The sequence below is a fragment of the Mercenaria mercenaria genome, chromosome 4 (assembly GCF_021730395.1).
Source record: "Mercenaria mercenaria strain notata chromosome 4, MADL_Memer_1, whole genome shotgun sequence".
Classification (NCBI taxonomy): domain Eukaryota; kingdom Metazoa; phylum Mollusca; class Bivalvia; order Venerida; family Veneridae; genus Mercenaria; species Mercenaria mercenaria.
Window position 1 is genome coordinate 71,362,549 of NC_069364.1, and position 143,609 is coordinate 71,506,157.

Here is a 143,609-nt window from a genome sequence, read left to right on the forward strand (position 1 = left end):
CGCAGAAGTACAACACATAGCATGTTTCTGGACACATCATCGATGAGTGCAGAAGTACAACACATAGCATGTTTCTCGACACATCATTGATGAGCACAGAAGTACAACACATAGCATGTTTCTCGACACATCATTGATGAGCACAGAAGTACAACAAATAGCATGTTTCTGGACACATCATTGATGAGCACAGAAGTACAACAAATAGCATGTTTCTGGACATACCATTTATGAGCACAGAAAAAATAGAATATTACACATAGAATGTTTCTAGACACATCATCGATGAGTGCAGAAGTTCAACACATAGCATGTTTCTCGACACATCATTGATGAGCACAGAAGTACAACACATAGCATGTTTCTGGACACATCATTGATGAGCACAGAAGTACAACAAATAGCATGTTTCTGGACACATCATTTATGAGCACAGAAAAAATAAAATATTACACATAGAATGTTTCTAGACACATCATTGATCAGTGCAGAAGTACAACACATAGCATGTTTCTCGACACATCATTGATGAGCACAGAAGTACAACACATAGTATGTTTCTCGACACATCATTGATGAGCACAGAAGTACAACACATAGCATGTTTCTCGACACATCATTGATGAGCACAGAAGTACAACACATAGTATGTTTCTGGACACATCATTGATGAGCACAGAAGTACAACATATAGTATGTTTCTGGACACATCATTGATGAGCACAGAAGTACAACACATAGCATGTTTCTCGACACATCAGTTATGAGCGCAGAAATAAAATATTACACATAGAATGTTTCTAGACACAACATTGATGAGCACAGAAGTACATTACATTACTTCTTTCTGGTACATCAGTGATGAGCCCAGAAGTATCTCACATAGAATATTTCTGGACACATCATTGATAACTGCAAAACTACACATATAACACGTTTCTGATTTAATCTCCTGGAAAAAAGTCAGACGTGAAGTAAATACCATCAGACCTGCAACAATTCTAAAGTTTAGATATTGTCCTTGTATCCCCAAGAGATTCACAGGTTGACAGACACATTTTCTCTGAGAAATGCTTCCAAAAAGTCAATGTTTTCCTGATTTTCTGCGCGGGTGCTCCAACACCATCTGACATTCAAATGGAAGCATTTCATTTAATGATATCGTGATTCATTAGTGTTGAAAAATTGTGTTCTCTCCAAGAATAATATATGAGCAGTAATATCAGCTTGTTTTATATTGACACCTACAGAAATTCTAAAAAAAAGTTAGAGATAGGAGTAATCATCGTTTATATGGTATTCATAAATCCGACAAAAATAGGTCAGAAAGTACTACTTCGGAAAGATGTGGAAAAGATATCTTGAACTTGTCTGATTGCCATGTTATTGTTGCACTGGTTAACGTTTGGATTTTGATCTCAGCTATACTTACTATCAGCTTTTATATATTTAAGCATTTACTTCTTAGAATGTTAGATAGACTAGTGCTAGAGTGAAACACTTAAACTGGTGTTAGTATGAATCATTCATAACAGCTGACAAAACATTCATTTTGATACTGTCGCCATATTTTAAGCGATACTGACTACACTACTTAAATATAAACTACGTTTTGCGTTTTATTCTGCTTCATGTTTCCAATTAAATATGTCCATGAGGAGACAATAACATTGGCTCCTACTATAATGTCAGGAAAATATCGAGTTACATTCATGTGACAATACGTATTGTTCCTTGGTGTCTTTCATACAAATTATTACCCCTCAAGGAGAGGCGGAATGAAATTATGTGACACATTTTTCTACGTAGGTCGTGATCTATTTACATTAAGGATACGTGAATTTATGCATACGTAGTTTCTATCAAACATTGTACGGATATGCAATTCATTTGTATTTTTTCTAATTTGTACAATGTTCTTGATAAACCTGGTATCGCATAAAACCACAATAACATACTTCACGTATTCCGTAATAGACGTCGAAGACATATAAGACTTGCTGGGACGAAAGATAATTCAAAGGGCTCATCGTCACACTTGTCTTTGTCTTTATTCGCAGTGTCTGGTTGCTACAAATCCGTTTAGTACTCGATAATCCGCCATTGTGAGTATTTCATGAACATCAATTGCAAATTGTTGTAAAGGCGCTGTTCATTTTATCATATTTCGTATCAACAGTTATACAATGAAACGAAGGAAAACCCTAGATTTCGTGCTGTTCTGTTCTGAAATATCAAGCAACATTTTTATTTAAATATCGACTGTGTCTAGTTTTTGGCACTAAATTAACATCAAATGAGTCTCCAAGGAGAAAAGGAACTTATTTATTTGACACATTTGATTGACAAAAAAGGCTGTAGGAATGAGAGGTTGTGCTTCACATATTGAAATTTTCTCAGATCTTAATATTATTACAATTTCTAAACTATTTCTCATCCTATTGCACTTGTAAGGAAGTTCATAAAAACTTAACAAACTTCATTCGATGGACATAGCATCCTGATTTTATCAAAAAAGTAGAACCAAAAATATGTAGGTTAAAATCTTTTTTACCGGTCTGTGTTTATGAAGTTGAAAAAATTTACACTTCATAAATTGGAATGACATGGCTTAATTTACGTGTATATGTAAGATTTATAGTCCCACCTGTTGCCAAAACGGGCGACATCTAGAGAAGAATATCAATTTTCCACCCAACGAAAATTCACATCTGTAAAAGAAACACGTACTGGCGCATAAATACGCATTTAAGATACACTAAATGGTTCTAAACTAATACACAAATATTATTAATTGTAGCTATACATGATTTATTAGACTGGCATCAGTCGTTAGACCCCTTTAAAATAAACATCTCTGACATAAAATCCTCTTAAAAAGCACTTTCTGAAAAATCACAATATCTCTTATCTCTAACTGTTGAGATGAGCCTAGAGAGAAAATGGTTTTCTGAGAAAGTATCAGTGTCAGTATAAAGAAAGAAATTAACATTATTACATATTATTTGATCTCAACAGATTTTGTAAGTCTATTGATTTATCAGATCGTAGTTGTAATGAGCCCTTATTGGTGTAATTAGGGTGTTGCGGGTATTGACAAACGAACAAAGTAAAAACGTGCAATCCATCATTTTTTCTACTTCTATTTTTTTCTTAAAACTTTACAATTCTCATTAATGTTTAAGTAAGGATGTTACCCATTTTAAGTTCGGAGGATGATCCTTAGTGTAGAAGCTGTTCCTATTCCATACGTGTCACCTAAATACAAACTAACTAACATTACTGATGCCTTTGTGACCACTCTATTGAAATAAAGAGTAAGATGTGTAACATTTTGACATGAAAATTAATTGTCAAATATATTCCGACGCCTACGACACAAGTAACATTCTTGCAACTTTTAAATACTTTTTATATGCATTGAATTTTGAATGTATCTTCCAAGGAAGATACAACAGTATTGTAAAGACAATATATCACTTGAGGCTAATGGTACTTCAAAGAAAATTTAAGAATTGATTTCGCACTCTTATATATTCCACAGGTCGTGGTCTGAGGTCGTGGTCTGATTACAGTTGGTTCATAAACTCATAATCAATCATATCGATGCACAATCTAACGTCTAAGCTTGTGAATCCAACTTCAGTGTTTTCATCATTAGAAGTGTTATAGGTATGGTAAAAACTCTAGTACAAAGGAGGAAGGTATAATACAAAGGAGGATATTAAGTGCAATGCGCTTATGTTTTAGACGTCAGGGATGTTCACCGATTCATATATTCCGCCCGATTTCAACCAGTTGCAAAAATATAACAACGAAAGTGCTGCAGTTGAAGAAAATGTTTATAAAAGATTCATGGCGTTTTGATGATGTAGATGGTGAATATTATGCTTTTGGCAATTTCAATGAAATAGAAGCTTTTGGGATATTTTTATATTAAGATTACTTTTAATTTTCAATTTCATTATGAAGACTAACACTTTAACTTCGCTTAAACTTCGTTTAGCCTGATGTAGCAACTATACATGTTTTTTTCTCATACCCCGCGGTAATATGACTCAGTTGTACGATCATTCAATTGAGTGTCACGATTTGTTTGTATAGACAACATATTGTAACTCTATAGAGCACTCTAATATCCGATTACTTTTGTCTAAAGGCCTCTGTTATTTCCTTGTAATGTAATAAAGTACTTCTAGCTCCAATTATGAACATTTTTCACCTTTTGCCAGTGGCAAATCAAGACCAGGCAATGTCTTTATTAAATATACTGTAATATTAACGACACTCATGTCTTACCATTTAATAGACTTTGGGAGAAGTTTCCTGGAAACTGTTATATTACGAACATATTTCAAAACATTTTCATGACATATTCATTTCAATGGTAAAAGATTTGGTTACTTTGAATATTTTTTGTGTCTATATATTCATTTATAGAAAAGTTTAGAGAAGAAACAACGACAGTCGACAAATGCATTATATCAAAAGATAATCAAATTAATTTTCCGTATGATACACACCACTTTGGATTAAATACTGACAACACAGAAACATTTTCAATCCATCTGTATGGGCGTATTTAATCAAAAGCTGAAAGATGAAACATATGTTTCTACTCCAGTTACAGTCCTCGTATTTCTCATTATTTGCCATTCTAGCATAAAACTGCTGTAAACAAAGGTGTGTTAACAGAGTGATTCTCGTGCTCACGCGCTGTTAACACACCTTTGAAAAATGTGCGTTTTCCGTAGCAAAGTGTATACGTAATACGGCCCATAACGCATAATTCAAAAGGCAATGACGTCACGTGATCAAACTACGTTGATTTCCCCGCACATTTCATGGAAATTTAATTTGATGTAATCATATTTTATTGCAAATATAAATCTATGATATACAACATAGTGGTATCTTTAACACATTACAATAAAAACACATATGACGAAGCTGATTTAAGTGAAAAGCAAATGGGTTGGACCAAAAGTTTTTCCAACATTAATGAGTTGTGTTCAAAATCCATAAATACTAAGTAAATGTTTTATATGCAGTATTTTATATTTACTTTTGGAAAAAAACACACTAAAAACAAATATAATCTATGAAATATACTATCAAATTAAAAAAATAACATTTTAGAAATTTAATGACAGTGGTGAATAGTATAAACTATCTCGATCACCAACCTATCCCTCGGGATTCTGCAAATGTGATAACACGAAATAACATGCGTTTCCACGGCATTAAACTATTAATTTCTGTTACCAAACGAAAACCAAGAGTTCATATGTAGCAGTGCCATTACTTTGATTATATATTTAATATGTTGTTTTTAATCCGTATAGTGTCCTTAAACATGCACAGCTGACAAATCAGACAGGGGTCTTTATGTAATTGAAATGTGTTCAGCATTTCCATGATTTTTTTCATGCATAGTTATTTTTAGACTTGTTTACTTGGTTACTCAGCCAAGCATATTGTCGCATTGGTTGAAATGTGTGGTCACATGACTTTGTAGTTCTGTGCAGAACATATTGATGACAGCTAGTGACATGTACTTTTTGAGAGTTGTCAAATGTTTTAAAACGGTTTTAAGGATTGTTTGGATTCAGGCATTTATTTCTTTGGTTTGCAGTTTATTATTGCTTTGCCTAGATTGATTTGTTTAAGTGCTGTTTCTTGAATAGCGGTTTTATTCATCCTGTGCGCGTTCTTCTATCATTCTTGAATTGGCGCTTGTTTTTGTAATGGCTGATCTACGAACTGCCGCTCCATTCTTTTAACACCTTGCATGAATATTTGGATCTTAACTTTACAGCACAGTTAATGCAGTTGTTGCACAGAAAACAGTGTGTATGTGAGAAGATCAGATGTCAGCAGTAGGAATCAGAGGGGCACTTGTGTTACACATAAGGTATGTCATGTTATGTTTTGTGTTGATTATATACATGTTATACATGTACGTAAATATAGAATATAATTAAGATGTGATAAACTAGGTTTCTATTAATATGTGATATGTTTAGGTTCTGCCAGATATATTGACCACTGGGATGAATGCTGTTTTATCATTGAGAACTATGTATTTTATATGTTTTAAAGGATATCTTGTAATGTATTTATTTGTAATATACATGATAATATATGTGATTAAGTGATTAATTAATGGGTCTATTACAAGTATGTTTTAATAGTAGGTTAGATGTCATAAATATTGATATTTTTGTCTGTATGATATCAGCATGATATCCTTTGATATCATTCATTTATTTATGATATTTACATGTATATTCCATATCCAAGAGAATGATGTATTGTTTGTGTTGTTGTGTGAAGGACATATATGTAAAATAAACATCTAGTAAAATACCAATGAGTTGAGTCGTGGGGCCCTGCTAGACATGCTGCAGAAATGTTTCCGTGTAATTACGTATTTTCGTTATGCAATTCGACTTTCTTCAAAAGTAAATACAGCTTAACGCACACATGACGAGAATATTGCAATCGAATATTTGTCGATTATCATTACAGATCCACTACCTTTAAGTAATGTTAAATGGTGTTTCACAGTAGATATACGAGATTTTTTATTCCATTCGGTTTTTTTCTTTCATACACCAGTGTCTCGGGTTAATAACAAACATTCTGAGAAGTTCTCTGTTTCGAACGATGTAATTAAGGAGACAGCATTTCTAAAATCTATTCTGTGACGCAAAATCAGAGTAATAGTTTTTATGACACAACCATTGTTTTAGAGTACTGCAATTACTGCCTGTCAACAGAAAATGTCCCCTCATCCAAGCTTTAGTGATGGATGAGGGTCATTATTGAGGTAAGGCCGGAGGCCTAAGCATGTATACAAATAGCATGTCTATCGAGTATCGCGAGAAAGCACCGCATTTTAAAGTAAAAAACCGATTAATAAACCAATAGAACTACGTCATCCGCATCATGCTCACTCAGGCGCTACTAACTTCATAATTTAAAGCAGTTTTGTTTCCGCAAATAAAAATCCCTTACCAAGGGAGGGAAAAAACAAAACAGAGGTGGGTAGTGCATACATGCTTAGGCCCCCGGCCTTACTTCAATAATGACCCTCATCCATAACTAAAGCTTGGATGAGGGGACATTATTTTCCGTAAGGCCTCCGGCCTTGCACGTGTATACAAATAGCATCTTTAAAGGCGAGAAACAAAACAATCAACAAAATCTGAAGGTATTTTTATACCATACTTATACCCACAAAACATTAAAAAATAAAGGGAAAAATCCCTATAGCTTCAAGTACAAAAACAATACTTCTCAAAACCTGAAATTACAAAGTTTTTATAATTTACTCAAAACAGCTCGGGAAAAGTCTACATTATCTTTAACAAAATGTTACTGACTGAACATCCCCCTGTGTAAGCTGCTGAAACGGCAGCTGATCTATAAGAATGCGCTTTAAAAGCACTTGTATCAAGCCCCGACAAAGCTAAAACCTCTTTTAGCCATCTAGCAATACTGCTAGTAGTTACACTTTTATACGTTACATAAGAAATTAATAACTGTTTACTTTTTCTTACACTTTCTGTCCTGCTCAAATAACACAATAATGTAGTAACAACACACTATTTCCTATCCTGGTAACTGTCTAAAACTAAAGAATACGCACAGTGTCCCACTGTACTAGTTTTCAATAAAGATGGAATATAAAAAGTAATCCTTTCATTTGTACAGTCCATGTGATCTATATCTAAGGAAACTAAAGTCTGTGCCCTCGGAGCAGTACAAAGAGAAACCAAAGCTGTAAGCTTTAAAGTTAGTAATTTTAAACTCAAATCAGTTAAAGGATACAAAGTCTTCGAACAATTTAATAAAACTCTCACGTCTCATGTGAAAGAATACCTAGGTTTTGGAGGGGTTCTATGAAAAACACCTTTCATAAATTTACTAATCAGAAACGGATTATCACACCAAGAATTCTTGAAAAAGGGCAAAGTCTGAAGGAGCATAGACTTATGTGTATTTAAAACTGAATAAGATTTACCTTGCTCAAGCAAATAGGATAAATAATTCACTACAATACCTTCAGAGGCTGAAAAGGGACTTTTACACTGTTTATTACACCAAATATACCAGCTTCTCCAGGCAAATTCATACTGTTTGATAGTTCCTTTCCTCCAAACTTGTGTGATGACAAAAGCAGTTGATCTTGAAACTCCATGACTATGTAAGGCTTCCCGGATACAGCTACAGCGACCATCGTCAAAGACTTCAACAGAGGATGCCTTTCCCTGTTGTGTTCTAACAATAACAGAGCCCGATGATGTGGTAGTCTAATAGGTAAAGAAAATACATTATATAAAACCAATGGAAACCAAGTTGCTGATTTCCAAAATGGAAAAACAAGTATAGCCTTCTCTACTCCATCAGAAATAACTTTATTCATCACCTTCCCAACCAAATTGAAGGAGAAAACAAATAAGGTGTAAACTCGTTCCATGACAAAGAAAAGGCATTGTGACATAATGAAGGATTTCCTGGGAACCAGGAGACATAATTGTCCAACTTTTTATTCAAATCTGACGCAAAAAGATCTATGTCTAGTTGGAATAATTGCCCACAAATTCTAGAGAAAATATCTTGTTTCAAGGACAGTTCGGTACTATTTGAAAAAATTCTAGAATAATAATCGGCATGAACATTATCCACCCCAGGAATTTAAACTGCAGAAATAAAAATATCTCTCTTTAAACACCATTCCCATAGCATTTTTGCTAACAGATCCATGGAAATGGAAGCCATTCCTCCAAAATCATTGACATAAGCCACTGCAGAAATATTGTCAGACCTTACCTCTATATGGGATTTTCGTATGTCTGTGTATAATGCACGAACAGCATTATAAATTGCTACAATTCTAAGCAGTTAATACTTATCAGACAAGGAAGAATCCCATTTTCCATTGGCAAAACGATTTTGCGCCTCATCATAACAACCCCAACCTAAAAGGCTGGCGTCGCAATGACAGTTATACTCTACTTGCTGAGGCCTTATCTGTTTTCCATTCTTTTCTCTTACACAGTTTATCCACCAGTGCAATTCTTCTATACTATCATTGCTAAGTATAACATTTCTGTCAAAATTCATATTAGAACCAAGCCCTAACACTTTGTTTCTCTCTAAACTTTTATAATGTAGTGGTGCTTTAAGAACTGCGTAAAAAGCATTTATCACTAAACCAATAAAAGATGCCAATTCTCCTAACAACACAAACTGCTTATTAAAAAGTTCAGAAGCTAAGAAAATAATTTTTGAAACTTTTTCTTCTGTATGAAAAACCTTGAATAAAACTGAATCTAGAATAAACCCAAAAAATACTATTCTCTGTGTTGGTATTATAACTGATTTCTTTTTATTCACCTCAAATCCTAATGACTCTAGTGTATCACACATTAATATTGTATTGTTTTTACAAATATCCTTGCATTTGTTCATGTTCAAGGAATCATCTATATAGTAGGAACACCGTAAACCTTGATACCTAAACCAAGCATAAATTGGTTTCAAAATCTTGGTAAACACCCTTGGTGCTGATGATAGCCCGAAATATAGACAAACAAAATGATACAAAACTCCATTCCACATAAACTTCAAAAAATTTCTAAAATCTTCATCAACTGGAATTGAAAATATGCAACAGTCAAGTCTATTTTACAAAAGAAATCAGACTCTTGAACAAGATCTAACACCAACTTGAAATGCTCCTGTTTAAAATGTTCATACTTCACAAATTCATTATCGTTACCTCGATATCGGTTAGCTCGATACTCCGGTTAGCACGATGTATTTTAGTCGGTCCCGATTTTTCCCTATATATTCTAGTGTAATTATTTATCATTACCTCGATATGATTAGCTCGATATTTTGTTTAGCTCTAAGAGATTTTTCAGTCCCGTCAACTTACCTGTAATGTTTTTAAACCTGGTTTCGTCGATATCACAGCGTGTCAAAAATATCCATGTTATTTGTAAGGTGTGAAAAGCAACCTATTGTTGTCCGGCTATATATTTATCATAATCAAGTTAGTGTGTTTGTTATTTAACCTTTAATCCAATTCAAACCTTAGGAAGTTTGCATTTAATTCCTAGTAATTAGTCTTATAAAACAGCGGGTAGCTTGTTTTCCAATATAAAAACTAATTTGGATGAAATGTTTTTCTGTATCTGCCATTTAGGACTGAGTAACAATATGCGTATTACACGGGCAAATTTTCCCTATCGAAGCACAGTCAAAATGACTACTCAACTTGGAACATTACAGCTGCATTCAGACTTGTTTATGGAGGGAATAAAATGCTAATATTTACACGTATATTTTGAAAAATATAAAACTTAAACGTAAGTATGTACTATTTAATTAAGATGTTTATTTGTCAACAAAATTAAAATCGTATTTTTACGTTATATCATATCTTCCCCTTTCAAACCCTCTGAAAAAAGCATTGGATATAGTGACAATAAAGACGTCCGACACAAGTACAAAGTTGTCACAGAGAGTCAATATCGTTACGTCGAACTTCGGATACGTCGATGCAATTTTTATAGTCCCTTGAATATCGAGGTAACGGTATTCGACTGTACTTTACATTAATAATAGGTCTAAATTTACCACCTGCCTTTGAAACAGTAAAAATATTTGAAATAAACTGCACAGGTTCTGGTTTCGAAAACACAATTGCTCCTTTGTGTAAAAGATCTTGTACTTCCTTGTTTACAATCTCTTTTTGTTCATTGTTGAACTGAATTTGTCTAGGAATCACGTTTTGATAAGGAATGGAATGAAAATCAATACAATATCCTGTGATCGTTTGTAAAATCCATGGATCATTAGTAAAACGTTTCCATATATTTAAACAAAACTTAAGCCTACCTACATGAGAGGTGGTGTCCAGTCTATCTAACTTGGGGCAGTAGAAACAGTAGCTGAGGCCCTTGCTCTACCTCTCCGGAAATTCTGCTGGCCATACTGTTGCTGATACTGATTTCTCCCATACTGTTGTCCATATGGACTAAATCTACTGGGTCTCCTTGTCTTGAAACCAGAAGTTCGATCCCGAAAAGGTCTATGAGAACCACTAGAGCCATAATATGAGGCACTTACAGACCTATCTCTAGCTAGTGAAAAACCAACTTCGCAATTCTTCACTTCCTTGGCGATGTCATCACCAAATAATTTTTTGGTAATGGGAACATTGACATTGCAAAGATTGCTATATTTCCTATTTAGAAATGGACGACACTGATATCTGCGTCTTAAGGAAATGTTGTACTGAACCTGACCAGTTAACCTTATCAATTCGGTCAAAATACTCTTTGTCTCACTATTACCAATGATGTGATGTTTCAGAACAGAAGCCAAATTTACAACTGCAACCATTTCAGCAGCAACAATGCTCTGAATATCCACCAAACAACGATCAGCAGTCTGGCCTCTCTTGCCAAGAACCTTCCACACATCCAAATTAACGGAAGGTGGTGCAAGCAAATCACAATTTTCCGGCAACTTATACTTTTGTAAAATGTCAGAAATATTGTGTTGAGATGTACATGACAAATTTACTAATTTTGCTAAGGCCTTATCAATAGAAGGACCCTTTTCTGAAACAGGAATTTGGGGTAAATCCCAATAATCTTCATCATAATCAGACTCATTATGATCATCGCCAAACATAGCCTTTTCAAGGTCTTTTTTAGCATTATCAGGGGAAAAATTCTCCTTGAAACCAAAACTGTCTGAGCAATCATTATCATTACCACCATAACTCTCCGAGTCAGAAATGTCATCAGGATTTACTTCTACCCGTAAACTTGGTCTACCACGAAAACTCTGCGAGCTTTCTTCATTATTCAAACCTAATTTGGCTGTCAAAAGAAGATAACTCCTCCAAATTCAGATCATTTTTCTCATTCTTGCTTTTCTTGGTTGTCTTAATTTTGGATGTATTTTTCTTTTTTGTGACAACTGACTTCAATGTTTTCGTGCTTGCAGCACGTGTCTTGCCAGTTTTACCTTTCTTCTTGGACGAAGATTCACCTACCTCAACCTCCGCGCCGCCTGGAGGTGTCGAAATAACTTGAGAATTTGTATTGATATCAGCTTCTTCGAAGCCTTCCAAATCATCATCCGACGCTAAACTGAGGTCTTCGTCCTCGTTTGAGCTCAATTTTACCAAATACTAGGTAAAAAACCAAAAACTGGAAAGTATTATCGACACTTCGTGCTGATATGAGCAAAAACACTTACCAAAAAACAAAGTACAAAAAAAGTTTACAGCAGAAAAGCGTGCGCCAAAAACGTGCTACCTTACTCGTCTAACGCTCGATAAACTATGAAGTTAGTAGCGCCTGAGTGAGCATGATGCGGATGACGTAGTTCTATTGGTTTATTAGTCGGTTTTTTACTTTAAAACGCGGTGCTTTCTCGCGATACTCGATAGAAATGCTATTTGTATACATGTGCAAGGCCGGAGGCCTTACGGAAAAAAATGTACCGGTTAGTAAACAGGCTTTTTGTTAGACAAAATTAAACTTTAGTAGTGATCTGCGTATTTCTCCACATGATAATTGTTACGCAATCATCGTAGATTATCGTGAAGGTAGATTGCTGTGGAGGTGCATTACTCCGGATGTGTTTCAATGCTAACGATAAATGAAATCATGTATGCAAATTAACTGTTATCAGTGTTCCCAGAAAATAAAATCAGGCTGATTTAAAACTGCAACCATTGACTCCAAGAAAACTTTGAAATTTAATAGGACCTTTTCGCATAAAGTCTGATTATACATCCCGTTCCATGCCGCTGAATTAAGTAGATTGATGCTCATAATATACTTTGTATACTTTTGAATAAGATTTTGGAATGCTCGATGAAAAGAGACGAGCTTAAGATTTACTAATCGGCCGTATTTCCGTCAGTCGATCTGTTTGTCTTGCTATGTTATCTCTCCTCCTTCACAAGTTCCTCCCATTGTCTGATTATTGATGTAGTGATTGTTCCAGTCGTATCTTCTTAGAATGACAGACATTTCTTTGAAGCTTGAATAAAGTTAAATGACACAATAAAGTAAGGAACTGAAAAGCTGTAATTATGACTTATCTCGTGCTTGAATCATACCCTTTTATGAATTATGCACCTCACAGTCGTAACCTGGACGTCTTTCATTCATGGTGGGTATTACAATTATTGTATTGTCCATATAGATCTACTTACTCGTTCGTCTGTAAACATTCAATTCTAAGCGATATTATAATTGAAATCTTCTGTAGACATAGAAAGGGTTAGGACTGCATTTTGGGTTAGGACTGCATTTGGAGTTAAGTCTGCATTTGGGGTTAGGACTGCATTTGGAGTTAAGTCTGCATTTGGGGTCTCTCAGGATAAGGTGTTTCATATGTTTATGTTTGTTTCTCTGAATTTCTACTTTTTGTGATAAATCCTTCGGTGATGGCTAAGAATGAATCATTTTTGTATCTTTGAAATCCTGTTTTTTTTTGAGTGAAGACATGATTTAATCGTAAGAACACGTAAGATGAAAGCCAGTCATAGAGAAACCTATCCTCATACAATGGTATCTACATTATATTGATAAATGGGAGTGGCATTTACAGAAGAAAAAACCTGCGGATTTCCAATATAACAACGTAGATGTTATGTCAACTTTAAGGCAGTCAATAACTATGACATTTTATTTAACGAAATAAAGGGTATAAGTGTATCGCTCTCTTTTTCTTCATGTCGCCTATAAATTTAAAAAAATGTGAAAGCAATTTCAGTTTGATTTGAAATAACATGCACGTACTTGCAATGTAATAACAGACACGATTATCGTTTTGTTCTAAATTTTTATTATCTAGTTATACTTTAATGTTGTTACCACAAGCAGCCTGGCGATTTTGAAAATGACTCAAAAGAAAAAAATCTGTAATTCTCATTACTGTAGTGTCATCTCCATTATTAAATAAAGGGAGCGATTAAATGATTAAACTGAACAAATTATTTCAAGTACATAATATTATGTGAATTGAAAGTTATTTCGGTTTAGCATGAACTAAAACCAAGCGAGCAAAATAAAAAAAATTGGCAATCGCATAATGCCTTATTTAAAATGTTTAGGTACTGAGGATGTATCAAAATAGGTTACTTAAGATGTAATAGAAACGGCGATTGGAATGCAGAAGTCGATATTCTACGCATTTATCATAAAAGTGCATGTTGCATAACGGCAAGTTATGATGTCTATATCTGAATTATTATGTTGGATTCCTAATCGATTACCGTTTGCCCATTTACTTCTTACTGTTTTCCTCGTGCGTGTACGTTGATTTAGGTTATTTTATACATTATATTAAGTGAAAATACCAGTAAATTGCCGGTAATAGTTATCTAAAGTGGTAAATAACGTAAGTGTCTCATGATCCTAGGATAACCTTATGTGTGTGTGTGTGTGTGTGTGTGTGTGTGTGTTCGGGTTTAACGTCTTTTTCAACAACCTTAAGAATGAGTGATGATAGTAGTAATCTGCCTTTAGTACTGTCGTCAGGCCCGGCTCCAGAAATTTTTGACTCGGGGTGGGGGGGGGGGGGGCACCAGTCTAGAACAAGGTTGTCGCCGCCGAGGCGCATAACGAGGTATTTGGGGTGCCTTTTGCCCGTGTTGGAGAGGTTCATGGGGCTCTCCCCTGGAAATTTTTGAAATACAGGCATGAAATGGTGGCATCTGGTGCATTTTTTAGGTCTAAATTTTGAGGTAATGGAGTAGTCACTCCCCTCTTGATGGGGAAAGATGGGTCAGGGGGCTCTCCCCCTGGAAAATTTTGAAATACAGGTATGCAATGGTGGCCTCTGGTGCGTTTCTGGGTCTAAATTGTGAGAAAAAAGTATTCCTTTGCCAAAATAGTAGATTGCATCTTTGATGAGTATATGTCACTTCTCAGCCAACTGTGTGGGGGGGGGGGGGGGGGGGGCACGGGCCCCCTCGGCCCGGCCCTGGATCCGGGCCTGGATGTGTAACTGAGTCTGGATCGTTGCTCTTTTTTGGCTATTTATAATATTGTCGGAAACACTGATGAATTTTCAATGAACTAACGCTCAGTTAAAACATACATTTTATACCAATAATGCACTTACATACCAAGCAGAGTTTCTGCACTTGTATAATTTTGTTTGACGAAGAACATACCAGTCTTTAGAGTATTGTTAACAGTACTCTAAACGTTTCTTCTTGTCACGTTAGCACGTATTCCTATATCTGTTTCAATTTTACAAGCGTATCTACATTGAATTGCTGTCAGTGAAGGGGAAACAACGTTAAACATCATTTGGTATATGCATTAAGAGACATCTCCCATTTTTTGTGTTTGTCAACTATGTTTTGTGGTACGAATACACTTACTACATAGTCTATGTTCTTCTAAGCCAAATAATAATGCTTTTTTGTTAATGTTATATATTCCTGTTGGCATATACGTACATATTGAGACTAAGTGTTTCAGTATCTACATTATATTGTTTCAGACGCGAAGTTTTAATATAGCTTTTGAAATAAGTACAATAGGAAATACTAGAGTACAAAGTAAGTTTAACTGTGTCATATAAATATGGATTAAAAGAATTAATGACGGTTTCAATGTGCACGCACATGAATACACAATTATAAATTTACCTTTGACCAGTAAGTAAAAAACAAAATAGTTTTTCAACCGAGTTTCGTTTAATGGTGTAAGGATGTTATTAAAACAAAAGTGATAAATACGTTTGAAGCCACCAGATAAAAAAGATACAGTTGATACTCGATATCTCGAACTCTGTTGTCTTAAAATCCAGCCATCTCGAAGACATTTTTCGGCCCCGTTCCGAAAACACGTGCACAAAATATCTTTTTATGTCGAATTTCAGTTATCATGAAGTAAAACGCTGGATCCCTTGGAGCTCGAGATACCGAGATGAAACTGTATTTTAGACTGATTGTGTACAGTGTTAATGCCTACAGTAATATGTTGAATTTATAATATACAGTTCACTTTGACAAAACATATATGTAGGTTTTCAGTAATCAACCGACTACAGAACATCACAACTTCTACGGTTTTTAAACAACCACAAGTGATACAATAACATATACTTAGGTAACACGTCATAACATGTAATTATTTGTCGTCAAATATGTTGTAAAGTAAAATGAGAATGAGTTTAAGTTAGGTTGATGTTTTCTTTAAAATGCAATACATATATGACTTTGTGTGTCCTCACATTCAGACACACAACAGTTATCAGTAACCTCATTTTCAAAAAGATGAAACACGATGAAGCTCTTTCACTGGTTTTAAAGCAAAGCCATGTTGTGAACCGAATGTGACATCATAACCATCGTTTCTTCAAACTCCCGGCCGACATATTGATATTTGCGCAGAATAGTACTCTTGTCATCTCCGTATCCTTTGAATATTCGGACCGTGTACCTTTCGTGTGACACGCCCTAATTGCCAAGTCATTTCCGAACAATGTACAGTCTGAACATTCGTTTTTCTGTACCATACTATTCTGGTGTGCGTATTTATCTGGTATTTAATTGCATAAAGATATTCCATCCTTCCAGCTCTAGCGTTTTCTGTTCCTTCATCATTTGTATTCTTATCATCCGTTATATTTTGTCGTATGATTAGTCTTGACAGAGTATCTAACATTTGTGACATCTTATATCTAATTGTAGCTCACGGCTCGGTATTCTGAAGTGGAAATAATTTAAATTTTCATTTTTTTCCAGGGTGGCTGAAAGACTTTTGCCTATATATTAATACATTTTACAATCAAAGCGACCAGTTTTGTCTTTTAAATGTCTGTAAATATGGGCGGAAACTATTTGACATTCGGATAGAGTATTCTATTGTTTGGTGCGAATTATCTTCCGGATATCCCCTAGTAGAAATTCTGACTTATCCACTGACCAATTGCCGGGTGTTGTCAACATATGTTGAGGATTCGTTCAAAGATACTTTGTCATTCTCATTATGGTGTACAAAATGTATTTGTATCTGGACTGTCTTCAGGAGAACGATCATTTCTTCCGTAAAAACCTCCTGCGCGAGACAATTTGATCCTTCGTCTGAATTAAAATTAGAAACATGTTTATAGTGGCTTATTTATTACATTTCGTTATGTCGCGTTGGCGTGCGCCAAAGCTAGACAACGAAACACTTTTTTCCGTCTTGGTACCCGCGTCAACAGACAAAACAAAATCTCTGTTAATAGAGTGAAACAACAAATCATTTCATTTTGTCTTTGCGTGCGCACCAACATGACACTTTTGCTGATGGCGCGTGCGCCAGCACGCAATGTAATGTTCCGTTCTGTCGCTTCGATATGTCGGGTTATTAGCATCCTATTGTCGCGTTGGCGCGCGCGACTAAACGACTCTCAAAACGTTCAACATGTCGTTATTGCGCGTTGCCACGCGCGCCAGCACAACACAACGAAATGGGATCCATAAACCGTGCGAACGCCAACGCGACATAACGAAATGACCCAAATCAGCCACTTACATGGTTATCACCAAAATATTAAACAATTGCAACAATATCAGTAAATGAAAATTTTATCAAAATTTGATAGTTCCGTTCAAAAGGGCCCTTTTAAAAAATGTATAATATTATATATATAAACTAACACTACTCAAGCTATGATTTCTTAAAATTTTAGAAAAAAAGTGGCAGTGTATTCAAGAATTGTTAAACTCTACATATACAATGGGGCTCGTTGAACGTATGTTCTTATTTCACAGGTATTGTGTAAAACTATATGAGGTATTATTAAAGGAAATGATTAACATCTCAGCCGTTATAAGTACAAAAATAGAAAACAACATACAGGTAATAATTCAACTTATGATAACAATGTGAAAGAATTAAGCCGAAATAATGCCAAAAATACCTGTTATGTTTAAAAAAAACTGCCGAGGATTGTGACAATGCTTGCAGATTAAGGAAGGTTACCAGTATTCTACTCCACAAACCTACTACAAATTGTTAAACCATAGCCTATCGAACATTTTAGATACCGCGTATACCTTACAAGTTACATATTAGATTTATTTTAGATTCGCGTATACCTTGCATATAGTGGTTTAATACTGTCGTAGAGCATAATGTTTGTAAAATGTATTTACAAGTGTAATAATCAAAAAAATGTTTCAACTATAGACTATACAGCAAATTTGGTGTAGAAGCTGTCTATTTAAAAAAAAAACAAAAAACAAAACAAGCAGTGTTTGCGACATCTCCCAAAATACATATTAATATTAAAAAAAGAAAATGTTTCTCGACAGCTGCAAGCTGTACTCAATTTGAAGGAAAACTACATATACATTTTAGCACACATAGTAATTTTGATTTCTGACTTTGCTGAAATGTATGTACTTTCCAAATGCTCAAGACGTCAAAATATAGATATTCAACAGGTGCAGTTATTCAACAAGATACATGTGTCCGTGCGTAGTACATACACTATAGTAAACGGTGTCTACAATCACGTTCAGACATAACTGTTCGTAAACTATGTTAAAAGTTTTTACCGCAAAAAATAAAACTATAGCGATATTAACAGAATTATTTTGGATCCGCGTACACCTTTCATAAAGTGGTTTAATACTGTCGCAGAGCATAATGCTTATCATGCAAAGGTTTGCAACATATAACTATAAAACAAGTTTAACATAGAAGCTACCTGCAATCAAAATGTATTTACAAATGCAGTAATCAAAAAATGTTTGAATTATAGACAATACAGCAAATTTGATGTAGAAACTGCCTATTACAAAACTCGAGCAGTGTTTACGACATCTCCCAAAATAATGTTACTATTAAAAAAAAATCTCGACAGATGCAAGCTGTACTGAATTTGAAGGAAAATACATGTACATTTTAGCACACATAGTAATTTGGATTTCTGACTTTGCTGTAATACATGTACTTTTAAAATGCTCAAAACGCCAAAATATAGAACAGGTGTTCAGCAAGATACATGTGACCGTGCATAGTACATACACTACAGTATACGTTATCTACAATGATATAACTGTTCGTGTTTCAACACATCACGTAGTTTTCAACACTATAAATGGCCAATGTTACATAATGAGATTGCAAACTGCTTCTACAGCGTATGCGCAGAAGTTTTCACCTTATACACTGTTAAGTACATTTACTTTATTCGTGTTCGAAGAAAACAAGTTCTTCACTATTTGTTATGCGGTGGATTTTTTGGTTGTAGTCTTTGACCAGGATGACAACATCAGATGTCCAGCAGCTGTCAATCTTCTTATGTTTCACAAATAATCTCGCCGTATAGAATGCAAAGCTACGTTGTTTGGTCAAGTCTTCGTTAATGTACGTTTGGGTCAAAACCTTTGTTTTGAGCGAAAACCTTGCTTTGTATATTCGCTGGCGAACTCGGTATGAAGTGAATTTTACAATAATAGGCCGCGGGCTTCCGGATTCTCTGGGTTTGCCAACTCGGTGGCATCTGTCGATTTCAGATAATTCCAAATTCACATTTAGTTTTTTGCAAGTGCCAAGGATAATTTGATCCGAATTTTCATCTTTAGTTTCCGGAATTCCAGTGATACGAATATTATTCCGACGACTGTATTGTTCAGAGGAATCGGCACTATATTTCAATTCATTCACACTCGATCTTAAATTGTTATTCTCAGTTTTCAGTTTTAAGTTTTCAGATTCAAGACATTTTACTTTTTCCTGAAGACCAGACAATACACCATCAATAATAGCATTGACAGATGAACTGACAACGTCTTTGATCATTTCCACTATATCATCTTTGAAAGAAGATTTTAAAACTTCAGATATTTTTCTAGATCTTCCTGAGTGAAAGAAACATTCGTGACACTTGCTTCACCCTCCATAATTTGGGAAAATGTACGTGTTTTCTTGGAGTCAAAATTTTCAAATGGTGAAGACAAATAACGCTTTTTCCTGGTACTTGGCTCAGGGGTTGAACCTGTTAATGACATGTGTGACTATACCTTTGCACAAAGCTGTATGCATGGCGTACTTCAACAGTATATACGTTTATATTTACGACTATATATGATCACTGGCGCGTGAAAATAACGTGGGAATTATGAATATTTCAGCTGATGTTATACTATCAAAGTTTTCATAAGTTCGAGATAAATCATACTTCTCATCAAATTGCCATATCCTATTAGATATCCTGCACAAAAATTATCACCCGAAACGTCTAAAATCACCGCATTTTCAAAGTTTTAATATCCCACGATGAGAAACAAACTTGCCGCCATGATCACGTGATGAAAGTGGATTTCTTCGTTGTTGTAGTATTTGGTTTTATTGTAGTAGTTTTGTCGCCGTCGTTATTGTTGGTCGTCGGTGTTCTTGTAACAGCTTCGACTGTTAGTTTTGTTATTTGAGTTATTGTTGATGTAGATGTTGTTTTTTCTTTTTTGTCGCTGTGGTAGATAGATTTCTTGCAGAAGGTGGAATTGTTTACCCTACTGTCGATGATGGGACCTCTGAGTTTACTTTTTCATGAATAAAAGAAAATACAGAATGTCGGGAAATATTTAGGCCATTTTTTTATTTTAAGAAAAAGAAGCATTACAATTTTATAAAAAAGGAAATATTTTTCCTTTTTTTTGTTTTGGCATCTCTTCTACTGTTTATGGCATGTAATAGTCAGGGAATGACATGCACACTGCATATCTGCTATGCAAGTTGAATGAAACAGCAGTGAACAAAACTTTATGTACTGTTCACATGGGATGGTTCTCTTAATAGGTGATATTTGTATCTTAGATATGGCCCGCGGTGATGGAATTCTGACCAGTTCAAAATGGCGGAAGAAGATGGCAGTGACCTTGATATTGTTGCAATTGTTTAATATTTTTGTGATTACCATGTAAGTGATATATTATTATTTATTACACTATGTAGTTAATTCTTTAACTTTCTGATCCTTTTCAAGTTTGAAAGTGTTGATCCTTGGTAACTCGGGGATATTTGCATATTACTAGCTGCATATTTTCAAGTTATGTTCCTCAGTCACATATCCAATTGTAGTACTTTTTTCTGAAAGAAAAATTAAACAAGAACAAGAAAAAGAAAACGTTATTTTGTGATTTCAGTGTATGTATAATTGATGTGCCTTCAATGCCATGCATTTTGTCACAAATTTCCCTCAGTATTGAACATGTAGCTATATTGTTTTAAGGGCGATGATCAGAGCATATGATAATAGTTTAAAGATCACCTAAAGCTTTCTTATCAATCACCTGTCTTATATAGCTGTAGCAGTTTGTATGTATGTATATAATTTGTCTATGATATCGATTGTCCGATTAGCTCAGCTGGTAGAGCATCTGACTTGCAAGCAGAAGGTCGCAGGTTCGAGTCCTGTATCGGGCTGCACATTTTTCCGCTCCTATTACATTGGTGCCGTGAGTGTGGTGACTAGCCTTGGAATCCTAGAGCTAGGGTGAAGCAATGGCTGGGTTAGTCAAAAGAATCTGAGTTTGTCTTTAAAAAAAGGAGGGAGGAATGTAGCAGTGTGTATATAATGTATATAATGTATATAATTTGTCTATGATATCGATTGTCCGATTAGCTCAGTTGGTAGAGCATCTGACTTGCAAGCAGAAGGTCGCAGGTTCGAGTCCTGTATCGGGCTGCACATTTTTCCGCTCCTATTACATAGCTAATTTGTACATTTACCTATTTAACAGCATTGTAACGCAGTTGTCATAACAATAGGAAGTAGTATCAGCTGTAAATGGTGTGAAATACCTAGAAAAAAATATGTATATATATGGTTACTAAATTTGTAGCAGATGCAGTTTCTGTAAATATTTTCAGGAGTGTTTTAAAAAACAATGATTCAACAATTCAAAGTATATAAAAATAAAATGTACATGATTACATTTACGCGTATATTCTGTTATGGCATTATAAGATTTACATAGTATGTATCATTGTATATTATGTATAAAATTATCGAACAGTATGTTCTTTTATTATTGTAATATATATTATTGCGAAATTTAAAAGGTCAGGCAGGTTAAAACACATGTGAGCAACTGCATTACATCAAACGACATCAGCATGAATCAAACCAGCCATCATATCCACGACCGGTAATTTTGACTAACCTTATAGTAACAAAGATAACATGAATGTATTGCATTTCAAGTCATTACTTCAAAAATTATATCAAAAGATAATAGGTAAGGGTAGATTTCTCGGAAGCACAGAGCACTAAAACCACAGCCCCAGAGCCACGCATTTACATAGTAGGCCCACAACAAAAAGAAAAATATTTCAGACGGGTTGCTTCAAACATCCAACAAGTACATATTAATTTATGCTAAATATAGATTGAGGGGAAGGAAATGGTAAGGGGCAAAATGGGGCTGGGTGGGGCTGAGGGCAACTTTGTATTGGTAATTATTTTCATCATCATCTTTTGAAACGCAATTTAGCAGATAAATAAATATATGTATATACATAAATATATTTAATTGTATATTCGGTACTTTACCGTTGAACTTTGTATTCCGTGCTCCAGAAGTTGTAATGGTTGTTAGAGTCGTGGTTGAATTAGTCAATGTTTGTATTGTTGTGGTTCCTACAATATGTATGATATGATTATGTAGCACGAATGGTTAAATTTTATCTTTTTCATAATATTCACTCTAAGTCAAGAAAAATACCATGTATTATAATTTAATTGTCCCCCGCTTACATTGTTTTAATCTTTATTTTTCGTGTTTGCTTTGTTTAATTGTTATTTCGATTTATAAATTACGAGATGAACTTAACCTGCTAAATTTCTATAATGAACTTGTCCATCTTCCAATTTGGACAGTACCATTCACTGCTAAAAGGGGTGCTTACCAAAAGGATACTGGCTGAATAGCGAACAGTGCAGATCACGGATGTGCACACTGATCATGATCTACACTGGTCGCAAGGGCAGAATCAATCATGTCCAGCATGGTAAGGGTTAAACAGACTTTATTTTAGCTATATGTGGTGTCAAATTGGGTCATACGTCTTTCAGGAAATACAGCTTGAATTATGATTAATAAGCCATTAAAAACGTTTTCCACAGATGATAGTATCAAGTATAGGTCAGAAATAGGAAAAATACTGTGTGGTACTTATCTTATAAATTTAGCCGTGATATAACAATGTTAAGATGCATGAGAATATCATGCAATGTATTTAACTTTACTGATTTTGTATGAAATTATTTCTCAGTTTCATACATATGTTTCGTAATAAAGATTTTTTTCTTCTTTTCTTTTGAAATTATCTATCTCACAAAATTATTGTAAACACGATTCATACATATAAAATGCGTTTTTTCGAACATACCCATATTGTCGTAGACTGATATGCGCCAAGCCCCTCCACAATATTCCTCTACATTGCCTGCGCATTTAGTATTACATTCAGAATCTGGTTTCATCTCATAGTCCTTAATATTGTCTCCGCAGAAACATTCTTTTCCATTCTAAAAATATTTTTTTCTTATTCATTCGTTGGAATTACACAGTCCTAAATCAACAATTACACGCGCAATAGTCTAGAGCAAAATCCTTTTATTTGGTCAAATTATAATGAATTCATGATTAGATTTTAGTAAGAATTTAATAGCCTTAAGTTTCAAATGGTCTTTTCAAAAGTACTAGTACGATTACTAACGGAACCCTCTATTACCTCAGTACCAGCATATCTGAAGCGAAATTCCCTGCAAAGTCCCTTACAGAAATCGCCACTGTTAGACGCTGAATCTGGAAACATCATTTCTAGAATTCTGTCTTCTTTGTCTAGAAAGCAGCCTTTATAGCCGTCGGGATAGTACGTCGCTGAAACATAGGTATAAGCGTTCACTTGAATTAGCAACTGTTTATTGTGCCGGATAATGCTGATGGCCGTTTTTTTTGTTGAGGATGGGCGGGGTTATGTTGGGGTGGGGGTTGTGGGGGGGGGGGGTGTTGTCGCTTGTAGAAAAGGTCAAAGAAATCAACGATTCCTTATTTGGACGAATACAACATGTACAAATAATTAACCATGTTATCTTACCATGTATTTCAAATTCAGAAGCATGTGCTATGTTGACATGTGTATTGGATTAAACGTTTAGACGATCTGGTGGTTTTCCAGCTAAATAAAGACATGGGATTTTCCTCAGGACATAATTAGCACATATACATTTCAATTACAGGCGGTTACCTTGGAAGAACAAAATAATTCTCCAAAGCAACACGATAATTTGCACCAAAACTCTTTATCCCTTTTAGTGGGGCAAGAACTTACATGTCAGCGACCTTAACCATATGGCTATGAATATAGTTCAAGGTATGATCGCTTCTAATAGAACAATGAAACAGGAACGAAGTCTTTGCAAATATCTACAGACTGTAGAGGGAGAAAATGATAAAGAAAACCCCTGTAAGACGAGATTCAACCGCATCAGATTTGATTTTATCGCATTACACAAAAAAAATGAATGGATTCCATATCCCAAAGTACCGGTAAATATAATAACACTGGGTCATATAACGGACAATATGCGAATTAAAATATCGATCATCTTATAAAACAAAGATATAAGGATAAATGTCAGTGTGTTTTAACCTGAATATTGGTTAGAATTTAAAAATATAAATCTTATACTAGTATTTGCCTTTTTCTGCTACAATTGTTTTAAAGTTGCATATAAATGTATAGCGCTAAAACGACAGAATAATGTATGCATCTTGTCAACTTGAAAGATGGAATTAGAATTTAACACTACAATGCGGTAGTGTCATTTGCATAACGTAATAAAAATTGTATTTGAATTTTTTTTTTGTATGACGATATAGAAATATTTAGAAAGAAAAACGTTATGCAACAGAGGAATAAAACTTTATCAATATACTTGCTATATTTTGTTTTATGGTTCCTTAATACTGTACACTATGAAACTATGACAAAAGCCCAACAGGAAAAGCCACGTTCTAAGAGCGCAGCCACACACACAAACATGTTTATTGATTAATCGGTCTACAGACAATTTTGAATATATTCTCACTATTGATTTAAAGTAATTAAAGTAGTTTAACTGTACGTGGAAATTTTCTGTTGACCTTATCAACTTTAAAGTGGCAGTGGTAACAAACAGTTCTAACATCACCTTTTAACAAAGTGTCTGTACCCACAGATGGACATGATTAATGATGTTACTGTTAACGGCAATCGCAGGTACAGTGTGACACACTTTGTTGCTCATAGTAAGGGCATATCCAACTACAGTATCTTTGTTTATTAATGTTTTCGATGATTCATAATCTATTTTCAAGTAGATCCGGCAACTCTTATTTAATATGTGGCTAATGGTTGTATTTGTTTTGAATATATTCATTACGTCCGTTTTCCTGTGTTAATTGTTCGGATCAGATTATAACTTAACGAATTTCAATACTGTAGTCTTAATTCAGTTTTAATATTTTTTCAAGGCTGCAAAGGAAAACCAAATAGATACAATGTAGTTGGATTAAATAATAATCTTAATTTACTAGATATCAATTCAATTAAATAGAGTTAAACGAAACTTATTTATTTTATATTTCTTAAATGTATATTCAACCATGTAGATAAAATATCTTTACCTTGCAATCCTTTTAGTGATATACAGGCTAACAAAGAGAAAATGAAACCATAGTATGGCGCAGGCATTATCCAAATTTAAAAATGTGTGCGAAAATAGACATCATGTAAGTTTAACACAATTTTGTACGTACATGTCACGTTAGGACACACTGTCCTTAATGTGGTTTTTAACATTGTTTATGCGTTGTGAAATAGGCGTAACTTTAACTTGTTATTATTTCCGTTGTTTCTTTCCGGTTTTATTAGGACGTAGAAAATATTTCCAACACATTTTTTACCTTTACTGAAATTCAAACCCAATTTGCCAATAACGCAGATGAGGATGAATATAACAATTTAGTATTGCCTGAACTTAAGAAGGAAAGTAAAATCGGAAGCTACATGTTAAAACCTATATTTTACTTATTAACATCAATTATTTAAAGCTCCAGATGTAAACTAGTCACTCGTTATAACGCGAGGTCTCATCCCACATTTATCTGGCATTTACACTCTGCTCTTTAAATCCCACACAATCATAACAAAATTTAAGTGCGCAGAGCATTCAGTTGGCCCCTATGTTGCTTATAAAGCTGAGTTATTTAAGGATCATTTTGTTTTGTAAACTATATGTCTTGTTTCAACCAATACACTCTATTTTTTGTAAGAAAGAACATCAGACTTGTTACTTTGACATTTTATCAGGATGTAACACCTGTTCTTCAAAATACTTACGCTGGTATTACTTTTTGTGCTTGATATTGGTCATCTGGTAGGATCATTTCTCTGTTAATCGTAGTGGTAAACAGTACAAGCAGTCAGAAATGATGAATAACGATAAAATTCAAAGAGAACTAGAAGTCTTATGATGTCTGAGAAAACCTCATCTTAAGTCTTACAGTCTTACACAAGGCGAACTTGCACAAGTCGGCACTAGCTGCATGCAAACCTTTCATCTTCCAGATATATACATTAAAACATTATTATTAAAGTGTATGTGGAAAATGAAATATGACAAGTGCAAAATTAGGTTGTTTTTGTTTTGAAATTTATGTACTATAGTTGGATTTTGAGTTCAGCGATGTTTTGTACATTTAATAATGAAAAGTCCGTTATTTAGGTAATGTTATTCATTACAATAGTGGTTCTTACCTCAAAAAGGCAAAGTAAATGAGCCGTGCCATGGGAAAACCAACATAGTGGGTTTGCGACCAGCATGGATCCAGACCAGCCTGCGCATCCGCGCAGTCTGGTCAGGATACATGCTGCTCGCTAACAGTTTCTCAATTGCAATATGCATTGACAGCGAACAGCATGGATCCTGACCAGACTGCGTGGATGCGCAGGCTGGTCTGGATCCATGCTGGTCGCAAACCCACTATGTTAGATTTCCCATGGCACGGCTCAAATCATGTTGCTTTCCCTAATCAGCAGACGAGTCTATAAATTAAACTCTCACACGTCATAATCCAACTATAATAATGTTATAAAAAACAGTGTTCAGGTTGATCTGGACCAAATTCAGTTATTTACAGTTCAAATACCTAAATATTTTCACTAAGGAAAAAATCAATAACTTTTTTGTGTAATTTTGTCTTGTCAGTTACTGTGATATGCTGGCTCCATGAACAACTGCATATGTCTTGTTTTAATTTTTTGTGCTTGAAATATATGTAAATGTTGAGTTCTGTTCAACCCGGGGCTAGAGGGCGTAGACGGCAGCATACTTTTCCACTACCGTCCATAAACAGGCTCAATCAAACCGAGACTGCTACGGCGACCTGTGTTTTTTCCACTTTTTTCTTTGTGTAGAGTTAGTCCATAATTTCGGCAAAATGTTAAAATACAAAAATGATTTACCTATGCAAACTGCTCGTTTTGACTACCATAGTAAGTGACCTATTTTTGGGAACTATAACATTATATAACATTAATTAACATGTCTTAAATAGCTAATTAAAATAATTTATTAATTAATCGTTCACTTTTATAATGCGTCACATTTTCATTTCCTTTGTTTAAAGCGACTCGTTCGCATATTTTATAAGGAAATTTTTATCAAACAAAATTTGATAAAATGTTGGTGCTATGAAAATGACAAGTGATATATAAATTTTGGAAGATATCTTAATAAACTACCAAACATATTGTGCAGAAGGGAGTAAAAGAACAAGGATGAATATTCAACATGTAAAACCAAGATGCAGCTTCCACAGAGTGTAACCACACCATTCGGACGTGCACACATTGACAAAAGCACGCACAGACAAAGACAAAGCAAACAGACGAGGACAAAACACATATAACGCATTCATGTTTACTTTTGATACCCTGTCAAAGAATAGTCTCCTTTATGCTGTCAGAAAGGAAATAATTTTTAAGGATATTTTGGTAACCTTTGATGTATTTAATTCATAGCAATATACAATTAATCGTCTTGTCTATCACACATTTATCACACTGAGTAAGAGATTATGGATGGTAGGTTTTGGTATAACACAATATTCCTCAAATTCGTGTTGTCCCAAGTTTCTAAAAACTGAATAATTACGATACAGAAATAATAAAGACTGAAATAAATATTCAGTGTAAATAAACAAAACCTTCAGTGTGATATAAATGTCATAACTAGTACACACTAAAGAAGTGTGTCAATTTTATTCCTTGCGTTTTTATTGTGCTGTATTTAACATGTGGCTTATTATTACAATAAGTGTGATTTATCTAGGTACATTTTACATTAACATATATGGCTGAATTATTATTTCTTCATGTCTTTTGCCTTGTACCTTTTGGTGTTTTTATGTGGGAAAGGCATATTGTCTCATTAGCAATAACCACTCAGTGAAGCCCTATGTATGACTTGGTAAATCAAAGCCTTGAAATGTCTGACGGTTGCGGGGTTTTTGGTAGATTTTTTTCTGTTTAAATGCCAGTCTATGAATATACATGAATGTGAAACAAGTACAAATTTAATGTGTCTCATATTTAAGATGAACTCTGCCTGACCCAGCTTGTGATGTAACCATGGGCTGGAATACCTTATCATTGATAGATCTTATATAATCCAAATGGTCAGTGTGAGTGGCTACAGGTTGATTAAGAACTACTTGTTTATTGATAATTCATCCGCATTGTTCATGAATGGGACTATTTGCGTAGCACATAAACCTCCTTTGGATGTGATTCTGAATCAAATAAAGATGCTATGATTGTCAGAAATACACTTTAACTGTGGAAGCGGGATAAACCCGCAACCAAAAATGGCCTATTACAGATATAGCTCTAGACAGGAATTTATAATCCAAAATTTTATTTTCAAAACGGAACATGTCTTCAAGTGGCCCTTTGTGACTCTCTGGTCCGTAGTGGTGCTGAAAGAACTGAAAACTATAATAAAACACCCATTTTGCATTTAGAATGATCTAAATAATCTTTGACCACTTAGTACTCGTCAATAAGATAAGACTGCAAGTGGCGACAGTAACTTAGTAACATATGTTACATTTTTGGGTACTTAAAGCGCTAGTGTGCCAGAATTACACTATACATTAAGTTTGCCGACATCGGCATCTACAATAAAAGTATGCCGGAGCTTTCCGATTAAGAGATCAAATGGCACGTTGTTGTTGTCTTGTAGTTTCCGCCGTTCTTCTTCGGCGCACTTCTCTTTCCGAGAATGAATAAATTTCAGAAATACAATTTCACAGTATATGTCTCTTACTAATAACTTATGCGACTAATATTATATATGTACACTTATGTCGGCCATCAATTTTGAAACTAGGTCAGAAACGAAATGCCCGTTAATTAAGTTGTAGGACCATTTATTAGTCCCCTACTAGTTGAAAACCAGTTTCGGGGACTGTAGGAATGCACTTTTCCGTCCGTTCGTCATTCCGTCATTCAGTCCGTCCGCAATTTCTTGTCCGGTCCATAACTCTGTCATCCATGAAGAGATTTTAATATTACTTGGCATAAATGTTCCCCATGACGAGACGACGTGTCATGCGCAAAACCCAGACCCCTAGTTTAAAGGTCAAGGTTACAATTGGAGGTCAAAGTTCAACATGGCCTTTTTCATGTCCGGTCCATAACTCTGCCATCCATGAAGGGATTTTAATATTACTTTGCACAAATGTACCTCATAATAAGACGATGTGTCATTATAAATATCAGACCCCTAGCTCAAAGATCAAGGTCACACTTGGCAGTAAACTGTTAACATGGCATGAACAGTGTCTGTTTCGTGTCCGGTCCATAACTCTGCCATCCATGAAGGTATTTTAGTATTAGTTGGCATAAATGTTCCCCATGATGAGATGACGTGTCATGTTTAAAACCCGGACCCCTAGCTCAAAGGTCAAGGTCAAAATTGGAGGTCAAAGGTCAATAGGGTTTTTTTCCTGTCCGGTCCAGAACTCTGTCATCCATCAAGGGATTTTAATATTACTTGGCATAAATATTCCCCATGATGAGACGACGTGTCAGGCGCAACAACCAGAACCTAGCTTAAAGGTCAAGGTCACACTTGGAGATCAAAGGTCAATGGGACATTTTTCCTGTCCGGTGTATAACTTTGTCATGCAAAACAGGATTTGAATATTACTTGGCACAAATGTTCACCACTATAAGACGGAGTGTCAAGTGCAAGAATCTAGCCCCTAGGTCGGAGGTCAAGGTCACACATAGAGGCCAAATGTCAGATACAAGAATGACTTTGTCTGGAACACTTTTTCTTCATGCATGGAGGGATTTTGATGTAACTTGGCATAAATGTTCACTACCATGAGACGGATTGTTGTGCGCAAGAACCAGGTCCCTAGGTCTAAGGTCAAGGTCACACTTAGAGGTCAAATGCCAAATTCAAGAATGACTTTGTCCGGAGCAATTCTTCTTTATGCATGGAGGGATTTGGAAGTAACTTGGCACAAATATTCACCACCATGAGGCACTCTTGTTTTTAGAATTATGTCCCTTTGTTTTACTATAAATAGCTTATATTGTAACTTATTTATTACAGGCCGTAGGGGAAAATTGAAACCAGTTTTCTGTGGTACAACATGCATGTTACATTCAATTTTTAGGTGTATTCTATACATGGTTAAGAGTTTTGTGTGGACTTTGTTTTACTATAAATAACTTATATGATACCTTTTTGATAATCGGCCAAAACAAAATGCTATATGAAAACAACTATAGGTTTTTATATATACAAATTTTAATAAAATGTTTTGTTATAACTTATTGTATATATAGTACAATATTGTTTATACATTATTGACAGATATCAGTTCATTATGTTATACTGCAGTAGAGAAAATTAGGTGCCTTCCAGTAGGGGACTTTGTATTGCATGGCAATACTTCATTCACTTATTTTATTAGTCGGGCGTATATGCTAGATGCCCACTACTACTACTACAGGCGGTCTGGACTCTCATCTGTATCAACTGCTGGATATAAGCCTGGGACCAGCGTTCTATGTCACATACCTGCTTCGTCTGCAATTGAAAATGATCTGTTAGTGAAACATGTGTACAGTCTAAAATTGTCTGAATAAGAACATCTTCATTGTTTCTGATCACCTTAAACCAAGTTTCATCATTAAGAATGTCTTTCAATTTCCCGAGATAAATCTTCCTAATGTTTTGAAAATAATTGCAACGAGCCAAAAGGTGTTCTCTAGTTTCATCTTCTTCATTGCATAACTTGCAGGTTGCAGGGACAGTGTTCTGGTTAAATCTAGCAGTGGAGTTTAGTTTAATCATATTTTATTGTAATTATCACACAAGACATTATGGTAAATGTACATGAAGACAATAATATACAGACACATATGTAAATATATATACAACAGCAAACTATCATTACATCAAGACATATATAATATTACTGTACATTAAGAAATATTCAGTAACTTTGCAAATGTTCGATAATACAAAAGGGTTGGGCCACAAGTTTTGCCAACATTAGAAATCGGTCCGTCCCTGGCTGTCAAATTAATGTTAGATTAAACTAAATGGCGGATTTTTATTTGGACTAGAATGGAAATATATATATATATGCTTAACAAAAATATAATTTTCAGATATAAACTTACTTATATAGTAGAAGAGTTAAGATAGTAAATTAAATAGAAGAAAAGCGGGAAAAAATAATCGGAAAAAACAACAATAAAACAAACACAGACAAGCGTAAAATCAATCAGTGCACCTCATCGCATCCGCTGCCGAATCCCCACACCCAGCCCAACCCAGAGCCTTCAAAACAGATATATAGTCAAACGATCAGGAGGCAGTGCTAGAGAAACGATGTGTATTTTTATTAAGTTTGTACATTGTGTACTTCTAAAAACAAAGATTTGTTCTCCTAACAGTAGTGAATCAATTCGTGAATAATTGTGAGTACTAAAGATAAATCTCGAGTATATAAAAACATCGCGAACATTTGCATAATGACTACATTTAAAGAAGAAATGTTCCACATCCACAAGAGCAATCGGGATAGTCTCGTAAATGGTTATAAAATAAATCATTGTTTAAGTTGCTGCATCGGTTTCTAATACGAGTTTGAACTACATTATAGAATCGTTCTCCTATTAATAAAAAGACGGAACAATTGGAGATTTTAAGTTACTCTTCAATTTGCTCTTAAACGGTGTAAGCGTGTTAGCATTGCGTGTCGGAATGTCAAGGTTATTCCATAGTTTTACTGAATCGGGTATAACTGATTTTGAGTAAATTTTGAGACGTCTAGGCAATGTTACAAAATTAGTGTTATTTCTAAGTTCATAGTTGTTAGAATTGTGAACTGTTGGTGGAAAAATGTCTATAAGGTAATCCGGAAGTAGTCCGTTATTTCCTTTATACGCTAATGTTAATTTCTACATAATTCTACGGTCTGCAAGAGAAACCCAGCCAATATCAGTTAATAAATTTTGAATGGAAACGGAACGAGTCAAACCAGTAACAATGCGAGCTGCTTCATATTGAAGTTTTTCTATAGTGTCCTTTTCATGTTGAGTACAGCTATCCCATACAACTGAAGCATACTCGAGTAGAGGTCTTAGATACGATAAATAAATGTTGTTAAGAGTAGACCTTTAACTTTAAATTTTAACATTCTCATCGAGCCGAGTACTTTTGAAGCTGAGGAAGTGATATTGTTTATATGGGTGTGCCAAGAGCCATCACGACTTATTGTAAGACCTAGATGTTTGTGATCGTCAACGAAGTTTAGAGGGGTATTATCAAAGGTTAACGAAGGTTGAGCTATATCTCAAAAGGAGAAAAACATGACTTCAGTTTTAGAAGGATTGAATTTTACTAGCCATTGATTTGCCCAACTGGAAGTTTTTTCTAGATCTGAATTTAAAACAGTTTCTATATAAACGGATTCTGGTGAATATATAGCAAGTGAGCTATCGTCAGCGAATAGTCTAGCGGTACTTAAAACAGAATCAGCAATATCATTTACGTATACAAGAAATAAAAGAGGGCCCAAGACCGATCCTTGAGGTACGCCTGCAGTTAATAACCTACTATTTGAAAACGATTGTCCTACAAATACTTTTTGCGATCTATTTTCCAGGTAACCTGTTATCCAACTGAACAAGTTTCCTGTAATACCATACTGCTTCAGTTTAAATATAAGGCCTTTATGCCAAACTCGGTCGAAATCTTTCGATATATCACAGAAAACCATACAGGTTGCTTTCTTCTCGTCTAGAGATGTACAGATCTGGTTATATATATCTACAAGTTGGTATACAGTGGAGTGTCAAGGAAGACATCCTCACTGATTTTTATATATAAGATTGTTGGAGTTTAGATGATTGTACAAATATTTAAAAACCACTCGTTCCATTACTTTACCTACGCAACTGATCAAAGAAATTGGTCTATAGTTAGATGGTAAAGATTTTTCGCCTTTCTTATAAAGAGGCATTACATTAGCAATTTTCCATGAAGACGGATATCTAATTAAGATGAGAGATCTATTGAATAAAGTTCAAAGTGGCTTAGCTATGCTTTAACATTTTATGACTAATAGAGATTTTCAACTTACTTCGACGCGGACTGCGGACAGCGGACTGCGTACTTACAGTAGGGGTTTTCTCAAAATATTTAAAGGTTCGCAAGAAAAAAGATACCTATGGTATATGTGTTTCTTTTATCTATATGTGTACTTACTTTTGCCTTCTCAATTAGTGTATTGTGATATAATTATCTGCTAATACTATACATACGTTTGAAAATATATGGATAGTAAACAAGCTACATTTAACACTCGTAATTGCAATTTTTAGATGTCATACTCTATTATTTTTAGTTCATGTCACATTTAAACGAGTCGGCTACATACATGTCTACATGTAGGATGCCTCTAGATTCAGCTTTATACCGATACTCTGTCGCATTTTACTTGCCTTTAGCATGTTCTTCCAATATCCGTATGCTGTAACATTTTGTTTTGATATTGAGACATTTCTTCTGCGCGATGCTAACGACTTCGAACCCCCAGTGCAACGATAATTTAATACTTCATCTTAATATGTTCATGCATTAAAAAAGTTAACTTGAAACGTGGATTTGAAGATAACGGGGATTCCTATTAAAAAAAACACAACAGTTTGGGTTTAATTTGTGTCAGTCCATACGGTTCCTAGACTTGTATTTCCTAGCAACAACATAAGAAAAAAACAGTACAAAATGATATTGTAAAAAAAGATACATTTTGAATAAAACAAAACGTCCGTTTAATTTTTGTTGCATAGTATAAATACCGTGTTCTCGTAGAATTTCTGTACTGATAAAGTCAGTTTTTTTCATTAATTTTGATAATTGTAGAATGTTACATAAAACCATGAGAAGTTTAATAAAATACCTTAAATGATTTAGTTCAACACTTTGTCAAAACATACGGGAAGTTCTCATACATGCATCTTTCATCACTGTCGAAACGAGATCCGATATATTACCATAATTTAGCGGCAACATCCTGAATTAGTTATGTGTCAGCATGTTTGAAAATTAAAAAGAAAGAATATCCACTTCATTAACATAATCTGATATCAGATTTTGAAAAATGATCAAGACAAGCTCGATCTTGATTACTGAGATCACGCCAAGACTGAATTCCTGGGCTTCTGTTTTCAAAACATTTTGCGTCTCTGTTGAGTTTGATAATGAAACATTGTCATTGATATCAATATTGCATGTTAAAATTTAAGATTTAAATTCATGATTATTTTCAAATGGCTATTCAGTATGGATTGTCAGTCTCAACTGGAATTTAATCTTTAAGTATCATCAAACCTAGCTGTCATCTTTTCAATCTAAAACCCAACTGAGACCGAAAATTGTTTTGCGAAGAAAGGGCCTGAGAAGCGTCCAAGGTCAAAATTCCGATCATATTCCAAAAATGTTTTATGGCCAGTAAATGCATAGAATTGTCAACGAGATTATATTTTTGAATTAGTCAACTCCTATGACGCCATTTGAGCAATTCTGTGTGGTCATTTATTACAACAAGCTTTGAAGTCGAGACTAGCCTTTTATCATTATTTACAAAGCCTTTTTAGTCGAATACATAAAAAAGTGGTATGTATAGATACTTGTCTTCAGGGAACTTGAACAAAAATTTAAACTCACGAAAACTCAAGGTCTATATTGGTTTAAAAATTCATTATGTAGCCATCACGTATATCATTGTAGGGTGACCGGGAATACTAAATGAATTCAGTATCGTATAAAACTGAATTTGTAGGGTTTGAAATGGTTAAGAATATAATAATACCACGAGTGGCTTATTTTTACCGCGATGCGTTAAATATACACTATATACATTTTTGATACCAAAACTGTTGTTGTGATACCCTACCGTAAGGGTCGGTGAATATCTTGCGGCGCAAAGGAAGAATGTCTTTCTCCTCACCAGAAGGTCATTGGTTCAAATTCTAGTTTATAGGGTATGTTGATCGTTGAATCAACAGCCGTTTTCACTGCTAGCGATTACTAGCTAGGACCTCACGAAATTGACAGCAAGCATATAAATAAGTTGCAGCACTTCAAATAAAAAAGAAGTTTGCGATACAGATCCTCTAGCTTCTTGTTCATAAATACGGTGGTCGAAAGATTTAAATATACATTAATCAAAAAGCGATATAAAAGGTAAAAGGGTGAAAATTTTTAAAAATGCCTCCACACTGTTAAGAAAATATATTGGCAACTCATATACAATAAAACGGATATTGATAAATCTTATACCTGTCTTTTCTCAGATATTTTAAATGAAAACAGTATTACGGCATTAGAACCGGATGCTAAATATGCAACTGTTCACTTATGCATAACGTCCTCATATACAGTTTGAGAAAACCCCTATAGTAAGTCCGTAGTCCGTGGTCCGCAGTACGCGTCGAAGTAAGCTGAAAATCTCTAATACCATCAGGCCCACAGGCTTTGTTGACAACTAAGTTATCTAAAACGTCAATTACGTCTTGCTCAAAAATAGTAAAGTGGGAAAGAGTTGTATTAGACTTTGCAGCAAACTCAGGTAGAACAGAATTGGAATCGTCAAGAGTTGATACTGACAGGAAGTAATCGTTCAGAAATTTAGCTTTATCTACGTCAGAAATAGCAGTGTCATGATTTTCGTTTCCAAGGGGCGGAATTTCTTCTTCGGCTTTAGCATTTTCTTTGACTAGCATTTATACTGTTTTACAATATTGTTAAGGATTTGTAGAACTTAAATCATTCATGGAAAATTCAAGAGTATTATAAAATTGTTCGCGTAGGTGTTTTTTCATCCTATTGACACGATTTCTTATTTTCTTGTAACATTGCCAATCTGATGGTTTCCCGGACTGGATAGCAATTCGCTTTAAACGATCACGTTTCCGAGATGTAGTACGAATAAATGAGTTATACCAATGCCTGTCGTTGGGGTGGATTTATACAACTTTAGTAGAAATGCATGTTTTAGCTAGATATAAAAATGTTTTTTTCGAAAAAAGATGTGGCTACGTCTAGAGAGTCTGAGTAAAGAGCTGACCAATCAGTGGCGTTTATCGAGTTATTTAACTTTTCAAAATCGGCTTGGTGGTAGTTCGACACTCGGCGGGTGTAATTCCTCAACTGTTACAAAAATATAAAGAACAATCTATCATATACTTATACATAGAATAAAATAAGTAAGTAGCACATGTTTACAAATCATATCATTCTGATTATATAGTATATAATATACGCCATCCGTATCAGGCGAGAAAGAACAATTAGTACCCTTTCTTTAATTATCTCCATTCGTTTTCAAAATTATTAATCGACAAATCATAATATCAAGACAGATAAACAGAGACAAAATAAATATATACAGTACAGTTCGTTATATCAAGATAGATCAGCCTACCAAGCATAAATTGGCATTTTTATCTTAATAATCTCCCTTCCAATTCATTTATTTCCAATATAAACCTATTTCATTAACCTACAACTGAATATAAAAAGAACATCTCACCAAATACGCATGAGAAACAAATCTAAACAAACAGAAACAAAGCGGTATTTCTCTTTGCGATTCAGGCAATATTATCGACGGTCAATTCCTTCGCGTTTTTTTCAAGCATATATCATTTTTATCTATTTGAAGGTAGATATTCGATACTTTTACAGAGGGAAATAATAAAGTAGAATTTTAGTATCACTCCGCATTACATATACGGATAAAATTATACAACACAATGCCACTTATTGTATTACATACATCCCTACCTGTAACTCTGGTATAATAATAATAATACCTAGTCAGTACTAACTCGTTTTGATTATCAAGTTTTATTACATGAATTCTATTGTTTCTCTGATTGGCTGAAAACGGTTCGAAAAGTAATGAGTACATATCATATCAATTTATCTTGGGTTATAAATAGTACGAAAATAAAAATAGATCGAAGTAGGTGCTTGGAAAACCAATATCAACCTGATATTTGGTCTAAATTTATTCCTTATTTCTTTATTAAAGTTACAATTGTAGTAACAAGACTGACTATACATTTATTCATGTAATAAAACAATTACTGACTTTTTCATAGGTTGATATCAAGATTTATCAACCCTCAAAACTCTCTTTTCGGGTTGATAAATCCTGATATCAACCTATGAAAAAGTCGATAATTGTATAAATAGTAACTGGTTTAGGACTTTCCAATTATATATTTATAGCATTTCTCTTGAGTACTGGAAATCCAAATTTCATTTATAACATTATAACTGTATCAGTGTACATAAAGAGCAACGTAATTTCGAGTGACTAGCATGAATATACATTACATGTATTCATAATGGATATAAATAGGAACTATCACATTTATGATAAATTGTTGTCATGATTTATAATAGTAATATGGCATATGGAGTGATATCACCTCGGGTCGTAGACAATAACAAATGTATAAGCGAGAAAGAAAAAACAAAAACAAAAACTGTAGACGTGGACTACGGATCATAAATAATAACAAGTGAATTTACAAGAACTGTTTGAATGAATGTAGAGCATAGCCGAAACAAAAAGCTAGATCTGCATAGATTTACAATACGGATAGGAGAAAAAGTAAACAAAAAAGTGCAGTTTTACATATATGGAAAACAATGTACATGTAAGTATATACACAGCAGATGCCGTCTGCTACGACGACCGGTTATCATACGGGTCAAACCTGGAGTATGTATGTTCCAGTAAAAAATCTGGCTTTGATCTCTGTTCATCTAATTTCATGTGGTCTAGATTTTGTGACCTTCCATAGGTTGTGCGGACTACTGACAGGATCCTTTTGTACCTGAAGATACTTTGTAGATGACTTAAGTGCAAGTTCCTCTTTCCGCATATTTCCCCAGTATATATTTGAACATTGCTTTTCTGAATGTTGTTTTCCAATTATCCTTAGTTGAGATATCGCGAAGTAATTATTCTGGTGAAGGTAGACAGTATTTTGCTAAAATATTTCTGACATTTGGAGAAAATGAATACCTATTAATATCTTATATGGCAAATTGTCTTTTCAAAACTTTATATTCACCAGATTCTGGTAATCTTGTTATGTTTAGAAAACTAAGTGCTAGTGTGTTCCTGTCTATAGTCAGTTCAGCAGGTTCACCTGCAAGCAGTGTGTAAACAGCGGCATTTGACGTTCTATCTGGCAACCCTTGAAGTTGACGATAATTTTTTTCTCTGATAAGCTTCTAATTTCTGAAGGTTTGTTTTTGTTAAAGTTTGTACTTCAATACCATATAAAAATCTAGGAGTAACATATGTCCTCCATATTTTATATGTTGCTTTTGGTGACATTCCTTGACGTGCATGTAGACCCGGTCCCAGAAGCGAATATACTGTCTTCTGTGCTGTATTTATCATATTGTCTGTATCTATTGAATTCTTGTTGTTTCTGTTTAATCCAAAGTGTTTAATTGATGATACGCAAGATACTGATTGACCATTCAGTGTAACGTTTGGTGATTGACTTCCACGAACAGCAAGTATTTCTGATTTCTCAGGATTTATCTTGACTAATTCTCCTTTTGTATTAAAATCTACTATGTCGAGCATGGATTGTAAGTCTGCAGTGGTGTTTGGCAGTAAAGATGTGTCATCTGCACATGTAGGGGCTGCTACTGTCACGTTTAATTGAGAATCAGCGATCCTAAGTGGTAAAGTTTATTGCGAATCTAGCAATTAAAAGAAAAATAAATGATGTATCTTTTAAATGAAGGTTCGATTTCAAGACGAATTACAGATCTATGCAAATATGAGCCAGTGCATAAAATGTAGGCCTACTATATCGTCTTCGGACCTAAAATCGTGACAGACTTTCGTTTCGCGGCCATTTTGTTTTGATGACGCTGATCACGTGTCTCACCCATGCGCATGCTCGACCGTGGGAAAATTTTTACTACGACGCATTGTAGCGTGACCAGCTGTCAAAGTGAAAAAAATGAGATTCAAACAAGTAAGTACCAATAAAATGTTTCATTTGTGCAAAATATTACCTTTTTCACTATTTCCAAATATTTCCTTGATAAAATTTCCATTTTCTACCCCAATATAAGACACTGGAATATTAAAATTGCAGCCGTCTGCTTTGTTTACATTTTATGAATGGCGGTCACGTGATTTCCTTTTATGTAAAAAGCCGGGAATATTTTTATTATTGGTTTTACGTACAAGCCTGATTAATGATTTTTTTTTTCAAAATCTCCATTTTTTTTTATTTTCAGGCTCATCCCCAGCCAATAAGAAAGAAATACAGGCTGTATTCTCCTACTGCTCTCACCAATGCCTATAGTATTAGTCCGTAAAAGAAGAAGGAATGAGTGTATTTGGTGCTTCAAAATTGTATATGGTGCCAGAAAATACCGTGAGAGATTGTGTTCTTGGAAAGATTGATCCTGAAAATGTAGTTATGGGAAAACTTCCATTATTCAGCCAGTATGAAGAGGCGAAAATTGTAGATCATATTAAAACAACGGCAAGGTATGGCTACGGTTATACTGTCCAAGAGTGTGTAGATCTTGCATCTGATTACGCCGTACAGTTAGGTAAACGTCCAAAAGACAAACCACTCTCTACTAAATGGTTGAAGGGTCTTAGAGAAAGGTGGCCTGAAATAAAAAGATTCACACTTAGAGCACTGGAACATGTCACAGCAAAAATGGCTAAGGAAAGTGTAATTTCTGAGTACTTTGAAAACTTACAGACATGTGTTAACAAGTATGACTTGACTGATAAGCCACATTTGATCTTTAATGTGGATGAGAAGGGGGTTTCAGTGAACCACAAACTACCTGGTATTGTAGGTGGTGTTGACATTTGTCCACAAGCTGTTACTTCTGGTAAAGGCAACACGATAACTATACTTGGTTGTGGCAGTGCAAGTGGTGTTGCAATACCACCATTTTTTGTTTTCCCGGGGAAGAGAATGAATCCGGATCTCATGAAAGGTTCTATCCCTGATACATCAGGAACAGTAAGTGAGACCGGTTGGTCTAATACAGAAGTATTTCGCACATATCTTGAGTTGCACTTCCTAAAGCATGTACCTGGTCGCAGTGATGAGAAGATTCTATTGATTCTAGATGGCTATCGTTCTCATGTGTCAGTAGGTCTTGTAGAGTGGGCTCAGACTCACAATATTATTCTGTTCATCCCACCCCAAGTTCACCCCAATTCTGTTCATCCTGCCTGCTCACACCTGTGATATCCTTCAGCCGTTAGATGTTGCATGCTATGGCCCTTTTGAAAAAATGTATAATTTTCAATGTCATAAGTTCATCCGCCAGACAGCAGCTGCCATCACAAAATATAGTGTCTGTGAGATACTAGTAGCCAGCAAGGTGTATTCAAGAGCACTTGGCGCAGAAAATTTGCAAGCCGGTTTTAATAAAACTGGAATCTATCCCCTAAATCAGTCTGCAGTTCCAAGAGAATATATGATACCAGCTCAAGTCTTTGAGAAACAATTGAACTGTGATGATGGTGTAGATAGTGATGCAACAGTAGAGGGTGGAGTGTTGGTTTCAGGTGAGGAATGTGTAGCAGAGAGTGGTATGTTTGAAGTAAGAGAACAAAGTCTGAGAAGGGTAAAGAGTGAAGTTGTATAAAAGCCCAGAAAATATGTTAGTGCTATAGTAGCTGGTTAAGAAATTACAGATGATGCAATTTATGCCCAGTTGTCACAACATGAAAAGGAGCAGAAGCAAAAAAAAAGTAAAAGTAAGGTTCAGCAAACGTCTAAATCAGAAAACTCCAAGAAAAACAAAAAATCAGAAAATCTTGAATTGCAGGTGTGTTAGAGATTCACCTGGAGGGGATTACTTTTATTTACACTGTCCCGTGTCTTTGGAACATGGTGGGGGTAAGAGTGAGGTTGGGTGCGCACCATAAACCGGTTTAAGCTCCCCAGTGGTGTTTTGCCACTGACCGTTCCAAGGCGGTGCCCCACTGTGTTCCTTTGTTTGTTCGTTTTGTCCTCTTGTGTAGGCCTTGTGTGTGTGCACGTGTATGTTTGTGTGTTCCTTTGTTCGTTTTGTCCTCGTGTGTTGGCTTTGTGTGTGTGCACGTGTATGTGTGTGTGTTTGTGGTGTGCACGTCTGCGTGCTGTAGGTTTCGTTTTGGGGAGGCTGTGATTTTGGTACGTGGCATTCCCTGTTTGATATTTGTCTTTGTTTTTAGAAAATTCAGAGGGTTCTGATGATGATTATCTCTCGAATCTGGCTTAGTACCCAGTGATTGGAAAAAAGCCACTGTAGCCCCCGTATTTAAAAATGGTCTCAAGTCTAAACCTAGTAACTATCGTCCAATTTCGCTAACTTGCATTGCTTCTAAACTCCTTGAACACATTGTTGTTTCCAATCTTATGACCTATTTTGACAAGCGTAAGCTACTTAGCCAGTTCCAGCACGGCTTTAGATCAGGTCACAGTTGTGAGACTCAGCTCATTAATTTCATTCAGGAACTTTACAATAACACTGAACAGGGTCAACAAATAGATGTTATTGTCATGGACTTTTCCAAGGCGTTTGACAAGGTCGATCACATAAGACTAATTTATAAACTACAAAGCCTTGGTGTCAACCTACAAATTACCAAATGGGTCAAATCTTTCCTGTCCAACCGATCCCAGAAAGTCGCTGCAGATGGTCATTTTTCCAGTGAACTTCCTGTACTGTCTGGAGTTCCCCAGGGATCTGTTCTTGGGCCTTGTCTCTTCCTGGTATATATCAATGACTTACCAGACTCAGTCAAATGTAACGCAAGAATTTTTGCAGATGACACCATAATATACCTTACCATCAACTCCATTTCAGATAGTATATCTCTGCAAAAAGACCTCATTAGCTTAGAAACCTGGGAGAAGACATGGTCCATGGAGTTCAACACGGATAAGTGTGAAGTCCTTAGAATCTTTAGAAAGAAAAATCCTGTGGTCTACCCCTAAAAACTTCACAATATAGAGTTAAAAACGTGTGAGGCAGCTAAATACCTAGGCATAACCATTTCCAAAGATCTAAACTGGTCCAAACACATTGACAATATCACTTCCAAAGCAACTTCCACTCTTCGCGTCATACAAGGAAATGTCAACTGACAATAAAAAGGTCAAAATTGCTGCCTATAACACCTATTTCCACCCTCAACTTGAATACTGTTCAAGCGTCTGGCATCCTTGGCAAAATACCCTCACTAGCAAAGTCTAAAATGTCCGAAGGTCAGCTGCTAGGTACGTCATGTACCACTACAGTTACACCAGTAGTGTTACACAAATGCTGAAAACTTTAGAATGGAATACACTCCAATATAGAAGGTTACACAATTCATTAGTAATGTTTTATAAAATAAGGACCGAGACAGTTGCAGTCGACCAATCTCATCTTATTCCAACTAGAAACCTAAATTACTTAATCCACATGTCTCACACTCAGTACTTTTCTAACTCCTACTTCCCAAGGACCACCCGACTCTGGAACTCCCTACCAACTTATGTTAAATCTAGCCCCAGTCTCAGTATCTTTAGAGAGAGGCTGGCGGTGGTCAGTATGTAATTCTATTGCCTCTGTCCCATTTTAACTGTAGCATACTGTCTTTTTTAGCTTTTATTCTTTTAACATTGTATCATATCATTTCTCTAACAACTGTTTCTCTGACAGCGCCGCCTAGTGATAGTCGGAAATCGACGGTTGGGTGAAAGATGTAGATGTAGATGATGTTGATGATGATGATAAATGTTGTGTATGCGGTTTGTGGACACCCGTAGAGCTGTCAAAGAGTGTTTCAGTCACCTTTGCCAAATGCCTAACAGGCTGATTCGGACCGTGGCTGATTCGGACCATGGCTGATTCGGACCAAATATTTTGGCTGATTCGGACCACATACTTTGAATAAAAGTAGATAATGACCATATATTTTGGCTGATTCAGACCACAAACTTTTATTTGAAATAAATACAAATGGGTTCAGTGTGATGGAATGGTTGATGGGTTTCCCTGTAAGCACTGGACACATCTTATTTATTATTGTGAAAGAAGGGTGATCAGGAAAGGTGATAAATTCCTGTGCCCACATTGTGATAAACTGGAAGAGTAGACAAGTTAAGACAATTAAAACTGTTAAACTGTTGAAAATGTTCTTTTTTAGAGTTAGAAAACTGTTAATTTTTTGTTGTTTGTGAAATGGAAGTTCGAGAGTGTAACTGACAAATCAATAATTAACGTTTACTTGGCCTAGACAGTACTTTAAGCTAATTACGTCACTTCCGCGAATCAAAATTCCATATTCAAAATGGTGGACGATTGTTGACAGCTATACATTTTGACCCTTTGTGAGTTATTGAATGGATGACTAACAGGATTACACATATATATTGTTGGAGAATAAATAGATTTATCACGTAAGTAAATATTTTTGTGCATTCTCAATTAGTTCATGGTTTTGTAGTTTCTTTCGCAATTTATGGTCCGACGAGGATGTCTAAATAGATAAATTATTGTTTTACGAAAGTTGCTTCCCTTTGTTAGAAATCGGCCATTATCAGCAGAGCGCAATGTGCTAAGAAAGAACAGTTAAAGTTTATTATGCGTACGAGTATAGTTTTATACTAGAATTATTTGATTATATTAACGTGGAAATGCAACGATATTCCGCATTGTCTCGTTCGGCCCGTCTCGTTTACCTTAGAGGGGCGCCATTTCGCAGTGTTTCGAACCAGGCTGCACGAGTTGCAAGGGAGATAATTTCACACACAAATCGGACCTCGTGGCTATATACCAATAAAAGAAATTATTCTTTGTTTCATATAAAATTCAGCTACTTCACAACATTTTTTTTTACAGTTTCTAGATTTTCACCCCGTCGTAGACCTATTTTCCACAAGATATCCATACATTTGCTTCAAGAAAACGAAAAGAAAAAGGGGTGTTGAATAGTATGCAGTGAAATGCAAGTCAACTGAAGTCAGGTACCCTAATATTGCCGCATTTCAGAAAGCGGTCCGCAGAATAAACACCATACTTTCGTTTTCAAGTAAACAACTCGAAAACATGCGACTATTAGCATGAAAAGTGTCCTATTTTATGTAAAATTCATTCCACGAGTGAAATAATGCCCATTTGGCTCCCAATTTACATGCAAATGCGCGAAAAATTGAAAAGTAAGGATCTATTTATTAGGGACTTCTTTCGACTACACCACGGAAGCAAATTTTTCACCGAATTACTGCATTATAACCTATAAGAAATATTATTTTATTAAATTCGGTCACACATTAAACCGGAATCCACCTAAAAACTGGAATACATTTTCCATAACCGGAATACACCTGTATTCAGGGCTAACACTGGCCTCCAAAAAATAATAGCCAACTTTTTAACCTATGAAAAATTAATAGCCAAAATTGATGCGGATCTTTGGGTGCAATTTTTATAAAAATAAAAATGATAAATTTCAACATATATATCTTCTTAATTACTTTAAAAATGTAGCAGGCCCCAACAGGGGAAACAGACTGGCAAATGCAGTTTAACCCCTCCAAGTGCGAGACCATCAGGATCACACGAAAGCGAAATCCAATCAAGACAGTCTATCACATTCATGGCCACCAACTTGCCTGTGTACCAAACGGGAAGTATCTTGGCACTACCATCCATGAGAAGCTCATGTGGAACGACCATGTAGACGCCACAACCAAGAAGGCTAATAACAGTCTTGCATTTCTCAGGAGGAACATTACCAACTGTCCTTCAAGTATCAAAGCACAGTGCTACATGACGCTGGTTAGACCGATCATGGAATATGCATCTCCAGCCTGGGACCCTCATACCAGTAGAAACATCAATAAGCTGGAAGCGGTTCAGCGACGTGCGGCACGCTTCGTTACTGGGGATTATAGGATGACAAGCAGCACATCACAGATGATTGCCACTTTAGGATGGCCCACGCTGCAACAGCGCAGAGCTGATGCAAAGCTGATACTTGTGTACAGAATTACACACAGTCTTATTGATATCCCTGCGCCCATGTACCTACACCCAGCCGCACTGTCTACTAGAGGTCACACATACAGATACCTGGTGCCTTATTGCCGGACAGACACATACAGGAACTCCTTCTTCCCGTCTGCTATCAGACTCTGGAACCAGCTGCCAGAAGCCATTGCCACCTCCCAGACCTTGGACAGCTTCAAGGCGGGACTGGGCACTCTTCACTAGACGCACTTCATGGTTTTATCTTCTTTTATCCTGCACATTTGTTTCTGCGCCTCACTTTTACCTTGTACAGTTTTCAAGTACGTCTATGCTCCAGAGAGGGCCCTGTACTTTAATGGGAAGAAGAAGAAGAGGGGGTGTGGGAATCGGGGATTCTGGGAAATTACCTCCTAATATTGGTGGTGGGGTCCCACTATAACAGTTTAAAATACTATATTCTGATGGATTTTGAAGGCATTTACAGGACACATAGTTTGTGTAAGGCAGTTGAAATTGTTGATATTGACTGACATTATGGACTGGGCAATGGCTCAATTAGCCCCATTCATGCACACACAATAAGGACACAGTTGCACACAATGGAAAGTTTACCAAGTCTTTGAGTATCATTCATGTTTATACTTTTTCATGATTCTTTTGACCATAACTGCACTTAAATTGCTCGATAAGTACAAAACAATCAAGTCGCGAAAATACGTGATATTTGGCATCCATGCACACTATTGAATTACAGCTTTTTGTCCACAAGTTTTTGATGCTTTATTCAATAAATATACTAATTTTTAAGTGTTTTAGAATGTTTTTACTTACACTAGTTACAGTATGCAAGCACATTTATATGTTGATTTTTTTAGTTTGCCCGTATCGGCCATGTTTCTAAAAATAGAAACAGGACTGGGTTTTCCGATATTTTTTTAATTAATGTGCAAAACAAAAAACATTTATTATGCCAGAATTGTCTTGGTAAAAAAAATAGACTATTAAAAATATCTGGCCTGTAATATTTCAACAAATTCACGTTCTTTACAAATTCTGAAAATTCGAAGAAAAAAAATGTTTTCGCTTCGAACAATTTCATTTTAGATTAAAAACACATATAGATCTAACCTAGATCCTGATAAAGACATTTTGAAACCGTTGACAGTTAGGTCAGTTTATAATATGTTTTTAAAGATAATCAAATTAGCGGTAACTATAGATGGCAATTTAATTTTTCATCAGGAAACTGACCATACAAATTGGTTTAATTGTCGTCTGCCGAATATAGAGTTGAAGAAAATTTGCGCTGGCGTTTTAAAATGTTCCAAAAAAGTAGCCTGCCAGTTCAATCTGATTGACAGCTAGATAAGTAAGATTAACTTCCGGTTATAATCGGTTTAATTGTCGTCTGCATCATACCGCCTTGGGCAATGTTATCGGCATAGTTGACACGTGTTTGGAATACACGAGGTAATAAACAGTTCGCTCTATTGATTTTCTACACTAGCAGACCGCGGGTTACTGTCTCACTTGGCATAATTATTTATGTAGCTATTAAATAAAATAATCGCCAGTTCCTGTCGCCAAAATGAAAAAATATTCGCCATTTAAATAAAATATTCGCAAATGGCGATAATGGCGACTGACAGCGTGAGCCCTGGTATTTTTTAAGTTTAAGGTATTTTTGAAGGGTTTTTGATATAATTCAATCATATATATCATAAATAATTAACATACGAAAGGAAAATAAAATACGTTTACGCAAAATGATTTTATACGAGAATGAAGTTCGGCGACCACGCGGGAAATTTCCATAACCGAAATACACCCGTATTTTATTAATAAATGGTATTTTTGTAGGGTTTATTGCAGAAATCATTCGTGTATAATATAAATAATAAGTTTACAAAAGGAAAATAAAATACGCAAAACGATTTTATACTTGGATTTGGCGAGCGCACGGGAAGTTTCCATAACATAAATGCCCTCGTCCCTTTTTAAAAATTAAATAGTATTCTCTTAAATAAACACTTTTTATCATGTAAAACCATGTTCAATCAGATTAAATATGAATGAATATTTGAGAGAAGTTTATTAAAAGTTAATTCTGTATACGAGCTTATAACTTTATGATCTTACGGAAATGTTTTACGCTTACGTCGCTATGACTAGATACCGGAATGTTGATTATTAAAATTTATTTTATTGTTTCTTCAAATAATAAGAAAATAATTTAAGACAAAAAATATCAATATTCGATTTTGAATTAATCATAATTCTAACACGATCCGCAGCAGTTGCTATATAAACATATAGCGAAATCGCCTATACTTGAATCTATGATAAAATATAGCTCTTCCATTCCGCCCTACGATTGTAACACGACTGAGATTCTACTCTGCTTCCGTTATATACCGACTAAATACTCGACTTTTTCAGTGTTATGTAGTAGTAATAAAAAGTACATCAAATTTTCTGAAACAAACAATATCTAACTGATGAATTTATTTGTTTATATTTTACCGTAAGAATATGTTTCAGCCCGGTAAGTTTCAACTTCAACACCAGTGCATCTATGTCTGGTCGTGCGTGTAGTTTACAATTTCTGCGTTGTAGGCACCACAAAATTTAATGTCAACTAGATTCTACTTTGACAATAAATAAATTATAATTAATTTTCCAATCTTCCAGACTCAAGTTTTTACGTGTTTATATGCCGCCGCAATGTTCTGGCGTGTATGTTTCAGTGCCATCATGTAGGTGACGTGTACTATTTTTAGAAACTGCATATATAAACCTTGAATTAAGTATTTACCTCTGATTTCTATATCCGACCTTTGATGTTATTGAAAATAACATTTTCACGGCAATAACTACTTAATACTTTAATTAAAATTTACTGAATATCGGAAAATTCCGTTTGATGCAACGCTTTCCATTCGTGGGGAGGTTTTTATAATAGCATATGGCCAGCCGAATGACAATCGCGCTAAAATGTAGTGCTGTAAAATGCGAAGAATTTACGTGGTTAGAATCGAAATAATAAATATGTTCCAATAATTTTATCAGTTAATAAAATATGGGCAGTCGTTCGGATGCGAATATTTAATCACTCGTGCTACGCACTCGTGATTTAATTATTACGAATCCGAACTCCTGCCCATATTTCATTAACTGATAAAATATAGGCACATATTTATTATTTCTTAAACAAAATACGGGTCCCGACATAAACCGCGCGGATCGGAAAGGGCTTAACATGATAGGAAAGGGCATGTCACATGTTTATTATTGAAACTTATTTAATTGTTTCTTCGTATAAAAAAGAAAATAAACTATGAATGATAAAATAGCAATTTTTGATTTTTAAATGAATTATAGACAAAATATGAGTGGCATAAACCGCGCTGATGGGAAAGTTTTAATATTTTATTTTTAACATGCAGGGTTCGAATTTAGCCAGATTTTCTACTTGCATTTTTTCGCAAGTGGTATTTTTTTTAACTTGCTAAATGAAAAAACAACTTGCATTTTCCGCGACTTGTCACTTTATTACAACATTAACACAAACATCCACGTGACGAGTCAAGCCAATCGTATCTGCACTATGTAAATAGTAACTTATTATAGATTACCAAAAAACCCACCGGATGCGGTAAACGTCATCAAAATTAGCGCAGGTACTTGTCAGCAGTTGAAAAGACATGCGCACGGGACATGTATCGAGTGTAAACTTCCATTTACGACGAAAGATGAAAGAGTGCTTCGAAATTCGTTCTGCAAATGACAATGCGCTGCAATGACCGCGAGTTGTTAAAGAAAGAACAGTGAAAGATCGAGACGACCGTTAGAAATGCACATTATTCAGCCAAAATTTTTCACTCGCAAAAAAATGCTGGTGTCTGAAATCTCACCTCGCAGTTTGAAATTTGCACTCGCATTTCGCGAGTATGCGAGCTTAAATTCGAACCCTGACATGATTGGAAATAATATATAATTGGAAATTATTTAATTATTTCTTCATATTTCGCATTTCGTTTAACAAATAAAAAAGAAAATTAATTAAGAAAAAATATCAATATTCAATTTTTAAATGAATTATACACAAAACACATGTCAGTGCATAAACCGCGCTGATCGGAAAGAACCGGCCGTATGTTTATTATTGGAACTAATTGAATTATTTCTTCATGTTTAATTTGATAATTTAAGAAGAAAATAAATTACGAAAAATCAGCTTTCAAAAGAATTATATTATGTTTAATATATAAATATAAAAACGTTTACTGCGCTTATTTCCAAAGCAAAATTAAGATCCTTTGAATATATGTAGCGTAACAAACACGTGCCTCTGATTAGTCCTGATAGAGTTTGTTTGGATTATCACATCTATTGATTATATCAATTAATCAGTATATAAATTTTGTAAGCACACATATGCGACATGTGACAAATAATGTCTGACAAGGTAAGTGCAGTTAAATATGATAAGCTTTTGTTTAATTTCATACTTGTCGTTATAATTGCAAATTGAAAAATTGAAGAAAAACAGGTATACTCAGTACAATTTTTTATTTTTCATGTACTTTAACGTATCAATACTAATCCAATGTTTTGCTAAAACAGCGATGTATTGTAGATTTAAACATTTTCATTCCTCCTTCCTTCTCTCCAGGATGCACTAAGTCTCGACCATAATATCTCGGGTATCGTAGTCGTTTTCCTGTATCAACATAGTCTTCCTTTAAATACTTTTTCAGTGTTTCATTTACAGAATTCCTTATTTTGTTAAAAACAGTTTTATTAATTCCAGTCCACTCCGGAAATTTTGGAAAAGAGTTTTTACGTCGTAACTTTACCAAAATTCAGAAATTACATCGTGAAAAACGTCAACATACTTATTATTTGGATTGACTGGAATTTACCCGGGAATCGTAAAGATACAAAACATCATGCCGGTTGTTTTCCATTCCACGATCTATCGACAAAAAAAATGCGCATAGTGTATTCATTTTTTAATATTATCGCTTCAAGTTTTCAACACCGTTTAAGAAGTAATACAGTTTGAATTCTATAACGATTTTAATAAGATATCGACAGTAATGTAGGGAAAATTCTATAAAAACGGTCGAATTTTCACATAATTATTTGTAAAACTTCAAACAGCGCGATTTTAATTACTTATTTCTTTCTAAAAGTAAATAAATGATACATACTATGGCCATAAAATTCAGACTTTTGACCAGAAAGTACAAAGAACAGAATAAAAAATCTTAAATAATGAAAAAGTGGCAGCAATTTAAATAAATGGAGTAAAACGATTTTTGGCAAACAGATTCACACTGGTTATTCGGGTACCTACTCGTGTGAGCAATACCGCCCTCGTGTGATTAATGTACATGTTGGTGAACAGGAAATTCACACCTATAACAGGTAATTATTCCGTATTTTACTGAAGATTTGAAAAGTTTTAGTATTAAATGTGTATGATCATACCTTAACTATATCCATGTCAAATATCTATAGATCTCATATGATCTGAATAACTGTGAAAAAAAATACATTTTTTGTCGCGGAAATGAAGATATTTTAAGGCGATGGTATATATTTCCACGATTAATGGTATTATTTCAGATATTATTAGGAATTTTTTGTTAGGCAAATGTACAGCAGTCATTCTGGGTATTAGGCATTGCTTTCATTTCACAAAAACTTGACGCATAGTAAAATTAGATGGATTTTTTCGAAGACAGTGTCTAGAAAATAAGATACCTCTGACGATGTACCATGGTACCATCCTCGTTGTTTCTGTCAATCCAGCGGATACCGTCCTCATTGTTGAAATGAACATTACATTGGCGCAGATCTATCCCTTTTCTAAAATTTAGCGATAATATGCAATGACCAGCTAGGATGAAGATAAAACTTTGGTCTTTTATACCCTCCAGCTACCGGAAGCAGCCTATCCGAAGAAAAAACTTCTCAGACACATAATTTCTTCAAGTTCGCTTTCAAGATCCATCTACATAGACATTCTTAGGTGTATTTTCAATTGAATATTGCGACTTCCGTACCTTTTGTCTTGTTATTTAAGTTGGTATGGGGTACAAAATATTTGCAACAAAAACAAAGTTAAATTTGTTCAGAAATGATATGATTTTTGTCAAATATTTCATTGCAATTGACCCATGTTGAGCTCCGTTTTGAGGAATAAAGCAAGCAATTTGGCCGAAAATGTGCTTCGTTTGAGTAGTCGAAAGAAATCAGTAGTAAACAGATCCTTGTTTCACCATTTTTTGTGAAATTCGGAAATTCGTGTAGAAAAAGTGCATTAGTCACACCTTTCTACTGCTGGAATACATAATGTATGGAATGAGATGAGATATGTTTATACACTTCACATACAAGTTTTGCAGATCAAAATCAAAAGTAGGGGGTTTATATTGTGCGCCATTTTAGGGTAACAGACCACAACTGACCGGCATTTTACTAGGAACTATTCAGCTCCCTCTTTATTTTCATCGTTATTTTAACTTATGATAGAACTTAAAGTAGAACTTTCATGAAAACTGATAGGTGTTGGAAAAAGTGATGTTCTATTAAGGTAGGTAAAGAGGGCATAAGGTTTAGAAGGTCTGCAGGTTTGTCGAACAATTCAAGTCTCGAGCAATTTGCTTATCACCCAACTGTTGAAAGCAGAGCTAAAACGGTGGGGAATGAAAAGAAAAAAGAAAGCGACGAGAAATTTTGCTTATTCTTGGTAACCATTTGTACATTATTTCAAAGTTTATTACAGCTCGTCTGATACTTAAACTTTAGCAAAATATCATCTTACATGTCTTATAGTCTGTTGCTAATTCTGTATTGCAAATGGTGATTATGAATCTAAAGGCAGTAAGTTAAAATATAAAAAAAAACAACAATCTGCTCTTATATTGTGCCATTGTAGATTACAAGAAAGCGTTTGATTCTGTCGATCGTATGTGTTTATGGAATAAATTACTACAGCATAGCATTGATGTGAAAGTCTTTAAGGCTGTATATTATGCAATATATGATAAAGCCAAATCTTGTGTAAAGAGTAGCAAAAGTCTATCAAATTTCTTTATTAACTCAACCGGTGTATGACAAGGTGAAAATTTATCACCAATATTATTTTCTGTTTTCTAGAATGATTTAGTCTTATATATGTCTAATTATTGTTCAGGACTAGTGGAATTATCAAACAATATATAGGACCTGCTAGTTGATGATATTTCAGAAATGTTCATCAAGCTATTTTTGTTACTTTATGCAGATGATGCAGTGTTATTTGCAGAATCTTAATATGATTTACAATCTGCATTAAATGTATGTCAGAATATTTGGAAACTTACAGTTAATTTAAATAAAACTAAGGTTGTTTTTTTAACGTGGAAAAGTACAAAATAAGTCTACCTTTTATCATAATAATGCGGCACTTGAAGTAGTAGATCAGTTATGTAGGAATTAAATTTAACTACAGTGCAGGTAACTTCAATAAAACTAAAATATATTTGGTTGACCGAGCTAGAAATGCTATGTATGCTCTGTTGAAAAAAAATATAGGAAGTTGCAGCTTAGTATTGATTCACAGCTACATTTATTTAAGTCTGTGCTTCAGCCAATAATATTGTATGGATCAGAGGTATGGGGATGTGGTGATGTTAGCATCGTTAAAAGTTTTCAGCTTAAATTTTTAAAAGCATTACTGAAGTTTAAAAAGACAACACCTTATGTCATGGATTTTGGTGAGCTTGGGGTATTACCAATAGATATTGCAATTAGAAATAGAATATTGAACTACTGGTGTACAATTTATTAAATGGCAAACAAGAAAAGATAAACTGTATACAGGTTCATGTATAGACACTATCAGCAAAATGTAAATTATTGTTCTTGGATTTCATATGTAAAAGAATCTTTAGACCAACTAGGATCTGCTGCATTCTGGTTGAATCAGTCAGTACTTTCACCAGTGTATTCCGCAATATTCTTATTAGCCCACCATCATCAGATGGTGGGCTATTAAAATCACTCTGCGTCCGTGGTCCGTCCGTCCGTCATTCCGTCCGTCCGTCCGTCCGTCCGTTAACAATTTCTCGTTATCGCATCTCCTCAGAAACTACTGGGGGGATTTTGACCAAACTTTGTCAGAATGATGTATTGGTACCCTAGTTGTGTCCCCCTGAAAATCAGACTGGTTCAACAATTTATGAGTTAGTTATGGCCCTTTGTTTATTTCTATAATTTATATAGATTTATATAGGGAAAAACTTTGAAAACCTTCTTGTCCAAAATCACAGAGCCTAGGGCTTTGATATTTGGTATGAAGCATCATCTAGTGGTCCTCTACCAAGATGATTCAAATTATTTCTCTGGGGTCAAATATGGCCCCGCCCTGGGGGTCACATGGTTTATATAGACTTATATAGGGAAAAACTTTGAATAACCTCTTGTCCAAAACCACAGGGCCTAGGGCTTTGATATTTTGTATGTGACATCATCTAGTGGTCTTTAACTAAGATTGTTCAAATTATACCCCTAGGGTCAAATATGGCCCCGCCCTGGGGTTCATATGGTTTACATAGACTTATATAGGGAAAAACTTTGAAAATCTTCTTGTCCAAACCACAAAGCCTAGGGCTTTGATACTTGTAATGTAGCATCATCTAGTGGTTCTCTACCAAGTTTGTTCAAATTATCCTCCTAGGGTTAAATATGGCCCCGCCCCGGGGGTCACATGGTTCATATAGACTTATATAGGGAAAAGCTTTTAAAATGTTCTTGTCAGTAACTACAACATTCAAACTTGGACCACATGTATATTTTTGAGTGGCAAGATGAACCTTAACATGAGTTGACCTTGATTTTGACCTAGTGACCTACTTTCACATTTCTGTAGCTACAGCCTTCAAATTTGGACCACATGCATAATTTTGTGCACTGGAAAAAACTTTGACCTTTATTTTGACCTAGTGACCTACTTTAACATTTTTGAAGGTACAGGCATCAAATTTGGACCATATGCATAGTTTCGTGTTTCAAAATGAAATTTGACATTGATTTTGACCTAGTGACCTACTTTCAACTTTCTCAAGCTACAGCCTTCAAATTTGGACTACATGCATAGTTTTGTGTAGCGAAAAAAACTTTGACCTTGACATTGACCTAGTGACCTACTTTCACATTTTTGAAGGTACAGGCTTCAAATTTGGACAACATGCATAGTTTTGTATTCTGAAATAAAATTTGACCTGGATTTTGACCTAGTGACCTACTTTTACATTTCTCAAGCTACAGCCTTCAAATTTAAACCACTTGCATAGTTTTGCGTACTGAAATGACCTTTGACCTTTACATTGACCTAGTGACCTACTTTCACATTTTTAAGGTACAGGCTTCAAATTTGGACCACATGCATAGTTTTGTATTCCGAAATAAAATTTGACCTTGATTTTGACCTAGTGACCTACTTTTACATTTCTCAAGCTACAGCCTTCAAATTTGGACCACATGCATAGTTTTGTGTACCAAAACAAACTTTGACCTTTACATTGACCTAGTGACCTACTTTCACATTTTTGAAGGTACAGGCTTCAAATTTGGACCACATGCATAGTTTTGTATTCCGAAGTAAAATTTGACCTGGATTTTGACCTAGTGACCTACTTTTACATTTCTCAAGCTACAGCCTTCAAATTTGGACCACTTGCATAGTTTTGTGTACCGAAATTAACTTTGACCTTAAGATAGACCTAGTGACCTACTTTCACATTTCTGTAGCTACAGGCTTCAAATTTAGGACCACATGCATAGTTTTGTGTACCGAAACAAACTTTGACCTTGACATTGACCTAGTGACCTACTTTCACATTTTTGAAGGTACAGGCTTCAAATTTGGACCACATGCATAGATTTGTGTTGTGTACGGAAATGAAATTTGACCTTGAGCTAGTCAATAAGTCTTGAAATTTGGAACACTCAAAAATGGCACATTGGTGGGCGCCAAGATCACTCTGTGATCTCTTGTTTTAGAATGTCCCTACATTGATTTGGACAGAGTAAAATATTTACCAATTGACTTTCAACCGTTAAATGCAATTGTCATTTCAACGTTTATTTCAAAGTAATGATAGTACTCTTCTTTTTAAGTTAGCATTGTTTGTACAGAAAATACTTCAAATTTTTAGGTAGGGATAGGTTTTTGTCACTGGCAGTTTTTTTCTGGCCAGTTAAAACAAAGTGTTAAACCTGGTTAATTCTAAATGTACACCATCTTCTATTTTTTAGCTTACAACATATTTGTATCAGATCTATTATGACCGTAAAACTACTGTTTTATTGAGTCGGCTAAAGGCTGAAAGCCTTTTGACTAGTCCTTGCTATCCAACGATTCTCTAAATGGACCAAATAACACAGTGAAGGGATGTAGTTCCATTAGATTTCTCAAACTTCAAACAGTTCACTGCATGAATGAAGTTAAGTTGTGTCAATTCCCTTTGCTATGACCAATATACGATGTAATCTGTCATATTTATGACTTGTAATTGTGCAATACTTGAATGTAACTTATTAAGCATAAATGTGCATTTTAAGAATTGCGCAGGCTTACAAAGCTTGGGTAACATCCAGCGAAAGACAAAAAATAGTTCCACAGGGTTCCAGATAAGATGCGTATTAGCGTAAATCACGTATAGAAATAATGCAAATACGCATGTCTAATAATTTCTAAGCGAATAAAAACGTATATAAAATTACAGAAACGCACACAATGCTTTTTTAAAAACAAAATCTGAATCGTCTAGATGCGTTAGGTAACATAGCCGATCAGCCTTAATTCTCCCACATTGAACGTAAACACGCATCGTATTATTTCTATAAACTTTGCGTGGGTTGAATTTTGCAGTCAGTAAACGGATAAATTATCGGAAGAAGAAGCTCTTACTGGTTTGTTTAGTTACTATTGATATTAAAAATGATTTTAATTCTTATTTTTCGAGAAATAAACAAATCGGCGAAACATTAAATTGTATTTTCTTGTAGTTTTTGAAATCGAAAGTAGATCGTCTATGTTTGGCTGCTTTCACGAAACGAAACAACTTTTTATGAAAAGATTTAAATAAGAGGTAATTTAACCGTAAACTTCAATGTCAGATACTGCCAATTGCTGCTAAATGTCTTCGTATCATCACAATTTGTAAAATGTATTGTTCAAACTGGAGAAAAGTGTAATCGTATCCGGATATAATATTTTGGGTAAATATCGAGCTGTGTTATGAAATTTTAAGAAAAAAACTAAAAACAAACTGAAACTGGTAGACTATACTGTCAGTACATCAATCATTAGCCGACTCAGGCCATTCAGGCCTTTGATTTTATGTATTAGTGTTTGTTTTGTTAAATGTGTTGTTATTATAATGCTGATGCCATATGGGCTTAGTTATAAATAAAATCTTGAATCTCACAGATTTCCTCCCTTGGCATACATTTAACGTTTACAACCACTGTGAGGAGTGTGAACAAACAATAAAAAGAGATAGAATCTGATACCCAGACTTCCATATCTGCTTCTGTTTCTTCAGTTAGTCACCTGTAAGACACTTATACAGTAGTGTTACTGTATATTGTATGCAGTTGTAAACAAGTCGCCTAATAAGCACTACCTTAATGGAGGGTGCGCCTATGAACAGAGGCGAATACATGTATTACAAAACACGATAAAAGGCAGATTTATGAAGCCTCTCCCTAAACGAATACATGCCCAGAGAGAGGGTCCAATTTCCCTTTCAGGAAGAGAAAGAAGGTCTTAACAGAAGCACTTTTGCTCGGTGTGGGACAAATTTGGTCGTTTTCATAATGAAACTGAAGGAGAAAAAGAAGAAGTTCAAGAAGGCAAGATGATAGAATGCGTAGAATAGAGGGTGGGAGTGAGGGAAGATTTAATATTGGTGAAATACTGCTATAACGGTCCACTCCCATTCTTTACATCTTTAAAGCTAAAATTCTAATCAAATAGATCTATTAAAGGTTGGGTTTCACATTTCCAGTTCTTATTTCCAGATCCTCAAAGCAATTACTTTTAATTGCGTTTATTTAGTGTACCATATGCAGAAGCAATCGCTGCGGGTAGTTTTATAAATGTTCATTGACATAACGAGGATGGTACCCATGCAAACGGGTAGGTATCATTGTTTATTTTCATCCATCGTCAGAGGTACCATCAAAAACAGCAACAGGATGCATATAATTGAAATTTTATCAACAAATAGAACTTGCAGGTACATGATCCAAACGTTTTATAGTTGAGTATGTACAGTTCCCCCAAAGTGAATGGCAAATTCAGTTATCTCAACTTTGAACAAAGAAAAACACATCTCAAAACGTCAAAATACGTGAATTTCGCTACATTTCTTTAAATTTTATAGTCATATCAATATTATTGAGGACTGATATTTTCACCAGTGCGAATTAATGCACTGCCTTGGACGAATCTATCTTTAAAATGTTCAATATTCTTAAATATGTGTCATACGTTGGCATTGTTTTTGTATACCCTAAACAACCTACATGTACATAAATCACACGAGGGCGGTATCGCTCACACGAGTAGGTACCCGAATAACCAGTGTGAGATTTCTGTTTAGTGTACGTGACCTCGTGAATGTAAATAGAAATGTGGTTATAAATAAAGCAATACGATGTCGTTGCGTATTTAAATGCATCTTTGTACATGTATATTTTTGTAAATTAATTATTTATTTTAGATATGATTGATTTCTATCATAAACCCTAAAAATACATTTATTTAAGAAATACGGGTGTACATTAGAGAATTTTAGGGCATGGAAATTCATTTACGAATATGCAAATTTCCAGTGCCTTCGCCGATTTTCAATCATGTACAAAACGTAATGGGCAAAAGTATTTTATTTTCCTTTTGTAAACTTATTATTTATGATATATATTTTTGAATTCAGTCATAAACCACTTCAAAAATAGCATTAATTTTGTTGAAGAAATACGGGTGTATTTCGGTTATGGTAATTTCCCGCGTGGTCGCCGAATTTCAATCTCTTATAAAATCGTTTTGCCTGAACATATTGTATTTTCCTTTGGTATGTTGATTATTTATGATATATATGATTGAATTATATCAAAAAACCTTCAAAAATACCTTTAATTAAAAAAATACAGGTGTATTCCGGTTATAGAAAGTGTATTCCGGTTTTTAGGTGGATTCCGGTTTAATGTGTGACCCATCAAATTTCATAACATTTTCATCTCTATTTTCAAGAAAGATGTAATACCGAACATGTTAACAAGTTTCATTGTGAAAATTTGAGATTTTAGAGAAATATAGACATTTAAGTGAGGCCACGCCCCTACCCATTGTCTGGGCTAAGTTTAGGCTCCATGGTCGCTTCATTGTAAATTTTGGTAAAAGTTTCACCTGTATGCATTATTTTTCACTTTGATTCTGAAATATCATTCATTCCGTCATGAATATGACTCAGATGGATGCATTTTGTGCATTTTCACACATTCTGGAGAAAAAAAAATGGCCTTTTTATTGCAGAAAATGCTGCAGAAATAGGCGCAGCTACTCAAAATATGGTAAAAATTCAAAATTATCCAAATTTAATGATCATTTTGCATTGGAAACATCATTTTATAACATATACAATCGATTTATGACTATTAGAGTGATGGAACCTATGCTCGCGGTATTTTGTACATATATAATCTTTTTAAAAGCAAGAACAAATTATTATTTCGATTTGCCTATGCAAAAACATAAAGTTATCCTCCTTTTATCGAAACATATTGTTGATGTGTGTCATCACGGGACTTAGTCGTCTCGTGAGCTATCGACACGGCGTACGTGAAAAGGTGAAAATTCGCCCTGAAGGGAACCTATGCTGGCGGTATGTTATATCGATTAAACTAAGGGCGAAAAAAAATTTCAGCAGGCTAAAAAGGAACAAACAAGCATATGCGAATATAATATTTAGAACATTACTCATTTATTATGTGAAAAAACAAAAGAAATGAGGATAAAATTTAGTATGTGCCTCTATGTGTATATTTCCCTTACAGAAATGGAGTCACTATTAGAACAAAGCTTAAAAACGTATGATAATGTTATTTAAAAACAGAATGTTCAAGTATTAAAGATTCAAACAACGACAGTGATTAACTCACTAATGTTTTCTACACTTCTTTTGTGTGTAGGAAATTTACTCCTCCCTACATCTCAGAAAGCACCATTTGGACTTTGTCAAAATACTAAGATCAACGTCGATCTTTTCATGGTTCGAAAGGCACTCGTAGTGTAGCCAGGCGTCACATTCATCACATCTTGCTCTTAAATGTATCTTATATCTGAACGTAATGCATGATTTCTAAAAAACTAACTTTAGTTGAGTGATTTTGACATATTTGTGTGAGATTTGTGCGACGATACAGATTGCGTAAAATGTATCGGCTGCTGTATACGTCACGTGAGCGGCACGCGCGGCTATCGCTACGTTTGTTGTAAATGCATTTTACCACTGGTCGGTGTTGAACATAGCATGATGAAATATTTTTATCAGTGCTTCTGCAGAGAGCGTATTTATCGAAACACCGCGAGCATAGGAATACCGCGAGCATAGGTTCCACCACTCTAATACTAATTGTGATGTGTTTCGAGAGAAGTCTTATTAGCCCACCATCATCAGATGGTGGGCTATTCAAATCACTCTGCGTCCGTGGTCCGTCGTCCTTCCGTCCGTCCGTCCGTCATTCCGTCCGTCCGTCCTTCCGTTAACAATTTCTCGTTATCGCATCTCCTCAGAAATTACCAGGGTGATTTTTACCAAACTTTGTCAGAATGATGTATTGGTACCCTAGTTGTGTCCCCCTGAAAATCCCACTGGTGCAACAATTTTTTAGTAAGTTATGGCCCTTTGTTTATTTCTATAATTTACATAGATATATATAGGGAAAAACTTTGAAAATCTTCTTGCCCAAAACCACAGAGCCTAGGGCTTTGATATTTGGTATGAAGCATCATCTAGTGGTCCTCTACCAAGATGATTCAAATTATTTCCCTGGGGTCTAATATGGCCCCGCCCCGGGGGTCACATGGTTTATATAGACTTATATAGGGAAAAACTTTGAAAAACCTCTTGTCCAAAACCACAGGGCCTAGGGCTTTAATATTTTGTATGTGACATCATCTAGTGGTCTTCTACTAAGATTGTTCAAATTATCCCCCTAGGGTCAAATACGGCGCCGCCCCGGGGGTCACATGGTTCATACAGATTTATATAGGGATAAGTTTTTAAAAACTTCTTGTCAATAACCTACAACATTCAGATTTGGACCACATGTATGGTTTTGAGTGGCAAGATGAACCTTGACATGAGCTGACCTTGATTTTGACCTAGTGACCTACTTTCACATTTCTGTAGCTACAGCCTTCAAAGTTGGACCACGTGCATAGTTTTGTGCACTGAAATAAACTTTGACCTTGACATTGACCTAGTGACCTACTTTCACATTTTTGAAGGTACAGGCTTCAAATTTGGACCACATGCATAATTTCATGTTCCAAAATGGAATTTGACTTTGATTTTGACCCAGTGACCAACTTTCACATTTCTCAAGCTACAGCCTTCAAATTTGGACCACATGCATGGTTTTATGTACCGAAACAAACTTTCACCTTTACCTTGACCTAGTGACCTACTTTATCATTTTTGATGGTGCAGGCTTCAAATTTGGACCACATGCATAGTTTTGTATTCCGAAATAAAATTTGACCTTCATTTTGACCTAGTGACCTACTTTCACATTTCTCAAGCTATAGCCTTCAAATTTGGACCACTTGCATAGTTTTGTTTACCGAAATGAACTTTGACCTTAAGATTGACCTGGTGACCTACTTTCACATATCTGAAGCTACAGGCTTCAAATTTAGACCACATGAATAGGATTGTGTACCGAAACAAACTTTGACCTTGACATTGACCTAGTGACCTACTTTCACATTTTTGAAGGTACAGGCTTCAAATTTGGACCACATGCATAGATTTGTGTTCTGAAGTGAAATTTGACCTTCATTTTGACCTAGTGACCTACTTTCACATTTCTCAAGCTATAGCCTTCAAATTTGGACCACTTGCATAGTTTTGTTTACCAAAATGAACTTTGACCTTAAGATTGACCTAGTGACCTACTTTCACATATCTGTAGCTACAGGCTTCAAATTTAGACCACATGAATAGGATTGTGTACTGAAACAAACTTTGACCTTTACATTGACCTAGTGACCTACTTTCACATTTTTGAAGGTACAGGCTTCAAATTTGGACCACATGCATAGACTTGTGTTCTGAAGTGAAATTTGACCTTGATTTTGACCTAGTGACCTACTTTCAACTTTCTCAAGCTACAGCCTTAAAATTTGGACCACTTGCATAGTTTTGTGTACCGAAATAAACTTTGATCTTAAGATTGACCTCGTGACCTACTTTCCAATTTCTCAAACTACAGTCTTCAAACTTGATGCACATGCATAGTTTTGTGTACAAATCACTTTGTCCTTGAAATTGATCTAGTGACCTACTTTCACATTTCTCAAGCTACAGCTTTCGTATTTAGACCACATGCACAGTGTTGTGTACGGAAATGAAATTTGACCTTGAGCTAGTCAGTAAGTCTTGAAATTTGGAACACACAAAAATGGCACGTTGGTGGGCGCCAAGATCACTCTGTGATCTCTTGTTTTAGCTCTTATAGGCAATATACCAATAAAAGAAATTGTTCTTTGTTTCATATAAAATTCAGCTACTTCACAACATTTTTTTTTACAGTTTCTAGATTTTCACTCCGTCGTAGACCTATTTTCCACAAGATATCCATACATTTGCTTCAAGAAAATGAAAAGAAAAAGGGGTGTTGAATAGTGTGCAGTGAAATGCAAGTCAACTGAAGTCAGGTACCCTCATATTGCCGCATTTCAGAAAGCGGTCCGCAGAATAAACACCCTACTTTCCTTTTCAAGTAAACAACTCGAAAACATGCGAATATTAGCATGAAAATTGTCCTATTTTATGTAAAATTCATTCCACGAGTGAAATAATGCCCATTTGGCTCCTGATTTACGCGCAAATGCGCGAAAAAATGGAAAAATTAGGATCTGTTTATTAGGGACTTCTTTCGACTACACCACGGAAGCACATTTTTCACCGAATTACTGCATTATAACCTCATTACCCCGTGCGTTATTACGCTGTAATGAGAAACAAGAAATGTCTTTAAAATGACAAACGGCGTAGAGGTAATATAAATTAATGCACCGCATAGCATGGGGATTTATCTTTTATATATCACAAAGAAATATTCAACACTCAAAAGAAAGTGAAAATTCGCTCTTAACAGTGAAGTTTACATTTAGTGTTATCATACCTCTTTCAGCGAATATCATTCTTTGCAAAATTTACGGGAAACCGTGACAGTGACGTCATTCACCGCGTTCTCGCACTGGCTTCAGGATTTTTTTATTTGTGTGCCCTCCACGCAAAAACTTCACGGTGTCGTGTTGCATTTTTCATTACTGCTCATGAACAGACTCGATCAAACCGAGTCTGCAATTTTCACTGTTTTGCCTTGTTTTCGGTGCTTCCAAGGGATCTACTTTTCAGATTTTATTAACGCTTCCTTTATTGTTTTAAAAGTGTTTTTCAGTTGCATGTACTATTTCTCAGGGTTTTTTCTAGCTAATTTGGGAACATAGCCTTTACCCCCAAAATTGGGAATTTTGATGCGTAAATGTTCCAAATTGGGAAATGTTTAGTCCCATAGGATAAAGTAAGGGTGTGTTTAAAGACATTTCTCATACACTTGTTTCACATTTTAGAACATCTTTAACATACTTCCATTACAAAATTGTCCATAATTTGGTCAGTTTTTGTGCAATTTTGATGAATTTTTTTTAGAATATAGATTGGGAATTTAGCACTCGTTTTGGGAAAAAAAACATACTTTTTGGCATTGGGAATATAGCCGAATAACGGCTATAAAAACGGCCGAAAAAAAACCCTGTTTCTTATTACAAAAAAGGAGTAAAAAAATCATGTTGGCGCGGTTTACGAATTTCTGAGACTGATTCGGGGTGCTCGGATGTTCATGCAGACAACCAGTCTGCGGCATGTACATAAACCGGAACCGGAAAACATAAAAAAAATGCCTCAGTATATGCAGACAACAAAGACAAATAACTATATACAGTCAGGGGTGTAACTGTTTTAAGTTATGTAACCTATTTCAGTTACTTTTTCAAGCATTTTATAACCTGTATTAGTTATAAAATGTGAGTTCACTCAGGTAAGTTATTCAAAAAAAGTCTTTTTGCTGTTCTCACAAAGTGACCTATACAGTGAGATAAGTAGCAATCTGTGGTTAATCAAATTCTCTTTTAGTCTGATCATGACCTGATAAGGATGCTAAGAATTTTATGGCTTTAAACCTTTTGCGTAAAACTTTATCAGCCTTTCGTAAAAAAAATTACTGCATAGCTGGAAAGATAAGAGTTCAAGGATGCAGGAAATAATTGCATTAGACACATTCAAAATGAGGAATTGGCACAGGAGGGCTTTGTAATATTTTATGATAACTGAAACAAGTTATGAAAATGTAAGCAATAACTCAAATGGGTTATAAACTGCAATAACTTGAAACAGTTACACCCCTGACAGTGACTGATATATGGATGTTACCGTCTCGGGGGATTTTCATCCCCAGCGCCTTGCGCCGTGGATAAATCCCCTATTAATGTTTGGCGGAAAATTCAGAATTAAACAGAATGTACAGACGGAAAATATTTGGATATGCATATAAGAACACATTATTCATTTACAAATATTTCAACTAAGCAGCAATTTTAAATGATCAAGAGGTATCCTTTCAGTGATAGAAGGTCAAAATGATTTGATGTCCTGGGCTGATTCTGAAATAATGTCATGTTGGGTCAGAATCCCCTAAAAGTAACCCCCTAGCACAATATGTCGATCAGCGTACACTTAGTTGGACTGGAAAAGGCTAAAGCAGTTGACATGTAAATAAAACCCTAGCTTTTAACCCTTTACCACACAGAGCAGAAGCCAAAGTAACCACCTTTACATAACACTGATAAGAGATAATCAATAATCAATAATCTGTATATGGCTGATAAGTGTGACTGTCTTACCTGAACAGAGGTGTTGGCATTATTTTGTGATTACACACACCTATGTTAAAAATATCATTATTTTAATATTTTCTATAAGTTTGACATTATTTTTGTCAATATAAAGTTTATAGCAATTTAAATTCTCTTTCCGATGATACAAAATTCATTGTAGTTTCTCTTTGAGTTTCGAAGATATAAAGTGTTAAAGTAAGGGAAATATATTTTTAGGCGTAAAATTCTGTTTTGGATTATTCATATACAATTTCATTAGTTTGATTTATAGTTAATAAACTCATCTTCCGAATTGGAATCGGTAAATATTTATATAAAAAACAACAACCATCAAACTGAATAACACTACATAAATAACGGATCGTAAAATTTCTGAAAGTGCAAAAAGATCGCTGACATCGAGACTCGTAACCGACTAGAGTATTCTTGTGCTAAAATTTAAAATATTTTTAGATAATATTACGTAATATATTGCTGATCAAACGTCGGTACATCACGGGTGACTTTCGCTGCAATTAACTCTTGGGGTGTCATAAAATATTCGGAAGTCGGGGTCCTTCTGTTTTGATTAACACTTCCCGTTATGTAAGGCCATAAATTCCAAGCCATCGTATACACAAATTGTTGTTTAGGGGAAATCCGCATGTATCACGCGTGACCTTCATGACCTAACACATTTAAAAATACTTAGATGTTAAATGGTTGTTATTTTTAGAACGAGGTAGGTAGGCATTTTTTTTTTTTTTTTTTTTTTTTTTTGGTAACATTTACTAGTTGGTATATGATAGTTATTTACAGAATACTCTGTAAAAAGAAGACAAATCAGTGTATGTCATAACAAAGGATGAAATTAAAATACAATTTAAACTTTCTTACTTATTACTTTGCTTACTTGAAATATATGTGGCACTTAGCATATCGCAACTTAAAAAAACAAAGAATTGACCAGCATTGTCCAATAAAAAATTTTGGGGCACAGCATTTTAAGTGAGTAGGTAGGGAGACAGCAAACAAACATATTTTTAATTTTGGCCTAATATATGATGGAATAGTGATTTTTAGCTCATCTGATTTTTTTAAAAAAATGATGAGTTATTGTCATCACTTGAGCGGTTGTCGGCGTCTGCGTCGGCGTCGGCGTTGCCTGGTTAAGTTTTATGTTTAGGTCAGCTTTTCTCCTAAACTATCAAAGCTGTTAATTTGAAACTTGGAATACTTGTTCACCATCATAAGCTGACCCTGTATAGCAAGAAACATAACTCCATCTTGCTTTTTGCAAGATTTATGGCCCCTTTTGTACTTAGAAAATATCAGATTTCTTGGTTAAGTTTTATGTTTAGGTCAACTTTTCTCCCAAACTATCAAAGCTATTGCTTTGAAACTTGGAATACTTGTTCACCATCATAAGAAGACCCTGTACATCAAGAAACATAACTCCATCATGCTTTTTGCAAGATTTATTGCCCCTTTTGGACTTAGAAAATCAGTTTTCTTGGTTAAGTTTTATGTTTAGGTCAGCTTTTATCCTAAACTATCAAAGCTATTGCTTTAAAACTTGCAACACTTGTTCACCATCATAAGTTGACCCTGTACCAGCGTTCGACACTAACTTTTTTGCCAGGTATCCCGAAGGAATACCTGCTGGGAAATTTAGGAATCCCTGCTGAAAATTAGGAGTCCCTGATAACAAAATGTGGTAAGAACATGAAAAAACTAAATTCAAACAAACACAACTGTTTACAGTACTACATGTATTTTATTTCCACTTTATTTCCATTTTACATCAATGACAACAATAGCTTGTATGACTTTTGCTGTAAAAGAATAATGTCATTTCTGTCCAAGTCCTCTTCCCCCTCATCTTCACTACCATCGCACTCCTCTGTCATTTGTTGTAGTTCGTCTAAATGTATGCCGCCTAGTTCATTCCCCCTTATAACCCCCTTATTAGTAATCATTTTTTTGACATAAAAAAAAAATTCCGAAGTCTCCCTTAAATAAAAAAAAATTTAAAAAAAAAATGTTCCGACGTACCTACCCTAATTTTTTGAGCATGTTACCAGATACAAAGATTGTTTAGGCCTTATTAATGCAACTCCCAGACTTTATCTACAATTAGTACATTGGTCATAACAGATTTTCTTAAACATTTCATTTTAGTTGTTTTATTTTGCACATTGCCTAAAAGTGGGTGGGGTTTAGTGTTTGCATGCTTTTATTATCAGCAAATTCTTCTAAATAAGAGCTGCTTTGGCAACAGTGATCATATTTTTCGTAAATGCAGACATTTTATTGGCTTTTTATTTTAGTTTGTACTGGAAAAATCTTGTAAGAAATGATAAAAATGTTCGAAATTGTCGGTCTAGAAAACGAGAGACAAATACGAAAAACAAAAGTAACAGCTAAAGTTCTTGAAAAGATAACTGTTTTAACTTTATTTTCTCATCATACCACGTATAATTTCTGCTTATTTAATTTGTTTTGCCCAAACAAAGCCTCGGCAAGGATAATAAATTTGTTATAGACCGTAACGGCCGACCGGCTTATGTAATCGTATCGAGCACACAAAATAATGGTACAAACATGATAATCTAAGGCTGCATTGTTTATCAATTAACATGTAAACATTGATCAATAAACACCTTTGATAATGACAAGGCATATTGTACTAAATACAAACCGCGAGATAAGCACGTGTCATTTGGCGCGTGGCGTGACCGACATCTGTCGGTAGCTAATTAACATACTACGCTCCGCCTACTGCCATATTTCCGCTTGTGCTGGCGAACAATATTGAAATTCACTGGGGTTTTGATTGACAGGGGGCAGAACTATCGAACTTGGAACGCATCTAAGTAAATTTCCGCGAGTCAAGCTGACGCACGTGCCGTAATTTATGCAGGTAAAATACGAGTTTTTCTCGATTTTCGCAGGTCAAAACCCGGGACCTCGGGTCAACTGAACGCTTAGCTTAGCAAAAGAGCGATGTTTGAGCGAACAAGACTGGGGAATTTCATTTTTTTAGAATCATATTTTATCTGAAAATCAAGAGTCCCGACGGAACACCGAAATTGTGAACTTTAGGATCCCTTGCGGATTTTTGGTGTCCTCGGGATCCCGGGACACCATTAGTGTCGAACGCTGTGTACAGCAAGAAACATAACTCCATCCTGTTTTTTGCAAGATTTATGGCCCCTTTTGGACTTAGAAAATATCAGATTTCTTGATTAAGTTTTATGTTAGGTCAGCTTTTTCTCTTAAACTATCAAAGCTATTGCTTTGAAACTTGCAACACTTGTTCACCATCATAAACTGACCCTGTACAGCAAGCAGCGTAACTCCATCCTGCTTTTTGCAATAATTATTGCCCCTTTTGGACTTAGAAAATCATTTTCTTGGTTGAGTATTATGTTTAAGTCAACTTTTCTCATAAACTATCAAAGCTATTGCTTTAAAACTTGCAACAGTTTTTCACCATCTTAAGTGGACACTGTACATCAAGAAACATAACTCTATCCTGCTTTTTGCAAGAATGATGGCCCTTTTTAGACTTAGAAAATCATGAGTAGGACAATATTTCTATTACACAAAAAAAATCAGATGAGCGTCAGCACCCGCAAGGCGGTGCTCTTGTTAAATTTAATTTGCACATTGTTGTTTGCATAGTCACTTTTATGCCCCCACTTTGGGGGGTGCATATAGATTTGCTCTTGTCCGTCTGTCTGTCCGTCCGTCCTTCCGAAAATGTTGTGTCGCGCGTAGCTCTGAAAGTATTTGACGTAGAGTCACAAAACTTTACAGGAATGTTATTCAGCATGTGTAGTTGTGCACCTGGGGTTTCGCGTCCGGATTCATTCAGTCATGTAGAAGTTATGGCCCCTGACTTTGTAAAAATTGGTCATTTTAATGTTGTGTCGCGCCTAGCTCCAAAAGTATATGACCTATAGTCACAAAACTTTACAGGCATGTTGGTCAGCATGTGTAGTTGTGCACCTGGGGTTTCGCGTCCGGATTTATCCAGTCATGTAGGAGTTATGGCCCCTGACTTAGTAAAAAATCGGTCATTTTAATGTTGTGTCGTGCATAGCTCCAAAAGTATTTGACCTAGAGTCACCAAAGTTTACAGGAATGTTGGTCAGCATGTGCAGTTGTGCACCTGGGGTTTCGCGTCCGGATTCATTCAGTCGTGTAGGAGTTATAGCCACTGACTTAGTTAAAAGTGGGTCATTTTAATGTTTTGTCGTGCGTAGCTCCAGAAGTATTTGACCTAGAGTCACCAAAGTTTACAGGAATGTTGGTCAGCATGTGCAGTTGTGCACCTGGGGTTTCACATCCGGATTCATTCAGTATTGTAGGAGTTCTGGCCCCTGACCTGGGAAAAAATTTGTCATTTTTGGCCCCTGACCTGGGAAAAAATTGTCATTTTAATGTCATGTAGTGGGGGCATCTGTGTCCCATGGACACATTTCTAGTTATTATGAAATTTGAAAATTTTCAGCTGACCTACTGGCCTCCATTGGTTATGTAAATGAGGCTCCAGTGGGAAAAGACCCCTGGTGTCAAAGTATGTAAGGAATAACTCAGTTTCGTGAAATAATAACAAAGAATTGCTGCTTCATTTTCACGAAGAGCATGAATTTGCTGTGTGTGCGAAACCGCGTACAGTCGGACACCAGGTACACTGACTCTACAGTTAAAACCAGCCACCACTCATTCATCAATAAGCGAGGTACGCAACGGGGGAAGAAGTTAACTTTCGATTTCTCCAGCGGTGATAAATTACTAAAAACTTTAAATTAAAAAAAATATATCATTTTAGTTTAGGGTAACAAAACTACTAAATATGTTCCATTTAATATGTGCCTTCTGATCATCAATGTCATTTAAGACATAATATAAAATGGTTTATCTTCTCAGCACGCACCTGTTCCGTGTCCCAATTACTTACAGAATCTAGGTCAAAATCCATGTTATTCAGCTAACTCCTAAAAAAATGCAAGGATGTTGAGGTCAAATGTATTTATTTATATGCTGGTCTGTACTCTTCAGACAGTCAGACACTCTTTTAATGCTTTACACTGCATTGGGGAAGAGGACATAGCCATTTCCAAAAGTGCAAGACACAAAATCAAGTATTTTACTTTTGAAATAAGCTTCTACCTACCTGTATCTATCTGTATCCAGGGCCGTAGTATTAGCTGAAGCTTTAATGGCCCCTCTTGTCAAGTTCCTCTTCATAAAATCCTCTTCTCTAAATAAGGATTAGTAAAATTAATGTTCTCTTACTGCGCTTAACAACTAGGCTTCCTTAGTATTCCAGTTCTCTTCATTTAGCAGACTTTTAAACTGATTAAGATTAGTTGCAGAAATTGTCTCTTCCGTTAAATTATTCCAAAAAGCAATTGCTCTCTGGCTGGAGGAATTTAATCTCGCATTATGTTTACACTTTTTGCTTTTAAACTTCAGAAGCTTATAGGTTATAATATAGTGCTCAGTAATTTGGTTAAAAATGTACCTCCTTGGTGGGTGCCCCGTGGTATAGTTGAAAAAAAGTCCCTGATAAATAGAAGTTTTCCACCAACACCTGGGGTGCCATCCCCACCCCCAGCTCCAACAACTGCTCTTGCATAACCATTTTGCGTCATCATTGTACATAAAAAATTATGGCCCATTTTCTGTCCAGTTTGCCAGGAACCTACCTATTGTAAAAATTACTTACAATCTCTTTCAGTATGTGCACAAGTTGTAAGATCTTTTTAAGTCTGCATGAACAGGCTATAACAGATCAATAAATTCCATCATTTTTTGTGAAATTTATCTGAGTTAGATTGAAAGAAAAATCATCTATTTTAGCTGGCTCAATGGCTATGTAAAATTCCTATGTAAAACTGAGATTGTCGAAACAACACGAGAAATACGCGGAGATCAAATACAAATTAAGAATTTTGAAAAGATGTCTGTTTAAAGTAAATTATATGTAAAGTATCAATGACACTCAAAAGCGTGTACCAACGAATGCATGGAAATTTTCGGGATATGTATTTGGTTCTGTATTTCGCTGTTATTTATATAATACAGATATTTATCAATCGAGGATATGTCAGTGTAAATGAGCTGAGAGTTACTTTTCTAAGAAAATGTTTTTTAAACTGTACATGCATATTTGGTTCTGTATGTCGCTGTTATTTATATAATACAGATATTTATCAATCGAGGATATGTCAGTGTAAATGAGCTGAGAGTTACTTTTCTAAGAAAATGTTTTTTAAACTGTACATGCACCTATTTTTTGTCCGCCATATTTTCTTCAGTCAATGAAATATAGAGGATAATCATATTTGTTTGTTTCAGTGAAATATCAATTTTATTTCACAAGTGAGCATCAAAAACTGATATTTTCACTAGTGTCCTAGCCACGAGTGAAAATGACTTTTTTTGGTGCTCATGAGTGAAATAAAATTGATATTTCACTGAAACAAACAAATTTTTTTTTTATTTCATGTGTAAAACTCTACTTTTGTTGCGTAATCTATAAAATGTTGAAAATTGCGGGAAAGGTCAGCAGAAAGCATAACACAAATGACGTCATTTTAACGACGTCATTGTTATTATGGTCCCCGGTATTCACAATGCTCGGTATACAATTGGACTTCAATCGCGACGGAGGACCGGAACTAGTTCGGCAAAAACAGTGAAATATAAAAATGATAATCTACTGTTTCAAAACTGTGGATTATCACTTTTATTTCACTGAGAAAACTCTAAATTGACTGGAAAACATAAAATAAAAAGGATATTTACCTTAGAATTCCTCATTGTATGATACGATTCATTTTCTAATCTAAATAAAGTATCACCTTTTAGCTCACCTGAGCAATGCTCATGGTGAGCTATTGTGACCACGCTGTGTCCGTTGTGCGTGCGTCCATCATCAACAGTTGTGTTTAAAAGACTTCTCCTCCAAAACCACTGAATAGATTCTGATGAAACTTGGCATGGAATGTTCCTTGGATGGTCCTGTACCAAAGTTGTTCCACTTGGTTGCACAAAGGGGCCACCAAAGCTAAAAATAGAAAAGTCTCCTAAACCGATGGTCTGATTTTGAAATAATTTCACACAAATGGTCCTTGTGTGACCCTCTACCAAGATTGTTAAGATTATTTTGATTTGTCAAAAACATGGCCACCAGAGGGCGTGGTCACTTTTCCCTATGTCATTTGTATATTTTGGGAACTTTAACAGTGATTTTTTTCTCAAAATTGTGAATGGGTCCGGTACCAGAAAAATTGTGAAAATTAGCGTTGTTTTTCTCAAAATTGTGAATTTATTAATACTTTGTGAATCAAAATGTTCAATGATTGGATATGAATATATGGGTGTAAAAATATGGGTATTTAAAACTTACATTCATATTTTTATTTCAAAACAAAATAAATTTTCAAGGGTCAAAATCAGATTTTCAAGAGTCAAGATCAGCTTTTCAGGGGATCAACGAAGCTATACTTCTGCTCCAACCATTTTCTGGCCAACATCAGCAAATTGATAATGGTATACTGCTATAAATGTAACTTCCACAGACTTTATCTAAAACAAGTCCGTTAGTCATGATAGAATTTTTTAAGCCATTCATATTTTAGCAGTCTTATTTTGTACATTGCCTAAAAGCGGGTGGGGTTTGGTACATTTGCATGTTTTTATCATGTTTATTCACAAAAAAATGCTTCATAATAAGAGTTGTTTTTGCAGGAGTAATCATATTATTACTAAATGCAGATTTTTATTGGCTTTTTATTTCGATTGTACTAAAAAAACTTGAAAGAAATGTTAAAAATGTCGGAAAATCACGGTCGCGAAAATGGGTGACAAATATGAAAAAACGAAAGCAAACATTTAAAATCCTTGATAAATACTGGTTTTAAATTTCATCTTTTCACCAGACCTATTCAGTACTTCTAATATCTGCTTAATTAAAACATTTATGTTTTATTTTGCCCTTGCAAAATACCTTGGCAAAGATAACAAATTAGTGTAACGACTGACCGGCTTATTTAATCAAATCAAGCCCACAAAATAATTATTTTGAATTGGTAACACATATAACACAATACAGCATTAGCTGTTACCGCTAATTAACAAGAGGTACAAACACGATAATCTAATGTCACATTGTTTATCAATCAACTATTACACATTGATGATGACCACGTGTCAGTCGGTGTGTGGGGTGATTGACATCTGTCAGTAGCTAATTAATATACGAGGCTCTGCCTACTGCCATGCTTGTGTCAACAAACAATATTGAAGTTTACTTTGATTTTGATCAAAGTTGACAAGTGGCAGAACTTTCGAACTTGTGACACATCAAAAAGAATTGACCATATGCCAGGCTCCGCCTACAGGTCACGTGGTACCACAAAATACTAAACCTCCGACATTTAGATCGATAATGGCTGCTACTGCTACTTTACGCGATATTTCTGAAGAGATTGGCGAGAAATTTCTGTCTTATTATGTGTATTTAAAACATTTAGATGAATTGAGAGAAAGCACTGTTTGGAGTCTTACATTGATAGTTTTAGGATTTTCCGACATTCGGGGACAGAATTAGTTGAGAAAGCATGTATATTCAGAAGTCAAAAGAAGATGGAAGAAGGCTACATGACGACAGTTACTGATGATATCTATTGTTGAAAGTTTTGTGTTGCTTCTTTAATAAATCACTAACAAGTTTATGCGTGTTTTTATTATTATAAAAATATTTGTTTATCATTCAGTTTGATATTTTCTTAGTATTTTCTCGACTTGTACTCTATCAGTACTTATGCCCCGTGTGCAAAACTGGAAAAAGTGCATTGAAGGATAATGATACATTTACATTTTAGTTATAAATAGCCCTTCTCCCTCATCCTAAAAAGAATTCACATCACCGACGTCTTTCCACGTACATGTTGATCGAGGTAACTGAAAAGTTTGGGCACGAATATATATAATAATGTAGCATTTTTAGTTCATAGTTTTGCTACTTGAACATTTTGGCACTTCCTCTTCAAAGTTTCTCATTATATGTAAATGCCCAATAAGAAGTGTTATGGCTTAGAAATAAACCAACAATGCCTAGTTTACCTTTGGCCTACGATGTGTCTGTGGAGCCCGTAGACTGCCCGTATACTCCTTTCTGTATGGCTTCCATGTGGGGGGGGGCGGGGGGCGGCAGTGCGATTTTCGTACGGATTCATGGGCTCCGCAGCCTCTACGATTTTGTTTAGCGAAAAGTTATACATATCTGTATTAATCGAAAGCCTGTAGCCCGTAGACATGTCGCAGGTGGCATTGCACAATCACTGCACGGGCATCGTTAGGAGGCCACGTGCTGATCTTGAAGCCAACGCACGATATTCCGTGGACATAGTGCCTAAAAGAAATCATACTGAGATTGTAGATACCTGAGACCTTCGCACAGCCCTCGCGCAGCTGCCACAAGGTTCCTGCTTGCTGCAGTACCAAATGAAATCGCACGGATATTGAGCAATCATCACGCGGCAACCCTACAGCGGCCACATCATTTCCGTGCGGCGGCCTTGATATGGCATTACATTTTTCAGATGGTTATATATATTGGTCATCTCCAGCACGTAAGATTTCCGTTCGAAGCTTACGGTGACTGCAAGGCAACTGAACTGATATTGCATGATTTCCATATAATCTCTGCGCAGCGTCTGTAAGAATTTCTCCCGGCTTGTACAAAAAAAAATTTAGACTAATTTATCGCACAGCGCCCGGGGCAGCGGTCAAATGTGAATTAGGAGAAAGCTAGATATATTAATACCATTGTATGTACAAATACGTGGTAATTTCCGTCGATTTTATCCACTTTCAGTTGTCTGTGAGGATGTCCACAAGTCTTAATCCAGCAAAGACACTTCTCAAAACTTTACTTAGGTTTTGGAAAAGAGATAATCTAGACATTCTGGGAAGCGACTATCAGACTTGCAAAGTCCCCACTGACACCCTTTTACCATTTCTAATAAGTTTAACTTGTATATATAATCATTTTCAAAAGGAATTTATTAGTTGTTTTTATCATTGTTGAGATCGCAATGTCGGAGGGTAATATTTACATTAACACCGTCTAGAGGTGTGTGTCGAATCTAGCGCATTGATTGGTTGATCGTTTATTGATTTATTGGTTTGATTGACAGCCGGCATTTGGTCAATTACCGCAAGTCAAGCAGACGCACAGGGCATATTATATGTGGGTCAAATATGAGTTTTTCTCAGTTTTCGCGGGTCGAAACTGGAACCTCGGGTCCACTGAATGCTCTTCTAACATTTTTCTACTATTTCTAAAGGTTTTCACAGTCATTGTGAATGGGTCCAGTGGACCCAATTTGAAAGTTGTGAAAGACCATCTGCAATTGTGAATGGGTCCGATATTCGTTACTACTTACGGTATATAAGGAAAAAAATCGCTGTTTAAAAATCTTCTTGACTGCTGGCCTGATTTTAGAATAATTTTTACACAAATGCATGGTCCTGGTGTGACCCTCTACCAAGATTGTTCAAATTATATGGATTCGTCAAAACTGTTTGACTTGTGCCTTTGAAACTTTGAACACCTGCATATCATCATGATTTCCATCTGTAGACAAGAGTACATAACTCTGTCAAGTATTTTGGCAGAATTATGGCCCTTTTTTGGACTTGGAAATTGGTTCAGTTTTCGTACCAGTCAACGTTTTGTCAAAACTGTTCGACATGTAGCTTTGAAACTTTGACCACTTGTTTACCATCATAGTCTACATATGTAGGCAAGACTGCATAACTAGGACAAGGACTTTAGTTTAGTTACAGCCCTTTTTTGACATAGAAATTAGTTAAGTTTCACATACCATTCCATATTTTGTCTAAACTATTCAATATATGGCTTTGAAACACTTGCTTACCATCATGGTCACACATTGCTATATAGTGCAAGACGTATCCAAATCCATGAATTGTTTCTCTTATTATTTTTCTTCTTTTGTCTGAAAATCTCTGGTAATGTTTTTTTTTAATGGTAATGTCAACAGACAGCTCTTGTTTGCATTATCTGTCCGTCATTCTGTCTGCGTACTGTAGGATATATTTAAGACAAGTGTTTAGGTGATAGCAGGTCTCTAATATGTAACTTAAATTAGAATGAGAATATGTCAAACCTAAATATGGAGATGCTAAAGACATATTTTTTTTGTTCTTTTAGCAGCAAGATGAGAGAGATGAAAGAATAAAGAGTAGGAATTGGAAAAAAAAGAGTCAGGAGCTGCTATTCATGAAGGACACAGAAAAGGAGACAGAACAAGAAGGTTGTTCTTATAGCAAGGACACAATTAGAAAAGAAAAAAGTAAGAGAAGAGTGATAGTAGGCAATTTTTTATGGTTTTAAGCAGCTCATTTTCAGACAATGCTTGTTCCAAGGTGATTTATTTTTTGTGATATAAAGGTCACTTTGATTGTATTTTGGCAAAGCTTGGACTTAGAATGCAGTTTAATTTGGATGGAAATTACTATCTCCAAAATTTATGCAGATCTATGCTTAGTTAGAACTTTACAAAGATGTTGGGTGCAGTTGATCTGGATCACACCATCAAGTCCCATAAACCAATTCTTAGAGAAAAAGTCCATTTTATTGACAAGCCTTGGAAATGTTGAGTGTGCTGTCATGAGGCAGCTCTTGTTGAAGCTTCTACTCGGGGTTCATGTCTGGATAAAATGTTTTGGAAAGTTGAACAGCTGTACTTCTAAAACTTGAATTGAATAGCGTCTATGGGCACTTTATGAAAAATGTTTACTAATCTGTGTAGGGGAAAAAAGTAAAATTTTGATTGAAAAAAAAGTCTGAGTGCCAGTGGCCAGTTTTCAATTTTCAACTTGGTATTAAACTGATTAGCTACATTGTAGAGACATTGCTTCTGCTATTTTATTAATCCCCCGCCGTGGCGGAGGGATTATAGGAATGGTCTGCGTCCGTCCGTCCTTCCGTCCGTAACAAAATCGTGTCCGGTCCATATCTCCTAAACCCCTTGAAGGATTTTCATGAAACTTTGGTCAAATGATCACCTCATCAAGACGATGTGCAGAGCTCATGAGTCAGCCTTGTCGGTTCAAGGTCAAGGTCACAACTCAAGGTCAAAAGTTTGAGCCTGCCATTTTGTGTCCGCTCTATATCTCCTAAACCCCTTAAAGGAATTTTATAAAACTTCGGTCAAATGATCACCTCATCAAGACGATGTGCAGAACCCATGAGTCAGCCATGCCGGCTCAAGGTCAAGGTCACAACTCTAGGTCAAAGGTTTGAGCCTTCCATTTTGTGTTCGCTCTATATCTCTTAAACCCCTCGAAGGAATTTTATAAAACTTGGGTCAAATGATCACCTCATCAAGACGATGTGCAGAACCCATGAGTCAGTCATGCCGGCTCAAGGTCAAGGTCACAACTTGGGGTCAAAGGTTTGAGCCTTCCATTTTGTGTCCGCTCTATATCTCATAAACCCCTTGAAGGATTTTCATCAAACTTGGGTCAGACGATCACCTCATCAAGGCGATATGCAGAACTTATGAGTCAGCCATGTCGGCTCAAGGTCAAGGTCACAACTGAAGGTCAAAGATTTGAGCCTTCCATTTCGTGTCCGCTCTATATCTCCTAAACCCCTTGAAGGAATTTTTTAAAACTTGGGTCAAATGATTACCTCATCAGAACGATGTGCAGAAATTATGAGTCAACCATGCCAGCTCAAGGTCAAGGTCACAACTAAGGGTAGAAGGTTTGAGCCTTCCATTTGGCGTCCACTCTGTATCTCCTTAACCCCTTGAAGGATTTTCATCAAACTTGGGTCAAATGATCACCTCATCAAGAACTCGTGAGTCAGCCATGTCAACTCAAGGTCAACGTCACAACTGAAGGTCAAAGGTTTCAGCTCTGTATCTCCTAAACCCCTTGAAGGATTTTCATGAAACTTTGGTCAAATGATCACCTCATCAAGACATTGTGCAGAATTCATGAGTCAGCCATGTCAGTTCAAGGTCAAGGTCACAGCTAAAATCAAAGGTTTACCCGTTTACCCTTTCCCTATCCATAGCAGTGGCGGGGGATTTAGCTGTCTTTCAGACTGCCTTGTATAAGGTAAGTATGCGGCTTGAACACACATCCTCTGAATCAGACTCGATGCCACAATCATGAGGCCACCGTACGGGAATAAATAGCATATTGCCAGTCATTTTTAGCTCACCTGAGCACAAAGTGCTCAAAGGTGAGCTTTAGTGATCGCCCTATGTCCGTCGTCTGTCCGTCCGACTGTTAACACTCTAGAGGTCACATTTTTGGCCCAATCTTAATGAGACTTGGTCAGAATGTTACCCTCAATAAAATCTTGGACGAATGCGATATTGGGTCATCTGGGGTCAGAAACTAGGTCACCAGGTCAAATCAAAGGAAAAGCTTGTTAACACTCTAGAGGTCACAATTTTGGCCCAATCTTAATGAAACTTGGTCAGAATGTTACCCCTTAATGAAATCTTGGATGAGTTCGATATTAGGTCATCTGGGATTAAAAACTAGGTCACCAGTTCAAATCAAAGGAAAAGCTTGTTAACACTCTAGAGGTCACATTTTTGGCCCGATCTTAATGAAACTTGGTCAGAATGTTACCCTCAATAAAATCTCGGATGAGTTCGATATTGGGTCATCTGGGGTTAAAAACTAGGTCACCAGGTCAAATCAAAGGAAAAGCTTGTTAACACTGTAGAGGCTGCATTTATGACTGTATCTTCATGAAACTTGGTCAGAATGTTAATATTGATGATTTTAAGGTCCAGTTTGAATCTGGGCCATGTAGGATAAAAAACTAGGTCACCAGGTCAAATTAAAGGAAAAGCTAGTTTACACTGTAGAGGCCACATTTATGACCATATCTTAATGAAACTTGGTCAAAATGTTAATCTTGATGATCTGTAGCTCAGATTCAAATCTGGGTTAGGTGGGTCGAAAACTAGGTCACCAGGTCAAATCAAAGGAAAAACTTGTTAACACTCTAGAGGCCATATTTTTGATGTATCTTCATGAAACTTAGTCAAAATGTTAAACTTGATGATCTTTAGAACAAATTTCAATCTGGGTCATGTGGGGTCAAAAACTAGGTCACCAGGTCAAATCAAAGGAAAAGCTAGTTAACACTACAGAGGCCACATTTATGACCATATCTTAATGAAACTTGGTCAGAATGTTAATCTTGATGAGATTTAGCAGACATCCCAACTCTCCCGATCCGATCGGGTTTCTCCCGATTCTGGTTGTAAAACCTGATCATCCCGATCAGAAGTCTCAAACTCCCGATTAAAAAAAACAACAACAAAACAACATAAACAACAATGAAAAAACAAAAATTATGAAATAATCCACTTCTTTGCGCCTATCTGATACTGTATGTATCACTACTGATCGAGTCTGTAAACAACACTTTTCGGATATTTTCGCACCTTATTCTACCTGTGCTGATTATTGTTTATTACACGATTCAACAAAGCCAGGTGTTGATTAATGTGTCACAATTGAAATTAAAATCCAGACATTAGATATCTAATTTAATTCAATCAAATTTAGATCAGAAATTATACTGGCTTTACCTTTTTCTGTAACTTTTTGAAATCGAAAGTAGATGGTCGCCGAGTCAACCTGCTAGGTTTTAAAACATTTCTCTTAAAATCATTTTGAGAAGAGGAAATGTCATGGTAAATTTTAATATCACTTACTATTAAATGCTGTTAAACTGTCTTTGCATCATAACAATTTGTCAAACACATCCTTTTCACTGGAGATTTAGGCAAATCTACGAAAGTGTAACAATACCCGGACATTCAATTTTGGGTAACAGGATTTTGATCAATAAAAGTATTTGAGCGAGGGGTTTTAAATACTGGTTGACAGGGATGAGAATCAAACAGTAAATTTTCTATTGCTTGAACTTTTATTCTTTTAGCTATATACATTTTGTTTTTACAGTTCTAACAGCTGCACTGTTTGTCATGTAAAATTCACCTGGGAAGTCTTCTTTCCAACAAAAGAAATAAAAGTGCAGGTTTAATTCTCAGTGGTGTTTTGAATTTAGACATAGTGCTTAAAGTGCCATAACTATTTAATTTTGCACAGAAGGCTTCATGTATTATTGTTCCAAAACATTAAAAATGCATGAATAATAAGATATAGACAAGTGAATGTTTTAAGACTAGTGATTTTATAAGGGCAAACAAGTTTATATTATCATTAGATTTGTTAAAAGCTTCGTTATCATGAACATAATTACCGCGGTATAAAATCTCCCACTTGGACACCTCAATCTCCCACTTTGGAAAGCAAAAACTCCCACTTGGCATTCAGAAAAAGTTGGGATGTCTGGATTTAGGCCAAGTTTAAATCTGGCCCAGGTTGGGTCAAAAACTAGGTCACTAGGTAGTATCAAAGGAAAAGCTTGTTAACTCTCTAGAGGCCACATTTATGACTGTGTCTTCATGAAACTTAGTCAGAATGTTAAACTTGATGATCTTTAGGTCAAGTTCGAATCTGGGTCATGTCGGGTCAAAAACTAGGTCACGGTGTCAAATCAAAGGAATAGCTAGTTAACTCTTAGAGGCCACATTTATAACCATATCTTAATGAAACTTGGTCAGAATGTTAATCTTGATGATCTTTAGGTCAATAGGTCAGGTGAGCGATACAGGGCCTTCATGGCCCTCTTGCTTTAAGGATAATAAAAAAACACCATTATTGACAACATTCAAAATTTACGGCTACCCCCTGCTGATTCTGGGATGGTGTAGGGTAAAACTTGATCATCTTGATATGACCATGTGCCTGATGCAAGAACAATAAATCTACCCATCTTATGTTTGGAATTATCTTCCTTTATTCAATATGCATCCTGATTCCGTGTCTGGATTGTAACTTTGTCATTCATGGATGGATTTGAAAAGTCTTTTCACCAATGGTCTGCATGACATGAAAATTTATTATGTACAAAAATTTTTAATCATTCCTGCTTATTCTTTGAATTATCTCCCTTTGTTGAATGTTCATCCAGATTTCTCGTTCTGTCTGTAACATTGTCATTCATGTATGGAAAAAAAACAACTTGGCACCGATGGTCAACATAGCATGATGATGTGTCATGTGCAAGAACATAACTCTATCTTTCTTTCCTCTGTAATGTTGCGGTTCATGGATGGATTTGACCAAGCATTTACCTAGTTATTACTTATCACTTACCAGTTCCATTCAGATGAAGCAGTATTGGGGGAATGCACTTTTTAGCCTTTTCAAAAAAAACTGGTTATTAGATTGGCAAATGTCTTTCGTTGGGCAGGCAGGTGGGCGGCGTCAACTTTCGGTTTCCACTCAGTAGCTTGAGTTAGCAGTGACCGATTCAAATGAAACTGGGTATATAGATAACTTTATATATATAGAGACAGAGTTTGGGATTGCATATGGGGTCATTAGGGTCAAGGTCTATCTGTAACGTAACACAACACGAGTCTATTCATTTTTGATGTTTATTTAAACAGTATTATATTTCATACATAACTTTCATAATTCATTTTGTAACTTCTTAAGTCTGATCTTAACAAGTGTCATATCTAAAACCTAACTTAATCTTAATATCTACAGAACCCATTTCCTAGGTCTCAGTCTGGACAACTGGCCTAAGCCTGGTCTGTCTTAGACCCTTTCTGACTATCCGAAATATCTAAAACATCAATATATAGCAATTCTCTAACATCAGTTATATGCACTGTCTGACAATTTGACATATGAAACGTGAGGGTTTGATATAATAAACAATTACATAAATGCACCATAATTCAACTTGACACATGTGGAAAGCTTATTGATGTACTTCCTGACCTAAAACAACTTAAACAGATAAAATAATCTTTGATTATTTTACACTTTTATTATTTTACAATTCTTGCTAAAAATAGAAAAAAATGGTTTCCACTTCATAACTTAAATTTGCATTGATATATTGAAATTAAACTTGGCCTATAGGTAGCTTATAGAAAAAACGAGGTTTGGATAGTATATGGGGGTCCATGGGATCAAGTTCAAGGTCAACATAACTTAATTGATCTTCATACTTAGAAAACTCCACCGTGGGGCAGTGGTCTAGAGTGTCGGGCCAAAGCTACTTTTTGTGCTGTAGAATGGATGGGTAGCAGTTTAAACCCCACTGAGATGCTATTTTTTTTTTGTGATAAAAAGGTCATTTTAATGCCATTGTGTCAAGGTCAAGGTTACTTAAAATAGATTTTTTTTTCTCAATTTGATCATCAGAAAGATGGTTTCTGGTTTATAACTTTAGTTTGGACTTATTTACTGTCACCAAACTTGGTGTACAGCAAGCTTATCTGAAAAATTAGCTTTGGATGATATTTAGTGTCACTGTTACTAGAAATAGAAAAATGGCTTCCACTCAATATCTTTAGTTTGATTTCACCTGTTGTCAATAAACTTGATGTGTAGGTAGCTTTTATCAAACACAAAGGTTGGGAATGTATTTGGGGGGTCACTTGGGTCAGAGTCAAGGTCACTGTCACTAAAAATAGAAAAATGGTTTCCACTCAATTCTGCTGAAGTTGAAAGTGCCCGCCTGCTTACCTCAATATGGAGAGCGCAGATCTACGGATCGCGGGGTTGTGAGTTTGGTCCCAGGGTGGGAAATAAACTTTAAATACTTACCCTTTTAACCGTCCTCATTGGTTAAAGTTTTTGATAAAGTCAGATATCTTTTGACTTGAAACTTAAAATAGTTACTTAAATCAACATCTACATCAAGAAAAACAATCTCTATAACTCTAGTTTGAATTTTGACAGAGTTATGCCCCTTTTTGACATTTTTCTTAATTAAAAAAAAAAAAAATGGTCAAAGTTTTTGATAGTCAAATATCTCTAATACTATCAAAGCTTTTGACTTGAAACTTAAAATAGTTACTCACTATCAAAGTCTACACCAGGAGAAACAATCCCCATAACTCTGGTTTGAATTTTGACAGAGTTATACACCTTTTTAACTTTGATTTATTTTGTTAAAAGTTTTATCAAGTTTTTACTGGCAAAGCTCTGATTCAGAGTCAAGCACTGAGAATTGTCGAGCGTACTGTCTTACGGACAGCTCTTGTTAAACAGAATCTGTTGGCATGATGCAAAGTTTGAAAACCTGTTTTTTGTGGAATTTCAACGTTTCTTGTTCAAAAGTAGTCTTTTCTTTAACATTTTTTCGCTTTTGTGCTGACACAATTGTTTTAGTCAACTTTAACATTAGGGTCACAACTCATTTGTCTGGTTTTCTTGTTTCAAATTTCGTCAGATTAATGGTTGACCTACAGCTAATAATAGAAAAGCCCTCTTCAAACTTGTAAAGAAAAAAAACTGACTTTTGAGTACAATGAATTATTCTGATGTTTTAACATGGACATTAGAAAAATGAATGCAATAAGGTACTAAACATGTTGATGGTCTTGTCTGGGGTCTTCCCTTGAAAGTTGCCATATGACCTATGATTATGTTGGTGGGACTTTAAACGCATCAAAAAATAGTCAATCTTGTTAGGTCTATCCTTTGGGTAACTCTGTAGCTTAACAGACACAATCATCAACAAAAACTGTCAATTAAGTTATGGTAGCCAGTTTGCACACTCATAAATTCCATAGTGAAACAGAGTTTTGCCATTCAGAAAGTTCTGTTATCCATTACATGTAGCTTTTCACTATAGTCAGTTAATTTATTTGACAATTCAGGCAGGCTCTTTTTACTACTGTACTGTAAATATATTAAAATAACAATCTAATTGTTCATTTTCAGACTGCAGAAATGGATATTTCTTTTCTGGTTGGAGACTTAAATACCATGTTGTTGTTTCGAAAGAAATCTTCAGATACATGACAGAGTTGTTTCATTTCATTATAAGGCTTGAAAAAAGTTCAGGATGGCAACATATTTGTTGAAGCCCTGCCAATGAGTATACCAGTAACTGAATCGGGTAGTCTTCCAAAAATGTTAAAACTGACAGACTAAAGTCATTTTTGCATCAATGAATATAAACAAACATTCAGAAAATGGCAATAAACAATGTAAGTGAAGAAGCAGCTCTCAGTATTAGAAAATTTGGAGCAAAAAGCATTGCCGGTTTGGAAACATCACAAGAGGATAAATCAGAAATATAATTAGGATGAAACTTTGGCAAGGAGTAATTTTGAAACAGTAACTTCAGACTAAGTACTGAAAGAAAAACAGTGTATCATGAAACTTCAGTTGGTGAATTATACACAATCTATAAGAGATTAACTGAGAAACCAGATCAGGGAGAAAGATGCTTTGAAGAACTACATGTTATTAATAAAAAATCTAAAAGTTGAATCAGATTAATCTGGGATTCAAAATGATACAGATGAAACAGTGCCTCTACGGAAAAATGAAACTATCGAGTATGAATGCATTAGTGGAAAGCTGAGAGGTTTCAATATTTTTCAAATCTCAAACAGGTAGTTCTGATAGTGTAGCATTGGAAGAACAGCTACAAGAACACTTATGGGTAAAGATTATTCTGAAACACAAACTGAAGTTGAAAGAGAGAATGCGGATGGTTCTGTTGATCATGTCATAAGACAAACACAGAATCAGCACCAGGGTTGGAAGCCAACTTTAGATTTCAGACACAATACATTATAAAGGTGAATGCTTTATATCTACAGTGTTTGAGTAAGAATACAACTCCACAGATTGAGGACTAAACTCATGAAAAAGAAAAGAGCAAAAATAGTGAGAAGGAACGTAGTAATAGGAGAAACATGTGTGATATCACTGAAGGATTTTACTGAGTATAGATGTTGGTTGGAAAAACATACGTTATTGTTCAGAAGGAGGGACAGTCGTTTTTACATTCTACCTAACTGCATTTTCCTAAAGTTAATATTTTGAATTTATGTGAAACATTAAAAAGTATGCAGGAGCCTTTCCCAATCTGCTGAAGATTGGTAAGTTAGTAGATATATAGAGCAGGGGTGGTGAAATCTGATTTTGACTTAGTCATGTTTGTGTTTGCTAAGAGCTATTTTCTACTTGTCCTTATAATGGTTATGTAGAAAATATGGTGAAATTTTACTTGTTTGAGTAGGCAGGGGATCAAACTGGGCAAGTCGGACAAATGATTTCACCACACCTGTAGAGATTGTTTATTTCATTTTATGATCAAACTATTTTTCACCAAGTGAACGCCAGATATGAAAATCAGTCTTACTGTTTGCTGTTTAAGGTTGAAAAATAAGTTGAACTTATTTGTCAGAGATATTATGTTTCACTCTTTTCAGCAGTTTTAGTACCTGTTTTACTTGTGTCTTGTCACTTGTAGTATTAAAAGTACATAAAGTTTTACTTTTTTTATTAACATGATAAAATACAGAAAATTTCAAAGAAATATGTTAATGTTTATTTGTGAAACACTACTGTGATTTGATTGGACATTAGTATATAATCAACTGTTCTGTAGACTACTGAAAAGCATGTGTAAATAAGATTAAAATTCCAAGCACAGGTATTTTAGAGCATAATTGGTGTAGCCTAGTTGCAACATTACTGTATTTTTTGAATAATTTCAGAGAGTTTGTGGTTTCATACTTTTGTGATGGGGTTTATAATAAATTTCTAAACATAGTAACAAATTGCAGTGTACTCAAATTGTTCACTACAAATGCTAGCAGAAAATCTACATGTTTAAGACTTCAGACGATTTTCATTTTGCTGTAATGAAGACAATTGTAACAATATGAGTTTTAGACATCTCAGACAAATTGTATGAAATTACAACATCTGTTTTAATTTTGTTCCTAAGGTTTCTTGCACAATGAAATGAATGCTATGGATATATATGTTGACGAATACCTGTAAATCTGAAAAAAATGAGAATTTATTAGATGTTGATAATAATTTTTTTTCCCTTTAAAATAGACATAATTATAATCATAACATGGCACAGATTTTTTGTTAGTTAAATAAGCATTGTTTCTTCTGTGATAAACAGTAGTTCAGGAGCCAACCAGTTTCAGAACATTATTATGATTATTTTGACTTCTGATAGCCACATAATACCTGTTTCATTAATACTCAAAGAAATGAAGTTTAGCATAATTTTATCAGGCTTTTTTGAGCATGTTAGAAAGAAACAATGCTTTCTTATAAATATTGTCTGATTTACTATAGTTTGTCACTCATTTATTTAAACACTTGCACATGAGTTCTTTTACATCAGAGCTATGAACCATGGTAAATTGGAAATAAACAATGTAAAGCCATTATTTATCAGATAATAGAATACAAGCAAACCTGTAGGTGCTTGAATATTTAAACACTTGCACACAATTTCTTGTGCATCTGAGCTATGAACCATGGTAAATTGGACAATAAACATTTTACAATGTGAAGCCATTGTTTATTAGATAATAAAATACAGTCAAACCTGTACACAAAGACCTCTCTTGGTGGGTTGTCTCTTTGCAGGAAATTTAGGTTAAAGTACAATGCAAAGGGAAAATTAAGAAATGAAACTTTAGTTAGTGATCTTTTGAGACAGATTGTGACAATATATCCAATTTCTCAAAAGCACAGGTATGACTGTATAAAACCTGTTTAGAAATAGATATAGCTTCAAGGTAGTTCTGCACGTTTGATATACAAGACGTGATGACGTAGAATAAAGCCTGGATTTGGTATACGGAAATGAAAATCATTTTATGAATTAATGGCAACCCGTGAGTAAATTTACTGCCATGGCAACGTTACTATCTTTCTTCAGTTAAAAATATGATATGAAAACATAAGTCAAAATAATGTCTTAAAACCAGTTTGAAATGTGCAGATCACTTCATTCATGAGCAAATACCTCAGAAATAAGCATACGTACATATACATTTTTTTTCACAATATCATAGGCCATATGTTTATTTACAACTGTGAGAAGTTTAAGTAAAATCTCTATTCTTGAAAATGTTATGAAAATTGTGATTTTCCCATATAGACTCCAATTGTGAAAACTTGCGTGAGGTCCAACTTTTTCAAATCAGACTAGCGAACAATCGAGCACACCTCCCTATCTTTTTTTTTTTTTTGCTGAATTTTCTAAGTATATTCTGAAGTTTGGAAAAATCAGGGTTTAATCAAATTCTACATTCAAATTGTAGAAATGTTTTTGATCTGAATGTGCAGAACTACCTTAAGATAAGTTTTATGTGGTTTTAGACATTGTTTTAGACATTCTCAGTTAAAGATTATGAGTACAGGTCCTATTTTTATGTTCTGTTAACTGAACTTAGTGTTAAGTTAGGAAAATAGAAAGTAAAATAATGTACAAAGGAAGTGTGAGGTATGGAAAGTAAGGTTTTAGATGAACCATTGATTTGATGATGTAATCTTTTTTGTAGTTTTCGTATATAAAATGATTGCTTAGTTTCAACAATGGAGATGTGCTATCTTTAGAAATAATTGAGAAAAGAGCAAATTATTTTACTGCAGTATAAGTTTATAAGCAGTAGACACAGCCATGCTTAAATAGGAATTTTTCAATTCACTAAACAGTCTTTTTTAATTTTTTTGATACAACCACATTTTTCACACAAAGGGAAACAATATAATATAACAGTCTTGAAACAAGCACATTGGTGAACTTGTGGAAATAGTATAAATGTAACAGTCTTGAAACATGCACTTTTGTGCACTTGATGGGAAATGGTATAATGTAATCGTCCTGAAACAAGCACATTAGTGCACTTGATGGACAAAGGCACATTTGTACACTTGATGGAAAACAGTATAATATGATAGTCTTGAAACAAGCACATTTGTGCACTTGATAGGAAATAGTGTAATGCAACAGTCTCAGAAACAAGCACATCAGTCACTTGATGGGAAAAGGCACATTTTGTGCACTTGATGGAAAACAGTACAGTGTAATAGTCTTGAAACAAGCACATTTGTGCATTTGATGGGAAATGCCATAATTTAACAGTCTTGAAACAAGCAGATTTGTGTACTTGATGGGAAACCTATAATATAACAGTCTTGGGACATGCATATTTGTGCCCTTGATGGAAAATGGTATAATGTAATAGTCTTGAAACGAGCACATTTGTGCACTAGATGGGAAATGGTATAATGTAGCAGTCTTTAAACAAGCACATTTTTGCACTTGATTGGAAATGGTATAATGTAGCAGTCTTGGGACATGCACATTTGTGCCCTTGATGGAAAATGGTATAATGTAATAGTCTTGAAACAAGCACATTTGTGCACTAGATGGGAAATGGTATAATGTAACAGTCTTGAAACAAGCACACTTGCTTGTGCACTTGGTTGGAAATGGTATAATGTAGCAGTCTTTAAACAAGCACATTTGTGCACTTGATGGGAAACAGCACATTTGTGCACTTGAACTTGGTTGCCAGCTTCACACCTAAACTGAAAATTTTGGTAGCCCAGCTTGAAACTTGGTAGCCCAGCACAATCATTAGAAATCTGTGAGTGTTTTTTTTTCCACCTCAACAGTATGACAGTTCAAGCTTCTGAATATTTTCATAGTTCATAAGATTTTATAATTTTATATGCTACAGAGTTTGCCTTAGGTCTAGACTTTGCATCTGAAATAAGCTGACATTTTTCAAGCATTCTTGAGCGTTCATGTTTACTAATACTGCCATGTACAGTACCAGTTACATAGGGTTTCCTTTTGTCTCCACTGAACTTGGCACAGGAAGTACACAACCATTTTCGGTGTCTTTTAACCAAGTTTTATTTTCCCATTCCTCAAAAAAAAATTGTTTTCTTTTCAGCTTTTCATATGAGGAAAAATACTGTTTCTTTTCATTCGGCATTTGCTTCGGGCACGGCTTTGATGGAGGTTTGGAAACACCTTGAATAAACTGCCACATTTTAATTCCAAATTGTTCAGTCGTCATTATCAAAAACAGTTTAAAGACAGTTTAAGAACTAATACATTCTAAAAATGTTCCTGTTCTGTTCTTAAAATTGTATCAAGAACAAATAAAGACCAATAGAATCTGTCCCTGAGTGTTCTCCTTTAATGTTACTTGAATAATTAAAAAAAAATGTGAGTTTATCTCATAATGTAAGCTCCGATAGTTTATATATGTTTCACTTGTGTCTGAGATGTTGCATTTCAGGTACTGTAATTTTGGGACAACTGTCTTCACTAATACCAGAAATGTATTACATTAGCACTTTTATAAAAAGGACTTGAAATTTATTTAAAAAAAAGACAAGTTCAGAGCAGTTAAGACTTTTTTTTAAACCTTGTATCATAATAAAGGCACTTTAACTTTCTGAACACCAATTAAATTATTTAAACACAGCATGGCCGTAACTATTTGGCATTGAAACAACATATGGAAGGTTTCTAACATTGTCTACAGCATTGTCATTGTCAGGAGTGTTCAGATATACCAGTACTTTTTTCAATTCTACAACATCTACTACTGACAGAACATCTGTTCGTCTAACGGCAACTAATGATTGGCAATCCTGGCTCCTGGAATCTGTGAAGCTGGCATCTCTTGCATCTTTTGGGTAACTGCATACACAACTTTTTTACATAAAATGAAGTATTTCATGGAAACAATTTCATTATTTCCATACATTACAACACTACAAATTCCTTTTTGCATACGGCTGTACTTTTCAGAATAAAATATTATTTCATTTACAATGACTCTGTCCACTCTTTTCAATTTGTTGGAATTGTCTTGCACCACATTTAAATGTTCCTTCACCTCATTTTGGATTTTATTTGGCTTAAGGGGCTTAGCTGCACCGGCAATATGTTTTATTTTTCTGCCATCTGTCCTTTTTTTAGTCTAGCCCTTTTCTGCAGATGAATGACTGAACCTGTCTATGCTTCATCAATTGTTTCAGTACAGTGCCTGTTTCATAAGCAGCTTGAAGGAGTGTGGCATTAGCATCTTCTAAGGGGAATGCACTACAGGCCCAAAGTGGACCCCATAGCCTAACATGCTCCGGCAAATGAAATCAAGTACTGTGGACGTTAAGTCCGCATGAGCCATCACCATATAACTGTTGAAAAGAAGCATAAAACTGATCCAGTAGATCTTTAGCTGTAGCAAGCTCTTCGTGGGTGATGATATCTCTCAGAAGAATATGGACTGCTTCAGACAAGTGTGAGAAGTTTTCCAAATAGTCATCTTTAAGAGTCTTTTACACATGGAAATTTAAACCGGTTTATGCATAGTACAAAAGCCGAGACTGTACCTCTACAGCCTTGAAATGGGTATAATGTTTTTCAAGACCTCTTGGCAGTCTTTCTATACCTTTTGGGGGCTTAAGGTTTTTTATCTTGCGAGAAATTTCTTTCAAATGTTTTCCAATAAAGCAGTCAATTTGGCTTTGTTAAGGAGAAAACCACCATGTCATTAAAGTTTTGACTACACCCAACAATACACCATGCATGTACTCTGGAAGTGTTCCTTTCACAATGTTATAACTCTGAAGATTTGAAAGCGCTGAAATTCCCTTAAAGCCACTGGAATGCTTATTGTGAGTGCCGGATTGCATGTGATGTTGTACGGACTCCTCAGTTCAAGTATTGCTTCGGGTGCCATGGTGAGCTTTTGTGATCGCTCGATGTCTGTCGTGCGTCGTCCGTCCATCAACAATTTCTAGAAAAATCTTCTTCTAAACCACTGGGCAGTTTTACACCAAACTTCATAGAATTTTCAGAAGAATGTATGGACTGTGCAGGTTTGGTTCGACTTGCCTTGAATGCCATCGCTTCCTTATGGGATGCACTCTTGCTGTGTCTTGATACCGAATCTTTGGTAAGCCACGTACAAGGGACGTCCACCAAGGCAGCCATCCCAATCTTTACTTTTTGTCGGTCACTGCTGATGTGGGATACAGAGCTTGCATTTCATACCTGGAATTATAAAAGAAATATTAAGAAAACCTGTTGAAAAGCACGTATTCCAATTTGCCGGAAATTCACTATTTACTTACCGAGCATAGCAGCTAGTCTTGGCCAGATCTGATCATTGAGTCTCTCAACTATATCAGTTGCAGACATTTCCTTGAATCAAATATAAAAAGTTTAAATTTTGCAGACAATAAAGTAGTACCTGTTTCATAAGCAAAATGTGAAACATACATCAAAGGTACATTCGAATCATTTTATATCAATTAATCAAGGACAGTAACATGATCATTGATGAGGTCAAATCCCTGTTTTCCAATTCCAATGATGGGCCACTCTGTTCTCTGTAGCATTTTAGCTGACTTAAAATTGACTCCATTATTGTAATCTAAGTTACCTTTAAATTAACTAGATTTTGACTTCAAAGCTGAATCCACATACATGTACTTACATCTACAATCCAAAACAGACTGGTTTCCTTCTCACCAAGATATGCTGCAAGACTTGTAGGATTGCTGGTAGGAGTGTAGTAACAGTGTCCATTTCGCTTTCAACTTGTACTTCATTTACGTACATCTGTATTGGAGCGTGAGAAGCTTGTTTGGATTTGAAGAATTTTAACATTCTTCAAATACATCTCAGCAAATGCTTCACAAAGCTTAAGACCAAGCAAAGCTTGACAATGTTGAAGCATTATATTGTGTTCTGCAAACATTTTAAGGCCATTCATTTTTAAGTTGATGTAATGTTTTCCCTTTTTGATGTGTTTGTGTTGTAGTGGAAAAGATGTCTTCATGTTTCATAGATATTTTCCTAGTCTGGCATCCATACATTGCGATTATGGAATTTAGACCATGAAACCGTGGTGATTGCTGGGAGAAAATAGCCTCAGCCTTGTAAACGCTCTGTTAAAAAAAAAGAAGAAAAAATGTTACAAGCAAAATGTAATAAAAATCCTCACCACAAATTTTGCTGAGAACCACCTCATTCTTCCCCATTTCAGGACATTTCACCGTCACTCTTTGACCAACTTTGTACAGTCCATAATCACACCGTAGCTGCACAGTATGGCTGAGTCTTAGAACGCTCCTACTGAAGGGGTTGTCATTTACCCAAACAAACAATCAAAAAAGCTCTGACAGTGTAAGGAAAAGAAATAAACACGTTGAGGAAAATAATGGCGAATTCCTTTCTTTGTTCTTTGAATTAGTGGGCTTATCAGGAAAGTACTACACTGATTGCTTTACTGGACACTACATGACAGGGTCCAGTATGGGATATGTTATCACTAAATGAGTCAAACTTCTACCAGTTACCCCATGGAAAACCTGAATTTATTATCGCGCTGGTCTACATATTTTTTGTGATAGATCTGTTACTGTTCCATGTGAGATTACGTGAATTTATACACAGAATCAAAGAACTATAAAATACTATTTTTATAGCTCTTTGGAAGAATATAACGCTGGTAAATTTAAATCTTCATTTTTCTGTGTTGATAATAGTTTATATTTCAAAACGCTGGACACGAAAATCCTAAGATTTGTTTTGGCCAGTAATTAAATTGAATACAGAAAGCAGCATATACAAAGAGGAAACTATAACTTATCTTTCGAAACTGGGGATGATTCCAAAAGCTTGCTCTCATTTTTCATCATTTTAGATACACTTTATTATGACAGGATATAGTATGATTATTTTATCCTGAGGAAAAATCATAGCAAATTTAATAAACTAATGTTAGTAATTACAGTGTGCGACATTAACGGTAGCCCGATCGCCAATGGCTACGAAAATTCGGCTCGGGCGACAGAAAATCGGCAGACCGTAGCCCGTCGGGCTATGAAAAATTCTGAGGAATAAATTTACCAAAAAGATCAATGCAAACGTGGGAGCAAAATAGTTGCTTTGAAGCTTCAAACTTCGCTCAAATCCAATCTCAAAGCGAATTCCAAGTCGCCCGAATTTTTTTTTTGGATGCGCACCCGCTAATCTTTTGACAATTTGCACCATGTCATAATGTGCGTTGAATACACATACACACTCGCCGATAGCATAATTTAAGCTCCGCCTACTTCAGGTACTTGTGAGATTTTCGCGAGAAGTGTGAAAGCAAATCAAATTATCGGTTTCACCAGAGGCAATTGTGATAGGCCAATCAGCGCCGCGGTTACGTCTTTGACACTTAGCATTTAATTGTCAACACGTGCGAGTCGTTTTCTAAATAATTGTCAGTTACATATGCGATTAATTGGAATTATAGACACAATTATTTGGTATCCATGGTAAAAGAACGACATGTAAAGTATTAACTTCGTAAAACTAACTTTGATGGATGAATTGATTTGAATACTGGTATGTATTTCTAGGTTTGACACAGTTTACTTTCAGTTTTATTCGAATGAGAAACTGTTCACACAAGTGGTGACTCGGTATAAATGTGTATGGTAAAATGATGTAACTAAGAAAATGAGTGGTCATTGAATCAATTCACAGCGTCGAGGTAGAAATATAAAAATTAATGGAGTCTTCCAACTTCTCCCTAAAGTCTCCCCACTTCTCCTTAAATCAGTTTGAGGGATAATTGATTTCTCCCCCCAAAAAATGGACCTAGCGAGACCCCTGGTAAGTCTACTGCCAAGCTATTTCTTGACCTCCATGTCTACAAAGCTGTTTAGATCACTTTTCATGACTCTGTGTCTTTGACTTTCTGCACAATTTTGTGAACACTGTTTCAGATTTTGAAATCAATTCTGAAAAACTCATACAAATTTCTGAAATATATCAACCAACCTACAGCAGTATATTGAAAGAAATTAAATATTACTAGAATGAAAGTCTTGTTCATTCTTGAAGACTTGAGCGAAAAATAGTGGGGCTACGAAAAATTCTGTCGGGCTACAAAAAATTGGTGGCTACGGTGTTAAAAAGTTAATGTCGCACACTGTTAATTAGCATTTTGATTTAGATTGTTTTATATTTATGACGGTGGAGACATTGTCCATAAGAAAAATAACTCAATGTATCCCTAGGATTGCGTCAAATTTGTTGGACTAAATGTATAATTATGCAGATGTATCAGTGTAGTAGTAATCTAGATCTTTGCCCGATGCTGCTGTAACTAAAGATTCTTAGTTGAACATCATCATTTGAATGTAGAAGTAAATATTGTATCATCGTTCCTACAAAGAGACACAACTGTTTTACTCGCCATTCGAAAAGACTTTGCAGTTTGATTTATCTGCCAGTTTTATGAAGTTATATCCTGAAGATTAAAGTCTCAAATACCGATCTGTGTCACCATTTTGATGTCCATTCGCATAACTGTTTCTTACGTTTACATAACCTGTAGAAAGAACAATAATGTCATAAACAATGTATAACATGCCCCTGGAAATGAGTAACAGAAAAATAAATAAAGTAGAATACAAACTTACATGAGAAAATAGAATCAGGTATAGGACGAATTATTTCAATATCGTTTTACAAAAAAAGGGGCATAATTTAAGAAATCATAATCAGACATAAACCCCTGCGAAATAATCTGGAATAGTTCTAGAACTATACTAACATTGTTCTAGAATAAGTGCTCTAGAACAGTACTAGAACAACGCTCATTAGTTCTAGAACATTTAAAGAACAGTTCTATTACGTTAAATGAGACAAATCTGTCCCTGGAATGTTCTAGAACTGTTCTGTTACTTTTTTTTATCAGTTGTGCTAGAACAGTTCTATAACATTTCAGGGACAGATGTTCTAGAACTGTTCTGACCATTTGTTCTAGAACAGTTCTACAGCGTTAAATGGGACAGATCTTCCCTGAAATGTTCCAGAACTGTTCTGGTTACTATTTTGACCACTTGTTCTAAAACAGTTCTAGAACAAAAACCCTATGATAGGTCGAGAACAGTTCCAGAACAGTTCTTGAAATGATATGTGATGATTCTAGAATAGTTCCAGGACACCTGCTCAGTAAACGGCTGAAACATACTTGTAGTTCTAGAACTTGGGGGGGATGTACCTAGAATGAATCAATGATCCAAAAAATATGCAAATAAAAGTAAACTCACAAAACTACAATAATGTTTATTACAAAAGTACACCCCTTGACATTTACTGTTACTATTTATAATATTAACTGTAACTAATAACTATAATATAGTTTAACTATTAACTTGTAACAATGTTAATAAAATGATAGTGTAAAGAAGCCGATGAAAAGATCTGCAGACTTAACTTGAGGCTTGACAGCAGCTGCCCTCCTCTCCATTTTCATAATGTTATCAAATTTTTTTTTGAAGATTACAGTATTCATAGACGGACGTTTAGTCAGAACAACACGCTCCAACAACTGGAGCCTTATGTCGTCCAAGACAGTAACCTAATGTTCTATTTATCCTACCTTCTGGTCTAAAATCATTCTTTAATTAAAATTCAAAATTTACCACCAACTAGATCTGAGTATGTCTTGCGCAGAAATTAATACGCCCCTACTTTACACACACAGGACTTTAAAGTAAAATTATTATAAAATAAGAGCCGAAAAACAAAGGCTAACCTTGCTCTGCTTTGTGTCTGACTTCTCTGTACTGCTAAACATTAAAGAATAATTTTAATTTGCTGCCAAGTGAAGTTTTGTCCGAAGTTCAATTGAATGTCGGATTGCCCATCCTCACCAAGCAAACGACTGATGAGACTTATATACACGCCATATCGCCGCTTGACAAAACAAATAGGCAAACTGTTTCCTCGATGATTTTATTCAATAACACTCCATTACAGATGCAATATATTCCCAGATTGAAGTGTGGAAAGCTAAAAATCTGAACAAACACTATACATGAGTCACTTTCCGTTTCTCCGAGCATTTCCGTTATAAAAACTTCTTGTAGTAATTGCAAGTACGGTATGTATACACTATACATTTTTGACATGGTCTCACGTACCTAATAAAAGGGCGTTTATGAAAATAATTGCATAAATATGTCTTTTTAGCAGTTATTCTCAAAAACAAGATGGCGTCGTTTTAAAAAAAATCCAAAAAGTAGTCCGCCAAGCTTTATTTAGTCACTGACCAGATAAAGCAAAATTTATTTGACCCCTTGATTTCTGCCTTTATTTTAAATGAAGGTAGGATAAATAAAATATAACAATCCAAGATTAATCTAATCAATTTCTGTTTTCATTTACAAGTACTGGTGAAAACCTTAATTATGTATTTATAAATAATCAGTGACATTCATTAATAGAGATTAATATTTTCAAGAGCATTTTCTGAGAATACTACTGGACATATTGAAAAGTTAAAGTTATACAGGTTTTTCTAAATTTTTGAGTAACAATTATTGTATAGAACATTTGAAGAACATTTATCCCTTAACTGTTCTAAAAGTGTACTGGAATTCTGTTGCAGATCGTTTCTAGAACATACCGTAATAATTCTATTTATAGCCCGGGCGTTTATTAGAAACACGGTCGGCTCAAAAGTTAGGGAAGGGCGAATAAAAGAGACAAATCACCAGCAAACATTCAAAATCTTGATGTAATATTTATTTTCGAATGTACCGGTGACTATAAGAAAGTAATGATGTGATAGTCGTACAAAAGTCGTTTTCAAGCAAATTTAAAAAACACCCTATTGTTTTAGATCAAAGCGCCTTGAATCCAGTATTGATTAAATTTCCCCTGCGGGACCCCTGTCTCAAAATGTCAGACTAGTGACGTGACGTAATTACGAAAAGCGCGCACCTTTGCATTAGCACATGTTTACCTGGGTCAATACACATTACATGTACCATAATAATTCTATTTATAGCCCATGCTCTGATAAACGCCCAGTCCCGACTTTTGTAAAAAAAACGGCCTTTTTTAAGAAAAAAATAAAGAATACGATGTTATCTAATAAGCGCCCATCCTATGAATCTTAGAAAATAATCCTACCTTTTATCAGTTAAACAGTGAGTTTTCTTACTTCCCTTCTGATGTAAGATCGTACATCACTTTTCTTGTCTTTAATTCTGGCTGCTTTAACTGAAACTAACACACATGCCGCCATATCATATATACATGTAAGTGTATTGACCCAGGCATTCATGACAGAATAAATTAAATTTAATCATGTATTTTGTGAGTTTAGCTTGGCCGGTTATAGTACCGATCTAGTACGGCCGACATCATTACTTTCTTATAGTCACCGGTACATTCGAAAATAAATATTACATCAAGATTTTGAATGTTTGCTGGTGATTTGTCTCTATTATTCGCCCATCCCTAACTTTTGAGCCGACCTTGTTTCTAATAAATGCCCGGGCTATAAATAGAATTATTACGGTATATATGATATGGCGGCATGTGTGTTAGTTTCAGTTAAAGCAGCCATAAAAGGTTATCATGTTCATAAAAATAATCATCCTTTCGGAACTATACTGACATGCATATTAGAACCTGAAAACGAACACAGTGATTGTTCTTTTGTTCGTGCAAGGAGCGGGCATTGTAATACTGTGTTCATATAAAATCAGGGACATAATTCCTGATAAAATATACGGAATTAAAGACAAGAAAAGTGATGTACGCTCTTACATCAGAAGGGAAATAAGAAAACTCGCTGTTTAACTGATAAAAGGTAGGATTATTTTCTAAGATTCATAGGATGGGCGCTTATTAGATAACATCGTATTTTTGATTTTTTTCTTAAAAAAGGCCGTTTTTATTTACAAAAAGTCGGGACTGGGCGTTTATTAGAGCATGGGCTATAAATAGAATTATTACGGTATGCAGAACTTGATTTGACAAAATCTTCTAGAATTTTGTTTCAGAACATTTGTAGAACATTTGAAGAAATTGATATTTCCTTGAAATGTTCTAAAAATGTTCTAAAACTAAGTTCTGGAACATTTGTAGAACTTGTAAATCACAGAATAGGTCATGAATTTATTTTGGAACATTTTAAGAACACTTTTAGAACCAAATATTGTTCTGCAAATGTTCTTGATTTGTATAATAAAATGTTCCAGAACAGTTCCAGAGCAGTTGTTCTAGAACTGAGTTACGGAACACTTCTAGTACTGTTCTGTTATGTTCGGAAACAGTTCTAGAACTGTACTGATTTCTAGAACAGATTTTCGCAGAGGATACCCCGATGTTTCCCAAACACGATAGGTAAATGAGATTCTGAGATTTCTGTTTTTAGCTCACCAGAGCACAAAGAGCTCAAGGTAAGCTATTGTGACCGGTCATTGCCTGGCATCCGTTGTGTGTCAGTGCGTCAACATTTGCCTTGTGAACACTCAAGAGGCCACATTTGTGACCCAATCTTTATGAAACTTGGTCAGAATGTTAGTCTTGATGATCTCTAGGTCAATTCAATAGAGTCACCAAAATTTACAGGAATGATGGTCAGCATGTGAAGTTGTGCACCGGGGGTTTCGCGTCGGGATTCATCCAGTCATGTAGGAGTTATAGCCCCTAGAAATAAAAATGAGGCATGCCTTTCTAGACAAAAATATCAATTTTGTAAGACAGTCACTCAACAACTATCTCTGTAAAATTATTTTGAAATCTGGGCAGTAGTTGATTTTTAGCTGCACTATTCGGAGAATAGGGGGGTACTATTCGCCCCGGCGTCGGTGTGACCCTTCTTGGTGAATGTTTTTTCGGCAACCTTTGTTTTTCTGTCGTATCTTTGTTACTTTTGCTTATATCATACTGTAAGTTTACATTAAAATTGTCCAGCATACAAACAAAGTATGTGCAGGGGCTGGGCTCACTATACCCAAGGTCAAGGTCACCAAGAAGTTATACTTTGAATTATTTTCATGTTAAATTTTTTCGAGAGCTTCGTTTATAGACATATCTTTGGTACTTTAAAAGAGAATGACTTGAAATTAAAAGTATTTGTTTATAATCATCTGCATGTGTGGCTACATACCCCATAACTCTAATTGTGTTTTTGGCAGAATTATGCTCCTTTTGTACTTAAACTTTTTTGCAATCTTCGCTTTCTGGATATAACTTTAATGCAATATAAGATAAAGACTTGAAACTTACATTGTATCTTTATCATCATCATCTGCATGTGTTGTAACAATCCTAATAACTCAAATTTGTGTATTTGATGGAATTATGCCCCTTGGTGTATCTTCCTTTTAAAGTAGAGGTCTCTTATGCAGACATAATATTCATTTTACTGTCAAATCCCCGAATAGTGGAGCGCGCTGTCTTATGGACAGCTCTTGTTTAGGTTTTTTTTTAATTCAGAGAAGTTGTTTGAAGAAAACGTTGACTAAAGAATAGACGGACGACAGTATCCCAAAATGCTCACTTCGTACTCAGGTGAGTTAACAGTACAAAATGTGTTGCTTGTTTCAAAGGTGACCTTGCATTCCTTGATAATTGTTAAAAGATTGAAAGAAAATATAGTACAAATTTCCAATATGTTTATTAAAATACAAATTAATGAACTCAAATAGTCATATTGCAATTTGTTCCTTGGAAATTTCCCGTCGGCTGGCACTTGTCTTCTCGCAGTACTAATTCTTTCTCTGGTTTCGCGCGCTGAAAGTAATAATTTTGTACACTATTAAGAAAAGCTATCGAATTTGCAGTAAAAATTATATTTTCTTTCTGTTAAATTATGTTGTTGCTTTTTCTTTTAATAAATGAATTCTGGGTTAGCATTAGACCTGAGTAATAAAATCAATATGTTTTGTACTGTTAAAATGTTAAATAATAAAACAAATACCAACCCTTTCCTTTTGTACAACGTCTTACAAGTTGTTGCCGTTGCTTTTTTCATCACGGGATTTATCAACAGTCTGTAAATTATGAAATATAAAGTGAAATAGGGATGACAATGATCTTATGTAACACTAACTTTTTTTCAGAGATACAAACAAATTATTTCAACGTGTGTGTGTGTGTTTTTTTTTTTTACATAATAACTTCGGTAATGTTTGCACATATGTTAAAATTACCTTCTTTTTAGCTCACCTGTCACATAGTGACAAGGTGAGCTTTTGTGATCAATCTTCGTCCGTCGTCTGTGCGTCCGTGCGTCAACAATTTCGTGTCTGCACGACAGTGGTTTCGTTTATGATTTTATTTTAACCAAACTTGCACACAACTTGTATCACCATAAGATCACAGTTCCTTTCTTGAACCGGCCAGATCCCATTATGGGTTACAGAGTTATGGCCCCTGAAAGGGCCAAAATTAGCTATTTTGACCTTGTCTGCACAATAGCAGCTTCATTTATGATCTGATTTTTACCAAACTGGCACACAACTTGTATCACCATAAGATCTTGGTTCCTTTCTTGATCTGGCCAGATTCCATTATGGGTTCCAGAGTTATGGCCCCTGAAAGGGCGAGAATTAGCTATTCTGACCTTGTCTGCACAATAGCAGCTTCATTTATGATTTGAATTTAATCAAACTTGCACAAAACTTGTATCACCATAAGATCTCGGTTCCTTTCTTGAACCGGCCAGATCCCATAATGGGTTCCAGAGTTATGGCCCCTCAAAGGGCCAAAATTAGCTATTTTGACCTTGTCTGCACAATAGCAGCTTCTTTTATGATTTGATTTTAACCAAACTTGCACAAAACTTGTATCACCACAAGATCTTGGTTCCTTTCTTGAACTGGCCAGATTCCATCATGGGTTCCAGAGTTATGGCCCCTTAAAGGTCCAAAATTGGCTATTTCGGCTTTTGCAGCCATATAGAGACTTCATTTATGGTTTTATTTGATACAAACTTCCAAAATATCTTCAACAACAATACATCTTAGATTCCATGACAAATCAGATCCATTCGTGGGTTCCAAAGTTATTTTATCTTATACCTGATTACCTCCCCTGATTGTTTTCAAAAAGCTTAATCAGTCTGTGATTTTAGGTCGGGACTTCCTAAAAGACCAAAAGGCCTGGGTTGATTTTGGCAATGATATGTTCCAGTGTATTAGGAGGACTACTTAGAAATTTCAAGTTTTGGTTGAATTCCATATAAATATAATCCGCAAAGTAGATCCCTAGGAAGCACCGAGAACAATGCAGTCAGTGAAAATTGCAGACTCGGTTTGATTGAGGCTGTTCATGAACAGTAATGGAAAATGCAACACTGCCCATGCCCCCTAGCACCGGCTTAAGCAGTATTCAAAACACATTTTTTCAACAACTTGTCAACGGTGACAATAACTGTCTCTTGAAAGACCACTACCTTCTTTTGATGAGGACACAGATTATTTTGAACACAGTTGAGTAAGGTTTCATCATTGATATGATCTATATCTGCATTATCCAAAACAAACTTATCAGTGCTGCAGACTTTTATTACTGCATATTTCAGGTCATTTACAACCACAAAACATACAGTAAACCCATATTTTTCCTCATTTTGTTCATCCAGAAATGAAATTGTGTAGCAATTCTGCATTTTGATATTCCTTGCAATGGTATACGGTTTCCCCTTTCTGCAGTCTGCAGAAGGTCAATGGTGACTGAGCCAGCATTTCTGCCGGTAGCATGCCATAATGTTGATGGGTATCCACCATTGGCTTGGTTGCCCCTAAAGCCTTTTTTCTGTGCCACTTTTATCCTCCCTGTTAAGCTGTTTAAATTGGTTGTTTGTCAATTATTTTGACAAATTTTGTTTTAATTTAATATATTGACTTGTCGCATGGTACATTGTTATGTATGTGTTCTGTAATTTTTTTATCATTTTGGGGTAAAATCACCATTTTTTTGGGTAAAATAAATACTGAATTTTGAGAATTTGTAATACAATATCATAACTACTTCTTGTTTGTCCTTTCCTTTTCTACCCAAATCATACCTGCAATGTTTATGTCACTTGATTAGATCATCAGAACACTGAATTTCATCAATCTTGTATGGTACCTCATGAAACAAGGCACTGGACACATCAGTTCATTGGCATCACTCTCCAGTATGAACATTTTTACCATCCAAACCAGGTTTAATTGTTTTCCCTGACTTGACAGATTTTTTTCCTGTCCTTGAGCAATTAATCAGCTCTTCTTTTTCAAAGAACACAATTGGGTTTAGTCTCTTTCATACTCAAAGAACACAGTTGGGTTTAGTCTCTTTCATACTCATATGCAAAATAATCAATGTAGTAAAAACAAGAAAAATCAGTTGCTTGCAAACTCTTGTTACAGTTGTCAGCATGTACAGCAATCCAACAGCAGAATACGTACAAGACAAACACATGGCATTATGCCATGAGATCCATCAGATCTTAAATTAGCAAAAAATGTTAAGTCAACAAACAAATGCACCGACACTTTAACTTCTTAAAATCTGAAACTATAAAATAAACAGCAAGTTAATCACCACAACTGAATCAGACTAAACAATTTTTTCTGGTCTATTCAGTCCTTAAAGTGTGACCTCCTTATGAAGATTTTCCAACTTCGTGGAGAAACATTCCTTCGAAATCCCGTTTATTCTTATAACAAGTCTCTCTAATATTAGTAACGTGTCTGCATTCAGTGGTGGTCTTGGCGAGCCGATACATTTTGAAGTTTTTTCCCCGTCCTAGAACAGTTTACAAGTTCATTTACATCGAAGATGGCTTTTGCCAGGATTGTAAAAATTCTTGAGTATTTGAGGACATCAGATGGCCTACCAGATCTAACCATATCTAACACACAACCCTGCTATTAACATGGCATCTGAAGTTAGGTCAAGATGGTCAAATATAAGTAAGTATTGACCCTGGGATCATAATTTGTATTTGTTCTTTGTAGAATTATTTGAACAATTTTGAAAAGGGGCCACCCGTGCATCATTCCTTTGAAGTTTGATGTAAATCTGCCAAGTGGTTTCGAAGAAGACTTTTTAGCTCACCTGTCACAAAGTGACAAGGTGAGCTTTTGTGATCGCGCGGTGTCCGTCGTCCGTCCGTGCGTGCGTAAACTTTTGCTTGTGACCACTCTAGAGGTTACATTTTTCATGGGATCTTTATGAAAGTTGGTCAGAATGTTTACCTTGATGATATCTAGGTCAAGTTCGAAACTGGGTCACCTGCCTTCAAAAACTAGGTCAGTAGGTCTAAAAATAGAAAAACCTTGTGACCTCTCTAGAGGCCATATATTTCAAAGATCTTCACAAAAATTGGTCAGAATGTTCACCTTGATGATATCTAGGTCAAGTTCGAAACTGGGTCACGTGCCTTCAAAAACTAGGTCAGTAGGTCTAAAAATAGAAAAACCTTGTGACCTCTCTAGAGGCCATATATTTCAGTATACTTCATGAAAATTGGTCAGAATGTTCATCTTGATGATATGTAGGTCAAGTTCGAAACTGGGTCACGTGCCTTCAAAAAGTAGGTCAGTAGGTCAAATAATAGAAAAACCTTGTGACCTCTCTAGAGGCCATATTTTTCATGAGATCTGTATGAAAGTTAGTCTGAATGTTCATCTTGATGATATCTAGGTCAAGTTCAAAACTGGGTCACATGCGGTCAAAAACTAGGTCAGTAGGTCTAAAAATAGAAAAACCTTGTGACCTCTCTAGAGGCCATATATTTCATGAGATGTTCATGAAAATTGGTCAGAATGTTCACCTTGATGATATCTAGATCAAGTTCGAAAGTGGGTCACATGTCTTCAAAAACTAGGTCAGTAGGTCAATTAATAGAAAACCCTTGTGACCTCTCTAGAGGCCATATTTTTCATGGGATCTATATGAAAGTTGGTCTGAATGTTCATCTTGATGATATCTAGGTCAAGTTCGAAAGTGGGTCACGTGCCTTCAAAAACTAGGTCAGTAGGTCAAATAATAGAAAAACCTTGTGACCTCTCTAAAGACCATATTTTTCATGGGACCTGTATGAAAATTGGTCTGAATGTTCATCTTGATGATATCTGGGTCAAGTTTGAAACAGGGTCATGTGCGGTCAAAAACTAGGTCAGTAGGTCAAATAATAGAAAAACCTTGTGACCTCTCTAGAGGCCATATTTTTCATGGGATCTGTATGAAAGTTGGTCTGAATGTTCATCTTGATGATATCTAGGTCAAATTCGAAATTGGGTCATGTGCCGTCAAAAACTATGTCAGTAGGTCAAATAATAGAAAAACCTTGTGACCTCTCTAAAGGCCATATTTTTCATTGGATCTTTATGAAAATTGATCTGAATGTTCATCTTGATGATATCTAGGTCAAGTTCGAAACAGGGTCAACTGCGGTCAAAAACTAGTTCAGTAGGTCTAAAAATAGAAAACCATGTGACCTCTCTAGAGGCCATACTTGTGAATGGATCTCCATAAAAATTGGTCAGAATGTTCACCTTGATGATATCTAGATCAAGTTTGAAACTGGGTCACGTGCCTTAAAAAAACTAGGTCAGTAGGTCAAATAATAAAAAAACCTTGTGACCTCTCTAGAGGCCATACTTTTCATGGGGTCTGTATGAAAGTTTGTCTGAATATTCATCTTGATGATATCTAGGTCAAGTTCAAAACTGGGTCAACTGCGATCAAAAACTAGGTCAGTAGGTCTAAAATTATTAAAATCTTTTGACCTTTCTAGAGGCCATATTTTTCAATGGATCTTCATGAAAATTGATCTGAGTGTTCACCTTGATGATATCTAGGTCAGTTTCGAAACTGGGTCACGTGCGGTCAAAAACTAAACCAGTAGGTATAAAAATAGAAAAACCTTGTGACCTCTCTAGAGGCCATATTTTTCATGAGATCTTAATGAAAATTAGTGAGAATGTTCACCTTGATGATATCTAGGTAAAGTTCAAAACAAGGTCACGTACCTTCGAAAACTAGGTCAATAGGTCAAATAATAGAAAAACCTTGTGACTTCTTTAGAGACCATATTTTTGAATGGATCTTTATGAAAATTGGTCAGAATTTTTATCTTGATAATATCTAGGTCAAGTTCAAAACTGGGTCACATGAGCTCAAAAACTAGGTCACTATGTCAAATAATAGAAAAAACGACGTCATACTCAAAACTTGGTCATGTGGGAAGAGGTGAGCGATTCAGGACCATCATCGTCCTCTTGTTAGAAATTGTTGACACACGACACATCGAGCAGTCACAAAAGCTGACACCTTGAGCCTTTTGCTCAGGTGAGTTAAAAATGAATCATGATTAATTAACACCAGAGTAAAAAATTCTACATAATTATATACTTTCACTTACTAAATTTGACTCAGAATTGGAAGCTTCAGACACTGAGTCGGCTCTGTCAGGTTAGTATACTGTGGTTGTCAGGTGTAGAATAAGTAGGTGCTGGTGATACATTTGGCTTGACTAATGGTACATCAGGCTCTGCACCATTTTGCTCAAGTTCAGAATCATGTGCTTGCACAAGTATTTCAGACGGGCACATGTCAGCCGAGCACCGAAAACATAAATGTTCCTTTTAAAGTGTGAAGAATCTTCCAAAAATATAAGGTGCATACTATGCAACCTCTTAAACTCCCATGAGGCAAAAGCATAATATATGATTACAGTGCATATTAAAAATGTTAGTACACACACACATTAGATAAGACGATATAATCCGATGTTAAATTCCTGCTCACTTATGGACTTCTGATATAATTTTACATTTTCAAAGTTGTTTAATATATACCAAGTTCTTGCATAAGGCCACACCAAATTGATGTCTTGTTCTTCGGATTTTTTTCAAAAATATTTGGGGCGAGTGAGCGAAAAAATAATAATTTTTTTTTTCAAATCATTTATTGAAGCGAGCGAAGAGTGATGAAATAAAAATAAAAAATAAATAATCGCTTGTGTCATGTTTATCACCAAATCAAGTGTATTTCTATTCATAAGCCGGAAAAACAAATCTGTGTGAAGTAACATTCAGACAGCATTGTCTTTGGAGTATATGCATGAATGTTTAATGTGCATACAATAAAAAGAAATATATCTGCTCCTGACATTAGACCTTTTAACCTTTGAAGTGCTGGACAACATGACTTGTATCTATTACAAATGCAGATCACACAGCACTCTATTGAACCTGTTAATCTGAGGAGGTACTATTCGGTGCCAAGTCTGCAGGCTGGGTTTTACTGACAGAAATCAAATGAAAATCCAGCACTTTGAGAGTTTGACTATACAAAGTAAACAAAAACAAATGTTGACACTTTTGAGTGACATACAAGCAAATGTCTAGAATTCCTGGTGTATTGTCATGTACCATCTTTTATATCACTCAAACCAAATAAAGAATTGTAGAACAATCAACAAAAACAAAAACCTGCGTTTGAGAAACACACATAACCCCGGTGGGTTTTACACGGCTGTATCTGCGGAAAGATTCATCTTATTGTATAGCGCAGCAGCCCTAACATCTCTGTAAAACTGCAGCTGGGGGAAATCTCAACAGCTGTTGCTGAAAATACCTGCCGTTCGTCATCTCGGCATGAGATAAAAAAAGACATAGGGGGCTGCCATTTTGTTATGCCCTATTTTTAAAGTGATCGAATATTACAAATTTTAATCGAATAACCTCGTACTACCGGGGTAGGTATCCCTTCTGTGCGGTAGGGAGACTACGTAGTCGGATCGGTGACTGTATTAGAGAACATGTTCTTCCGTTGCTCCGATAAATTACAAGCAAGTTGCGTTTAAACTTCGGAATTTCCACTTTTTTTTTTGTTCCTACTGATTTCGACCCAGCACAAAAAATACGCCAGGTGCAGGCTGTCAAAAAAAAATTAAAATATTTTTTTTTTCATTTCCCGTCAAATTGGTGCGGGAAATCCGACGAACAGGTAATCAGTTTGGTGTGGCCTAAGTTGTGTAATAGTTCACCCATCAATTAGGTCAAACCATCAAATATAAATAAGTATATTGACCCTGTGATCACAATTTGAACAATCATTTGTATATGTACATTACACTAAATATCTAAGCTCTAGGCCTTCAGGTTTCGGAGAATATTTTTCATTGGTGCGTCATGTGCTCGGAACGTACGGCTTCTTATTTATAAATCAATATGTGGGAGTGAAAACATCAGTCGATTTTAATGATTTTGTACCATTCTAAAGCTTTAATGTTTATCTAATTATTTATATAAATGGAATCCCTAAAGGAAAAAAATAAATCTTGCAGACAAAATAGATATAAAATGTTTCGAGTCAAGCCAATTTTCATGGATTGGTCGGCAAAGGGCAAACATACAATATTTTAATTTAGGCCTTGAGTGTCTCCCATCTAACTAAGAGGCCTGTACTGGTTCATCCTAGGAAAGACGGCTTCGCGTGTATCGGTACTATAACACTAGGCACGTTACTGAACCAGACCGTCTATTCGCAAAGAGCTAGAATTAGCCGGACAGGCCTGTATCTAAAAAGGATTTTTCACTATCTGTTCTGCAGCATGGTGCGCAGTTTTGAAGTCCTAGGTTAAGGATACTCATAATTAACCCTCTCGGCAGGATACACCCAACTGTTTCCTGGTGCACGTCTTGCTAACACAATCATGTCCAAGTTCAGATCTTTAAAAAAACTTATTGTTGCACATTTTCATTGATCAGTACCCCAATCAGAGAACTTGAGTAACACTCTTGGCAAATTTCTGTTTGAGGATAGCACACACAGCAGCAGCATGACGAAATTGATTTGATGTTTGCATTACTGAATCATTCACTGACATAAACTTGGCCCCTTACAAAAGATCCTTCAACTGTTTGTGGTGTTTCACATACCAAATAGACAGATGGGAGTAGTAGACAATGGGATAAAAAATAAGATTGGCTTGTTGTAACTTTTTATGTTCACTTATTATAAAATAGACATGTCAGCACGATCCTTACATTTGCAAACAACTGGATCCAGTTGTTCGAAACTTCAACAGGCGACTGAGGTAATGGTCGATTAAATTTATTAGTATATTTCGACAGTTTAGAAAACTTAGAAAAACAAATGTACTTGTTAAGTATTATAAACACTAAATCATCTTTACAGTAAAATTAAAACATCATACTAGTGTTTCCCAACCACCAAGACTAGTATCTTGAATAGAAATTTTACAGGCGGTTAGTTTAACAGCTTACTGCAGGGGTCATGGGTTCGAGCATCATTGGGGTCACGACCATGACTTCTCATATGGCACCAGTACAGGTTTTCCCAGGAAACGGACTCGAGAGTGGTTACAATAAGCTTGAAGCTTTCATCACAATCGAGCTAAAACAAATTAGTATAAACTAAACTAAACTAACAGCCCGTTAAAGTTTCGAACAACTGGGCCCTGTTAGAAAGTCAAACAACTACATCATTCTTACAAGAAAGGCACGATATAGTTAAAAGTGTTCGTAGTCCTACGAGCATCTACGCACTAACATTTTATCCTGATAAACAAAATAAATAAATAAATAAACACCGACACTGGTTCCTGTTTTTGTAAGAACAAAAATGAATATAACCATAATTTCTAATAGAATCTGATAATTTGTATGTGATTATGTATATTATATATTACCAGTAAGCACTAGTCCATACTTAAAATACCAGATTACTTCAAAAACAGTATTTTTTTTATCCAACATGTTTACCTCCGATTTGCTGTCAGCCTTTTTTGTAGTTTCAGAACCTGGCTATCTTCTTGAATCAACGTATCTGTCATCGTGTTTCGCCAACATGCAAACTCCTCACAAAAACTAATTGTTCAGTAGTTCAATTTTGAGTATTTTTGAGAAATCCATATTTAACTGTTTAGCATTTGCGATTGCAAATGACTCAAAGTGTTAATGAATGTCAAATTTTAGTAAGTCCGGTATTTGAGTAAAACTGAATTTATACAAAGTAACCTGCATTCTTTCACCTGCCCTACTGGCAAAAAAGTGCTAACGGTACAAAGATACCGTATTTTCCCGAATAAACGCCCCCGGGGGCGTTACATTTTCCAAAGCATAAAAAAAAATATAAAAAATGAAAAATTTTATAAAACTTAAAAACATCGTTCAAACCAACTGTAAAGTGTTTCTGTGTTGTTTAATTCCCCCAAAACGTAATTATTTGGCATCCAACTTAATGCAGTGTGTCTTAAAATTATGCATTTAAATATGGTACCTCATGTATTCCGTGACACGCTCGCGACATTACACATTATGTCATCATATCCAAACAGCTGTGTACCACGATAATATTTTCCTTAGTACATGCGGGTAGCAATACACAATGTCAGTGGTTTGACACGCTGCTTATGTGTCGGCATTTAAATTAAAAGTTATTAAAACTGCCGAAGAAAAGGTTAACACGTTGCCGCAAATTTGTTTAAAGTCGACAGGAAGCATGTGCGCGGGTGGTGCAAAAACAAATCAAAAATGGATTTACCGTGTAATTTTCTATTTGATGATTGGATATGTACTGTACTTAGTATAAACGTTTTGGATTTATGGTACATGGACTGTTTAAAAGTGTGTTTAATTCTTAATACATTGGATACTTACTGTAAATTACTTATTATGTGAACTTATAAAAATGAGGTAGGTGATTTTTTTTTCATTCTTGTTGACTTTTTTTCCCTCCGAAACGGGTGGGGGGCGTTAATTAGAGGGTGGGCCTTAATTCGGGAAAATACGGTAATATCACTCTTATAAAAACACGTTAATCCTAATTTCTATAGTACGCGTGGGACATCTAACACCACTAAATTGCATACGGTTTCGTCCGAAAGAACATTTAAGTCTTCTTCAGAAGGTAAGCCGTGACGAAAGCTAACAAATGGCAGATCTCGCTCCATGACTTCGAACAAAGGTTGATAGATGCCGTAGCAATACAGTATTTTCTGAGGGGGACTATCAAACATATCCTCTTTGTGACGTAAGAGGCGAAATAACCAGGTGGTTTTGCCACTGCACGTAGCGCCAGACACAGAAATAGACGTACATATAGGGAAAGGATACATCTTGAGAATGACGAGAAGACGTTATATCAGTTTCATTTATAAAATTGCTATGTCACAAAAACTTAAGACGCAAAAGCGAATAAAGGTCTCGATTTTTATTATATGTATCAAATAGTTAAATATATAATTTTTATATATATAGAAAAATCTGAATTTTCAAAAGATATTCAACACAAATCTTGAAAAATGTACAAAATCATAGAATTAAAATTTCAAATTGTACAAATTTATAAAAATATTCAAACTTATAAAAATCAAAATTTACAAATTTTCGAAATATGTAAAATTCAAAATCTACACTTTTCTAAAACTTACAAATTCTAAAATTCATAAAATTTCAAAGTATTCAATTTTATAAAACATTAAATGTAAAAATTCTTAAATTTCAAAATGTATAAATTCATGAAACTACAAATTCTAAAAATATTCATAGCGTACACATTTATTAAAAAAAAAAAAAATAAACATTCACAAAACTCACAATATGCAAATTTATAAAACTTAAAATTTAAAATGTATAGATCATACGAAAATGTACATTTTCACGAATACACAATTTCGAAATATTTATAAAACTCTTCTATTTAAAGCATATTTAACAGTTCATCCTCCGACAATTCGTCTATCATATCAACCTCCATAGATTCATGTTCTTTTGACAGTTTCTTGGGACACAGAACAATGTCCAAGGGTGTTGTGTGGATTCCTTCTTCCAAAACCCTTCTTTTACAATAAAAGTAAGAAAATCCGCACCTGGTCTGATTGTAGGAATAGACCCCGTTATTCCTTACGCGGAACCCCTTATTTTCCCCAGACGAGGGTTTTCCAGTTTGCAGCACTTCTTTAAAAATATTTAGGGGTTCCTTGACCAGGCGCTTGGATACGCCCTTGGAACTAAATTTGAAATCCTGCTCATCTTTGCTCACTATATAGGTCTTGGAGCAGAGACCTATCATCTCCTCGCCTTCGTATTCCATTTTGAAGAGACCGGGCACTCTTTTATCATATTTGGTGTGTTTGGTGCAGCATTCTCTGGGGAACCAGCAATCTCCAACGGGATTATACTTGTCGTCACATAGTCCCGTGAGTCCATCCTGATATTCCGCCAACATATCGGGTTTGACAACATCGTCGAGACTCGACGCCGATAAGGCCATATAGGTGGAGTCCTGAAATAAGAAAATGTATAAGCAAAACTGAATTAGAAATTTTTATCTCCCTTACAGATCGATTTGAAAAGATATAGTTAGAATGTTTATATCAACGAATATTTTAATGAAAATCAACCAACCGTGTCCATCTCCAAATATTTGAAATTGGAGCGGTCTACGTATTTGTCCAGGAGGTTGTAGTAAAACTGCAGCATCCGTAACTTGGCGTACTGCAGTACGAAGAAACCCAACTGCACGGGGAGGTCGAGCTTGATGCGTTGTTTGGCGCCCTCGACCTCATAATACTGGTCCTCTTCGTCCAGGCACGTAGTCTGACGGAACTGCGGCTTATTTACCTTGAAGCATGCCTTGTTCTCTCCCTCCACGTAATAGACATTACGGTGTTTCGTCTTGTCCAGTATTAACGAACCGTAACTAAAATAAAAGTAAATAAATATAATAATATGTAAATAAAGTTCTTTTAAAATAACATTTAAAGTAGACAAATTCATTAAAACTAACTAAATATACGAATGAATTACCATGAAAGATAACTAACAAACTAAATAAATAGATACACTTACCCGTTATTGCCGATCAATTTCATCGTATCGGCGATGATGGCCATGTCTTTGCAAGCATCCCCGGTTCGTCTGGCGTTGCTCACTTCCTTCACGAAGGAGTTGAAACAGGCCATCTTCCGGTACTCGACTATCTGGTAGATTTTGCTCACTTTGAGTCCGTGGTCCAAGTACCATTTAAGGAAGGGGATGGCGAGGAGTATTTGTTGGGCTTTGGTACCACCTACCAACAGGCGTCTTGGCTTATCGCTCAGCTGGTACTCCCAGACGTGGGCTCGCATGTGTTCCCCGATATCGTCAAACCCCACTTCCGTGTTGCAGAAGATGGGGCACATCTCCTCAAAATAATCCCGGGGAGTCATAGAAATGTGGGCGAACTCAGTACCCCACTGTTCAAAAACTAGGTCACCAGGTCAAATCAAAGGAAAAGCTAGTTAACACTTTAGAGGCCACATTTATGACCATATCTTAGTGAAATTTGGTCATAATGTTAATCTTGATGATCTTTAGGTCAGTAGGTCAGGTGAGCGATACAGGGCCGTCATGGCCGTCTTGTTATAGGAGGGATAAGTATGAATACGTTGAATGGGTTAATCATGCATGACAGACAACATCTACATGCAATTACCTGTGAAATTACTTTTCCTGTGTACCATTTAGACTAGCCATCTTCAACAAATTGGTGCCGCACTCTTTTCCCTACCAAGATGTGCTTTTGACTATCATCATCTGCTACAATAGCCAGTGTCACAAGCTCTTTCAGGTTTGCAGTTAATTCTTTAACGGTGAGAAATCTTTGCCTTTTTAGAGAAATTAAACTTTTGTTTTGTCACTTGGAAGTTGATGCAGAACATTTTTCCTGAACCATAACTGTGCTTTAATAGTAGGGATGGGAACGAATATTCGAAAATTAGTTGAATATTCGAATATGAAAATCCAATTCGAATATTCGTAAATTATTATTTTTTTTTTCTTTTTTTTTTTTTCAAAATAAATATTGATTTTGGGCAATATAAGCATGCTAATTCTATAGAATAAAACCATCTGTTCTGTCGTGTTTGTTCATCAGAAGATGTCCAATTAACAATGCATAATTGGCAGGGGCCACCGTTACGGATTTACAGTTTGCAACAGGCGTAAATGTGTCAGATGCATGTCAAAATTGTCCAGTTATCAAGAAAATTGCAATGCATAATTAGCTGGGGTCATCGTTACGGATTAACAGTTTGTATAAGGCGTAAATGTGATACCTTTTATCTTTTGTTCATTTTTATTGGTGCCTGTTTTATGTAACAAGTTTTAGAACTTTTTATGCCCCCGAAGGGAGGCATATTAGTTTTCTACTGTCCGTCCGTTCATTCGTTCGTTCGTTAGTCACAACGTTAACTTTTTGCATGAAGGCACTTTACTCGCGAACCACTGCACCCAGGACCTTCATACTTCACGTGCTGATAGTACTTATTGAGTACACCACCCCTACTGACTTTGGGGTCACCAAGTCAAAGGTCAAGGTCACAGGGGCCAACGTTATCTTTTTGCATGAAGGCCTTTTACTTGCGAACCACTGCACCTAGGACCTTCAAACTTCACGTGCTGATAGTACTTATTGAGTACACCACCCCTACTGACTTTGGGTCACCAGGTCAAAGGCCAAGGTCACAGGGGCCAACGTTATCATTTTGCGTGAAGGCCTTTTACTTACGAACCACTGCACCTAGGACCTTCAAACTTCACGTGCTTATAGTACTTACTAAGTACACCACCCCTACTGACGTTGGGGTCACCAGGTCAAAGGTCAAGGTCACAGGGGCCAACGTTAACTTTTTGTGTGAAGGCACTTTACTCGCGAACCACTGCACCCAGGACCTTCAAACTTCACATGCTGATAGTACTTATAGAGTACACCACCCCTACTGACTGGGGTCACCAGGTCAAGGTCACAGGGGCCAACATTAACTTTTTGCATGAAGGCACTTTACTCGAGAACCACTACACCCAGGACCTTCGAACTTCACTTGCTGATAGTACTTATTGAGTACACCATCCCTACTGACTTTGGTATCACCAGGTCAAAGGTCAAGGTCACAGGAGCCAACGTTAACTTTTTGGATGAAGGCACTTTACTCGCGAACCACTTCACCCAGGATCTTCAAACTTCACATGCTGATAGTACTTATTGAGTAAACCAACCCTATTGACTTTGGGGTCACCAGGTCAAAGGTCAAGGTCACAGGGGCCAACGTTAACTTTTTGCATGAAGGCACTTCACTCGCGAACCACTACACCCAGGACCTTCAAACTTTACATGCTGATAGTACTTTATGAGTACAAAACCCCTACTGACTTTGGGGTCAACAGGTCAAAGGTCAAGGTGCTGCCGGGGCATTTGTCACTATTGGTGACAGCTCTTGTTTTATTCGAAAATAATACCAAACTTGTAGATATTGTCTATCTTTTTACAATATTTTGTACGACATTTCAGACCGCCCGCAGGATCGGTTTTCATCCGAATTTGGCCGTATTCGAAATAAATTTTGAAGTAGTTTATAGTAAAGCAAGAAATAACATATGATTGATGCATTAGATCATGTTGAAGGAGGTTTAAGTCTACCATACTTGCTTTTTACTCGCTGATTGAAAATTTTCAAAATGGCGGCAGTAATACAACAGTGGGAGACATGCTTAAATGGGACAACCTGCTACTTTTAGATAAAGTTGCGACGGTCTTAGTTATATTAATCGATTTGATGTTTTTTGTATCATTTTTAAGGTAAAACACTGAATTAGTTAAATATGTTCATGATTATACTAACCAGGGTTCCCACGCTTCCAGGAAAACGGGAAAAGTCTGTGAATTTCAAAAATTGACTCCCGGCCGTGAAAATACCGGGAATTTAGCAAGAAAACGGTAAAGGTACGGGAAAATACCGGGAATTATCCAATTTTGCTAAGGGAAGTAATTCATGATTCAAAATGGCGGACGTGGATGTAATTTCAATTTCCTTTTTCGAAAATACCGATGTTTTTGTGGTTGATGGGCCTATATAGGTAGCTATGCTTGAATTTTTAAACAGTAATTTTAGGCTTTCGGTCATTTTTGTGTTGATTTTGAAGAAGCCCTGTGATTAGTGACACGCTTGGATTCAGTGATCAAACAACAACTTGACTGAAAATAATTTAATTGCTAGAAGTGTATCAAAGATTATATAAATAATGTAAGTGGCACCAGAAATGTAGTTATTATGAAGGAGTTGATTAATTCTTCACAACATGCTAGACAAGTAAATGATTCATAGTTTCCTTGAGAAACAAAACTTCAGGACAGTAAGGAAACTAAATGAAAAAAAAAGAAAATTTGCAGAGTGCAGACCCTGTATTTATTTAATAAGTAGAAATTTTTAAGCAATATCGGGCCATCATGGCCCTCTTGTTCTTATATTTTTACACTGAATCTAGAAAAATTGACGGGAACGTACAACCCGATATGTCGTACAGAGGTCCTTGAAAATCGCAACAAGGTCCTGGAAAAGTCCTTAAATTTCATAGACGAAAAAGTGTGGGAACCCTGACTTAAAGAATCGTGAAATAAAACGTTAATGTCCGCGGTTTAGGCCTTATTACGTACGATGATTCACGCTTTATATAAAGGAGTACAGTGTCTATATGCCAATCACTTAATAAGAATTTAAAGTGTCAATTAAAACAGACCGAATATTTGAATATATTCGAATATGGCAAACCGAATATTCGAATATTGATTTCAGTATTCGTTCCCATCCCTATTTAATAGCTTTAGTTTTATCACTGAATATCTTGTATGACAACAGCATATTATCCACCTCTGATTCACCTTGCCATAAACCAAAATGAATGATGTCCTTTTTGTATTTTCTTGCTGTCTTAGCTTTACTTTCTTGCAGTTTCTTTTTAATGAATTTGGTCTTACACAGCAATTCTCTTTGCTCTTCAATGGCGTTCAACCTGCGTTTATAATTCTGGCACATATTTTTCATTGATTTTGAAGCCTTCTTTATCAACTCTTGTTTTTCGTTTTCATTTGTGGAGTTTCACCAGTCAGTTGTTTATTATTTAAGAACATGATGCAAGCTTCTGCAGCAAGAGTACTCATTTTGGGTTTTGTCCACAACAGATGATCTAACTGTCCAAGGAATGCTTTTGGCATAACAAGATGTTTTAGTAGCATTTTTAGCTCACCTGAGCCAAAGGCTCATGGTGAGCTATTGTGAACACTCAATGTCCGTCGTGCGTAGTCTGTCCGTCAACATTTCCTAAAAAAAATTTTCTTCTTGAAAACCACTGGGCAGAATTACACCAAACTTCACAGGAATGATCCTTGGGTGGCCCCCTTTCAAAATTGTTCAAAGAATTGAATTCCATGCAGAACTCTGGTTGCCATGGCAACCGAAAGGAAAACTTCAAAAATCTTCTTGTCCAAAACCACAGGGCCTAGGGCTTTGATATCTGGTGTGTAGCATCATCTAGTGGTCCTCTACCAAAATTGTTCAAATTATCCCCTAGGGTCAAATATGGCCCCGCCCCGGGAGTCACATGGTTTATATAGACTTATATAAGGAAAACTTTGAAAATCTTCTTGTACAAAACCACATGGCCTAGGGCTTTGATATTTGGTGTGTAGCATCATCTAGTGGTCCTCAACCAAGAATGTTAAAATTATTCCCCTAGGGTCAAATATGGCCCCGCCCCGGGGGTCACATAGTTTATATAGAGTTATATAGGGAAAACTTTGCAAATCTTCTTGTACAAAACTACATGGCCTAGGGCTTTGATATTTGGTATCTAGCATCATCTAGTGGTCCTCTACCAAGATTATTCAAATTAATCCCCTAGGGTCAAATATGGCCCCGCCCCGGGGGTCACATGGTTTATATAGTGTTATATAGGGAAAACTTTGAAAATCTTCTTGTACAAAACCACATGGCCTAGGGCTTTTATATTTGGTATGTAGCATCATCTAGTGGTCCTTTACCAAGATTGTTCAAATTATCCCCCTAGGGTCAAATATGGCCCCGCTCCGGGGGTCACACGGTTTATATAGAGTTATATAGGGAAAACTTTGAAAAACTTCTTGTACAAAATCACATGGCCTAGGGCTTTGATATTTGGTATGTAGCATCATCTAGTGGTCCTCTACCAAGATTGTTTAAATTATCCCCCTAGGGTCAAATATGGCCCTGCCCTGGGGTCACTTAGTTATTATGTGAGTTATATAGGAAAAATACTTAAAAAATCATCTGATTCTATTTCCAAGACTATTTAATTATAATTACCTGATGACCCCAAGTAATATGGTGTCACTTAATTGTGACCTTGACCTACTGACCTACTTTCTTGTTTTTTAAGATACAGCCTTGAAATTTTGATGACTTACACAGTTTTGCACACAAATCGTAAAACTGAATTTCATTGACCATGAATGTGACCTACTGACTTTCTTAATATTTTATCATCAGTTTGACATTAGAAACATGTAGCTCATATTACTCAGGTGAGCGATCCAGGGTCATCATGACCCTCTTGTTTGTTAAGCTGCAGTGCTGATTCAACTGTTTAATCAGCACTGCAGCTTATCAATAAATCTATAGTCTGTAAATTTCTCTAGCCTGATAAATCTAAATTAAACTTAAAGAAAAGTTCACTACGACCATCTATAATTGCTTTTAATGGTTGACATGTAATTAAATCAAAACACTTTGAATTAATGACCTTATAAACTGACCAAAACAAAATGCTGTTAATATTGTAGTGATTTTTAATACAAACAAGATGATTTCAAATAAAGTCACTTCACCCATTATCTTGTTGTACCCACCGACAACAAAGTTGTAAGGGGGAGTATACTGGTTTCAGGTTGTCTGTCTGTCTGTCCGTAGACGCAATCTTGTGCGCACCATCTTGTGCGCACCATCACTCCTTATCTCCTTGACAGAATTTAATGAAACTTCACACAAGTGATCAGTACCAACAGTAGTTGTGCATGGGGCATGTTAGGTTCTTTTAGAAAAAAAATTTGCAGAGTTATGGGACTTTGTCTTTTTGTTGCTATACTATATACATAGACACAATCTTGTGCGCACCATCTCTCCTCATCCCCTTGACACAATTTAATGAAACTTCACACAAGTGATCAGTAACAACAGTAGTTGTGCATGGGGCATGTTAGGTTCTTTCAGAAAAAAAATTTGCAGAGTTATGGGACTTTGTTTTTTTTGTTACTATACTATATACATAGATACAATCTTGTGCGCACCATCTCTCCTCATCCCCTTGACACAATTTAATGAAACTTCACAACAGTGATCAGTAACAACAGTAGTTGTGCATGGGGCAGGTTAGGTTCTTTCAGCGACAAAATTTGCAGAGTTATGGGACTTTGTTTCTTGTTAACATACTATGTACATACAGTCTGCATATGCAATCTTGTGCATGCCTAATCTACCAAACCCTTGCACACAATTTAATGAAACTTCACACAAGTGATCAGTACCAACCCTAGTTGTGCATGGTGCATGTTACATTCTTTAAGATAAATATTCTGCATAGTTATGGGACTTTGTTTTTTGTTACTATACTGTATACATACAGTCTATATACATACAGTCCACATAATTATGCAATCTTGTGTGCGTCAAATTGCAATGTACTGTGTCAGTGCATGCAGGGGGTACATTCATCACCTTTAGTGATAGCTCTAGTTTTCTTTATTTTTTGAAAAATAAAATGGTCTTTCTTTAAAATTGAAGATTGGTCATATTATGACGTTAGAACATGGTATCTTTCTGCTATACCATTAATCAAGAAAGAAGTCCCTTTCACATATCAGAAATGTAATATTTATAACTGCCTTGGTAGCCTAGTGGTAGAGCGTCCGCTTCGAATGCGGGAGGTCGTGGGTTCGAACCCTGGCCGTGTCATACCAAAGACGTAAAAAATGGTTCTAGTAGCTTCCTCGCTTGGCGCTTAGCATTAGGAGGGTAGTGCTAGGACTGGTCAGCCAGGTGTCGGTATAATGTGACTGGGTGGGGTATCATGTAATGTGTCTACAGCGTGATATTCCAGTGAGGCAGCACTATAAAGTTGGGCATTGTGCTCACTGCTACAAGTAGACACCGTCATTTATATGACTGAAAAATTGTTGAAAAAGACGTTAAACCCAAACCACAAACACACACACACACACACGTAATATTTATATAACATACAGTTTAACTGAAAAAAGTATTTCAATATAGAATCTACTAAAGATATACCTTTTCAAAGATGTTATTTTTCTTGCTTAGGTTATCAGACTTTTGCCTGAAAGCTTTTGTGGTTGATAACACTAACTATGCCATTGAAGTCCGTCTCTGCTGCACTCGTTACATCTTTGTAACCATAAGCGACATGAAACATTTAGCCTTCCCATGGATTACTGCACCACTGGCTGGCGTCAGTGTTTTGGTAAGTTGGACCGTAGTAACGATGTGCATTCTGGATCTCCATTTTAAGATTGTCGCAGATCTTATTTGGGCAACCAGCAGGGTAGTATCTTGTGGCAGCATTTCTGTGAAAACTACATTTAGATCATGCAAGGGTAAGGCAGTGGTTCCAATTCTTTTCATACACAGATCGCTCCAGAACCACATGGGGCAAGTTGGTTGTATTTTGGTATACGTTGATGACAGTTAATTAATATATGTTATGCTCACATGGTCTCCTGGCCTGGCTTCGGTGTCAGCTGCAGACCTCGCTCTTGCTGTGTGATCCTCCACAGTTACTATTTTAATGGTAACTTCTTCTCCCCTTACCATCACTTGTTGGGACTCATCTTCCTGCAATGCAGTAAAACATATCAGTATGCACACAGTAGTCCATGTGTTCTGCAATTCACGACTGCAGGTCTTAGCTCCAATGGCCTTTTATCACTGACAGGTTGCAGGGACTGCAAGGTAATAATTCTGCTGTCTTTATAGCCAGTATATAACAGATAGTGAATACAAATTCTGAATTTTCTTTTGGTCAGAATTATATAGAATATGGTCGAGTTATGGACAATTTTGTAATGTCAATTTTAATATATAAGAAAGGAAATGTTCAAGGACACATTCTTTAGATTTTGAAAATTTAATTGCATATCAAGGAGATATATAGTGGAAACAAAATGGAAGGAAGGCTCATCATACCTTTCATTTTTAGCTGTGACCTTAACCTTGAGTCAGAATGGCTGATGCGTGTTCTGCACATGTCTTGACGAGGTGATCATCATGTCTCCCCCCCACCCCTCTGGGGGAGACATATTGTTTTTGCCCTGTCCGTATGTCACACTTCATTTCCGAGCAATAACTGAAGAACCATTTGACCTAGAACCTTTAAACTTCATAGGGTTGTAGGGCTGCTGGAGTAGACGACCCCTATTGTTTTTGGGGTCACTCCGTCAAAGTCAAGGTCACAGGGGCCTGAACATTGAAAACCATTTCCGATCAATAACTAGAGAACCACTTGACCCAGAATGTTGAAACTTCATAGGATGATTGGTCATGAAGAGTAGATGACCCCAATTGATTTTGGGGTCACTGCGACAAAGGTCAAGGTCACAGGGGCTTGAACATTGAAAACCATTTCCGATCAATAACTAGAGAACCACTTGACCCAGAATGTTGAAACTTTATAGGATAATTGATCATGAAGAGTAGATGACCCCTATTGATTTTGGGATCACTCTGTCAAAGGTCAAGGTTACATGGGCCTGAACATTGAAAACCATTTCCGATCAATAACTAGTGATAATAAGGCCTGTTTTGAATTGAGTGTGCTCAAATTCTTGATGAAGGACATGAAATCTGAATGTGTCACTTCAGGGACACTTCTTGATTTTTTTTTACGGTACAGTCAAACCTGTCTGAAATGACCACTCTTGGGAGAGCGAAAATGTGATCTTTATTGGGAGGGGGTCTTTATTGACAGGTTAAAATACGCTGTAAATGTTAAAATGGAAAAGAAAGTGTGTGTTCTTTAAAGTCAGGTGGTCTCTGTTCAGAGGTGGTCTTTAACACAGTTTTGACTTTATTTGTTACATTTACAGTTATGGCAGGGCATTGAATGTATTTATTGATCATGCGGCTTCTTGGCTCCTATAAGGTGTATCATACTTAGACTTATAATCCGACAGTAACAACCATTTGTCTCTATTACAGTGATTTAGTCTCTATCTGCTTATATCAAGAAAATGAGTGCTAGGACATGACTACAAGCCTTCTGGAGTCCTGCCATACATTCTGCAATCATGCTGCAAATAACAGGTAAACATGCTGCGAATACTTGAATACAATGCATGAACAAAGTGTTTGAGGAATGTTTGTTTGATCATTTTCACTGTTTTCATTATTAGCTCACCTGAGCCAAAGGCTCAGGGTGAGCTATTGTGATCACTCATCGTCTGGCATCCGTCGTCCGTCCGTAAACTTTTACTTTAAACGACATCTCCTCATAAACCGCTAGGCCAATTTCATCCAAACTTCACAGGAATGTTCCTTGAGCTCAAAAAATTGTTCAAAGAATTGAATCCCATGCAGAACTCTGGTTGCCATGGCAACTGAAAGGAAAAAACTTTAAAAATCTTCTTCTCAAAAACCAGAAGCCCTAGAGCTTAGATATTTGGCGTGAAGTATTCCCTTGTGGACCTCTACCAAATTTGTTCATATCATGACTCCGGGGTCAAAATTGACTCCGCCTGAGTGCCCGAGGGGTCATATGATTTTACATAGGAAAATCTTTAAAAATCTTCTTCTCAAAAACCAGAAGCCCTAGAGCTTAGATATTTGACATGTAGCATTGCCTAGTGGACCTCTACTAAAGTTGTTCAAATCATGACCATGGGGTCAAAATTGACTACACCCCAGGGGTCACTTGATTTTACATAGATTTCTATAGGAAAATCTTCAAAATTTTTTAAAAAATAAACCAGAAGGCCTAGAGCTTAGATATTTGACATGTAGCATTGCCTAGTGGACCTCTACAAAATTTATTCAAATCATGACTCCCGGGGTCCAAATTGACCCCTCCCCAGGGGTCACTTGATTTTACATAGGAAAATCTTCAAAAAAATCTTAAAATCAACCAGAAGGCCTAGATCTTAGATATTTGACATGTAGCATTGCCTAGTGGACCTCTTCAAAATTTGTTCAAATCATGACCCCGGGGTCAAAACTGACACCGCCCCAGGGGTCACTTGATTTTACATAGGAAAATCTTCAAAACTTTTTTAAAAGTAAACCAGAAGGCCTAGATCTTAGATATTTGACATGTAGCTTTGCCTAGTGGAACTCTACAAAATTTATTCAAAAATGACCAAAGGAGTCAAAACTGACCCCGCCCCAGGTGTCACTTGATTTTACATAGGAAAAAAAATTCTTAAAATAAACCAGAAGGCCTTGAGCTTAGATATTTAACATGTAGCATTGCCTAGTGGACCTCTACAAAACTTGTTCAAATCATGACCCCCGGGGTCAAAATTGACCCCGCTCCAGGGGTCACTTGATTTTACAAAGGAAAATCTTCAAAACATTTCTAAAAATAAACCAGAAGGCCTACGTCTTAGATATTTGACCTGTAGCATTGCCTAGTAGACTTCTACAAAATTTGTTCAAATCATGACCCATGGGGTCAAATTGACCCCGCCCCATGTGGTTACTTGATTGTACATAGAAAAATCTTCAAAATTTTCTAAAAATAAACCAGATGGCCTAGAGCTTAGATATTTAACATGTAGCATTGCCTAGTGGACCTCTACAAAATTTGTTCAAATCTTGACCCCCCAGTGTCAAATTGACCCAGCCCCAGGGGTTACTTGATTGTACATAGGGAAATCTTCATAAATTTCCTAAAAATAAACCAGAAGGCCTAGATCTTAGATATTTCATATGTAACAATTTGCCTAGTAGACTTCTACAAACTTTGTTCAAATCATGATCCCCCGGGTCAAATTGACCCCGCCCCAGTGGTAACTTAATTGTACATCGGAAAATCTTCAAAAAAAATCTAAAAATAAACCAGAAGGCCTAGAGCTTAGATATTTGACAAGTAGCATTGCCTAGAGGACCTCTACAAAATTTATTCAAATTATGAACCCCTGCATCAAATTGGCCCCGCCCCAGGGGTTACTTGATTGTACATCGGAAAATCTTCCAAAAAATGTCTAGAAATAAACTAGAAGGCATAGAGCTTAGATATTTGGTGTGTAGCATTGCCTAGTGGATCTCTACTAAGTTTGTTCAAATCATGACCCCAGGGTCAAGCTTAAATGCAAATCTTCATAGCAACCATTTAACCAGGTGAGCGATATAGGGCCATTATTGCCCTCTTGTTTAATGAACCGCAATTATCAGGTACAGTAACATTCGCGGCCGCAACAGATAAATCAAGCGTTTGTTTTAATGTGCAAGCATCCTCCGAAGAAATATTATTTAGTCTATCAATTTATTGCCAGAATTTTCTTGATTTTTCATCGTTTTTTTCTTTTATTTTTGGTGTGTTTCCACCATCATTTTTGCTTCTGGATACCCCGGAGATATTAGCTCCGCATGCGCTTCTTGTCTCATGTTTTTTTAAATTTTGAGTAAATCTAAGAATTACCTGCTCTCATTCTTTCATAATTAGACTGTAGAGGCGTGTCACGAGGACTGGACTGCACCAAATCGTCTGCTGCTGCCTATATCAGAGAAATCAAACTGTGTAAATGTTTACATTTTTCCCCCACATTTATTTTTAGGTTTATGTACCTGAGTAACGGTGCTGCGCACCTTGGGGGTTTTCTCTTTATTGGACTTTGTGGATTTCCCCTTTTTGCGGGGTTCTTTATATTCAGCGAAGTCTGGTTCATTTTGAGACAAGTATATACCAAGGACATCGTCCTTGTTTTTTTTTTTTCTTATTATTCAAAATACAAGAAAAAACGAAGTCAGAGGAAAAGTTGGAAGGCCGCGTGGGTAATGCTCGACCAAACTGAAAAAAGGTCGGAAAAAATTATTACGACAGAACTACACGTGGTCGTATAAAAAGAGCTTCAAACTCAGCGAGTTGTTCAGTTGATAGTTTGCAAGAGTAACTACGAGGGTTTACACGAGGATTTGATGGTTTTGTATAGGGACATATATAGACATTATATATATTTATATAGACATTTTTTCCGTAAAACTGGGATTGGTTCATGGTTCAACGAGTAATATACTTGGATAGTGACGCATAGGCCAGTGAAAATAATGGCAAACTAGAACTGATATTATGTTGTGGACAAACAATTTTGCAGTCACCTGATAATTGAAGTCAATATGACCTTATAAAAGCATATATACACATGTGTGAAAGTAAACAAAAACTTAATATCCTTAAAAAAACTAAATAGAAACTTGTTTCCCACTTTTCATTGTACTGTTTATCAAACAGTTTACTTTGATAAATTGATAGTTTGTTCAGAGGAACTTATTTACAGTTCTCTTTTTTTTGTCTTCTTTGGACTTTTTAGCTTGACTATATGAAGAATAGGGGGGCTATCCTACTCGCCCCGGCGTGAGCGTGAGCTTCACACAAATGTTAAAATTTTCGTACCAGCCCAAATATTTTCAAAGTCCATCGAGATATTGCTTTCATATTTTGCTTACTTGTTTACCATCATGACCCCAGTCTGTTAAAAGGAGGAGGCAACTCTATCAAGCATTTTGACTGAATTATGGCCCCTTTTCGACTTAGAATATGCTTATTGTAATGTTAAAGTTTTACTCATAGCTTATATTATACTGTCAAGCATTGAGAATCGTCGAGCGCGCTGTCAACTGATAGCTCTTGTTTGTTTACATCTCCAGGAAGTTCAGCTGCATTGTTCCGCTTTCCAGTTCCAGCTTTTGTATTTATTACCTTGTTGAACTCCGCTGACGAAAGTCCTAACTTCCTGTTGTCAACCAATGCAAATATACAAGCCAAGACCAATAAAATTCGTTTTGAAGGGTTAATTATTTTTAATTTATTATACTGCATCTGTCAGACAAAATTAAATAACTGATAAATTTTGAACCTGTTTCCCCTTCGTTTCAGGTGTATCTCTTGTATTAATTGTTGCAGTCAAATCCTAAATATAATTGAATTTTTAGATTTTTAACAACACAATAGTGTTGTCATCAAAGTAATTGAACAGTTGGCGAATGCAGTGCTATTAGAATGGAAATGCTCGTAAACTAAAACCACCGACTTGCAGTGTACCATTCCAAAACATTCTACAACTTTTACAAAACAAATGACATAGTATTGCAGTGGCAATAAGGAGCCCCCTACCTGTATAATAAATAGTGTCCTTGGCCTTTGACTGACAACCATGGGTCATGTGTGCGACTCATAGTCTAAACATGGGAACAAGTTTTGGGGCAGAAACAAATATTTACTTGACCCTAAACAGCAACCTTGACCCTTAACCGACAAGCATAGGTCTGACTCATGATGGGGAAAGTTTGTATGTAGCACTCAGACAATTCAGCAATGCATATAGAAGTTCTGGAACAGAAACAATTCTTACTTTACTTGACTTTCAATAGTGACCTTTGACCTACAAGCATAAGTCATGTAATACATACTACAATAACGTTTTCAAAATCAATATTCTCTCTTACTTTCACTGAAAGTCCACTGTAATATCCAGTTTTTCAAAATGTCTTGTACTGATAAATAAAAACAGTTTGTATTAATTCCAAATTCATGTTGAAGCGAACGCGAAATGTGTATCTACCTGATAAAGATTTTTGTGTGAACTTGCATTTTTTTATTTTTTTTTTAATTAAGATTAACTTTAAAGCCCCTGATGCGGACCACAACTAAACGGTTTTTCAAAGCTTTCCCCAAAATTAAAACTTTCAGACACTAACTTGCCAGGAACTTTAGCCTTCAATTATAATATGCCCGGCGGGGGGATTAGCCATGTGTAACATGGCTCTTGTTCTTCCTTGTTTTTAGCTCACCTGAGCACTAAGTGCTCAAGGTGAGCTTTTGTGATCGCCCAGTTTCCGTCCGTCCGTCGTCCTTCCGGACGTCTGTCGTCCCTGCGTCGTCAACTATTTGACTGTTAACACTCTAAGAGGTCACAATTTTGGTCCAATCTGAATAAAACTTTGTCAGAATGTTACCCTCAATAAAATCTCGGACGAATTTGATATTGGGTCGTCTGGAGTCAAAAACTAGGTCACCAGGTCAAATCGAAGGAAAAGCTTGTTAACACTATAGAGGTCACATTTATGAGGTTATCTTCATGAAACTTAGTCAGAATAGTAATCTTGATGATCTCAAGGTCCAGTTTGAATCTGGGTCATGTAGGGTCAAAAACTAGATCGCCAGGTCAAATGAAAGGAAAAGCAAGTGAACAATCTAGAAGTCACATTTATAATCTTAAGGAAACTTGGTCAGATGGTTAGTCTTGATTATCTATAGGTCAAGTTCAAATCTGGATCATGTTGGTTCGAAATCTAGGTCACCAGGTCGAATCAAAGGAAAAGCGCTTGTTAACACTGTAGTGGCCACATTTATGACCATATCTTAATGAAACTTGGTCAGAATGTTAATCTTGTTGATCTATAGGTCAAGTTCAAATCCAGGTCAGGTTGGGTCAAAAACTAGGTCACAAGGTCAAATCAAAGGAAAAACTTTATAACACTATAGAGGTCATATTTATGACTATATCTTCATGAAACTTGTTGAGAATGTTAATCTTTATGATCTTTAGATCATCAAGTTCGAATCTAGGTCATGTGGAATAAGAAACTGGGTCACTGGGTCAAATCAAGGGAAAAATTAGTTACCACCACATTAATGACCATATCTTACTGAAACTGGGTCAGAATGTTAATCTTGATGTTCTTTAGGTCAATAGGTCAGGTGAGCGATACAGGGCCTTCATGGCCCTCTTATAAACTTCTGTGGTGTAAATATTGTTCTTTTGTCCGCCATCTGCTCTTCAGCTTCACACTAAGCAATCTTGAATACACGGGTAACTGTAAACCATCCCGGAATATTGTTATTTTCAATATTTCTTACCTCTAGGTAAACTTTTTTTTTGGACGTAACGTTTTCAAAATCGATATTCTCTCTTACTTTCACTGAACGTCCACTGCAATATCCAGTTTTTCAAAATGTCTTGTACTGATAAATAAAAACTGTTTGTATTAATTCCAAATTCAAGTTGAAGCGAAGGCGAAATGTGTATCTCAAACATTTTAAAGTGAAAGTGATATTAAGACATTGAACCCTCGGATGATACACTCTTGGCGGGCTGTTTTAATTCACTATATGTATACCAGAATCCTAGACAATCTTATAGTCTATTTCAAATGATATTTAGTAACAATGATACATTGTTATAATGCTTTCAGCTTCTTGACCAATTCTTCCTTGTTTTTAGCTCACCTGAGCACGAAGTGTTCAAGGTGAGCTTTTGTGATCGCCCGGTGTCCGTTGTCCGTGCGGACGTCCGTCGTCCGAGGGGGTCTTTATTAACAGGTTAAAATACGCTGTAAATGTTAAAATGGAAAAGAAAGTGTGTGTTCTTTAAAGTCAGGTGGTCTCTGTTCAGAGGTGGTCTTTAACACAGTTTTGACTCAGTTTGTTACATTTACAGTTATGGCAGGGCATTGAATGTATTTATTGATCATGTGGCTTCTTGGCTCCTATAAGGTGTATCATACTTAGACTTACTTAGTAGCATTGCCTAGAGGACCTCTACAAAATTTATTAAAATTATGATCCCCTGCATCAAATTGTCCCCGCCCCAGGGGTTACTTGATTGTACATCGGAAAATCTTCCAAAAAATGTCTAGAAATAAACTAGAAGGCCTAGAGCTTAGATATTTGGTGTGTAGCATTGCCTAGTGGATCTCTACTAAGTTTGTTCAAATCATGACCCCAGGGTCAAGCTTAAATGCAAATCTTCATAGAAACCATTTAACCAGGTGAGCGATATAGGGCCATTATTGCCCTCCTGTTTAATGAACCGCAATTATCAGGTACAGTAACATTCGCGGCCGCAACAGATAAACCAAGCGTTTGTTTTAATGTGCAAGCATCCTCCGAAGAAATATTATTTAGTCTATCAATTTATTACCAGAATTTTCTTGATTTTTCATCGTTTTTTCTTTTATTTTTGGCGTGTTTCCACCATCATTTTTGCTTCTGGATACCCCGAATGTATTAGCTCCGCATGCGCTACTTGTCTCATGTTTTTTAAATGTTGAGTAAATGTTAGAATTACCTGCTCTCATTCTTTCATAATTAGACTGTAGAGGCGTGTCACGAGGACTGGACTGCACCAAATCGTCTGCTGCTGCCTATATCAGAGAAATCACACTGTGTAAATGTTTACTTTTTTTCCCCACATTTATTTTTAGGTTTATTTACCTTAGTAACGGTGCTGCACACCTTGGGGGTTTTCCCTTTATTGGACTTTGTGGATTTCCCCTTTTTGCGGGGTTCTTTATATTCAAAGTCTGGTTCATTTTGAGACAAGTATATACCAAGGACATCGTCCTTGTTTTTTTCTTATTATTCAAAATACCAGAAAAAAAAAAGTCAGAGGAAAAGTTGGAAGGCCGCGTGGGTAATGCTCGACCAAACTGAAAAAAGGTCGGAAAAAATTATTACGACAGAACTACACGTGGTCGTATAAAAAGAGCTTCAAACTCAGCGAGTTGTTCAGTTGATAGTTTGCAAGAGTAACTACGAGGGTTTACACGAGGATTTGATGGTTTTGTAAAGGGACATATATAGACATTATATATATTTATATAGACATTTTTGTCCGTAAAACTGGGATTGGTTCATGGTTCAACGAGTAATATGCTTGGATAGTGACGCATAGGCCAGTGAAAATAATGGCAAACTAGAACTGATATTATGTTATGGACAAACAATTTTGCAGTCACCTGATAATTGAAGTCAATATGACCTTATAAAAGCATATATACACATGTGTGAAAGTAAACAAAAACTTAATATCCTTAAAAAACTAAATAGAAACTTGTTTCCCACTTTCCATTGTCCTGTTTATCAAACAGTTTACGTTGATAAATTAAGTTCAGAGGAACTTTTTTACAGTTCTTTTTTTGTCTTCTTTGAGCTATTTAGCTTGACTATTTGAAGAATAGGGGGTGCTATCCTACTCGCCCCGGCGTGAGCGTGAGCTTCACACAAATGTTAAAGTTTTCGTACCACCCCAAATATTTTCAAAGTCCATCAAATATTGCTTTCATATTTTGCTTATTTGTTTACCATCATGACCCCAGTCTGTTAAAAGGAGGAGGCAGCTCTATCAAGCATTTTGACTGAATTATGGCCCCTTTTCGACTTAGAATATGCTTATTGTAATGTTAAAGTTTTACTCATAGCTTGTATTATACTATCAAGCACTGAGAATCGTCGAGCGCGCTGTCAGCTGATAGCTCTTGTTTGTTTACATCTCCAGGAAGTTCAGCTGCATTGTTCGCTTTCCAGTTCCAGCTTTTGTATTTATTACCTTGTTGAACTCCGCTGACGAAAGTCCTCACTTCCTGTTGTCAACCAATGCAAATATACAAGCCAAGACCAATAAAATTCGTTTTGAAGGGTTAATTATTTTTAATTTATTATACTGCATCTGTCAGACAAAATTAAATAACTGATAAATTTTGAACCTGTTTCCCCTTTGTTTCAGGTGTATCTCTTGTTTTAATTATTGCAGTCAAATCCTAAATATAATTGAATTTTAGATTTTTAACAACACAATAGTGTTGTCATCAAAGTAATTGAACAGTTGGCGAATGCAGTGCTATTAGAATGGAAATGCTCGTAAACTAAAACCACCGACTTGCAGTGTACCATTCCAAAACATTCTACAACTTTTACAAAACAAGTGACATAGTATTGCAGTGGCAATAAGGAGCCCCCTACCTGTATAATAAATAGTGTTCTTGGCCTTTGACTGACAACCATGGGCAACATTGACCCTTAACCTACAAGCGTAGGTCTGACTCATGATGGGGAAAGTTTGTATGTAGCACTCAGACAATTTAGCAATGCATATAGAAGTTGTGGAACAGAAACAATTTTTACTTTACTTGACTCTCAATAGTTACCTTTGACCTACAAGCATAAGTCATGTAATACATACTACAATAACGTTTTCAAAATCAATATTCTCTCTTACTTTCACTGAAAGTCCACTGTAATATCCAGTTTTTCAAAATGTCTTGTACTGATAAATAAAAACAGTTTGTATTAATTCCAAATTCATGTTGAAGCGAACGCGAAATGTGTATCTCAAACATTTTAAAGTGAAAGTACACTTGATGTTAACACATTGAACCCTCGGATGATACTATCTTGGCGGGCTGTTTTAATTCACTATATGTATACCAGAATCCTAGACAATCATATAGTGAGTCTATTTCAAATTATATTAAGTAACAATGATACATTTGTTATGTTTTCAACTTCTTGACCAATTCTTCCTTGTTTTTAGCTCACCTGAGCACGAAGTGCTCAAGGTGAGCTTTTGTGAATGCCCTGGGTCCGTCCGTGCGGACGTCCGTCCGTCGTCAACAATTTGACTGTTAACACTCGAAGTCACAATTTTGCCCCAATCTTTATGAAACTTAGTCAGAATGTTACCCTCAATATAATCTAGGATGAGTTTGATATTGGGTCATCTGGGATCAAAAACTAGGTCACCAGGTCAGATCAAAGGAAAAGCTTACTAACACTGTAGAGGCCACATTTATGAATATAACTTTATGAATTCTGGTCAGAATGTTAATCTTGATGGTCTCAAGTGTGAATCTGGTCATGTGGGATCAAAAACTAGGTCACCAAGTCAAATCAAAGGAAAAGCTGTAGAGGCCACATTTATGACCATATCTTAATGAAACTTGGTCAGAATGTTAATCTTGATGTTCTTTAGATCAGGTGAGCGATACTGGGCCTTCGTGGCCCTCTTGTTGAATGATTTTATTGCTGTTATAAACTTCTGTGGTGTAAATATTGTTCTTTTGTCCGCCATCTGCTTTTCAACTTCACACTAAGCAATCTTGAATACACGGGTAACTCAAAACCATCCTGGGATATTGTTATTTTCAATATTTCTTATCTCTAGGTAAATTTTTGTTTGCTACGTAACGTTTCCAAAGCCGATATTCTCTTACTTTCACTGAAAGTCCACTGTATTATCCAGTTTTTCAAAATGTCTTGTACTGATAAATAAAAACAGTTTGTATTAATTCCAAATTCAAGTTGAAGCGAAGGCGAAATGTGTATCTCAAACATTTTAAAGTGAAAGTGATATTAAGACATTGAACCCTCGGATGATACTGTCTTGGCGGGCTGGCTGTTTTAATTCACTATATGTATACCAGAATCCTAGACAATCATATAGTGAGTCTATTTCAAATTATATTAAGTAACAATGATACATTTGTTATAATGCTTTCAACTTCTTGACCAATTCTTCCTTGTTTTTAGCTCACCTGAGCACGAAGTGCTCAAGGTGAGCTTTTATGATCGCGCGGTGTCCGTTGTCCGTTCGGACGTCCGTCGTCCGTCCGTCGTCAACAACTTGACTGTTAACACTCCAGAGGTCACAATTTTGACCTAATATTAATGAAACTTGGTCAGAATATTACCCTCAATAAAATCTTGGACGAGTTCGATATTGGTTCATCCGGTATCAAAAACTAGGTCCCCAGGTCAAATCAAAGGAAAAGCTTGTTAACACTATAGAGGTCACATTTATGACTATATAAGGTCAGAATATTAATCTTTATGATCTTTAGGTTAAGTTCGAATCTGGGTCATGTTTGTTAAGAAACTGGGTCACTGGGTCAAATCAGGGGGAAAATTAGTTACCACCACATTAATGACCATATCTTACTGAAACTTGGTCAGAATGTTAATCTTGATATTCTTTAGGTCAATAGGTCAGGTGAGTGATACAGGGTCTTTATGGCCCTTTTGTTGAATGATTTTATGGCTGTTATAAACTTCTGTCATGGAAATATTGTTCTTTTGTCCGCCATCTGCTCTTCAGCTTCACACTAAGCAATCTTGAATATACGGGTAACTCTAAACCATCCCGGAATATTGCTGTTTTCAATATTTCTTATCTGTAGGTAAATTATTGCTTTGTACATAACGTTTTCAAAATCGATATTCTCTCTTACTTTCACTGAACGTCTACTGTAATATCCAGTTTTTCAAAATGTCTTGTACTGATAAATACCATCCAGCTGGCTTACGGAAGGTCGGTGGTTCTACCCAGGTGCCCGCTCGTGATGAAATTGTGCACGGAGGGGCACCTGGGGTCTTCCTCCACCATTAAAAGCTGGAAAGTCGCCATATGACCTAAAATTGTGTCGGTGCGACGTTAAACCCAACAAATTAAATTAATGTACTGATAAATAAGAACAGTTTGTATCAATTCCAAATTCAAGTTAAGGCGAAGGCGAAATGTGTATCTCAAACATTTTAAAGTGAAAGTACACTTGATGTTAACACATTGAACCCTGGGATGATACTATCTTGGCGGGCTGTTTTAATTCACTGTATGTGTACTATACAAGAATCCTAGACAATTATATAGTCTATTTCAAATTATATTAAGTAACAATGATACATTTGTTATGCTTTCAACTTCTTGACTAATTCTTACTTGTTTTTAGCTCACCTGAGCACGAAGTGCTCAAGGTGAGCTTTTGTGATCACCCTGTTTCCTTCCGTCCGTCGTCCGTGCGTCTTCAACAATTTGACTGTTAACACTCTAGAGGTTACAATTTTTGCCCAATCTTAATGAAACTTTGTCAGAATGTTACCCTAAATAAAATCTCGGACGAATTTGATATTGGGTCATCAGGTGTCAAAAACTAGGTCACCAGGACAAATCAAAGGAAAAGCTTGTTAACACTATAGAGGTCACATTTATGAGGTTATCTTCATGAAACTTACTCAGAATAGTAATCTTGATGATCTCAAGGTCCAGTTTTAATCTGGGTCATGTAGGGTCAAAAACTAGGTCGCCGGGTCAAATGAAAGGAAAAGCAAGTTAACACTCTAGAAGCCACATTTATAATCTTATCTTAAGGAAACTTGGTCAGATGGTTAGTCTTGTTTATCTTTAGGTCAGTTTCAAATCTGGATCATGTTGGTTCGAAATTTAGGTCACCAGGTCGAATCAAAGGAAAAGCGCTTGTTAACACTGTAGTGGCCACATTTATGACCATATCTTAATGAAACTTGGTCAGAATGTTAATCTTGATGATCTATAGGTCAAGTTCAAATCCAGGTCAGGTTGGGTCAAAAACTAGGTCACAAGGTCAAATCAAAGGAAAAGCTTGTTAACACTATAGAGGTCACATTTATGACTATATCTTCATGAAACTTGGTGAGAATGTTAATCTTTAGATCATCAAGTTCGAATCTAGGTCATGTGGAATAAGAAACTGGGTCACTGGGTCAAATTAAGGGAAAAATTAGTTACCACCACATTAATGACCATATCTTACTGAAACTTGGTCAGAATGTTAATCTTGATGTTCTTTAGGTCAGTAGGTCAAGTGAGCGATACAGGGCCTTCATGGCCCTCTTACAAACTTCTGTGGTGTAAATATTGTTCTTTTGTCCGCCATCTGCTCTTCAGCTTCACACTAAGCAATCTTGAATACACGGGTAACTGTAAACCATCCCGGAATATTGTTATTTTCAATATTTCTTACCTCTAGGTAAATTTTTGTTTTGTACATAACGTTTTCAAAATCGATATTCTCTCTTACTTTCACTGAACGTCCACTGTAATATCCAGTTTTTCAAAATGTCTTGTACTGATAAATAAAAACAGTTTGTATTAATTCCAAATTCAAGTTGAAGCGAAGGCGAAATGTGTATCTCAAACATTTTAAAGTGAAAGTGATATTAAGACATTGAACCCTCGGATGATACTGTCTTGGCGGGCTGGCTGTTTTAATTCACTATATGTATACCAGAATCCTAGACAATCTTATAGTCTATTTCAAATTATATTAAGTAACAATAATACATTGTTATAATGCTTTCAGCTTCTTGACCAATTCTTCCTTATTTTTAGCTCACCTGAGCACGAAGTGCTCAAGGTGAGCTTTTGTGATCGCCCGATGTCCGTTGTCCTTCCGGACGTCCGTCGTCAACAATTTGACTGTTAACACTCTAGAGGTCACAATTTTGACCTAATATTAATGAAACTTGGTCAGAATATTACCCACAATAAAATCTTGGACGAGTTCGATATTGGGTCATCTGGGGTCAAAAACTAGGTCACCAGGTCAGATCAAAGGAAAACTTTTTTTATACTCTTAGAGGTCACAAGTTATGCCCAATCTTAATGAAACTTGGTGAGAATGTTACCCTGAATAAAATCTCGGAAGAATTTGATATTGGGTCATCCGGTGTCAGAAACTAGGTCACAAGGTCAAATCAAAGGAAAAGCTTGTTAACACTATAGAGGTTACATTTTTGACCATATCTTCATAAACTGAAGGTCAGAATAATAATCTTTATGATCTTTAGGTAAAGTTCGAATCTGGGTCATGTTGGGTAAGAAACTGGGTCACTGGATCAAATCAGGGGAAAAATAAGTTACCACAAAAACACATTAATGACCATATCTTATTGAAACTTGGTCAGAATGTTAATCTTGATATTCTTTAGGCCAGTAGGTCAGGTGAGCGATACAGGGCCTTTATGGCCCTCTTGTTGAATGATTTACTTCTGTCATGTAAATATTGTTCTTTTGTCCGCCATCTGCTCTCCAGCCTCACACTAAGAAATCTTAAATACACGGGTAACTCTAAACCATCCCGGAATATTGTTATTTTCAATATTTCTTATCTGTAGGTAAATTTTTGTTTTGTAAATAACGTTTTCAAAATCGATATTCTCTCTTACTTTCACTGAACGTCTACTGTAATATCCAGTTTTTCAAAATGTCTTGTACTGATAAATAAGAACAGTTTGTATCAATTCCAAATTCAAGTTGAAGCGAAGGCGAAATGTGTATCTCAAAGATTTGAAAGTGAAAGTACACTTGATGTTAACACATTGACCCCTCGGATGATACTACTTTGGCGGTCTGTTTTAATTCACTGCATGTATACTATACAAGAATCCTAGACAATCATATAGTCTATTTCAAGTTATATTAAGTAACAATGATACATTTGTTATGCTTTCAACTTCTTGACTAATTCTTCCTTGTTTTTAGCTCACCTGAGCAGAAAGTGCTCAAGGTGAGCTTTTGTGACCGCTCTGTTTCCGTCCGTCTGTCGTCCTTCCGGACGTCCGTCGTCCGTGCGTCGTCAACAATTTGACTGTTAACACTCTAGAGGTCACAATTTTGGCCCAATCTTAATGAAACTTTGTCAGAATGTTACCCTCAATAAAATCTCGGACGAATTGGATATTGGGTCACCTGGGGTCAAAAACTAGGTCACCAGGTCAAATCAGAGGAAAAGCTTATTAAAACTATAGAGGTCACATTTATGAGGTTATTTTCATGAAACTTACTCAGATTAGTAATCTTTATGATCTCAAGGTCCAGTTTGAATCTGGGTCATGTAGGGTCAAAAACTAGGTCGCCAGGTCAAATGAAAGGAAAAGCAAGTGGACACTCTAGAAGCCACATTTATGACCTTATCATAAAGGAAACTTGGTCAGATGGTTAGTCTTTATTATCTATAGGTCAACTTCAAATCTGGATCATGTTGGTTCGAAATCTAGGTCACCAGGTCAAGTCAAAGGAAAAGCGCTCGTTAACACTGTAGTGGCCACATTTATGACCATATCTTAATGAAACTTGGTCAGAATGTTAATTTTGATGATCTATAGGTCAAGTTCAAATCCAGGTCAGGTTGGGTCAAAAACTAGGTCACAAGGTCAAATCAAAGGAAAAGCTTGTTTACACTATAGAGGTCACATGTATGACTATATCTTCATGAAACTTGGTGAGAATGTTAATTTTTATGATCTTTAGATCAAGTTCGAATCTAGGTCATGTGGGATAAGAAACTGGGTCACTGGGTCAAATCAGGGGAAAAGTTAGTTACCACCACATTAATAACCATATCTTACTGAAACTTGGTCAGAATGTTAATCTTGATGTTCTTTAGGCCAATAGGTCAGGTGAGCGATACAGGGCCTTCATGGCCTTCTTATAAACTTCTGTGGTGTAAATATTGTTCTTTTGTCCGCCAACTGCTCTTCAGTATCACACTAAACAATCTTGAACACTGGTAACTCTAAACCATCCCGGAATATTGGTATTTTCAATATTTCTTGCCTCTAGGTAAAATTTTGTTTTGTACATAACGTTTTCAAAATCAATATTCTCTCTTACTTTCATTGAAAGTCCACTGTAATATCCAGTTTTTCAAAATGTCTTGTACTGATAAATAAAAACAGTTTGTATTAATTCCAAATTCAAGTTGAAGCGAAGGCGAAATGTGTATCTCAAACATTTTAAAGTGAAAGTACACTTGATGTTAACACATTGAACCCTCGGATGATACTATCTTGGCGGGCTGTTTTAATTCACTTTATGTATACCAGAATCCAAGACAATCATATAGTCTATTTCAAATTATATTAAGTAACAATGATACATTTGTTATGCTTTCAACTTCTTGACTAATTCTTACTTGTTTTTAGCTCACCTGAGCACGAAGTGCTCAAGGTGAGCTTTTGTGATCGCCCTGTTTCCGTCCGTCCGTCGTCCGTGCGTCTTCAACAATTTGACTGTTAACACTCTAGAGGTCACAATTTTGGCCCAATCTTAATGAAACTTTGTCAGAATGTTACCCTCAATAAAATTTCGGAAGAGTTTGATATTGGGTCATCTGGGGTCAAAAACTAGGTCACCAGGTTAAATCAAATGAAAAGCTTGTTTACACTCTAGAGGACACTTTAATGACGTTATCTTCATGAAACTTGGTCAGAATCGTAATCTTGATGATCTCAAGGTCCAGTTGGAATCTGGGTCAGGAAGGGTCAAAAGCTAGGTCACTAGGTCAATTCAAAGGGAAAGCTTGTTAACACTCTAAAGGCCACATTTATGACTGTATCTTCATGAAACTTAATCAGAATGTTAATCTTGGTAATCTTTAGGTCGAGTTTGAATCTTGGTCATGTGTTGTCATAAACTAGGTCACTGGGTCAGATCAAAGGAAAAGCTAGTTAACACTTTAGAGGCTACATTTATGACCATATCTTAATGAAACTTGGTCAGAATGTTTGTCTTGATGATCTTTAGGTCAATAGGTCGGTGAGCGACACAGGGCCTTTATGACCCTCTTGTTTTCTCTTATACTATATGGCCGATTGAACAGCCTTGACATCGTGATGTGTATGATGGAAGGAATTTTGCCGGAGGCCCTTTTTACCATACTTATTTCCGATTGTTCTGCAAACTTTATGGAATAGACTATGACAGTTCTTGTATTATGCCATTCCCAGGCAGTGAACATTCATCAAATTATAATTTATTTGGTTAACAATAGAACAACAAATCTTACTTGCAGTAAGGATTAAGAAGTTCAGATTCCCTTGATCAAAATTAGATTGACTACATTTAAAAATATAGAACAAGTTTGGTTGTGTCTACTGCTTTGTTGCATATATCTAAAGAGTTCCATCTGTAGAGACTTTTTCAAATTAAAATGTATGAGCATTAATAAATAGCCAATAACTGTATTTATTGACATGACTGTGTGATTAATAAAACAACTAACTTAACATTCTATGTTCTTAGTCATTTTAAATATCGTATTCATTATGCCCCCTTCGAAGGAGGGGTGTATTGTTTTGCAGTCTTGTTTTGAGATCAGTAGGTCAAAGGTCAAGGTCACAGTGACCCGGAACAGTTAAACAGTTTCTGGATGATAACTCAAGAATACTTGGGCCTAGGATCATGAAGGTTGATAGGAAGGTTGGTCATGACCAGCAGATGACCTCTATTGATTATTTTTTGTATCAGTAGGGTCGTAACACTTGGTTTTGCTGTAACTCTGTGATTCCAGCAGGTATGCAAACTTTGATTCCATACCTCATGTTTTTATTTCGATGTAAATGAGATATGAAACCATTTTGGCGCCATATAATCTATACTGCGTTGGTGCACCGTTAAACCAAGATAAATAAATGAATATATCAGTAGGTCAAAGGTCAAGGTCACGTTGACACAGAACAGTAGAACTTTTGTGTACAGTGACCAAATAATTTCTGTTCCTTGTACAATTACTGAATACATCGGTGCGACGTTAAATCCAAAAAAAAGCATCAAGGGGGTATTTTGTGTTCTACAAGCTCTTGTATATTATTGTGTTACCTAGCTTAAATACAACTATTGTATTATATTGTTTCAGAGATTTTATTTGAAAAAATGTTTAGTGTGCATAAATCTAACTATTCATTTCCAGTGACATTTATTTTACAAAGACAATGTCATATATTATTTGATTTTTTAGCTCATCTGATTATTTTAGAGAAAACAAGTTGAGTTATTGTCATAACTTGATTGGTGTTGGCGTCAGCGTTTCCTTAAGTTTGTTGAAGTCGGGTTTTCTCCTAAACTATCAAAGCTAAATGATTGCTTTATAAATGACTCTGTTCAGCAAGAAAAATAACTCCATCCTGCGTTTTGCAAGAATTATGACCCCCTTTTTAAATTAGAAAGTATCAGATTTCTTGGTTTAGTTTTATGTGTAGGTCATTGCTTTAAAACTTGCAACTCATGTTCACCATCCAAAGCTGACTCTGTACAAACCATCCTGCTTTTTGCAGGAATTATGGCCCCGTTTAGACTTGGAAAATATCAGATTTCTTGGTTAAAATTTGCGTTTAGGTCAACTCTTCAATCTTCTCCATACAAATAATACATATACCAATATGTATCATTTATTGCAAATTTCTGCAAAATAAGAACTTCTATTCTAGTGGTATTATTGTAAATATTAGATTAGTTTCAGATTTTTGTTAGAGAAAGATGAACATCAAAGAGAAACCTTGTTAAGAATTGCACTTTTAAAGTGCTATGAATCATGCACATGTTGTAATAAGTTGCATTTGGTCATCATCTGATCATTACTGTTTTTGGGGTCATTAAGTTGAAGATCAAGGTCACAGTGATGTTGAAACTGAAAATGGTTTCCATCCAATATCTGAAACACGTTTGGGGTTTCCAGTCATAGAATTGTTTTCTTTGGTCATAAATATGACTCCTGCTGTAATGTATCAGTACCTTAAGGTCAATGTTATCACAGTAGGGTGAAAATGGTTTCTTTCAGCTTGGACCTATGGATGTCAATCGTCATAGGTTGATTGCCTGTAGTAAGTAGCTGATACTTGATGATTTCAGGTCAATTGGCCAAGGACAGGATTGCAGCATACACAGTTATATATCCAGTTGCCTCTGACAGGCAATTTTGGGGAGCATATTTTACAAACAGCCATGTTATAATTATTGTTTATCTTCACTTTATCAATAGATGAGGATTTAGGTTAAGAAACATAAGCATTGGTATCTAACAGTTTCAAACACTTCCTGCCTGTTCTATGCATTTGATGTAAGTCTTAAATTTTGCTGTGTTATTCACAAAGGATATGTATAAATTTGAATTGTTTTGTTTAACATTTTTGTAGAAAATGATCTGTATTGAACACTGTATAAAATAATGTATTACATGTCGTATTGTTGAATCTAGCAAGAACATGAATAAAACTTAAAAGAATGGATATGTGTTGAATTTGATTAAAGTGTCAAAGACCCAGGGGCCTTATAGTGTTTGAATGTCTGTCTCTATGTCTCACACAGTTCAGCCCAGTTCAAATGAAATTTTTCAGTGTTATTATATTTTCTTTTTCTGGTCCTTTAGAATCATGAGTCCATTCTGTGTATTAAATGTGTGTATCAGGACTTTTAAGGTAAGCAGTGTGAACCCGTCATCTCAAAACCCCAAACCATAAGTTGGAAATGGTAAACATAAGTAAGAAAGCAGTGGCTTTTAAATCAGCACCAGATATGTTAGTGACCCTCATACTTGTTGAGGGTATGGACAAGTTACTAATAGGGCTAAATTTTGGAAAGCAAGAAGCCAAGATGGCCCTTGGTCGCTAACCTGAGAAACACTGTAACAGTGTAAACATGTTTGTCCTAGTGGTTTCATGGAAAGAAATATTCTGACCAATTGTCATTAAGATTTGACCAAAAATATGGTCGTTTGAGTGTAGACAAGCATTTTCTTTGATTTGACTTAGGGACCTAGGTTTTATATAAACAAACATTCTGACAAAGTTTGGGGAAGATTGGTGCAAATAAGTAGCCTCTAGAGTGTATTCAAGCTTTTCCTTTGATTGACCTAGTAACCTAGTTTTTGGCCCCACTTGACTCGGATTCAAAACTATCCAAGACTTTAAAATTTAGAAAAATCCAATTTTTACGAAGATAGAATAAAAATGCGGCCACTTTAGTGCAAACAAGCTTATTCTTTGATATGCTTGATGACCTAGTTTTTACCCCCACGAGATCCGAGATTTCATGCAGTTAAACATCATGCACTTAAAATGAAAACTGCAGCCCCTGTTGCATACAAACAGTTTTTCTTTTATTTTTACAGGTGACTTGGGTTTTGGCCCCAATGACCCAGATTCAAAATTTGGCCAAAGATCATCAAGATAAACATTTTGACCAAATTTTATGAAAATATGGTCATAAAAGTGGCCTCTGAAGTGTTAGTAATCCTTTCCTTTGATTTGACTGAATGGCCTAGTTTCTAATCTAACATGACCCAGCTTCAAATCTGACCTAGAGGTCATCATGAGAAACATTGTGATCAACTTTTATGAAGATCTAGTGTAAAATGCAGTCCCCATTGCATGCAATTTGCTTTTAACAAGGCAGCCATTCTGACTAAATTTTCTGAATATACAGTGTAAAATGCAACCCCATTTGCGTACAAAAGGTTTTTATTTGATTCAACTGAGTGACCTAGTTTTTAACCCCAGTTGACCTGTATTCAAAGTTGACCTAGATTTCATCCAGACAAATGTTCTGATCAAGTTTCATGAAGGTCCGGTGTAAAATGCAGTCTGTTGCGTACACAAGAATTTTATTGATTTGACCTAGTGACCTAGTTTTCGACCTAGATTATCCATATTCAAACATGACCTAGATTTCATCAGGGCAATTATTCTGACAAAATTCCATAAAGATCAATTGAAAAATACAGCCTCTATTGCATACACATTTTTTTACCTAATTTTTTAGCTCACCTGTCACAAAGTGACAAGGTGAGCTTTTGTGATCGCGTGGCGTCCGTCTTTCGTCCGTCCATGCGTGCGTCCGTCCGTAAATTTTTGCTTTTGACCACTCTAGAGGTCACATTTTTCATGGGATCTTTATGAAAGTTGGTCAGAATGTTTATCTTGATGATATCTATGTCAAGTTCGAAACTGGGTCACGTGCGGTCGAAAACTAGGTCAGTAGGTCTAAAAATAGAAAAACGTTGTGACCTCTCTAGAGGCCATACTTTTCAATGGATCTTCATGAAAATTGGTCAGAATGTTTACCTTGATGATGTCTAGGTCAAGTTCGAAACTGGGTCACGTGCCTTCAAAAACTAGGTCAGTAGGTCAAATAATAGAAAACCCTTGTGACCTCTCTAGAGGCCATATTTTTCATGGGATCTGTATGAAAGTTGGTTTGAATATTCGTCTTAATGATATCTAGGTCAAGTTCGAAACTGGGTCAGCTGCGGTCAAAAACTAGATCAGTATGTCTAAAAATAGAAAAACATTGTGACCTCTCTAGAGGCCGTACTTTTCAATGGATCTTCATGAAAATTGGTCAGAATGTTCACCTTGATAATATCTAGGTCAGGTTCGAAATTGGGTCACGCGCCTTCAAAAACTAGGTCAGTAGGTCAAATAATAGGAAAACCTTGTGACCTCTCTAGAGGCCATATTTTTATGGGATCTGTATGAAAGTTGGTCTGAATGTTCATCTTGATGATATCTAGGTCAAGTTCGAAACTGGGTCAATTGCGATCAAAAACTAGGTCAGTAGGTCTAAAAATAGCAAAACCTTGTGACCTCTAGAGGCCATACTTTTCAATGGATCTTCATGAAAATTAATCAGAATGTTCATCTTGATGATATCTAGGTCAAGTTTGAAACTGGGTCACGTGCCGTCAAAAACTAGGTCAGTAGGTCAAATAATAAAAAACCCTTGTGACCTCTCTAGAGGCCATATTTTTCATGGGATCTGTATGAAAGTTGGTCTGAATATTCATCTTGGTGATATCTAGGTCAAGTTCGAAACTGGGTCAACTACGGTCAAAAACAAGGTCAGTAGGTCTAAAAATAGTAAAACCTTTTGACCACTCTAGAGGCCATATATTTCAATGGATCTTCATGAAAATTGTCTGAATGTTCACCTTGATGATATCTAGATAATGTTTGAAACTGGGTCACGTGTGGTCAAAACTAGGTCAGTTGGTATAAAAATAGAAAAACCTTGTGACCTCTTTAGAGGCCATACTCTTCAAGAGATCTTCATGAAAATTTGTGAGAATGTTCATCTTGATAATATCTAGGTCAAGTTCAAAACTGGGTCATGTGCCTTCAAAAACTGGGTCATTAGGTCAAATAATAGAAAAACCTTGTGACCTCTCTAGAAGCCATATTTTTCAATGGATCTTCATGAAAATAGGGTCATGTGGAGACAGGTGAGAGAAAAGAGATGGTCCTCTTGTTTGCTGTAACTCTGTGATTCCAGCACTTATGCAAATTTTGAATCCATAACTCATGCTTTTATTTTGATGTAAATGTGATGTGGAACCAAAATTTGTAGTCCTGTTTGGCGCCATATAACCTATACTGTGACGTATTATGTTATGACGCCGGTGTCCGTCCGTCCGTTAGCAATCGTGTCCGTTTTGTAACTCTTGAACCACTTGAAGGATTTCAAAGAAACTTGACACAAATGTTCACCCCATGGAGACGACGTGCAAAGCGCTTGTTTCGGATGACTAGCTTCAAGGTCAAGGTCACACATAGGGGTTAAAGGTCATATGAGTGTGTTTTATGTCCGCTCTGTAACTCTTGAACTGCTAGAAGGATTTCAAAGAAACTTGGCACAAATGTTCACCGCACTGAGACGACGTGCAGAGCGCTTGTTTCGAGTGACTAGCTTCAAGGTCAAGGTCATGCTTAGGAGTGAAAGGTCATATATGACTTTGCTGTGTCCGCTCTGTAACTCTTGAACTGCTTGGAGGGTTTCAAAAAACTTGGCACAAATGTTCACCACACTGAGGCGACGTGCAGAGAGCATGTATAAATTGCTCTGCATTGCAGTGCTCTTGTTTTTATTTGGCAGATCTCTTTTTTGTCCTCTTACAAATCAAATCAAAGGAAAGGTTTGTTAACACTCTAGAGGTCACAATTTTGACCTAATCTTAATGGAACTTGGTCAGAATGTTACTTTTAATAAAATCTTGGACAAGATCGATATTGGGTCATCTTGGTTCAAAAACTAGGTCACCAGGTCAAATCAAAGGAAAAGCTTTTTAACACTGTAGAGGCCACATTTATGACTGTATCTTCATGAATTTTGATCAGAATGTTAATCTTGATTGTCTCAAGGTCCAGTTTGAATATGGGTCATGTCGAATGAAAAACTAGGTCACCAGGTCAAATCAAAGGAAAAGCTAGATACCATTATAAAGGCCACATTTATGGTCATATCTTAATGAAACTTGGTCAGAATGTTGGTCTTGATGATCTGTAGGTCAAGTACATATCTGGTTCAGGTGGGGTCAAAAACTAGGTCACTCGGTCAAATCAATGGAAAAGCTTGTTAACACTCTAGAGGCCACATTTATGGCTGTATTTT

General features: G+C 35.8%; 2 protein-coding genes and 1 long non-coding RNA gene across 7 annotated transcripts; 2 read left to right on the top strand and 1 right to left on the bottom strand.

Moving 5' to 3' along the window:
• Positions 1-15,735: 15,735 nt before the first annotated feature.
• On the bottom strand, positions 15,736-26,185 carry LOC123552105 (xylosyltransferase oxt-like). 5 transcript variants are annotated; one of them, XR_008370677.1, is made up of 7 exons: positions 25,733-25,983; positions 23,796-23,944; positions 23,451-23,589; positions 22,612-22,698; positions 21,789-21,860; positions 21,003-21,146; positions 15,736-17,146 (listed from the first exon to the last, which is right to left on the bottom strand). XR_008370677.1 is itself a non-coding variant. In XM_053541646.1 (6 exons), the coding sequence occupies exons 1-5, from the start codon at positions 25,797-25,799 to the stop codon at positions 21,793-21,795; spliced, it is 510 nt and encodes a 169-aa protein (XP_053397621.1). In that variant the 5' UTR covers positions 25,800-25,985; the 3' UTR covers positions 15,736-17,146; positions 21,789-21,792. The 5 variants fall into 5 exon arrangements, 3 of the variants coding, with proteins under 3 accessions (XP_053397621.1, XP_053397619.1, XP_053397620.1); XR_008370678.1 differs by lacking the exon at positions 25,733-25,983 and adding an exon at positions 26,012-26,185 and having other exon boundaries at positions 15,736-21,146; XM_053541646.1 differs by lacking the exon at positions 21,003-21,146 and having other exon boundaries at positions 25,733-25,985.
• An 11,706-nt stretch (positions 26,186-37,891) lies between these two features.
• Positions 37,892-121,590, top strand: LOC123552107 (uncharacterized). The gene is made up of 3 exons (XR_006686557.2): positions 37,892-38,372; positions 76,218-76,359; positions 83,864-121,590. It is a non-coding gene; the product is annotated as an uncharacterized LOC123552107 (long non-coding RNA).
• Positions 39,763-41,755, top strand: LOC123552106 (uncharacterized). Its single transcript, XM_045341492.2, has one exon. It carries the CDS (start codon positions 40,080-40,082, stop codon positions 40,965-40,967), a length of 888 nt encoding a protein of 295 aa, XP_045197427.2. The 5' UTR covers positions 39,763-40,079; the 3' UTR covers positions 40,968-41,755.
• Positions 121,591-143,609: the final 22,019 nt, after the last annotated feature.

Excerpts from the sequence above, each read along its gene's own strand:
- LOC123552106 (XM_045341492.2), top strand. The coding sequence starts at position 40,080 with ATGAGTGTATTTGGTGCTTCAAAATTGTATATGGTGCCAGAAAATACC.
- LOC123552105 (XM_053541646.1), bottom strand. The coding sequence starts at position 25,799 with ATGCCTGCGCCATACTATGGTTTCATTTTCTCTTTGTTAGCCTGTATA. Across the intron at positions 22,699-23,450 it reads ATCAGTCTACGACAATATGG|GAACCACAACAATACAAACA; the intron begins GTATGTTCGAAA and ends TACATATTGTAG. Across the intron at positions 21,861-22,611 it reads ACGGAATACAAAGTTCAACG|GTATTTCACACCATTTACAG; the intron begins GTAAAGTACCGA and ends ATTTTTTTCTAG.